The 144,179-nt window shown below is 36.5% G+C and overlaps 6 protein-coding genes, 1 non-coding gene and 1 pseudogene across 9 annotated transcripts in view; 5 read left to right on the forward strand and 3 right to left on the reverse strand.

The window, feature by feature from the left end:
• Window positions 1-1,837, reverse strand: part of LOC114292488 (uncharacterized protein At4g08330, chloroplastic) — a 4,741-nt gene extending 2,904 nt beyond the window's left edge. Inside the window, exon 1 of the mRNA XM_028236465.2 lies at window positions 1,498-1,837. Within this exon, the coding sequence (XP_028092266.1) occupies window positions 1,498-1,568 (71 nt within the window). The 5' untranslated portion in view covers window positions 1,569-1,837. The remainder of the gene's footprint in view (window positions 1-1,497) is intronic.
• Window positions 1,838-36,420: 34,583 nt separating this feature from the next.
• On the forward strand, window positions 36,421-38,390 carry LOC145789372 (uncharacterized; annotated as a pseudogene).
• A 7,580-nt stretch (window positions 38,391-45,970) lies between these two features.
• Window positions 45,971-46,495, forward strand: LOC114292485 (uncharacterized). Its single transcript, XM_082918474.1, has one exon. It carries the CDS (start codon window positions 45,971-45,973, stop codon window positions 46,493-46,495), a length of 525 nt encoding a protein of 174 aa, XP_082774600.1.
• Window positions 46,496-46,823: 328 nt separating this feature from the next.
• Window positions 46,824-49,544, reverse strand: NPQ4 (Chlorophyll A-B binding family protein). The gene is made up of 4 exons (XM_082921114.1): window positions 49,236-49,544; window positions 49,040-49,153; window positions 47,877-48,120; window positions 46,824-47,179 (listed from the first exon to the last, which is right to left on the reverse strand). Exons 1-4 carry the CDS (start codon window positions 49,431-49,433, stop codon window positions 46,932-46,934), a joined length of 804 nt encoding a protein of 267 aa, XP_082777240.1. The 5' UTR covers window positions 49,434-49,544; the 3' UTR covers window positions 46,824-46,931.
• A 21,355-nt stretch (window positions 49,545-70,899) lies between these two features.
• On the forward strand, window positions 70,900-78,455 carry LOC114267898 (filament-like plant protein). 3 transcript variants are annotated; one of them, XM_028208982.2, is made up of 6 exons: window positions 70,900-71,283; window positions 71,793-71,831; window positions 72,068-72,227; window positions 75,857-76,049; window positions 76,255-77,519; window positions 77,990-78,455. In XM_028208982.2, exons 3-6 carry the CDS (start codon window positions 72,117-72,119, stop codon window positions 78,404-78,406), a joined length of 1,986 nt encoding a protein of 661 aa, XP_028064783.2. In that variant the 5' UTR covers window positions 70,900-71,283; window positions 71,793-71,831; window positions 72,068-72,116; the 3' UTR covers window positions 78,407-78,455. The 3 variants fall into 3 exon arrangements, with proteins under 3 accessions (XP_028064783.2, XP_028064784.2, XP_082777243.1); XM_082921117.1 differs by having other exon boundaries at window positions 71,055-71,283; window positions 71,793-71,870; XM_028208983.2 differs by lacking the exon at window positions 71,793-71,831 and having other exon boundaries at window positions 70,952-71,283.
• A 4,574-nt stretch (window positions 78,456-83,029) lies between these two features.
• On the forward strand, window positions 83,030-83,114 carry TRNAM-CAU (transfer RNA methionine (anticodon CAU)). Its single transcript is given in 2 exon segments — window positions 83,030-83,067; window positions 83,079-83,114. It is a non-coding gene; the product is annotated as a tRNA-Met (tRNA).
• A 671-nt stretch (window positions 83,115-83,785) lies between these two features.
• Window positions 83,786-90,642, reverse strand: LOC114267899 (TRAM, LAG1 and CLN8 (TLC) lipid-sensing domain containing protein). Its single transcript, XM_028208986.2, has 3 exons — window positions 90,128-90,642; window positions 88,112-88,389; window positions 83,786-84,391 (listed from the first exon to the last, which is right to left on the reverse strand). Exons 1-3 carry the CDS (start codon window positions 90,372-90,374, stop codon window positions 84,077-84,079), a joined length of 840 nt encoding a protein of 279 aa, XP_028064787.1. The 5' UTR covers window positions 90,375-90,642; the 3' UTR covers window positions 83,786-84,076.
• A 6,325-nt stretch (window positions 90,643-96,967) lies between these two features.
• LOC145821903 (uncharacterized) lies at window positions 96,968-97,924 on the forward strand. The gene has a single exon (XM_082918475.1). It carries the CDS (start codon window positions 96,968-96,970, stop codon window positions 97,922-97,924), a length of 957 nt encoding a protein of 318 aa, XP_082774601.1.
• The last annotated feature ends 46,255 nt before the right edge of the window (window positions 97,925-144,179 follow it).

Raw genomic sequence — 144,179 nt, forward strand, 5'->3', positions numbered from 1 at the left:
CCTCGGGACGTCCAGCCGATTGACCGGAACAGTGTTTTTTTTTTTTATGGCACCTATTATTTTTATATTTTAAATAAAAAATATTTTTGATTTTTTTTTTTAATTTTTTTTTATGAGTTTTGAATAGAATTTTGGATTATATGTTTGGTTATGAGTTGTAAGCTTTTGAATCAAACATCATATGTCACATCAAAAATTCAAAACTCAATTCAAAACATATAACCACACAAATTTTCCACACTAAAATCATAATTCCAAAACTCACAAACTCAAAATACAACTCTATTCTCAAATCACAATTCTAAAATTCTACCAAATACTACCTAAGTATTTGACTCTTACATTACAAATACAAATACATTCATACTTTATTATATTAAAACAGTAAGAAATCATTTTCCAAAATCTACATTTTGAAAAAGTGAATAAAAAGTCCTAATATCAATTAAATGTTTTGTCCGATTATAAGAAAATTAAAAAATGAACTAAAAAATAAGACAAATTTGGGCATGTCCGGGAGTTTACATATAATATTTCATTCACAAGCAAAAGGGATTCAGGATATAAATTAGTCCCAGACAACAATGTTCACATTTTCTACTCCTCTGTTTGACTGCATAAACTTTGTTACTAGTCTTATTATGAAGAAGAGCAAGGCCAGGGCGATCACATTTAAGTATGATCTGCAGTGAAGTCTTACATAACACTAACCACATCAGACATGGTTAGCGTCATGCAAGATGTCATATCAAATGGTACCCAAATATGGTCACTCTTGGCATTATTTGAATCAAGAAGAATTAATTAGTTAATCATACAATTTAATAAAATTGTAAGATGTTCCAAATCCATTGCAAATGTGATGATAATTCAATTCTTAAAAACTCTAAAATTTACTTCACAATCCAACTTTATATATAGGGTTAATTTACATTTAGCATCTGGTCAAGTTAGAATGTGACACAGCAATTTGTCAAAATAGGAACCTGACCACGGTTGGGTCCAATTGCACCTTGATCACAACTGTAGGGGTTAACTGTAACAATCAAAAATAGAGGGGCTAAAGTGGTATTTCTATCTAATCCCCATCATTTCCACAAGAAGCTTTTGAAAATCCCATTTGGGATTAAGGCCTATTTTGGCAACTCACTATTTTAGCAAGAAAGTTAAAACTCTACTTTTTTATATCTCTTTTAGTAAAATATCCACACAAAAAAAAAATATATATATATATATATATATATGAATACCCAAAACAATCCTAATTTCACAAATTAAAGAGAGTGAGTAAATAATCATCACTTGAATTGAAACAGGCCTCGTACAAAAACAAGCCTGAAAAGTAGTATTCTATAAATAACCTAATTGAGATATCAAAATTTGAGATTCTTTCAAACAATCTCACTAAAATTTCTTATACAAACCATAGATTCTTGTATCCACATACATACCAATCAAAGACATGAATACACACAGAGAGAGAGAGAGAGAGAGAACCTGTAAGTGACATCTCTCTGGGAAGAAGAAAAAGAGTGGTAATCGTCTCGGGCTGACTTCCAAGTCTCCATTACTGGCGAGATACGAACTAAGACGAGTATATGATCAGCAGCAGTCAACGTATGCGATCGTCACAGCAAATTTAGTAGGGTTTGGATCTTCTTCTTAGTGAGAGAGAGAGAGAGAGAGAGAGAAGAGGGGGCTCTTTGTTTGGAGATTGCGATGAAGAAGGAGACGAGGAGGGAAATGGGAATCCGCGGAAAGCAAGTAATGTGTGCGTGGGGCCACGGAAATTAGATTGGTGCGATGCTGTCTGTCCCTTCGTTTTCTTTTCGATGACGGGGTCCAATCCAAACACGACACTGCACAAATTATCATAAATTAAAATACTGTAATAAGAAAAAATTATTGTGGTTGACAGTGTGGGTCTACTTATGGGGTTTAAAAAAACAACAATGGTTCATCTCATTAAAAACATCATCACTAATAGCACTAATGCATTAAAAAAGTAAAAAAAAAAAAAATACAACTCCAAGACCAAAACATCACATCATTAATGGCAGGACCCACTGCCACCTAATTAGTGGGAGCACTAATTAGTGCTCCCAAGCATTTTTCTTAAAAAAAAGGAGCTGTTACACTCTTTTATTTATATATATATATATATATATATATATATATATTTTTTAACCCTTACCTATTTACAGAAGTAAAAAAAAAAAGTTAATTTTTTAAGTATATTTTTAAAAAATAAGTTTAAAGTTACTTTTTTTAGTTTTTTGGTCTTGTTTGGTATAATTTTTTTCAGCTTATTTCAGTTTTCGGCTTAATTTAAGCTATTTTGATGTGTTTGGTTTAGCTTAACAATACAGCTTATAACTTTTTGTAAGTCAGAAATCAGCTTATTCTTTGAGTGGGTAAGAAAAGTTTAATTTATAAGTCAGAAATCAACTTATATTCATAGTTATAAATTATAAACTGTTAACGTATAAGCTATAAGTATTTTTTCACAGCTCTGCCAAACAGGACCTTTATAGGATTTAAAAAAAAAAGGGAGCTGTTACACTCTTTTATTTATATATATTTTTTTTTAACCCTTACCTATTTACATAAGTAAAAAAAAAAATCATTTTTTAAGTATATTTTTAAAAAAATAAGTTAAAAATTACTTTTTCAGTTTTTTTTTTTTTAAATATAAAAGTAGAGAGTTGATGGAATAATTATTCAATAATTTTGAAATATAAATGTATGGTATTTTATAATACTGTGATTGATGAAAAAGATAGGTAAGTAGGGTATTATGTTGAGTGGTTAAGAAATATGAGAGGACATATTAAATGATGATTGGTTAAGGAATACGGACATATGATATTCCGGGAACATTTTATAATTTCCCGAGTTAATGTGCCTTAAAAAAGTCAAAAAATCAAAAAGTTAGCTTTTAATCTAGTTTTCAAAAAAGGCCTTAGTTTTTTTTTTTTTAAATGTGTACAAAAGTAAAGAGGTAATATGACCAAAATAAGCCAATAAACTAATAAATTAATTTGTTTTAATATTCATAGTTACTATTCTCACTTCACTTTATTATAAATATATTCATTTTCATATATAATAAAGACAAAGAAAAGAATATATTTAAAGTAAAATGAGGTGGAAATAACGACTCTTAAAAAAAAGGAGAAGAAGATATCTTTGTAATATTAACGAGCATATGAACTCATCCGATGCATGGGCAAAATAAATAAAAAAAAAATGAATTAAACAATAATATAAAATTCTTTAAAAAGTATACAAAAATAATGTAGAATTGTAGACACCCCATTTTTGACCGACCTTAAGACTCAGATGTCACCGATTGAGCGCTTGGTGATATTGCGTAATGTGCTCGTTCAGAAGTTCCAGAGTCGCGGCTGTGAGCCCTGCCTCCGGACTTCCGAACCCTCTTCTGTGCCTTGTCTCGGTTTGCGAACCAGACCCGGTTTTCTTTGTTTCTTTTCCTGAGGAAAGGGAGAGGTCCCGTAGACCATCTCTCAATGTCCGTAGGCTACATTTGGTGGTCGTAGGTCATTTTGCCCATTTCGGAGTCCGGTTCCCGGTTTTCGGGGCCGTCAGGCCGTGTGCCTCGGTTCGGGACCGCTTAACCATCTCCTATTGCTCTGATTTTTGGCATACATCTTATTTGCTCCCTTTTGAGGGACACTGGGGGCTGAGAAACCCACTTCGTGGCCAAACGCCACTTTCGGTGTTTAACAGCCCATTTTCGGGACCCCGAACTGCGTGTTTTGGTCCCCGAGCATTCGTTTTGCAACGGTTTTCGTTCATTTTTGGCAGGTACCTCTGTTTTATCACAGGGAAGGTCACTGAAGGGTGGGAGGCCAGCAATTGTTGCAGCAGCCAGTTATCTCTCTTCCGGAGCCTCCCGGCGCCCGTTTTTCGCACTTCCGGGCTAATGTTGAATACCTTGGAGCTAGTGTTGCCAACTTTCAACCACATATCTGTGATCTACACACTTGAGAGGCCACTAAAAGTTGGTGGCCGGCCATTAAGGTCACCTGACCCTTTTGACCCCTTTCTTCCGGGCTAATGTTGAACCCCTTGGACTCTTTTTCTTGAACTTTGAACCACATATCTGTGATCTACACACATGAGAGGCCACTAAAAGTTGGTGACCGGCAAATAATTCAACTTGAACCTTTTGACCCCCTCTTTCCGAGCTAATGTTGAACCCCTTGGACCCACTTTCTTGGAATTTTAACCACATGGTTGTGTTGTACACACATAGGAGTACCTCCCCAGTAGCTGGCCGGCCAGAAAATCACATTGACCCTTTTGACCCCTAGCCGGCCGGCTAGGGGGTGTGGCCGGCCGGCCACCTCCAACAAAAGTGAGAGGCCGGCCGTGTTCCTTGCACTGTGCACTTTACAGCTGTGGGGCAATGTCCCCCAGATATTTTCTGTATCCGGGGGATATTTTGTGGGGGAGTTTTGCTCTCCTTCTCCCCCACCTTTACACCCCCTTTTGAACCCTTTTAACCAGCTGGTGGCCTCACTTACAAGGGTTAGAAAAACTCTCCTTCAAGCTTCCATAGCCAACTCCATCTTCTTCCTTCTCAACTCTTGAAAAAACCCTAAGTCCCTAACCATTATTCCTTCTACACCACCAAGCTCTACCACCACCATCTCATTTCCAGCAACAAGGAAGGATTCTTGAAGGCTAAAGAAGCTGCAAATTCATCCAAAAAGCAACAAAAGTTTGAATCTTCAAGGGTAAGTAACACTTTTACCCTTTTGACCCTTTCTCTTGATCTATTTCTAAGCCTCACTTATTTTTGGTTTCAAGCTCCGGCCCTAACTGAAAAGGGCCATCTTTTGAGCTCATCTTCACTTCTCATTAAGGGCTCAACCCTGTTTGAGCCCTCCATAATATACTTGCTTCATTGATCCTCTTGTATGTCATAGTTTTGCATGCTATTTTTGGCCCATGAGCAATCTGTTTTTGAGCATATTATAAACTGATATAAGGCTTATTTTGAGCCCCTCTTCAACATTGGAGAAGGGCTCAACATTGTTTGGTGCTTCCATGTGTCACTTGTAGTTATATCCCCCATTTGGCCCCATTTTTGCATAAATTGATAGCCCTCTTTGCTTCTGTTTTTCGCCCTTGGTCCGAACTAAAAGTGGCCTTATTTTGGCCTATACTTCATGTTTCATTCACACTTTTTTTCTGTTTGGTGATTATTTTATATACTTCATGTTATAGCACCTTTTGAGCCTTGTCTTGCATCACATTTTTGGCATATTTGTATACTGATTTGAGGTCTGCCATATAATGTAAATGTTCATATTTTTGGTCCATCTTCAGTGTTGTAGAAGGAAATTTTTCAGTTTGAGTTTTGCTTATACCACTTGCTTCATTACCCCTCTTTTGGCCCCCATCCTTGCATGCTATTTTTCCCCTACCTATACTTGCTGTTTGGCCATGTTTATAACTGTGAAAGTGCATCTTTTGGGACTGTCTAGCTTCTGTCTTTGCATTGCATGTCCATATTGTGCATGTTTGGCATAGCTATAGACCATTTCGGGTGCCTAATGTTGCATTTTCGGGACATTTCCTTGCATTTCATGTCATTTCGCTTCGTTTCGGGACTGTTTTCCCCCATATTTTAGTGCTGAAATTCCATTAGTATGCTTGCATATCATTTTTGCCATATTTCATCACATTTTAGCATCGCCTCGGTTTGCGTGCCCGTGTGCACGCATTTCGAGGCACTTCATTTTCTGCCATCGGCATCTCATGTGAGTGCGGCTGAGGCTCTCTCATGTTAGTATAAGTCCATGTTGCATTTTCCATGTCATATCATCGCTTCGGTTTGCGTGCCCGCGTGCACGCATTTCGAGACACATATCATCGCCTCGGTTTGCGTGCCCGCGTGCACGCATTTCGAGACATCTCATTTTCATAGCATTGAGTATGTTAGGATTGTATCTTAGTTGCATTTCATGCATATCATGCATATTGCATCGTGTCCGGAATAGGAGTTAGTCCGGGCACGGGAAACGAGGTGCATTTCGTACTCCGAGTGACGGAATGTGTCTCAATTCCCTAGTCACCGACACTCCGGATTATCCATGATGGAGTTAGGTTTTAGCTGTAGTTTCATGTGCATTCATCCTATATTGAGTTGTGCATTTCGACTCCTCGGCCATCATGCCTCGGTATGCGTGATTGGTGGCACGAGGATCAAGACATGCATACATCTGTGCAGATACATTGCTATGCCCCTTTCCTGCTCTCTGTTGCAGCAAAACGAAGAATCAGCAACCTTTCGGGGCTTGGCACGCATTTCAAGAACAGGTGTAAACAGAGGCTAATTAGGGCATTCCGGTGGATTTCCGCGCAAGACAGTCCGGACATGCATCATCCACTAGAAGCAAGGCAGTCCCTGGCTTGCATGCCAGTTTTACTTGTTTTCTTAGTTAATTCTTTAATTAATTAGAATTTTGTAATATTTTTGGACTGTAATATTCTTTTATTTGGGGACTGTAATATTTGGACTGTATATTTATTCGGACCCTCTGCGTGAGGGCATGACTGTAATAAGTGTGGGTGAGTGTGATGTATGTCTTCCAACCCCACGTCTTTCTCCCTTTTATTTATCCGCTTACGATGGTTAGATTAGGGCATGTTTAAAATAGCATACAGTATGACAGCATGTTTGCATCATTCATCTGTATTGCATACACTGGGCTCGGCGCATCATACTAACTGCATCGTACTTTCAATTCCAAGTTGAATATATGGTAGTTGTAACATTTCATATATCATCTTAGAATAGCAGAGCCTGCTATAGTTGCATTTTGCATGTGTTGCATTAGGCATTTCTGTATACTTAGGATTCATGCATGATTTCTAATAAGTTTCTATTTTGGCTTGGAGTACCCGGTGAGCTTTATGCTTTAGCATCCTTGCATGCGTGTGAGTATTGCCATGAATAGCATGCTTGCCATGAGGCTATGTGCTTATATGATATAACTGCTTGAATGCCTGTGGGTGAAGGTTGGGTTATCTGAATTGGAGTAAATCATCAAATGTTTCAAGCCTACCTGTGGGTAGCAAAAACCTCTTTCAAAAACACAAAATGTTTTGTTCCAATTCAAGCGATCCAGTCTATACTTGTATGCTGTGCGCATCACATAGTAACCTAGGCTAATAAACCGGAATAAGAACCCACAATGTTTTCAAAAATTGATATCATGGTTAGTAGAGGCCGGTCTATGACCGGGCGAGCGGGGGTGCTCACGAAGTGACCTTCCCCAATCGTACCCAAGTTCCCGAGCCGAGGCAACTTTGGTGATGACGGACACGTGGCCTTTTGGCACCGAGTCAGGGTTTCCTAAATTTCCAAAAATAAAATATTTAGGTGGCGACTCTGTATCTGGCAAAGCAGTCCATGTTTGGCACTTCTTTCAAACAAATCTGTTTTCTAAAAACGATTTGCCAGATTTGGACTCTTTGGTTCAGATTAGGAACCGTGACTACAAAGTCGAGTCCGAGCTGTAGCGAGGTCCCCCGCGGGCTTGTTACAGTTTCTGGCGACTCTGCTGGGGATTTAGAGAACTTGACTCGAACTCGTGATATCTGTTTTTTGACTACACTTGTGTGTTTCTTTGCATTGCATTTGCATTGGTGCGCCTAGGACACCGTGTTTGCCATCTGCTATTCCTGAACGGTTTGTCGGAGGCTTGTCTTGTCAAGGCATGACCATAAGGCTGACCGGTTGTGGGCTCTGCCAGTATGGGAACACAAACCCCGGTTTTACCGAGGCACCCTTTTGACCATTCGACCTAGTGCATATTCGGATCCATAGTGACCATTCCAAATTAGGACAGGTTGCTTACCCGTTTATAGATTGTTTGAAACCGCTGTGTGCGTAATGAAACCCTAGCTCCTGACACAATAGGACAGGGAAACCCTACCCCAACATAGGGGTGTTTTGGCTCTCACTTATCTGTTATGTGCTTTAGAGTGCGTCTCTACAAGAATGCATGTATCAGTATATGAGTTTGGGTATCAAGCCTGCGGGCATCAGTTCAGTATTGTCAGTATCAGGCCTGCGGGCATCAGATCAGTACATGAGTACAAGTATCAGGCCTGCGGGCATCAGTTTAGTACATGAGTTTCAACAATTAGGCCTGCGGGCATCAGTTCAGTATTATGGGTATCCGGCCTGCGGGCATCAGCCAGTATTTGCGAACGAGCTATCTGCGGATATCAAATTCTGTTTCAGGGAACAGTGATACAGGGATAATAATCAGTGTTTGAGGCCTTCGAAAGTGAACACACAGTGACTGTATTTCAGCTTATTGACTGTGTGTTGATTATGCCCGACTGTGTGTCTTGCATTTTATTTTAAGCTGTTATGCTGTCCGTTTATCTGTTTATTTATTTCCTTTTCGCTTTATTTATCTTTTGCTAGGTCAGTTTTAGCACGATTGCTTCCAACCCAACAGGCATTCCCCAAGCACCTTGGACACGAGGTCGTCGACTCCACCGATCTGAGGATCTAATCGACGGACAGCCAGTGTTCCGTTCTCTACCCCCTGTTACCAGAAGGAAGCCAAAAAGGCGCAGTACGTCAGAACAGAGGTTGTCAGAACAGTGGGTTACTTTATCAGAAGACTACAGGACTGAGGTCTCAATTACTGCTGTAGAAATAGACATACCGGTTAGACAGATGGATCAACCGAATACATCAGGGATGGAGGCTTTGATGCGCCAGATGCAGGAGAGTATGAAGCAAATGCACGATGATGCCGCCCGTCAAGCGGAATTCTCCAAACAGCAGGCCACAGTCATGGCCCAGCAGGCTGAGCTGATTGCCAGACTGCAACAACAGAATACAGCGTCTCCTTCACAACAAATCCCTCCTCCGGCAGGAGCCCCAATACCTGAGCAGGCACCTGTTGTTCAGAATATTCCTCCGAATACCCAGAATACTGTACCAACTGTCCAAATTTTACAAGAGGACACAAGTCTTCCAACGGGGCCGGCTCCGCCCCCGCTTCTACCACAACTGTCCAAGGTCCATACATCCAATCACCCGGACTCTCCATTCGAGGTCGAGGTTGATCACACAGCTCTGAAATTGAGCAAACTGGAGAAGCTCTTTAAGAAGTCCCAAGGGGTCAAGGCTATGCCGGATATCGGAGATGGATACACCGAGGAGGCCGTAACACTCCCCGATAGGTTCAAAATGCCACAAATCGACCGTTTTGACGGGACCGGCGACTCCATGGTCCATATCCGACTGTTTGCGGATGTCTTGCGGCCAATGGGCCTTACACGACCACAGAAGCTCTCACTATTCGGCCGAACCCTATCGGGTGTGGCCTCCCATTGGTACGCAAGATTACAAGATGAAGTGAAGAAGAATTGGGACGAAATGGCTGAGGCCTTTGTCACGCAGTATTCATACAACACTCAGATCGAGGTCACAACCCGTGATCTTGAAACGACGAGGCAAGAGCCCAAGGAATCTTTCTCGGACTTTGTGATCCGATGGAGGGCAAAGGCGTCAACAATGACTTTAAGGCCCACGGACAAAGATCAAATCCGGATGATTGTGCGCAATCTCCACCCAAAACTGATGCTGAGAATGATTGTAGTCCCCTTTCCTACTTTCGCAGATTTACATGATATGGGGGTGCAAATCGAAGACGCAATCAAACAAGGTCTGTTTGACCACGACAGAGAGCAACCGAGGAGGACCTTTAACCGTAACAACAATGCAGGCCCGAGCGGCGCTGCAAATACGAGAGCCTCGAAAGTTGGTATGGTCACCACCACTCCCCCTCCCCCTCCAAGGTCCATGACCGCCACACCCTTTTCCGGTGCGTCCGGAAGTAACACACAAGCCAACAGCCGATTCCAACCACGAGGCCAAAGAACCTTTACCCCACTATATATGCCCCTGACCAAAGTTCTGGGAATACTGATCAGAAAAAATCATTTAAAACCCCTAGAACCAAAGCCATTGCCGAATCCACTCCCCCCCTCATATGACCCGTCAAAGTACTGTGCGTACCACCAACAACACGGTCATGACACCGACCGTTGTTACAGATTGCGTCATGAGATCCAAGATCTTATTGACAAACAGGTAATCGCACCTCCAGATCAACCCAATGTCACCACCAACCCTCTCCCATCACATAACCAAGCTCCTCCTCCCAAAAGAATTAACTTTATCCAGACTGGGGTCGCATCTTACGATCCTAGCATCTATATTACCCCCACCCACCTACCCAAGCCGGAGGTGTTCCTCCCCGATTGCACTGATTTCTTGTGCATGGTGGACATCTCCAAAACCCAACCAGAACCGATGGTGGTGACCGTCGAAGACGGAGCAGGGCAGATTTTGGGAGAGACTGAGATTGCTGAATCTGGGACTGGGCAGAATTTCGCCGAGGGAGCCTATGATCCAAGCAAGTACATCCTATCAACGAGCCGAATTGGGCTAAGTGTAGAATTGCCAGAGACAGGAGAACTATGCATGATCCGGGGGGATGGATCTGGGCTATGGACAGATGAGCTGACAGTCGTAGAGGAGGACTTTGCTAACTTGCAATTTCTCGACGACCAGGAACTGGGGGATGCGTCGATTAACTGGTATGATTATGAGGGATCAGAGGAAGCCACGGGATGGCTCGAAGATCAACCGGATGCAGTGGGGGAAACCCAACCAGAACAAAGTCCGGCAGGGGCAGAAATATCAGTTGTGGCCGGAATGGCCGAAAACCAAGTTGAACCACCGGAGAGCGCCGGTGTTAAGAATTCCGCTCGGGACACGGGCATTATAGATATGGGAACTGTGGAACAAACAGCTGTACTGACGCAGCTGGAGCAAGAAAAGTTTGAGGCTATTGAGAGAGCCAGGAAGGCAAAGGGCCCTGAGGGGACCGAAAGTGCTGTGTGCACGAAGACAGACAATGCTGCAAGCATATGGACAGAAAGCACTGAGGGTGCGAGTGGACCGGAGCCAGACAGGTGTCTGTTGGCTGCCAGTGGAATGTGGTGAGAAGATGACGATTTGTGTCTTGCCCACACGGATGAAGACTGGGGGAATAACCAGCCGGATGATACTTGGTATCTTGATGAAGTGGATCATATGACAAGAAGTGGGCGGTACTTCAAACCCCCACACCTGGACCAACCCGAGGCATCCGGGAGGGATAGAGAGGTGGAGAGACAGAAGGAGAAGCAGATTGAGGATGAAGCTGTGCTAAAACAGTTGAAGAAAATACAAGCAGACATTTCCATCTGGGGACTGCTAATGGCATCACGAGTACACAGAGAAGTTGTCCTATCTGCTATGGACAAGTCCAAACTCTCCATAGACACCACGCCTGAACAGCTGGTTGGGCTGGTTTTTCCGGGAGGAGGTTCCCCGGCATTAACCTTTTCGGACAAGGAGCTACCGCCTGAGGGCACAAACCATAACAAACCTCTCTATATTTCTGTGGAATGTAGAGATAAGTGGATACCGGTGGTACTTGTTGATACCGGGTCTGCAATTAACGTCTGCCCAACCAGAACAGCATATGCAATTGGGTTGAAACCCGTGGACTTCGTCCCAACCACCCAAGTGATCAGAGCATACGATAATACCAGCAGAGAGGTGATGGGGACTGTTAAAATTCAAACCAAGGTTGGTCCAGGACAACACAGCATCGAATTTCATATCTTGGACATTCCTGCAACCTTTAACCTACTTTTGGGGCGACCGTGGTTGCACCAGGTCAAAGCAGTCTCTTCCACTCTACATCAGATGCTAAAGTACCCCCACGGGAAAGGGGTAGCGATAGTTTTCGGGAATTCATCAATCCATCCGCCGCCGGAGGTGTCTACACCTGTCTTGGAGATTGAGCACGGCACGGAGGATGTGTTTTTGTCGGGGTTCACTTTGGCCGAGGCTCAAGTGGTGCAGAATGTCATGGCTGCGAATGAGGGCATGTATGTTAGTGCACAATCTATCTATCTCATGAACAAGCTAAAACATACTCCCGGGATGGGATTAGGGAGAAGCGACCGGAAGGGCGTCTCAGTGTTGGCCGAAGTGCCACACAACCCTCACGCCTTTGGACTGGGTTATCTGCCCACCAAGGAGGATTGGGTGAGGAAAGGAAAAGAAATGGCCGGAAGGGCCAGGGCAAAGAAGGCTGGGAAGCCATTTGAGTTAATGCACAGGCCCATCTGGGGTACCCTAAACGGACGTTTTGTCCGGGAAGGGGAAGATTTTCCATTCTGCGGCTTCCCGGAGCCATGGTAAAACGCGGAGGGGAAGCGCGTGCCTGGTTTTGAAATCTTCTTCGACATACAATTATCTGGGGATGACGTTGCCGAAGCGCAGACAGACCCACCAACTGAGGTTGAGCAATGTGAAGCAGTGGATCCTGAGAGCACAGAGCTTGAAATGGGGGTAGCACTGGCGAGTCTACTATCAGATCCTCCGATCGGCCAAGAGCGCTTGGAGGATAACTCTTCGGTTTCTGTGATTGGAGATGAAATAGCTGCGGGCTTCCCAGCGCCGATTTTGGATGCATCCATCGCACCTTCTCTCATCTGGCAATATGAAGAAGGCTTTTTATCTAGCAGTTCCGGGTCAGGTAGTGAGCCGGAATCTGATTCTACCGAATCTTCTGCGTCGGAATCAGATTCCAGCTCGACTGAGTCTGAGTCCGGTATTCCTGGGAGTGATAACCCGGATGCCACAGTCCTGTCTAGGTCGTCTTTTTCATTTTCTTTTGAGTCTGTTGTAACAGAGGAATCTGACGGCTTGGAAATATTTAATGAGAATGATGTGGATGTGGTTTCCGAGTATTTTTCTGTGCCTTTGATTTATTGCTTAAATCAGGATTTTCAAAATTTTGATGAAAACAGCGAGGAAGAAATTCCCCCAGTTTTGCAACGATTAATTGATCAAGAGTAGGAAAGATTTGTTAAACCTTTAATGGATGAAATCACTACTATGAATGTTGGTACTGAGAAAGACCCGCGGCTGGTCCAGATCGGGTCCACGTTGTCTTCAGAGGAGCGCGAGCGCTTAGTCGCTTTATTAAAAGATTTCAAAGATGTTTTCGCGTGGTCCTATGAAGACATGCCTGGAATCGATCCTGAGATTGTACAGCACCGGATCCCTCTTGATCCAGAGGCCCGCCCTGTCAAACAGAAACTCAGAAGGATTCGCCCGGACTGGGCTCTCAAAATTAAGGAAGAGGTCACCAAGCAAATTGACGCAGGGTTCCTGCTGGTATCTGAATATCTAACTTGGTTGGCCAACATAGTTCCGGTGCCGAAGAAGGACGGCAAAATTCGGGTCTGTGTAGACTTCAGAGATTTGAACAGGGCCAGTCCGAAGGACGACTTCCCCTTGCCGCACATCGATGAATTGGTGGACTTCACGGCAGGACATGCCTTGCTTTCATTTATGGATGGTTTCTCAGGCTATAACCAGATAGTAATGGCACCCGAAGACCGGGAGAAGACTGCGTTCACTACCCCGTGGGGGACATATTGTTATAGAGTTATGCCATTCGGGTTGAAAAATGCTGGAGCTACGTATCAACGGGCAGCAACTACAATATTGCATGATATGATCCATAAAGAGGTCGAGGTGTATGTGGACGACATGATTGTCAAGTCCAAAGATAGAGAGGGCCACTACACCGCCTTACAAAAATTCTTTCAAAGGATCAAAGAGTTTCGGCTGCGACTGAATCCCCAGAAATGCACGTTTGGTGTTACAGCGGGGAAGATGCTAGGGTTTCTGATCACACAAAGGGGCATCGAGGTCGACCCTTCCAAAATCAAGGCCATCTTAGAAATGCCACCACCAAGGACTGAAAAGGAGGTGCGAGGCTTTCTGGGTAAAGTGCAATTCATAAGACGGTTTATTTCTAAATTAACCTTGACTTGTGAACCACTTTTTGGTCTCCTGAAGAAAGGAAAGAAATTCCAATGGGACGGCCGATGTCAAGCAGCTTTTGAGCAGATCAAAGAGTATTTACAGAACCCGCCCGTGTTGTCGCCGCCAGAGCCGGGGAGACCGTTGATACTGTATCTTTCGGTAACTGAAACTACCATGGGCTGCATGCTTGCGCAGGAGTCAGAAGACAAATTGGAAAGAGCCATCTACTATCTGAGCAAAAAGATGCTGGATTACGAGACCCGCTATACACCGCTGGAGAAGGCTTGTTTGGCCTTGGTATGGGCAACCAGGAAGCTACGGCACTACCTGTTAGCCCACTCGGTAATGTTGGTTTCGCGTTTGGATCCCATCAAATATCTTTTCGAGAAACCAGCACTTACGGGTAGGCTAGCTCGTTGGCTGCTGTTGCTCTCCGAATTTGATTTGAAGTATGTAACGCGCAAGTCAGTAAAAGGGAGAGCGGTAGCGGAGTTCCTTGCCGACCACCCGGTTGAGGGGGATGAAGCGTTTGAGTATCTATTCCCAGATGAAGCTATTCTGCACGTCGAAGATGAAACTTGGACGATGTACTTTGATGAAGCGTCAAACCAGTATGGGTATGGGATAGGGGTGTTGCTGATAGCGCCTGACGATTCCCGTATTCCTTTAGCATTCAAGCTTCAGTTCAAGGTTTCCAACAATGAAGCAGAGTATGAGGCATGTATTGCTGGCCTGGAAGCAGCCCTAGAACTAGGGGCAAGACGAGTGGACGTCATTGGGGACTCGAACCTAGTTGTGTCTCAAGCGAAAGGAGATTGGAAAGTCAAGGAGGAAAGGATGATAATTTACCACCAAACCTTGGATTTGTTAATTCCTCGGTTTGAGAAGCTAAATTTCACCCACCTCGTAAGAGAGAACAACAGGTTTGCAGATTCACTAGCAACTCTATCTTTTATGATAGACATTCCGTCCGGAGTCTGGATGCGTCCAGTCATTATTGATCAGAAGTTCGTGCCAGCATACGAGTCAATTTCCGCCATAGATGAGGTTCAAGACGGCAACCCCTGGTATTACGACATCTGGAACTTCTTGGAAAAGGAGACATACCCACTAGGGGCAAATGCCAAAGATAAGAGGGCTGTCAGAAGAATGGCTGCTCAGTTTATCATCTGCGGGGGAAAGCTGTACAAAAGGGGTCATCTAGGAATGCATAAGCTCTGTGTAGAAGCTGAAGAGTCGAAACGCCTGATGGAAGCCATCCATGGGGGAGAGTGCGGTGCACACATGAATGGAGTAATGCTGGCCAGAAAGATCCTCAGACAGGGCTACTACTGGTCAACCATGGAGGAGGATTGTATTAGCTTTGTTCGGCGATGCCACAAGTGTCAAATCCATGCAAACCGCATGAACATCCCGCCATCAAAACTGTACAACATGACTTCGCCATGGCCTTTTTCAGTCTGGGGAATTGATGTGATCGGAGCTGTTACCCCGAAGGGGTCAAACGGGCATGAGTTTATCCTAGTAGCGATAGATTATTTCACAAAGTGGGTCGAGGCCCAATCATACGCAGTGTTGAAGGCGTCGCATGTCGCAAAGTTCATCAGGAATAACATCATCTGTCGCTACGGGGTGCCAAACGAAATAATTTCAGATAATGGTTCCCACTTCAAGAAAGAAGTGATAGACTTGTTGGAGAAATACAATGTGGCTTTCCATAAGTCATCTACATACCGGCCGCAGACCAACGGAGCGGTTGAGGCCGCCAACAAGAATATCAAGCATATACTACAGAAGATGGTGGAAACCTATCGAGATTGGCCAGACAAGCTGCCATTTGCTCTGTGGGGCTACAGGACTTCAATCAGAACTTTCACTGGAGCAACTCCATATTCATTGGTCTATGGAATGGAGGCTGTTCTACCCATTGAGATTGAGGTTCCGTCGTTACGAGTGTTGGCTGAATGCCAGATAGCCGAAGCAGATTGGCAGCAAAGCAGATTCGAAGAACTCATGCTCTTTGATGAAAGAAGACTGAAAGCACTGTACCACATCCAAGGCTATCAACGCAGAATTGCCCGGGCTTTCAACAAGAAAGTTAAGTCCAGGAATCTGAAAGAAGGAGATTTGGTGCTTAAAGACAACTGAGCTCCCATCCACGACCCGAGGGGCAAGTTCAAACCTAATTGGACTGGTCCTTACATCATCAAAGCTATCTGGTCAGGCGGAGCTGTGGTTCTGATGGATCTAGATGGCTTGGAGTTCTCACAACCGATCAATATGGACAAGTTGAAGAAATACTATCCTTGAGAGGCTCGCTAGGCCGAAAACCCGAAAGGGCGACCTAGGCAAAAGTCAGAGCACAAAAAATTAGAAAATGTAAAAATTGAGCTCGCAAGGTTGAAAACCCGCAAAGGGCGGCCTTGGCAAAAGTTAGAGCGCAAAAGGAGAGTGAAAATACTCGAGTGAACCTTGGCCTGAACTACATAAGGCTTGATTCCCATCTTTGGGATACGTAGGCAACTTCACCTTGAAGTTCAGTCATAAACTTTTCCCCGATCAACTCTGTCCATTTTGATCATCTCAGTCATCTTTATCCATCAGCATTTATCGTGATCTCCGGTACAGTGCTGTTCAAACTAGGGGCAACTTTCCGTTGCCGCGACGGTACAAAGTTACTCAGACTAGGGGCAACTTTCCGTTGCTGTGAAGTGCCGCATTGTTCTTCAGACTAGGGGCAACTTTCCAGTTGCGGGGATCTGGGATTGTGCATCTCAGTGACAGATTTTCGGCGTGTCCAATTCTGATCTACATCGAAAATAGTTTTGAAAAGTTTTGATAAAAGTTGACTTTGTTCAGATCAATCTTTTTACGACTAAGACCATTTTTGGACCAAAAGCGGAAAATTTTCAGTACCATAACTTTCAATTTCATTGATTTCAAAAACTGAGTTCTCCTGCTCTTGCATACAATCGGGGTTGCTTTTTAGTACATTCATAAAGAAAACTTGAAAATGCTAAATAAGCAATAAATTTGAGGCATAGTTGAATCAAGTATCTCTGCGTCCCCTCCCAGAGCTGGACGGAGCATCTGATGCCAAGCTAGGCCCAACCTGTGCCTCCTCATTGAGCCAATCCACGCACTCATCGAACAAAGTGCAACTGAAAGAAGAAGCAGGGGCCAGGAACTCTCTCGTCCTCCATGCCGTGGCATATCGGGCAAGCTGTGCACCCCGGATCGGGAAAGCAGCTGGATACTCAATCCCCTCCGGTGGGCAGGTCTGATCATGGCCAAACTGACGCAGGAACCGGAACGGAAAATAGAATACACAATGGGTTAGACCAATCAGTTGGATCCCAATCAGCCGAGACATACTGTAGCTCATTGCCGGGAGGTTGAGCCAAGGACAACGCCAAGCAATGCCGTCTGCGGACAAATTGCACATCCAATCGAACCACCACCTTTCGTCGAGAGCATTGACTAGGCGCTGCCGAAAGAAGTAGCCTCGAGCTGAATAAACGGGGCAAGAGTCCACAACCTGCAACTTATCCATTAACCATACCTAGGGGAGGGATGGAAAATGAGAGAATAAAGAACAGAGAGATGTACGATGAGAGAAAAGTAAGACAAGGGTTTTGTGAGAAAAACCGAGCCTGAGGGCCGAGTGATGTGAGCAAATATATATGTGAGGTCGGGTGGGAAACATTACCTGCAGCAGCAGTGGACTCCCAGCAAACCTAGTCGCCTCCCGGCGATAGACAGAATCTAAGCCCATCAGTGTCTCGGCCAAGGTCATGGAAATACAGCTCTTCTCTTCTCTCAAGCCTTGGGCGATTTCAATCAAGCGAATGCTAGCCCCGCCGAAGCCCGAGGAGAGCAGAAAGTGGGACAACATACACAAGCAGAGGGCATGTTGCCGGAAACCCTGCCAATAATGGTTGCTACGGTCACCAGCGTCGGAAAAACGATGGATCAAGCCGAGAATGTCCAGCTCCCCATTGCAGATCAGAAATCGAGCGTCATGCGCCGTGAGCCCGCACATCCGCCCTAAAGCCTGAGCATGGCCAAAACGGAGCTGAGGCAAGATCACTTCAGAGCACTCAGACTCCATCAAAACCTGAAAATCTTCGAAAGTGGGGCACATCTCTTGGCCGCCGAAGCTAAAAACATGTGTCACTGGATTCCAGAACCTTGCCGCGGCATGGAGAAAAGGAAGCTGTAGCGGAGTACGGCTCAGCGTGAATAGTGCATTCAAGCCGAAACCCCGGAAATTCAGCTTTTCCGAGCCATCTAGATAAGAGATCCAAGATGTGATATTTTCTGCGAGAAACGCCTCCATCTTTGCCTAAAACTAAGATGAAATGAATGTTCCCGAAGTTGAAGCTTTTATAGAAAGAAATACACTATTCACGGGGACACGTGTCAAAAATCTGATGGCTGCAGGACAGAATGGCCGGCCAGCCACTTTTTCTGGCTGGCCAGCCATTTGCTTTTTCAGAAATAGCTGGCCAGCCATTTACTTTTTCAAAAAATGGCCGGCCGGCTCCCGGGGATGGCTGGCAATGCTGCAGTGTATCTCCTTGGCCCTGTTTTACTCTTCGAGGGAAAGTTCCAAGCATTTCCATGCAACGGGAAAGTCACAAACCTTCATCTCCCTCCGTTATGGATGCGTTCCGGTGCTCAGATTGTCAGAAGAACACTCTGTTGTTGTTGTGTTTTGATTATCGAGTTGTTGTTTTGCTTATCGAGTTGTTTGTCGAGCGGACGTGTTTTGTGTTTTTGAGTCATTGCTCTCTGTTTAAGCAATCTTTGTTAAAGTCTTGTTTATTTGCGTTGTTGCATTTTGTTTATCGAGTTGTAAACTTGCTAAAGATTCTGTTATATCTTAGTAAGTTGAGTTGCTTAGTTTGTTGCGTCGGTTCACTACCTGACTTAGTGATTACACAATGCGCATTACCATTCAATTTCATTTTTGTGCGAAATAAATTGATGCGATACGATGCTAAAAATACAAACACCCTTTCAAAAGCTATTTCATTTCATCATGCTTTGCAACAAACAAAGGTACAAGTTTTACAAAAAAAAAAAAATATAAAACTACCTAACAATGTGCAAAGTGCTACAAACTACTAGTAAAAAGAAAAATAAAGCAGGAAACAACAGCATCAAAGTCCTCGGGAGCGGGAACGAGAAGCACGCCTCATCCTCTTCTGCGGGATAATCTCCACACCACCATCTGAGTCAGAGCTGTCATCCTCAGGATCCCCCTCAGCCTCCTCCTCTTCCTCCCCGGCAGACGTCTCGAACTGACGATCGGTAGCCTCCTCCTCCTCCTCAGCATCCTCCTCCTCCTCATCAGGCTCCACCTCCACAACATGAGCCCTGCGTCTGCGGACAGGCCCCCCTCGAGCTCCTCGAAAAGGCCTAGATGGCCCAGCTCCTCGGGAAGGCCGAGATGACCCCGCCCCCTGAAAAGGCCCAGATGGCCCAGCTCCCCAATGAGGCCCGGATGGCCTAGCCTGCGGCTGACCTGACCATGAAGGCATCTGAAAACAAAGAGTCCAATTTAAATGCATCAGTCCAAGTATATACATCAGATGCGGATACAAGCAAGGGATACGTAAAGTGGATGCATGTAAATACAGTGTACAAGTGGGGTGTGTGTCAGATGTGCTCTACACAAAAAGTCTATCGATACAGTAGAAATTAGCATGTCATCAGAAGTATGATAAATGCCAGAAAGCTGAAGGGTACCTGGATGCCCGCGACAGACAACTGTGCCTCCCTGCGTAGGACCATGCCCTCGAGTGTGGCCACCAGTCCAACCACCTCCTCCATGTACCCTCGCGATGGCTGCAAAATGAGCTCATAATCATCAGTGAACAGAAGAGTGTCTAAACATCTGAATGATGAATGAAAAGAAGTGGAGCATACCGGCGGTGAGTCCGGATCAATGGCGTATCGATCACTGGGCATCGGAGGCTCTAGTGGAATCGGAGTCGGAAAGCTAGCCCCGTACTGCCACGCCATCAACTCAGTAGGCATATCTGGCCACCCAGGATGGGGATGAACCGATGGAGCCGGAGGAACCGGTCTACTCCCACCTCTAGATGTACCGGCCCTACTAAAAGAAGGGACGTCTGTAGCTCGAGCCCGAGCCTGGTCCGAGGATGACGTACCGGCAGGCCTCATCATCGGGATACGAGCTTCCGTCAATGGAGGCATCAAGTATATGTGACGGTAAGTGGCGTAGTCTCCCTCCTCAATGTATAGTAAAGCATCAGTACCCAGCATGGCGCCGACTACCTCTGAGTAAGAGAGTCTGTCAGCGGTCCGCATACTGGCTGGGGGTACTGCGGGAATATCCTGAGAAAGATACCCCCATACCTGGCGCAGAAAGCGCTCCCCCAGGAACCATGCCCTGCCAACCGGCCCTTCGAGCAGGACCCTATACTGGGAGATGTCCGATGCTCCGGTATACTGAAGTCGGAGACCATCACCCAGGGACGCCCAGGGCTGCCATGTAATCTGCGGATGATGAATGCATAAACCAATCAGAAATCGAGAATGTACAGAGCAAATCAAAGATGAAAATGAAAAGAACTGAAAGTCCTGAGGTACCTCTGAATGTCGCACCGTGTCGAAATACTGTCGCAGGCGAAGGAGGGTCTCTCGAGGCCTCGGCCGGTGCGGGCCCTCGAATATCAATGAATATGGGGTCACGGGAATCCCTACCACCTCCAGCTCTGGGGCTAATGATGGGAAGTATACATAGACCCATAACTGAGAAAAGCAATGCAGAATGTAAGTACGAAATGCTGAGAGCAAAATACAGACTGTAAAAGTGCGCTGTGTGTGCGATGTACAAATAATGAGAAGCAGAGATGTAAATCAAGAGGACAGAAAGTACCTCCCAGGCTCTCCAGTAACCGCCAAGCAAATCACCCCGCCCGCGGGAGGTCGCGCTCATATAAAAGTAAAGGGTAGCCAGACCGGCGCCACCCCAATCATATCTACTGACCTGTGATAGGTCAACCAGAGCGCTCAGCAGGTATAGCCCAATGGTGTTCCCTCTGTCGGCGAACAGGGTAGTCCCGAAGAGGAACATCAAGAAACCACGGGCATACTGCTCCGTCTCCTCGGGAGTCTCAGGCACCATCTCCGCCCGCCGGAAATGGGAAGAGAACCAAGTGTATCTGACTCTCCCAGAGACCCTGTCAACAGGTGGGTGAGCCCCCAATAAATACATCCAGGCGGCCTCCCACTCACCCATATCCTCATCGTAAGGGATGGACCAACCTCCGACATCTAAACCGGTCAATACAGCAAAGTCAAAAGGGGTCATGGTCATGTCCCCGGTAGCAGAGAAATGAAAGGAATTGGTGGTGTCCCACCATCTCTCTACCAAAGCTGCCATCAATGTCCTCCTGGCAGGACAACGTGACAACCCGACACAGAAGGGGCCAAACCCCGCCAAATCTACCAAGTCTCTGACACCCTCCGGGAGCTCAGCGTACCAATCCCTCGCAGCAGTGGAACCATACCCCCGCACACTGCGGGAGCAAACCTGCATTCAGAATGAATACATGTGTCAATAATGAAATGAAATGGGCTGTGTGCCAATGAAATGAAAAAGGGCTGTGTGCCAATGGAATGAAAAAGGGCTGTGTGCCAATGGAATGAAAAAGGGCTGGGTGCCAATGGAATGAAATGGGCTATGTGCCGATGAAGTGATATAAGCTACTTGCAAAATCTACCTGGGCTGCGTGTTCAGAAGATTTGAAATTTGGGCTGCGTGTTCAACTTTCAGTAAACTTGTGGGCTGCGTGTTCACTATCTACCTGGGCTGCGTGTTCAGAAAATTTGAAATTTGGGCTGCGTGTTCAACTTTCAGTTAAAATTGTGGGCTGCGTGTTCACTATCTACCTGGGCTGCGTGTTCAGAAAATTTGAAATTTGGGCTGCGTGTTCAACTTTCAGTTAAAATTGTGGGCTGCGTGTTCACTATCTACCTGGGCTGCGTGTTCAGAAAATTTGAAATTTGGGCTGCGTGTTCAACTTTCAGTTAAAATTGTGGGCTGCGTGTTCACTATCTACCTGGGCTGCGTGTTCAGAAAATTTGAAATTTGGGCTGCGTGTTCAACTTTCAGTTAAAATTGTGGACTGCGTGTTCACTATCTACCTGGGCTGCGTGTTCAGAAAATTTGAAATTTGGGCTGCATGTTCAACTTTCAGTTAAAATTGTGGACTGCGTGTTCACTATCTACCTGGGCTGCGTGTTCAGAAAATTTGAAATTTGGGCTGCATGTTCAACTTTCAGTTAAAATTGTGGGCTGCGTGTTCACTATCTACCTGGGCTGCGTGTTCAGAAAATTTGAAATTTGGGCTGCGTGTTCAACTTTCAGTTAAAATTGTGAGCTGCGTGTTCACTATCTACCTGGGCTGCGTGTTCAGAAAATTTGAAATTTGGGCTGCGTGTTCAACTTTCAGTTAAAATTGTGGGCTGCGTGTTCACTATCTACCTGGGCTGCGTGTTCAGAAAATTTGAAATTTGGGCTGCGTGTTCAACTTTCAGTTAACTTGTGGGCTGCGTGTTCACTATCTACCTGGGCTGCGTGTTCAGAAAATTTTGAAATTTGGGCTGCGTGTTCTACTTTCAGTTAAAATTGTGGGCTGCGTGTTCACTATCTACCTGGGCTGCGTGTTTAGAAAATTTGAAGTTTGGGCTGCGTGTTCAACTTTCAGTAAAATTGTGGGCTGCGTGTTCACTATCTAACTGGGCTGCGTGTTCAGAAAATTTGAAATTTGGGCTGCGCGTTCAACTTTCAGTTAAATTGTGGGCTGCGTGTTCACTATCTACCTGGGCTGCGTGTTCAGAAAATTTGAAGTTTGGGCCACGTGTTCAAATTTCAACTAGTGTGGGCTGCGTGTTCACTATCTAATCTGGGCTGCGTGTTCAGAAAATTTAAAGTGTGGGCTGTGTGTTCACTTTTGAATTTGGGCTGTGTGTTCGACAAATCAGTGTTTGAGCCGTGTGTTCTAATGTGGGCTGTGTGTTCGCAATTAATTAATGAGCCGAGTGTTCAGAAATTCAAGTGTTGAAACTACATGTTCAAGATGCAAGCAAAGTACTATGTCATAAGCTAAACTGCGTGTTCAAGCATGGCAAAGGTGCGAAATGTAAAATACGGAAGATAAGGTAAATACCTCTCGGGCCTCGTGAGAGAGATGCTGCTCCGGCTCTTTGAGAAGCAGATCCACGGGTGCTCGCTCGTCAAAACTGGTAAAATGACGGAAGACAGCGCGCGGAAGGACGTGTGCTGGCGGACGGTACCTCCCGCGAATAAAGGGTCGGGTCCTCGGAGGTAGAGTCATGGGATCGAAATCATCTCCGGCACCTGGAAAACCTCCACCATGGGAAGAAGTACCCGCCATTTTCAAGAATCTGCAAAAGGGGAGCAAAAATGAGCAAAATGAGCAAAAATTGGAAAAAGTCAACAAAAGTCAACTCTCGGGAAATGAAAAGTCAACAAAAGTCAACCCCCGAGAAAATATTCCAAATATTGAGACAAATTTACCTCAAGTGGTGAAAATGCAAAAAGAAGCTTCGAAGTCGGAATTTAATCGCTCCAAAATGCTTAAAACTGAATGTTTTTACGGAAACAATTTGCGCGAGGTGTTGGAAAACGCGCGTGAAACTTAAAATCTAGAGAGAAAGGTGTTGTAGGAGGCAAGAAATGAAGAGGGCTCGGCTGCCTTTTATAAGCCTCAAGGCCTTGGATTGCAAGAGCATCAAAAAGGAGGGAAAAAGACCGAAATGCCCCCGGAAAAAGGCCATGGCCGGCCGGCCCCTTTTTCTAGCTGGCCAGCCATCTGCTTTTTGCAGAAATGGCTGGCCAGCCATTAGCTTTAATGGAAAACGGTTGGACACCCCCCCTCGGGAAGATAAACGGCCGGCCATGCTCCCCACATGCTCACCTAGCTCTCTGCAAATTTTGAGGAAGATCGGAGTTCCCGGGACCTGAAAAAAGTTCAAGAAAAGTACACTTTCGGTCGCGAAATAGCTCCGTCAGGACTTCGGCTTCAAGTTTTGACATATGGCTCATCATCATTCATCGAAATCAAAGTATATCCTTTTTGAGTGAGTTGTACCCTTCCAAGGAAGCGGATCGGAGGCCGTGGTCGAGTCGCCTTCGTCGAAACGCGCATTTCCGTACTCGTTGTTTCATGACAAACGGGCGCCCTGATTCTTGCTCGTGTTACATTATCTTACATTTTCATGAACATACCTGCATTAACATGCACGTTTCTTGACGTTAATCATACTTCTGTGTTTAATCAAGCGTTGTCACGCATGTCCTACTTTTGCATTGCGATGCATTCACTCATCGGCACTGCGTGTGTCGAACTTTCGAAATCACATTAAATACATATTGTTAGCATATTGTGCTTGTTGCAATTTTTCTCTTTTGCAGGCACGATATTGTATGTACGGTTCAATTGAGGCTGGTGCGACCAGACGAATCGCGCAGGTATCGTATCTTCTCCGTGTGAGACGTGGCGGGGATTGAATAGTCCTCCGCATCCTTAACTGCATGAAGTGTAGTTGTTGCTTTGCATTCTTGCTTAAAACTGTTGCATCTATTTGCGAATACTTGCTCCATTACAGCTTGCTGCATTTGCATGATCGTTGGGTTACCTTCGGCTTTCTGCATATCACTTGCGTTTTGCCCCCTGCCTGCGGGCATGCCTGCGGGCACATCTCTGTTTATCCTGTATGTTTGTCTAAGTCTTCGGCCTTGTCAAAAATGGGTCATCTCTAGGCTTTGACATTCACTCCCGTCACTTCTGACTTCCGAGTTCTGTCAAAGAGGGGCAACTGTAGACACCCCATTTTTGACCGACCTTAAGACTCAGATGTCACCGATTGAGCGCTTGGTGATATTGCGTAATGTGCTCGTTCAGAAGTTCCAGAGTCGCGGCCGTGAGCCCTGCCTCCGGACTTCCGAACCCTCTTCTGTGCCTTGTCTCGGTTTGCGAACCAGACCCGGTTTTCTTTGTTTCTTTTCCTGAGGGAAGGGAGAGGTCCCGTAGACCATCTCTCAATGTCCGTAGGCTACATTTGGTGGTCGTAGGTCATTTTGCCCATTTCGGAGTCCGGTTCCCGATTTTCGGGGCCGTCAGGCCGTGTGCCTCGGTTCGGGACCGCTTAACCATCTCCTATTGCTCTGATTTTTGGCATACATCTTATTTGCTCCCTTTTGAGGGACACTGGGGGCTGAGAAACCCACTTCGTGGCTGAACGCCACTTTCGGTGTTTAACAGCCCATTTTCGGGACCCCGAACTGCGTGTTTTGGTCCCCGAGCATTCGTTTTGCAACGGTTTTCGTTCATTTTTGGCAGGTACCTCTGTTTTATCACAGGGAAGGTCACTGAAGGGTGGGAGGCCAGCAATTGTTGCAGCAGCCAGTTATCTCTCTTCCGGAGCCTCCCGGCGCCCGTTTTTCGCACTTCCGGGCTAATGTTGAATACCTTGGAGCTAGTGTTGCCAACTTTCAACCACATATCTGTGATCTACACACTTGAGAGGCCACTAAAAGTTGGTGGCCGGCCATTAAGGTCACCTGACCCTTTTGACCCCTTTCTTCCGGGCTAATGTTGAACCCCTTGGACTCTTTTTCTTGAACTTTGAACCACATATCTGTGATCTACACACATGAGAGGCCACTAAAAGTTGGTGACCGGCCAATAATTCAACTTGAACCTTTTGACCCCCTCTTTCCGAGCTAATGTTGAACCCCTTGGACCCACTTTCTTGGAATTTTAACCACATGGTTGTGTTGTACACACATAGGAGTACCTCCCCAGTAGCTGGCCGGCCAGAAAATCACATTGACCCTTTTGACCCCTAGCCGGCCGGCTAGGGGGTGTGGCCGGCCGGCCACCTCCAACAAAAGTGAGAGGCCGGCCGTGTTCCTTGCACTGTGCACTTTACAGCTGTGGGGCAATGTCCCCCAGATATTTTCTGTATCCGGGGGATATTTTGTGGGGGAGTTTTGCTCTCCTTCTCCCCCACCTTTACACCCCCTTTTGAACCCTTTTAACCAGCTGGTGGCCTCACTTACAAGGGTTAGAAAAACTCTCCTTCAAGCTTCCATAGCCAACTCCATCTTCTTCCTTCTCAACTCTTGAAAAAACCCTAAGTCCCTAACCATTATTCCTTCTACACCACCAAGCTCTACCACCACCATCTCATTTCCAGCAACAAGGAAGGATTCTTGAAGGCTAAAGAAGCTGCAAATTCATCCAAAAAGCAACAAAAGTTTGAATCTTCAAGGGTAAGTAACACTTTTACCCTTTTGACCCTTTCTCTTGATCTATTTCTAAGCCTCACTTCTTTTTGGTTTCAAGCTCCGGCCCTAACTGAAAAGGGCCATCTTTTGAGTTCATCTTCACTTCTCATTAAGGGCTCAACCCTGTTTGAGCCCTCCATAATATACTTGCTTCATTGATCCTCTTGTATGTCATAGTTTTGCATGCTATTTTTGGCCCATGAGCAATCTGTTTTTTGAGCATATTATAAACTGATATAAGGCTTATTTTGAGCCCCTCTTCAACATTGGAGAAGGGCTCAACATTGTTTGGTGCTTCCATGTGTCACTTGTAGTTATATCCCCCATTTGGCCCCATTTTTGCATAAATTGATAGCCCTCTTTGCTTCTGTTTTTGGCCCTTGGTCCGAACTAAAAGTGGCCTTATTTTGGCCTATACTTCATGTTTCATTCACACTTTTTTTCTGTTTGGTGATTATTTTATATACTTCATGTTATAGCACCTTTTGAGCCTTGTCTTGCATCACATTTTTGGCATATTTGTATACTGATTTGAGGTCTGCCATATAATGTAAATGTTCATATTTTTGGTCCATCTTCAGTGTTGTAGAAGGAAATTTTTCAGTTTGAGTTTTGCTTATACCACTTGCTTCATTACCCCTCTTTTGGCCCCCATCCTTGCATGCTATTTTTCCCCTACCTATACTTGCTGTTTGGCCATGTTTATAACTGTGAAAGTGCATCTTTTGGGACTGTCTAGCTTCTGTCTTTGCATTGCATGTCCATATTGTGCATGTTTGGCATATCTATAGACCATTTCGGGTGCCTAATGTTGCATTTTCGGGACATTTCCTTGCATTTCATGTCATTTCGCTTCGTTTCGGGACTGTTTTCCCCCATATTTTAGTGCTGAAATTCCATTAGTATGCTTGCATATCATTTTTGCCATATTTCATCACATTTTAGCATCGCCTCGGTTTGCGTGCCCGTGTGCACGCATTTCGAGGCACTTCATTTTCTGCCATCGGCATCTCATGTGAGTGCGGCTGAGGCTCTCTCATGTTAGTATAAGTCCATTTTGTCATTTTCCATGTCATTTGCATTACGTATTCACCGCCTCAATTTGCGTGCCCGTGTGCACGCATTTCGAGGCACTTCATTTTCTGCCATCGGCATCTCATGTGAGTGCGGCTGAGGCTCTCTCATGTTAGTATAAGTCCATTTTGTCATTTTCCATGTCATTTGCATTACGTATTCACCGCCTCGGTTTGCGTGCCCGTGTGCACGCATTTCGAGGCACTTCATTTTCTGCCATCGGCATCTCATGTGAGTGCGGCTGAGGCTCTCTCATGTTAGTATAAGTCCATGTTGCATTTTCCATGTCATATCATCGCCTCGGTTTGCGTGCCCGCGTGTACGCATTTCGAGACATCTCATTTTCATAGCATTGAGTATGTTAGGATTGTATCTTAGTTGCATTTCATGCATATCATGCATATTGCATCGTGTCCGGAATAGGAGTTAGTCCGGGCACGGGAAACGAGGTGCATTTCGTACTCCGAGTGACGGAATGTGTCTCAATTCCCTAGTCACCGACACTCCGGATTATCCATGATGGAGTTAGGTTTTAGCTGTAGTTTCATGTGCATTCATCCTATATTGAGTTGTGCATTTCGACTCCTCGGCCATCATGCCTCGGTATGCGTGATTGGTGGCACGAGGATCGAGACATGCATACATCTGTGCAGATACATTGCTATGCCCCTTTCCTGCTCTCTGTTGCAGCAAAACGAAGAATCAGCAACCTTTCGGGGCTTGGCACGCATTTCAAGAACAGGTGTAAACAGAGGCTAATTGGGGCATTCCGGTGGATTTCCGCGCAAGACAGTCCGGACATGCATCATCCACTAGAAGCAAGGCAGTCCCTGGCTTGCATGCCAGTTTTACTTGTTTTCTTAGTTAATTCTTTAATTAATTAGAATTTTGTAATATTTTTGGACTGTAATATTCTTTTATTTGGGGACTGTAATATTTGGACTGTATATTTATTCGGACCCTCTGCGTGAGGGCATGACTGTAATAAGTGTGGGTGAGTGTGATGTATGTCTTCCAACCCCACGTCTTTCTCCCTTTTATTTATCCGCTTACGATGGTTAGATTAGGGCATGTTTAAAATAGCATACAGTATGACAGCATGTTTGCATCATTCATCTGTATTGCATACACTGGGCTCGGCGCATCATACTAACGGCATCGTACTTTCAATTCCAAGTTGAATATATGGTAGTTGTAACATTTCATAGATCATCTTAGAATAGCAGAGCCTGCTATAGTTGCATTTTGCATGTGTTGCATTAGGCATTTCTGTATACTTAGGATTCATGCATGATTTCTAATAAGTTTCTATTTTGGCTTGGAGTACCCGGTGAGCTTTATGCTTTAGCATCCTTGCATGCGTGTGAGTATTGCCATGAATAGCATGCTTGCCATGAGGCTATGTGCTTATATGATATAACTGCTTGAATGCCTGTGGGTGAAGGTTGGGTTATCTGAATTGGAGTAAATCATCAAATGTTTCAAGCCTACCTGTGGGTAGCAAAAACCTCTTTCAAAAACACAAAATGTTTTGTTCCAATTCAAGCGATCCAGTCTATACTTGTATGCTGTGCGCATCACATAGTAACCTAGGCTAATAAACCGGAATAAGAACCCACAATGTTTTCAAAAATTGATATCATGGTTAGTAGAGGCCGGTCTATGACCGGGCGAGCGGGGGTGCTCACGAAGTGACCTTCCCCAATCGTACCCAAGTTCCCGAGCCGAGGCAACTTTGGTGATGACGGACACGTGGCCTTTTGGCACCGAGTCAGGGTTTCCTAAATTTCCCAAAATAAAATATTTAGGTGGCGACTCTGTATCTGGCAAAGCAGTCCATGTTTGGCACTTCTTTCAAACAAATCTGTTTTCTAAAAACGATTTGCCAGATTTGGACTCTTTGGTTCAGATTAGGAACCGTGACTACAAAGTCGAGTCCGAGCTGTAGCGAGGTCCCCCGCGGGCTTGTTACAAGAATGAATAAAATTTTAACCATTTTATTAGAATATATATTGCAGTTGTTATGTAATTAATTATATATTTTAACTTCACAATAAAAATAGATGTCATAATTTAATTGGTAAATATGAAAAAAAATAGAATAAATCAATATGTATATACATATATGATAAAATAAAAATAAATTTCATTTTATACATTTTTTAGTTTTAGTTTATTTTATGTTGAAGTTTGTCATAAAACTTAAACATACATTTTACAAATAAAACAATATATATATAGATAAAATCTTTAAAATTGGTCAAAAGACCAACCAACCTACACAAGAAATAATTAATTAAAAATTAAAAAAAATTACTTTATTTTAAAATTTAAACTATTTTTAACTAAAATATGCACAATACTACAATTAAATAGGAGAATATGTTTATTTTATATAACTGAAACAACTTACTTTTTCCTTCTTTTCTCAATATGGGAGTGTGTAAAATAAAAATTAACAATTGTTCGGAAAAAAGTTTATTTCGAATCAAACAATATCAGTCATTTAATCTTTAATTAGGTTAATCTTTAGTTTATTTCGAATCAAACAAATCAAACAAATATATTTTGATAAAACCACTAAGATCGCGGTTAAACTAGCAAATCAGTCAACCGAAAATGATTCAGCCTAATTGACTAGGTCAAAAACCAACAAACTTATATAAAAATTAATTAATTAAAACTTTTAAATATTATTTTGATTTTAAAATTTAAAACTATTTTGAGGTGAAGTATGCACAACACTATAGTATTAAATAGGAACATAATGTACATTTTATATAAGTGAAATAACTCACTTTTTTATTTTTTTTCTCGATGTGGGATTGTAAAATAAAAGTTAACAATTGTTTGGACGAGAAGTTTATTTTTAATAAAACAATCAATCATTCAATCTTCAATTAGGTCAATCTTTAGTTTATTACGAATCAAACAAATTTAACCAATATATTTTGATGAAACTGCTAAAATTGCAGTTAAACCAGCGAATCAATCAAACCAAAAATGATTCAGCCTAATCGACTAGGTCAAAAGACCAACTAACTTATACAAAAATTAATTAATTAAAACTTTCAAATTTTATTTTAAAATTTAAACTATTTTGAACTGAAATATACACAACACTACAATATTAAGTGGGAGTATAAGATTCAATTTATATAAGTAAAATAACTCACTTTTTCGTTTTTCTCCCAATGTGAGAAAATAAATCATATCATAGACTAATTAGAGTTTTTATTTTAAAATTTAAACTATCTTAAACTAAACTATACACAACACTACAATATTAAATGAGAGTATAAGATTTACTTTATATAAGTGAAATAACTCACTTTTTCATTTTTCTTCCGATTGGGATTATAAAATAAATCATAAACTAATTAGAGTTTTATTTTTATATGGTTAAATTGAAGCTAACTAATGGAAATTTTTTTAATTGTTTAAAATTTAAAAAAAAAATAGAATGAGAAATCGCGGCTAAACCAAGTCAAATCGAAAATAATTCAGCCTAGTCGATTAGGTCAAATGATCAACCAACTTATACAAAAATTAATTAATGAAAACTTTTAAATGTTATTTTAATTTTAAAATTTAAACTGTCTTAAATTGAAACATGCACAATACTACAATATTAAGATTCACTTTATATAATCATTTTTTTCTTCTTTTTTCGATGTGGGATTATAAAATAGAAGTTAAAAATTATTTGGGTAGGAATTTTATTTCTAATCAAGCAATCTCAGTCGTTCATTCAATTTTTAATCAGATCAATTTTTGGTTTATTTCGAATTAAACAAATCTAATCAATATATTTTGATAAAATCACGGTCAAATTAAAAATGAGTCAACCTAATTGGCTAGGTCAAAAGACCAACCAACTTACACAAAAATTAATTAATTAAAACTTTTAAATTGTATTTTAAATTTAAATTATATTGAATTGAAACATGCACAACATTATAATATTAAATGGGAGTATAAGATTTACTTTATATAAGTAAAATAACTCACTTTTTCCTTCTTCTCCTGATATGGGATTGTCAGATAAATCATAGACTAATTAGAATTTTATTTTTATATGGTTAAATGACAGCTAGCTAATAAAGATTTTCTTAATTGTTTAAAATTAAAAAAATTAAGAAAATTAGTATGAGATATTGAAATTCTCATAAGGCTCCTCACTAAAAAGTTTCTTTTACTAATATAATATATAGATTATTAAAAAAAAATGGTACCAATCTTAATTTAGGAAAGGGTTCAAGTCCTTTTTAGTTTGGATAGGAATTGGATAGCTCTATTAAGCTACATTGGGCCCAATGTTAGACCCATCTCGATGATCTAAACTAATTAATGTTCAAAGTTCGTCGAGTATATTATCCCTGTAAAAAATCATATTAATCAGATATCAATAGCTATTTGATTAGCTTGTATTTGTGTCTACGATTTACTTTAAAAATTATAATTGTCGTTGAAACAAATACAAATTGATCAAATGACTATCAATATCTGATCAACGTGATTTTTTATAAGAATGATGTACTCGACAAGTTCTATATATGCAATAGTTTGGATAATTGAAATGGACCTAGAATTGGGCTCATCACGGCCCAACAATACTGTCCATTCTGATTACAGACTGAATATAGCGATTCTGGTTTGGACCCGAACCATTTGATGTTTTGGATCCGGGTTTCATTGCCTTGTATAGTCATTTATGTCTTATTTCCCTTATACTTCTTTTGAGTTTGGCTTTCAGGTTGCGTTGGTTGCGTTTGGGACATTATGGTACCTTGTTTTTCAAAAATCTTGTTGTCCAGAATTTTGGTTCTACATTCGAGCGTCACTTCTTGCGCTCGAGCAGTCTTTGTGAACTCTTAGTACTTTTGCAGGTCTGCAAAAGTACTGGGAAGTGGTGTTCTACGCTCGAGTAGAACTTCTTGCGCTCGAGTTGTCTTGGCTCGAGCAGCCCTTATTGCGCTCGAGCGTTGGTCTTCTATCTGTAAAAGTACTAGGAGTTTGTATTTCAAGCTCGAAGCATCACCTTCTTGCACTCGAGTGGTTACATCATTGTGTCTGACGCTCGAGAGTCACGTCTTGCGCTTGTACGGATTGCGCATATATTAGTCCGTAAAAATGACTTTTTACATCACTTTTTCATTTCTCTCTCTCTCTAAACATTTTAAAAACCTAAATATGGACTCTCTCTCTCTTTCTCTCTCTCTAAAACTCACATTCTCTCTACAAATACTCCTAGATCTATTGATTTCTCTACCCTACTCCCTTTGCTAAAAAAGTAGAGCTCACCCAGAGCTTTGTTTTCATTCGAATAGAGTTGAGTTTCGGCTTCATCCGTGTTTATCTCGTCTTCTAGCTTTAAGGTAAGGATCCACTACACTCTTTTATGATTTTTAACTTAGCTATTTATTTTTATAAAACAATCTTGTTTTGGGAGCTTTTGAATTAAGGTTTTGGTTTAAAATCAAAATAGGGGTTTTCAAATTGATGTATTAAAAATGGTTGTGGGAGTGATAATGAGGTTGAGTTGTGATAAAATTATTGATTTTGACACATAAAATGGATTTTGGAAGAAAAATGGGTTTTGTCCTAAATATCTCAAACGTTTTTTTGTATAAATAAATGGAATTGATGTTGGAAGTGTGGAATTGGATGGATATTGATATGGATGGTGGAGTTGGATATGTATTATCACTTACATCTTGAAATTTGGAAAGTTTATCTGTATTGGAGATTTTATATCTATTTAGAAATATCTATTTTGGGCTATCGGTGGAGGATAGCTATGATTGTTGTAGAAATTGCATAAGGATTAGGTAAATTAAAACTAATTTCTCATCCATTTGCATTGAGCATTATCACATCTTGATACATTGTACATGTATAACTTTTTAAGAAAAAATGGGTGAATTTGGGAAGTGGATGTATTCCATTAAATTAAGTTGGCATGTATGTCCTGAGTGAAAGTCCTGAAAATCACGTATACATAGGTTCCGATTCGTGCTAACGAAATATCCGTGAAATGACAGAAGTAGTGCTTGTATAACCTACGTTTACATGGGTGTCCGTTACAGTTTTTCCGCGAACGAAATATTCGTGAAAGGTTATACTTTGAGATTCCTAGAGGTATGATTCATGGCCTTATTTTCTAATGTAAAGGAAATGAATGATGAATTGTGATATAAACCAGACTTTGCATGGTTTTGGAAAGAGTAATGAGACATTTTGGTCATGAGCATTGCACGTGCATTTCACCCTTATAGCTTTGTTAAGATTCATATATTGTGTTGGATTATTTCTACTAAGCATTGGCTCATCCTATATAGGAAAACCATTTTCAGGTGTTGGTGAGATTCCTTCGCAAAGGCATAGCTTGGGAGGATTTGAGCATGAGCTTCATTTTGTTTACTTGTTGTAATTATTTTGTACAAGCCTAAGACTTTATCTGTATTGGATTTAAATCCATTTTGATGTAACCAAGTACAGTCTTAGAAACTTGTAGCCTTTAGGGTATTTCAATTATCTGTCTAACTTCTATTTCATATATTTGTTGTTGACACATGCTATAGAGTTTACCGCTCGAGTAATACAACCAAAATCTAGGATTTCCAAATTGCACGCCCAAGTTTCAAACTCATCTTTAACCTTCCAAAACACATCCTTTTGAAACCAAAGTTAAGAAAACATATAAACTCATAAAACTTCATGAATTGAAAGCAATTTCACAAAATCAAGGCCCAAAAGTATGTGAATTACATAAAAGCAAAACTTGAAACTTTAAGAACATAATATGAACATAACATCCATGTCATTTCTTGAGTTCGACTCTTCCATATCATGATCAAATGAGCTAAATTGATGTAGAATGTAATGAATTCTCATAGCTAAGCTAAAATAACCACATGCATGCAAGAATCCTTTGATAATTTGCTTCAAACATGATGAAATATGCATGCATGCATGCATGATTACTCTTAAATTCTTTCAATTCTAACTTAACTCAAGTGCTACTACACCTTCAATTCCTTTTTCATTTACATGAAATTAAGCCTAATGGCATAAAATAAGTGTTGAATCCTTACCTCAACTTCTCAATTAAGCTCTAGGTGATGCATTCACTAATATTCTAAGCCAAATCCTTGAATTTCCAAGCTAATTCCTTCCAAATTCTAGCAATTCCATTGTTGCTTCTCAATTTCTTCTTCCCTCTTCTCTCTCTCTCATGTTGGTCTCCAAGGATGAGGAAAAAAAGGGGAGTGTAGAGTGTATATAGAAGCCTTATATAGGCTTGGTTAGGCCACTTAATTAGTTTTAGCTTAAGTTTAAGTAAATTTATTCTAATTATTTGGTTTCGAATCAAATTTCAACTGAACCTGTCATAAGGCTCCAAAAACCCCAAATAACACAGAAACTTAAACAATTTCGAAATCGAATGCCGATAAAGCCTTCAAATCACAAACCGAAACAGAAATACCGACAGATATTTCTACAACAAACAGATATAAATCCAAATTAACACAATGCACATGTAATTACTCAGAATTTAGTCTTAATTATGCATTAGGCATCCTTAATCATGCTTTAGTCATTAACTATGGGTCGGGTTGTTACAAACAGGGACCAAATTAACACATCGTGTAAACTACAAAGACCATTTGCGTAATTTACTCAATAATTTTTTGCTATTTTGGGTGTTGTTTGAGTCTACAATTTTTTATTCCTTCATTTTTTATAATTAGAATAAAGGTTAAACTTTCATATTTCATAAACACTGAATATTATTACTAAATAAAGTATCATTTTTTTAACATACAAAGCATAAAAACATAACATTATTTTCTTAAAGGGGTTGGCGGATCGGGTGACTTCTCATCTGTGATCTGTTCGAACATTGGCAGATTTTTTAAAAATCTTCATTTGCATCCGTCCACCTATACTTTCAAAACCGCTTAAACATAGGTAAATTGGATTGTATCGGTCAGTTTTAGTGGATTGGTCGGGTCGTTCGTACCCTAGGGGATACATTGTGGATGAGCAGAGGTGGCAAGGGTCGAAGAGAGGTGAGGGGTTATATAAAGTACTCCAAATCAACTATGTTACATGCACCAAAGAAATATATCAAACTACCGAGAGATCAAAGAAATACTGATCCTCTCACAAAACTTTGTCGATACACTCTCGATATGTTTCTTGTCAGGGGCGGCTCCAAGGCTTGGTCAGGGGTGTCACCCGAACCCCCTAGCTAAATTTTTTTATTTATTTATTATATAAATATTAGATTTTAGGAAAAAAAATTAGTAATTGAACCCACTAAAATACAATTTTGAACCCATAGTTTTAAGTCCTACTCTTTTGAACCCACCAATGAAAAAAGTTTACTTTTTAACTTTTACCTATTTTTTGTTTAAAATATTTTATTTGTAAAGTGATATTTTTTTTTTGGTCTACTTTTTCTTTAAAATATTTTATTTGTAAAGTGATAGTTTGTATTCTTGCTTTGGAAATTGGAGACCTGACGTCAAGGTGCATCAATCTTTTGTTTAGTTTTTGTTTAATATATTTTATTTGTAAAGTGGTTGTTTGTATCTTGTGTTGGAAGCCAAACTATCCTTGCCAATGCCATCTCTTTTCATTGCAAGCTTCAGGCAAGGCGGCAGATGGCTTAGAGAAACTCCAAGCTCTCTCTCATTCTTCATCACTCTCCACATCTCTCTGTTTTCACCATCAATATTTTCCAACAACGACATCAACTACTCTACTCAGTTATTAGGTAAATTTTGTATAATCATTTCTCTATTTTATAGTATTTTGGATAGAATAAGTATAAATCAACAATTTTTGGGGTAAAAATTAGGGCTTTTTTTTTGTTCAATAATTGTCTTGTTTGTAAATGTATTATGTATATTTTGTTTGTATATGTTTTGTTAAAACATCAATATTGTTTAACTTCCCCCTTATATTGGGGCTAAAAATTAGGGGGGTTTTTTTTCCCCTTTAGTTTTGTTTTTTTGGCTCACTAATTGTTTATAATTTGTAAATGTATTATTATGCATATGATGCTTCAATGCTTGGTATGCTTTGTTAGAGATGTTACGTTGCACTGTAATTGATTTATGAGTGGTTGATTTGGTGGTATGTTTTACAATGTTTTTCTTTATTTTTTTTTGCCAATTAGTTTTACCGCTATGGACAAATTTCTTAAAAGAAAATCAACAGTAGTAGAAGATTCATCTCCTACAGAAGAAACTTCTTCTAAGCAAAGTCATGTAGATGTGAACAATCTTCCATCTGACCCGGGGCTACGACAAAAAATTTATTCTTATCATCCTAACAATCAAGATGAAATCAGAAGAGCATATTTACAAAAGGGTCCTTGTCGACCTCTTGACCACAATTTTCCTCAAAGAGACATTAGTGGAGTCATGCGTCGGTTTAATCCTGCTTAGTTTTAAAAAAAACAAGAATTGGTTGGAATATAGCATAAAAAAGGATGCTGCATTTTGCTTATGTTGTTATTTATTTAGACCTGATACTAGTAAACAAGCGGGTGGTGACACTTTTGTGGCGGGAGGGTTCACAACTTGGAACAAGAAAGAAAGGCTACGAATTCACGTTGGGGGTCTTAATAGTGCTTATAATCAAGCTATGAAGAAGTGTGAGGTTCTTATGAAACAAAAGCAACACATTGAAAGTGCTTTTTCTAAGCAATCTGAACAAGCAAAGATTGAATATTGAACTCGTTTGAATGCATCAGTTGATTGCATAAGGTTTCTTTTGCGACAAGGTTTATCGTTGCGTGGTCATGATGAATCTAATGATTCAAGTAGTAAAGGAAATTTCCTTGAGCTTTTACAGTTTCTAGCTGATCACAATGAATCTATCAATGAAGTTGTGTTGAAGAATACTCCAAAAAATAACAAGTTATGTCATCCTAATATTCAAAAAGATATTGCCAATGCTGCAGCAAGTGAAACTACCAATGCTATCATCTAGGATCTTGGCAATGAGTATTTTTCAATATTAGTCGATGAATCTCGTGATGTGTCGATCAAAGAACAAATGGTTGTTGTTCTGCGTTATGTAGATAAAAGGGGTATTGTTACAGAGCGGTTTCTTGGTATTGCACATGTAGCAGATACCACAGCTTTATCACTTAAGGCGGCAATTGAGTCTTTGTTTTCTAGGCATGGATTGAACTTAGCAAGAATACGTGGGCAAGGTTATGATGGAGCTTCTAATATGCAAGGTGTATTCAATGGTCTTAAAACTTTAATTCTGAGTGAGAATAAATCAGCGTATTATGTTCATTGTTTCGCTCATCAACTTCAGTTGACTCTTATTGCTGTTGCTAAAAATCACATTGATGTTGCTGAAGTTTTTTGCTTGGTTTCCAATTTGGTGAATGTTATTGGAGGGTCTTGTAAGAGACGGGATCTTCGAGAGGCACAAGCTACTAAAGTTGCTGAAGCATTGAACAATGGTGAACTCTTAAGTGGGCAAGGTTTGAATCAAGAAACTAATCTTAAAAGGGCTGGTGATACACGTTGGGGGTCACATTATGGAACAATTATAAACTTGATTTTGATGTTCCCATCTGTTATTGATGTGCTTGAGGTTGTTAAAGAGGATGGTTTACACGCCGAGCGAAGAGTTGAAGCTCATTCTCTTATGGATTCAATGTAATCTTTTGAATTTGTCTTCACTTTACACTTGATGAAAAATATATTAGGGATCACACATAAGTTGTCATTAGCACTACAAAGAAAAGATCAAGATATTGTAAATGCAATGACATTAGTTAAAGTGTCTAAGCAACGATTGCAAATGATAAGAGATGATGAATGGGAATCCTTATTGGAAGAAGTGTACTTATTTTGTGGTGAACATGATATTCCTATCCCTAACATTGATGATAGATTTGTAGCTTGTGGGAGGTTACGCCGCAAAGCTCCTGAAATCACAAATTTATGTTGGAAATTGTTATAAATTCTGGGTAAAACTAGAATTTTATCCTAAGTTCGGTCTATTTTTTAGGTGGGCCCCGTGCGTCGATTTTTACGGGCCAAAGTGGTAACGCGTTCTATGCCGCGTTGTGATTCACGTGGTATATTTGGTTGCTCAAAACCATTACCGAGTGAATGGGAAATTGAAACCAAAGTGTGCTCCATGGAAATGGAGTTTTGGTGGAAATTCCTTAAGGTTGTATAATGGCTTGTCCCACATTGATTTGGTGGGAGGTTTTGAAAGGGTTTATAAGGCTTGGGTTTGGTACTTGGGGTGTGCCCCAAGGGGTACCCAAGTGTTTTAGAGGGAGAGGTTATAGGCTAGATCCATTGGACCCAAAAATCACCACACACGCGCGCGCGCGCCGCTACCGCCGTCCGTTCGGTCGGGCTGGCTGGCCTGAGCCTGGGCTTGGGTGCAGGTACGTGGTGTGAGGTTCGGTTGGGCTTGTTTGGCCCAATACTAATCTTTTTGGGCCAAAAATATTTGAATTTTATTTTATTTTTTGGTAAAATAAAATCCATAATTCAAAATTAAACTAGTTTGGTTTTACTGTACATCCAAACAGGGCCCTTCCCAAAATAAACCAGTCTGGTATTATTGCACACCCAAATAGGACCCTTCCCGTTTTGTTATCTGTTTGATATATAACCCAACAGATTCAAATCTATTTGAATTCAAAACCAACAGGTTTCATACCTGTTCAATTCAAAACCAATTGCCACCTTTACATCTATAAATAGACTAGCCTCCCATTTGGATTTAACTCCAATTTTCATACTCGATCCTCTGATAAAAATCTCTGCATTTTGCTGCATTTATTTTCTGAAAGAAAGAGTGTAAACACTTAGTGTGTTCGTAAGGCAAACAATTTGTAGTGCTGCTATTGTTTATAGTAGATCATTTCATCCTGGGAGATAGACGTCCAATTTCTGAAAGCACCGTGGAGAGGACGAATCTGTCTGAAGGACACAGTGTCAAACACTAGACTTGATCAGATTATAATTCGAAGAAATTAAATCAAGTAAGTTATTTAATTTATTTTCAGTCTTTTATTATTTATTTAAATCAGATTTTAATTTTGTTTTTGTAACAAAATAAAATCTGTTTTTATTTATTTATTTATTTATTTTATTTCGGGTTTGATTTTTGTAATCAAACAAATTCTCTCCTTTCCTTTATTTCTTTATATTCTGGTTGTTGTTTAGTACACAACAGAATTTAATTAATTTAAATACAGTGAAGATTGTCCTACAATCTTAAGACAGATTTCTTTTTGGAGTCTTCATTGTATTTAATTTTCTGTGATTTCATAAGACATATTCTGGTTGGAAAAACAAATAGTGTTTATGCTATTTGACAGATAGTAGTAATATACTGTCTCTTTTCTTTGACAACTAGTAGTAATATACCAGTGTCATTAACAATTCCAGAATATTAATTGTGTTACAGAAAATTATTGTGATATTTTATTTTTCGAGTTTTAGTAACAAGGAAAATAAAATTATTTTGTATTATAAATTTATTTTCTGGTTTTAGTAACTAGAAAATTATTTTGTACTTTAATTTTTTTTGATTTTTGTAATCAGAGATTATGGCTACTGCAACTGAAACTGCATCTGGTAGTGGTACTCCTATTGTTACACCAACACCAATCCAGAACCATGTTCATGTACCAATCAATCATGGAGAAAAACCAGAAAAATTTAACGGTACTGAGTTTAAGAGATGGCAGCAGAAGATACTGTTCTATCTTACAACTCTTAATTTGGCTCGGTTTCTCCATGAAGAGGCTCCAGCACTTAAAGAGGGTGAAAGTGATCAGCAAGTTGTTGCCGCTGTAGATGCTTGGAAACATTCAGATTTCCTGTGCAGAAACTACATCCTCAATGGCCTTGACAACATGATGTATAATGCATACAGTCCTTTGAAGTCAGCAAAAGAATTGTGGGATTCTTTGGAGAAGAAATACAAGATAGAGGATGCCGGCACGAAGAAATTTGTCGTCGGTAAATTTCTGGACTTTGTTATGGTAGACTCCCAAACGGTAATATCTCAAGTTCAAAGTTTTTAGATAATTTTGCATGATATTCATTCAGAAGGTATGTCTCTTAGCGAATCTTTCCAAGTCGCTGCTTTAGTGGAAAAGATACCACCTGCTTGGAAAGATTTCAAAAATTATTTAAAACATAAACGCAAAGAGATGACCATGGATGAACTTATTGTAAGACTGAGAATTGAAGAAGATAACCGAAAGGCTGAAAAGAGGAATGGGAAAAATCCCATTGAGTCCAAGGCTAATGTGGTTGAACAAGTTCATAAACCACATAACAAAAAGAGGAAGTTTACTGGAGATGATCCTAAACAAGGCGACAACAATGGCAACAAGAAGTTCAAAGGAAAATGCTATAATTGTGGCAAGACTGGACATCGAGCTTCTGACTGCCGCTGCCCTAAGAAGGATCATGGAAGTACAAGTAAGAAGACCACCAATCAAGCCAATGTAACAGAATTGGATTACATCTCTGACGGAGCGAATGACATCAACCTCTCTGCTGTGGTGTCTGAGGCTAACTTGGTTGGAAATCCCAAAGAGTGGTGGGTTGACACTGGAGCAACTCGTCACATTTGTGCGGACAAGAAGATGTTCACTACCTACAATGAGGCTGCAAATGGTGAACAATTTTTCATGGGAAATTCTTCTACTTCTACTGTGGCTGGACAAGGAAAAGTTATCTTGAAGATGACATCAGGGAAAGAACTGACCCTCAACAACGTACTGCATGTACCTGACATCCGAAAGAATTTAGTTTCTGGTTCTTTGTTAAGTAAAAATGGTTTTAGGCTTGTCTTTGAGTCTGATAACTTTGTATTAACAAAGAGTGGTATGTATGTTGGTAAGGGATACATGAGTGATGGTCTCTTTAAGTTGAATGTAATGACAGTTGTACCAAAAATTGCTATGAATAAAAATAACACATCTTTTGTTTATATTCTTGAGTCAAATTTATAGCATGGTAGATTAGGGCATGTGAATTTTAATGCTTTGCGTAGATTAATTGGTTTAGATCATATACCAAAGTTTGAAATTAATCGTAATCATAAATGTGAAATTTGTGTAGAAGCGAAACTAACTAAGGCTCCATTTAAATCGGTTGAAAGAAAAACCGAACCTCTAGAATTAATTCATACTGATGTATGTGATCTAAAATTTATTCAAACTAGAGGAGGCAAAAAGTATTTCATAACATTTATCGATGATTGCACTAGATATTGTTATGTTTATTTACTTAGAAGTAAAGATGAAGCCTTAAAAATGTTTAAACTCTACAAAACAGAAGTTGAAAATCAACTTGGTAAAACCATTAAAATGGTTAGAAGTGATAGGGGTGGTGAATATGATGCACCATTAAATGAATTTTGTGCACAATATGGCATTATTCACCAAACTACATCACCTTATTCTCCACAGCAAAATGGAATTGCTGAAAGAAAGAATAGAACCCTAAAAGAAATGATGAATGCCATGTTACTAAGTTCAGGCTTATCACAGAACTTGTGGGGGGAAGCAATATTGTCTGCTAATTATGTTCTTAATAGAATACCCCACAAGAAAACCAAAAGCATTCCTTATGAATTGTGGAAAGGTCGACTACCTTCCTAGAAATACTTAAAAGTGTGGGGGTGTTTGACAAAAGTTGAAGTTCCTGTTCCGAAAAAGACTAAGATTGGACCAAAAACAGTAAACTGTGTGTTTATTGGTTATGCTCAGAATAGTAGTGAATATCGGTTTCTGACTTATAAATCAGAAATACCTAATATAAATATGAACACTATTATAGAGTCAAGAAATGCTATGTTTTTTGAACATGTCTTTCCTTACAAGAAAGGACAGGAATTAAGTTCACAAAAAAGAACTTATGATTGTACACAAAGTCAAGAGACTAATGACAATCAAACACAAGAGACTAATAATAGTCTCGACCAACAGGATTTAACTGATGATGAACCAAGACGAAGTAAGAGAGCGAGAACATCAAAATCCTTTGGTCCAGATTTTCTGACATACCTGTTAGAAAATGAACCTCAAAGCTTTAAGGCAGCAATGACAGGTCCTGAAGCACCTTTGTGGAAAGAGGCTGTTAATAATGAAATTGAATCCATTATCCAAAATCATACTTGGGAATTGGTGGATCTTCCACCAGGTTCTAAACCTCTTGGATATAAATGGATATTCAAGATAAAAATGAAAGCAGATGGTTCGATTGACAAGTATAAAGCAAGACTTGTAGTTAAAGGTTATAGACAAAAGGAAGGTCTGGACTATTTTGACACATATTCCCCTGTGACAAGAATAACATCCATTCGCATGCTTATTTCTATAGCAGCGTTGTTTAATTTAGAAATACATCAAATGGATGTTAAGACAACTTTCTTAAACGGCGATCTAAATGAAGAGATCTATATGGAGCAACCCGAAGGGTTTGTAGTATCAGGGTAAGAAAAGAAAGTTTGTCGACTTGTAAAATGCCTTTATGGATTAAAACAAGCACCTAAGCAATGGCATGAAAAATTTGATCATGCAATGCTTACTAATGGGTTTAAGATAAACGAATGTGACAAATGCGTCTATGTTAAAAACACTGACCAAGGATATGTCATAGTTTGTCTTTATGTGGATGACATGCTTATCATTGGAAGCAGTCAAAACAGGATCAAATCAACTAAGCAGATGCTTAACAAAAGATTTGATATGAAAGATATGGGGGTCGCAGATGTTATATTAGGAATGAAAATTACTAAAACATCTAACGGATATGCATTATCTCAATCACATTATATTGAGAAAATTCTTGGTAAATTTATCAATGATGATATGAATTTAGCTAGAACACCTGTAAACGTCAATCTTTATTTATCGAAAATAAAGGTGATGCAGTGTCTCAGTTAAAATACTCCCAAATCATTGGAAGCCTGATGTACCTAATGAATTGTACTCGTTTTGATATAGCTTATGCTATCAATAAATTGAGTAGGTACACTAGTAACCCCGGAGAAGACCATTGGAAAGTGATCATTCGAGTTCTTAGATATTTAAGATTCACCCGTGATCTTGGTTTGAACTTTACTCGATATCCAGCAGTACTTGAAGGTTATTGTGATGCAAATTGGATATCGGATACTAAAGATTCAAAATCTACAAGTGGATATGTCTTTACTCTAGGAGGCGCTGCTATTTCTTGGAAATCCACAAAACAAACATGCATCGCATGATCTACAATGGAATCCGAGTTCATTGCTTTGGACAAAGCAGGAAAAGAAGCAGAATGGTTTCGTTACTTCTTAGAAGACATTCCAATGTGGCCAAAACCTGTGCCAGCTATTTGCATTCATTGTGATAGTCAATCTGCAATAGGTAGGGCACAGAATCATATGTATAACGGTAAGTCACGACATATTCGTCGCCGATATAATACCGTAAGGCAATTGTTGTCAAACGGAATAATCTCAATAGATTATATAAAATCTAAAGAGAATATTGTGGATCCGTTAACAAAAGGTTTGACAAAAGAGCTAGTGTATAGTTCATCGAAGGGGATGAGATTAAAGCCTATTACATAAGAGTCGTCATAATGGTAACCCTACTTATATGACTAGATATCCCAAGAACTAAGTTCAAAAGGACAACTAAGTTATGTATGGCTCGCCAGAAATCACCAAAGGATTAAGTTCCTACCCATTCCTATGGTGAGAGTGATATCTGCAACATATGTTGTATGCAGGGGTATAAGGATAAGCTTTGCTTTTAATGATTACTTATATCTTGATTGAGGCATAAATCAAGACGAGTATAAGGAGATACTCACAATAAGAATCACCTATATGAGTGTTGAACTGGGGCCGGTTCTATGAGAATGAAGAGGCTAAATTCTCTAGAAACACTTATGAAAACCAGGCGCGTTCAAGGCCAAAATGAACACAACAGTGAGAACCACGATGTGTTAAAAGATATTTTGTGTGAAATCTATTATCTAGGCTTACACAAACAGCTGAACAATTCAAGGCATCGCGTCCATTGGTTAACCAGTAAGTCCGATAGGTTATCACTAGGGAAGGTTCAAGGCCGAAAACTACCTATCTTGATGCAAGATATTTTCGACTTATACTCTTTCGATAAATCTGCATATTGTTGCATTTTCGTTGTCATCAAATTCCATTCATATGGGGGATTGTTGGAAATGGTTATAAATTCTAGGTAAAACCAGAATTTTATCCTAAGTTCGGTCTATTTTTTAGGTGGGCCCCGTGCGTCAATTTTCACGGGTCAAAGTGGTAACGCGTTCTATGCCGCGTTGTGATTCACGTGGTATATTTGGTTGCTCAAAACCATTACCGAGTGATTGGGAAATTGAAGCCAAAGTGTGCTCCATAGAAATGGAGTTTTAGTGAAAATTCCTTAAGGTTGTATAATGGCTTGTCCCACATTGATTTGGTGGGAGGTTTTGAAAGGGTTTATGAGGCTTGGGTTTGGTACTTGGGGTGTGCCCCAAGGGGTACCCAAATGTTTTAGAGGGAGAGGTTATGAGCAAAATGGGCTAGACCCATTGGACCCAAAAATCACCACACACGCGCGCGCGCGCCACCGCCGCAGTCCGTCCGGTCGAGCTGGGCTGGGCTGGGCCTGGGCTTGGGCGCGGGTGCGAGGTTAGGTTGGGCATGTTCGGCCCAATACTAATCTTTTTGGGCCAAAAACATTTGAATTTTATTTTATTTTTTGGTAAAATAAAATCCATAATTCAAAATTAAATTGGTTTGGTTTTACTGTACATCCAAACAGGGCCCTTCCCGAAATAAACCAGTCTGGTATTATTACACACCCAAACAAGGCCCTTCCCATTTTGTTATCTGTTTGATATATAACCCAACAGATTCAAATCTGTTTGAATTCAAAACCAACAGGTTTCATACCTGTTCAATTCAAAACCAATAGCCACCTTTATATCTATACATAGACTAGCCTCCCATTTGGATTTAACTCCAATTTTTGTACTCCATCCTTTGATAAAAATCTCTGCATTTTGCTGCATTTATTTTCTAAAAGAAAGAGTGTAAACACTTAGTGTGTTCGTAAGGCAAACAATTTGTAGTGCTGCTATTGTTTGTAGTAGATCATTTCATCCTGGGAGATAGACGTCCAATTTCTGAAAGTACCGTGGAGAGGACGAATCTGTCTTAAGGACACAGTGTCAAACACTGGACTTGATCAGATTATAATTCGAAGAAATTAAATCAAGTAAGTTATTTAATTTATTTCCAGTTTTTTATTATTTATTTAAATCAGATTTTAATTTTGTTTTTGTAACAAAATAAAATCTGTTTTTATTTTTTTTTTTTATTTCGAGTTTGATTTTTGTAATCAAATAAATTCTCTCCTTTCCTTTATTTCTTTATATTCTGGTTGTTATTTAGTACACAACAAAATTTAATTAATTTAAATACAGTGAAGATTGTCCTACAATTTATACCACTACCGTGTTGAGATCTTCTACACTGTTATAGATATGCAACTTCAAGAGCTTAACAACCGGTTTACAGAGGCAAGTACAGAGTTGCTTCTATACGTGGCATGCTTGAACCCCAATAATTCATTTTGTACTTTTGATAAGCAAAAGTTAATCCATCTTGCTGAATTCTATCCATCTGATTTTTCTGCGGTAGATCTCATGGCACTTGATAATCAACTTCAAAACTACATTGTTGACATGCGCTCTAGCAATGAAATTTCCGAACTCAAAGGAATTGGTGACCTTACTAGAAAGTTGGTAGAGACAAAGAAAGATATTGTATATCTATTAGTCTATTTGCTTGTAAAATTGGCGGTGATTTTACCAGTTGCGACTGCAACAGTGGAAAGAGCATTTTCAGCAATGAAATTCATAAAGAATCGATTGCGTAACCGAATGGGAGATCAATGGTTGAATGATTGTTTGGTTACATATATTGAGAAAGATGTATTTGATAGTGTTGATAATGAGCTTATTATGCAACGATTTCAAAATATGAAATCTCGTCGTGGTCAATTGTAGAAGCTTGTGTATTAGCATGTCTTTTTGCTTAAACAATAGTATCAATATATTGAAATATTTTTGTTTATAATTTTAGAATTTAAATTAATTTGTTGATTTTTTTCTCCATAGGTGATATAATGATTAATGTGAATTTTCTATAAGATATATGGTATTTAAGTTTTTGATTGACACCACTGACAAAAATTCCTAGAGTCGCTACTATTTCTGGTAGACTTTCTTATTCTGAATACAACTTTTTTCTTTATGAAATCACTTCACTCATTTAATACAGTCCAACATCCCACAGAGAGAGAGAGAGAGAGAGAGAGAGAGAGAGAGAGAGAGGTGCCTAGGAAACAAAGAATCACTAGTGTTTTTAAGTTTGAGATTACTATTACATACATGAAGAAAAAACTACATGACAGTTTCTTGCAAAAATCTCAAAATCTAACATTTACTTTTCTTCTTCCTCATCTGTGATAAATTTTCCAGTTCCAGGATTCAATGCGGCGAAGAAGAAGAAGGCAACATTGAGCAACACAAGGGGCTCAATATCACCAATTGGAACTCCTGTCTCTATGTTTAGCTGTGCCAGAGCTCCTTTCCCTGTTATTATTTCTCCAATTATAGAGAATACAATCCCCAACTGAGCCAATCGTCCCACGAACAGCTCGTTTGATTTTGTAAATCCAAATAGTGGACCTAACAAAAAATAATAATAATAATAAAAAAAAACACACACACACAACATTCTTAGAGTTTACATTATGATCTTTCACCCTCATGATTGGCATTTTTTAATCTACTTTAAAAAAATCTTAAAAACAATACAATTAAACACAATATACAGATCATAAATGTTATGTACCCAAAAACTAATATATAAAATTGTGCAGAATTTGAAATGTGTAGAAAGATTCAAAGAAAAAACATTTTTCTAATGCTGTGTTTGGTTGAGGGATTTGATGAGGGATTTGGAAAGGGAAATGAAAATGGTAGGTGAAATATGAAAAAAATATACCTACATTTCACATAGTTTCACACATTTTTTCCCTTTCCCTTTCCAAATCCCTCACCAAATCCCCCAACCAAACACAACATAAGTGTTTTGTAGAAATCTAATGGCATCACTAGATTGATTTCATCCCCATTCTGAAGTGTAGTCTTGTTTCATAATCATTTCAATATTGAAATTGCCCACATTTACTACACTAAAATAGATTATCACCTTATGATCAAATGCCTACCATGAAAACTTTGAATTAAAGGTCTTGTGTTGTTGTAATTAAGAATTTTATTCCTAAAATAGAAGTCAATTTTCTTTGCAATAAACTTTGCACATACATACCCCTAATATATAAAACTTATAAATTCCAATGACAAAGTATAATTTTTTTACCTCCTTCTTTAAGGCCCAACGCGGATCTGAGTCCTTTGCCAGGAGGGATGACAGCCCTTTCAAGGCCAGTGGGAGGGTCATCGACAAAGCGGCCTCTATCTCCCAAAGCTCCAATGGCTCCAAGAAGGGTGAAAAGGATGAAGAAAAGAAGAAGAGGCTCAGCTTCATAGATGGGAATACCGGTCTCAAGATTGAGTTGTGCTAGAATTCCTTTCCCTGTTATTGCTTCCCCCAACAGAGATGCCTGCAAACAATTTGAAACCAAAGCACTTGAATTAGCTATGTGAACTACTACTACACACTATGTGCTTTTATCTTCTCTTTGTCACTATTTTATCAGTCTAAGCATGGAAATTCTGTTTTGGACATGTTTGGTGTAATTTTTGCTTAAATTTAAAGTTGACAATAAAAAATAAATAAATAAATAGAAGGTAAGAACATCTCTCTCAATTTTTAGATAATTAATTTTATTTATTTAAACTAATTAAAAAATAAAAGGTACTTCGAATAATCTGACACATAAATGTGCGATTAAAACTGTAAATGTAATCATGAAACGTGGATGGCTATTATTTGCACACGTCGGTGACAAGGAGACAAAAGTTGTAATGTTTGCCAATTAGCATGCCCCGTAACCTCTCATTTGAATTGCACCACTCCATAGCAAAGTATGAGATCCACATAAATTATAATAATTTTTTTTATTATTATTTTTAAAAGAAGGTAAATTACATTTTCCACTCTTTAATTTTTTCTTTCAAATTTTACTTCAGTTCATCCTCGTCTTCTAATCATAACAATTGAGCTTTCAAATTTTAACATATGTGATCTTTATCTCTGACTATTGACAATTTGAATAAAAAGTGTTCACATGAGGACAACATCAACACATTTAGGAGCATTAGAAGAAAAAATTACAAGTAAAATTACATTTTTTTATCATCTAATTTTTACTCAAATTTCTCTTAATTTGGTATTTCGTATTTTAATTTTGATTTAAATTATAAAAAATAAAAAGAAGAAGAAGATAATAGAGGACTGCATTGAGTTGAAGTCACATGTGTTATTACAGTAGGGTAACTAAAGTAAAATTGAGGTGAAAGTTAAAAAATCAAAGTACCCAATTAAAGTGATGAAAGGAGAGAGGAAGGGAGAATACTCACAGCAAAGCCGATCATCGCAACACGACCCACAAAGAGCTCATTTTGCTTGGTAAAACCAATCCCCCCAGAGGTGCCAAAAATACCATCTTCAACCTTTGGCTTTGGTTTTTCAACCTAGTAGTACACAAAAAATTAAATTAAAAAAAATAAATAAAATGAAACCAAATTTAGAGGGAAAAAAAGAAATTATTGAAACCTTCTTGGCAGGGGCAGCTTTGGCTTTTGATTTGAAGAGAGCAATGGTGGTATTTGCATGAAATGAAGAAGAAGAGGGACGTGAGGGTAGTAAGATGTTAGAGAATGGTTTGGGTTTGAGTCTTTCGAGCAATGGTTGTCTCTTCAAATCCAATGCATGGCCTGAAACACTAGAAGTGAGCAACATGGTTTGAGCCATTGCAATGCCTAGCTAGCTTCTCTTAATACTATTGTTTTGTTGTGTGTGAGAAGAATAAGGTAAGGATTATTTTTGTTGCTCCCTCACTCACTCACTGAGGTGCTTTTGTGCTTTATTAAGGAGGGAGAAAGGTTTGTGTGTGTGAGAAAATTTCATGATGTGGATAGAGATTGATGGGCAAATAAAATGACCACGTGTCTCTTGTTGTATTTCATGTTTTATATATATATATATATATACTCAAAATTTATATATTTGAGGATATAGGCTCCATTTGGTAGAATTGTGGGAAAGTGATTATAACTTATAACTTTATAGCTTATAGTTTATAGGTGTGAATATAAGCTAATTTTTTACTTATAAATTAAGCTTCTCATCCTCCACTCAAAGAATAAATTGATTTTTAACTTACAAAAAGCTATAAGCTCTATTATTAAGCTGAACCAAACACATCAAAATAGTTTAAATTAAACTCAAAGATAAAATAAACTAAAAAAAAATCTTACCAAACAGGGCCATGAACTAATTGGACCAAGGCTTTTATAGATCGCATATTTTTCTTCTTTTTTTTCTCCTTCATCTTAAAATTTGTCTCCAAATCAAAAATCCAACCATTGTCTTAAAAGCATAAATGCACTTGGACTGTATGTATCCTTAGGTTAATTTTTTTTATAATTATTTTCACTTACTACTTGGAGTCATCCAACAAATATCATGTGTACATATGTATACATGTCATTTTATTACATGGATTCACATAAAAGATGAAAAAACATATGAAATTCACTAAAATATTTAAGCAAATCTGTGTTTATACGTTGAAATACAATTTTTTTTGGGGGGGAGGGGGTGTGGAATCTTGATTTGGACTCTATTACCTCGAAACCCCTAAACAAGAGTCGGCGAAAAAGTATTAAGTGATAACATAATTTGAATTTAATCAGTTCAAATGCAATTATAATTTTTATTTTATTTTATTTATTTTTTATGATGTGAAAATTCCTCAAGTAAGAGGGTCCTTGCACTCTCTTACAAATCATTTTAAAAAAAAATTTATTGATACATAGTAAATGTGGAATAACTAAAATAATTAAAATTATTTATAAATCACAAGTATTAATTAATCATTATCAATTTTTTTAAGGAAAAATTTCAAATCAATGTATAAATTGAAAAATAATTACAAATTAATAATAAATTTTATCAATATTAATAATTATAATTATAAGCTTTTCTACACATGTAATAATTTTTATTGTAAATACCACATGCAAGTAATTTTTCCTTTTTTTAAAAGACCTAATAAACCCAATCCCCATTTCTTTTTTTTTCTTTTTCTTTTTTCACGGTATGAATCTCTGATGGGAATGTGTGGATGATCGGGGACAAAAGAACAAAAGGGCTCTCCCTCTCAGCTCTTGGAATTTTCTTTTCATTTGGGTCTCAATCAGATCTTCTAATTCACATAAAGTAGTGTTAGAAATTCACAAATTAAAATTTTAAATTTATCTACAAATTATAATGATGTAATAAAAAAAATAAGTTTTATATAATTAAATATATGATAAATAAAAAATTAACATATCTCATACTTGATCATTGCAAATTAAATTATAATTTTTTTTTTTTTTATATGAATCTTAAACATTTTCCTTCACATAATATAAGAAAGCCCACACCCAACCGAGAAAGTTCACCCATTTGTTAGGGAGATGTGATCCACACAACAAAATCACATCTCCAATTCATTGTCATCCTTGCCTAAGCTTTGAAGATGCTGCCATTGTTATGGGGACATCTGGCAAAATTTGAGTTTGACATCTATACTATCTATCAACCCTGGTTTCAATTTTTGAAAAATAAATAAATAAAAATATATTACACTGATCAAGTTGCTTGTATTTTTTTTTTTCTTTTATATAGAAATTATCAAAAAATAATTCAGAATCCAATCCGTATAACAAAATAAATTTAGAGTTTTTATTTTATCAATTTAAATTCTAAATTTTTTATTTGTTTTTTATATAAATTATTAGTCTATTTTTGTTAAGTAAAATTAATGAAAAAATTATATTTTATTCATTAAACTCAATGTAAGTGTACATAAAATATCTAAAACATTCTTTTTGTTAAGTTTAATGACTAAAATACTAATTTTTTTGTCAATTTTACTTAACGAAAATAGAAAAATAATTTAGATTAAAAACCAATCAATCATTTATGATTTAAATTGATAAAATAAAAAATTTAGAATTTATTTTCTTACAATGGTTGCTGGGTTTTTCTTTTTTGTAATTTTCCCTTCTTTTTTTTTTTTTTTTTTTGTGTGGAGGGAAATGATGGAAAAGTCCTATTAACAAGATGGGTACACCAATAGTCATCTTGACTTTTTGGTGAACCAAAAAATCCTATTCACTTTTAATGGTTAGCACAAAATCCTATTTTTTGTTTTTTTTAGTGACATTTCTATAAAAAGTGTCATTAATTATTAGTTTTTAGTGACAGATTTAGAAAATTGTCACAGTTAAACGTCACTAATTATCAATTTTTTACGATAGATTAGGAAAATCCTCACAAAAAAACGCCTGTCAGTTTTTAGCGACAAATTCATAAAATTATCACAATTTTTTTTTAGCAATGATTTTGAAAAAACCAATTTTCAGCGACTAATTGATAGAACTTTTTAATGTATACAAACACTTATGAGACTTTTTTTTTTTTTTTATGATTAGTTGTCTAAGGTAGTTTCGCCTTAACTAATCTTAGCAAAACACATCCTTCATGTGGATTGGACAAATTTTAGTAGAACCCACGGCCGTGACTCCAAGGAGTTGATACCTAGTAAGAATTAAACCTAAGACCTAGAGAAAGCAACCCCTTAGACCTCAAGTTGCACTCAGTATGCCGATCCCGTAGAGTTAAACACTCGTAGGACTTTATGGTGTAATTTAATCCATTTTCTCTTTCAACAACCTATATATATAAAGGCCTAAAGAGCAGGCTTAAGAAATACTTTAAGACTGGGCTTTAGATGGTCATAGAGGCCCGGCTGCGCTGGTCTGGGCTTAAGCAACTACAAATGTCATTATTAGGCAGTCCATATTGGCTGTTAGCTAACCCGGCTTGACTGGTCCAGCCAATGACCACCCTAGGTTTATGAATGTATAAGGGTAATTTGAGTATTTTAGTATTAAAAATAATAATAATGTCATCATTTTTCTACTTATGTAACACATGATATCATTTGGGGCAAAGTGTGATGTGAATTTAAATCTAAAAAAAGATTAATACAATTTTGTTAAAACTCTGAAGCTAAGGCCTGGTTTGACATACTCTAAAAAAATCAAAAAGTATTTATCTTATTTAAAGTCACATCATCTTATTTAAGTCACATCAGCTCTCTATCACATCACTTCAAACTCAACTCATATTTCATAAAAAATCAAAAAGTGCACTTATTTAAAATATCCCAAACAACTCCGAAGTATAGTTTTACCAAACCTCATAAAAAAATTGGTCTAATTTATCAATAAATACATCTGAGTTTTGGAAATTGGGCTAGCAAATGCAGCCCAAATATGTCTTCCTCAACTCTCAGGGCAAAAACACAGAGAAATTAACAAGTTTATAGCAAGATTTTAACCCTCAAGGGTTGAACAACCTTTTCTTTCTCTACATAGCAATGCCCTGGCTTTAATTGTGACTCCCGTAAGTAGATGATAGGATTGATCTACCGGATTAGTCGGTCTAACAGGTCGGATATCAAGGTAAATGATGGGATTGATCCACCGGATTAGATCAATCCCCTCTAGGAGACTATTTTCTAGGCAACCAAGCAGATAGTTGATGATACAACAAGATACTGAGAAAATTTCCTTTGTAAAAATCCATTTATTTGGAGAAGAAGTGACTTCTGACATATATATGTTCTCGTTTGGCAAAAAAAAAATTTAGTTGGTTTCTTGGAGCTGGAATTTTTTTAGTTTGGGACTAAAAAATTTGTTTTGGTTGGCTTTTTTTATTTTTGTGACAGAAAAAATGAAATGAATACGGTTTGGATGTAACATTTTGTTTTATTAACTTTTTAACTTATTTTATCTTTTTGTGATTAATTTACTCCCAACCCAACTTAACCCACATAGCCAAACAAATATATATTGGGGGGATTCTATTTACACCCAAAAAAATCATTAAGTACTCTCAATTTTCTAAGTACACCTTGTTTAATTATTTAAAATTTTATTTTACTCTCATTACACCTTATTATTTTTTTTCTAAATTACCCTCAAGGTAAACCCAAATAATAAATAATAAATTAACTAAAAAAACTAAATTATTTCAAAAACTTTTCAATACAAAAAATAATTGCCAAACACAGAAGAAAAAAAAATAAGCAAACAAACAAACAAACTTTAAGCACATAAGCATTATAAATACAGAAAAAATCAAACTTTTACATAAGCATTATAAAACTTTCCAATACAAAAATAAATAAATAAATAAATTACATTATAAATTATTCACAAGAATGCTCGTAGAAAAGTAAAAACCAAACTTATAAGGACATAAATATTAGGCATTAATAAGAAAGAGTAAGTCTCAAATAATGTACTATTTCAATGAGAAAATAAGAACAACTCTAATAATATGTTATTGTTAATCTAATTATTGTACCCTTTAATTTTTGTCAAAAAAACGATATATAAAATAATTGATGATACTCTACAAAAAATTGTGAAACTCCTTTATATGAATACTCACCTCTTTTTTGATGGGTTGCTTCAAAAAATTATTTTGATTATTACTCTCATTTATTATTTAATTTTGTTCAAACTTTCTTCTAGGGTCTAGGGTTTAAAGTTTCAAAATAATAAAAAAATAATGATGTTGATGATGATGGTGAGTTTTGATAGGATGGATTGGAGTTTTGAAGGGAGGATGAAGAAGAAGAAGAAAAAAAAAAGAAATAGTTTTGATCTATCGGAGAAGAAGATACAGAGATTTGAATAGAAATAACTGATTAGGATATACCATGAGAAAAAAAAAATTATTTTAAAGTTTAATATGTATTATCCTTATCAATAAATTTATATTAAAATATAATAAGAATTAAAATTTATAATTTTAAATTAGACATATTGAAAGATATTTTAAATTCAAATAGAATCCCCTTTATATGTATAGGGCCCTCATGGCCCAAAAAAATGGACCATCCCACATGACAAAAAGCATTTCATTCTCCTCAAGCTGACCGTGCTCTTCAAGTGACCAAGAGTGCTTAGCCTATATTGCATTATAAGGTACCTACCTGCATTTGGTTTTGGACATTTTTTGTACAAAAAAACAATCAGTGATTCTAGAGATCTCTAACTTGGAGACTCTAAATACACCTCTAATGAGGTGGAAAAAAAAAAAAAAAAAAAATCACAAACAGACACAACACTAACAGTGACAGTGGGTGGAACCCACTGCCCACACCTCTAATTAGAGGTCCCAAACATTTTTGAAAAACAACGGAAAAAGAGTGCTTTTGTGCTTCCTCATCTATTTGTACTCCTCAACCAAATAGGTAGAAGGTATGCTCAATTGATGGACTTAGATTTCATCCAAAAAAAATGAAGGATAAGTAATGAGACCACAATTAGGTATTTTTTTTTTAAAGCCCCAATCCTAGTATACCCAATGCACTTGGGCACATGGGTCTAATATTGATCTCACTCTCCGGTAATTTAAATCATTAGTTTTAAAGTATTGTGCGTAAATCATTTGAAAATAAAAATGTCAAATCAGTCCAATAATGATACAAATATTAAAAAAAGTTTTGTTAAGAAAATAATTTAAAGAGTGTTGTGTTTGGTTTGAATTTTCTGAATTAAGTTTTTTGAAAATTGAGTTTTTTAGTTTTCGTATTTTTTTATTTTTAGTGAATATTTTTAAAATTTTAAATATTTTTTTTACTTTTTTAGATGTACCTTACTTAGATGTATTTAAAAAGTAAAAAAATGTGAAAAAATATTTTAAAAATTAAGAAATACATAAAAATATAAAAAATGTACTCAATTCTTGTATTTTTTTTTTTTTTTATATTTATGGTATTTAGTGAATTTTTAAAAGATTTTTTTTATAATTTTTTTACTTTTTAGGTGTATTTATGTTAGGTGTGTTTAAAAAATAAAAAATTTACATAAAATATTAAAAAAAATAAATAAAAATAAAAAAAACACAAAAAATAAAAATAAATAAAATTTTCTAAAAACTGTTTTTAAAAAAATAGAACCAAACATAGTTTTACTCTGAGAATTCAACCGATTCCGACTTGCACGTGAGGCTAAGATCAAATTCACGTGGAACCTACAAACAAAACAGTTAATCTTCACCATTCGTTTGAGTCGGATTCGGAAGGAAATATGAACTGCCTATCTTTTTCCTAATTTAAAAAAGAAAAGAAAAGAATACAATAGACATTTTACTAATTTCAAAATATTTTTTATTAAATTTGAAAACAGAATCACCTTGTTTGGTTTGAATTATCTGAATTCACTTTTTGAAAAATTAAAATATTTTATTTTTCATATTTTTTTGATTTCACCGAATTTTTTTAACATTTTAAGCAAAATTTTTTAAAATTTTTAGATATACCTAACATAAATACACTTAAAAAAATATAATATTGGTAAAAAAAATAATAAAAAAATTCACTAAATACCAAAAATATAAAAAATATATATGAAATTTTAGTACATTTTTTGTATTCTTATGTATTTCTTGATTTTTTAAAATATTTTTTTACAAATATTTTACTTTTTAAATACATCTAAGTGAGATGAATCTAAAAAAAAAATTGCTTAAAATTTTAAAAATATTCACTAAAAATTAAAAAATACGAAAAATAAAAAATTCAATTTCTAAAAAATTGAATTCACAAAATTGAAACCAAACATAATGAATAGTTTTTTCATCATTTCCAAAGCATTATTTACAAAACTTCTAATATTAAATCCAAATCACTTGTTAGCAATTGCTTTAAAAAAAAAATACATAACCTTTAAAAAAATAGACAAATATAATTATTGTCTATTTTTTTAAAATACAAATATGATGGAATGGCATGTCTATTATTATTAAATCATTCCTTGTTTTTTTTAATCAATACTCACCACAATCTAAGTTTTATGAAATTATGTGTCCATTTTTTTATTAAATCAATCGAATTTTTTTATAAAATTATGTCATGTTTTTAACAATATTTACTGTTTTCAATTTTCATTATCTCTCTATTTAAAATACTCACAATAATTGGATTATATTTTGAAATTATAAAAAAAATGTTATTGAAATTATAAGAAAAATGTTATGTATTTTTTCCTAGAAAATTAAAAGTAGGAAGTATGGTTTGAATTTAGAAGAGGTTATTTGGTAATTTTAAAGTAATATTCTGCATCATTCATTATATGACATTTTTCATGTTGTCTTATAAAATTTATCGGACAAGTGTTAGTGTCACGACCCAAACCCACCCCTATAAGTTTAGCATCGTAACTGGCCAGTAATTCTGGGATTAACAAAGGTCTCTGAACAAATTAAACAAAATGTAGGAGCTAACAGAAGTAAATACCAACAAATAATATCCATAGAGCTGTGTAGACATACATGAGATAGAAATTTAAAACTTAATTTACATTTATGATGTCATCGAAATGTCAGTCTTATGTCACCACATTCACAGATAGGCTAAAAGTCATGTTCAAACTGAAACAAAAAGGAAATCAAAAGTCGTAAACTTGCACACAAAACTTGAGCATTTCTTAGTTCGGGAACCTCCTTGGAAGGCATTGTGGTTGGCTGACCAAAACAAATCTCTAGGCAGCAGCTTAGGTCTGGTCACGCGCCTAATCACCTACATACATAAATAATACGATGAGCTGGATTCCAGTGAAAATAACAGAGTAAAGGATTTATGAATAATATCCAACCAGTTTCACAAATTAGAGTTCATATTAGAAACAGATTCAGATTCATACACTTGATCAGAAGTCATAAGTAGTTATATGTGGTACATCTATTAGCTATCATATCAACTTGGTCCTAAGACCCATATGCATAGTCGGTACCGACAATCACAAAGGTCCACATCTTGTGCACAAGTAGCCATGGTATTGTTTTCCCCATGCAAGAACCATGTGAACATAGACCACGGTATTGTTTCCCCCCAGGCAAAGGCTATATAAACATAAGTCACGGTATTGTTCCCCTTGGGTAAGGGCCATGTGAACATAGATCATGGCATTATTTCCACCTAGTAAGGACCATATAAACATAAGGCACGGTATTGTTTCCCCAGGCAATAGCCATATAAACATAAGCCATAGTATTGTTTTTCCTGGGCGAGGGCCATGTGAACATAAGCCACGGTATTATTTCCTCGGGCAAGGGCCATGTGAACTAAGGATGCCACAATTACATTTCAGAAAATTGGACATTCACTCATTATTCATAAAATAGCATTTCATGAACCAAATCATATCATATCATCCTGAAAGTACTTATCATGAAATATAACTTTACAGAGTTGTTACTCACAAATAGCTCCGATAGCAAAAGAGTCAGAACAGTCGAATCAAACAATCTATGGCCCGTGACCTACACAAACACATAGCGGATATACATTGAAACACACGCTTGGAAAACTCTTAACTCATTTCTTTTTTTATCTTTGTGTGTTTCTAATTCTTTTCCTCATTATTATGTCTTAATTAAGGCTTAGGAATGCCTAGGATGCAATGAGGATGCCAAAATATAAGTTGAAACCCTTAGCTAAAATTGTGAAAGTAGGTTCGAGCGTAACTTCCTATACTCGAACCGTCTGCAAAACTCTACAAAACTTTTGAGAGCTCTCATTTTACGCTCGAGCGCAACTTCCTATGCTCTAACTGAGGACCAAAAATAAGGGTAGTCACTTAAGCGTAGATTTTGCTGCTCGAGCCAACCCCCAAACTCTACAAAAGTACTAGGAGCTCGTATTCTTTGCTAAAGTGCAGACTTCACCGCTTGAGCGAAGAGTGAGAATTCTGAAATTTCCAGATTGCACTCCCAGCTTCAAAACTCAAATTCAAATTGTCAAAACGTATCCTTTGGGCCCAAAACTTGAGAAAACATGTCCGAACTGATATAACATCATGAATTGAAAATCATTTCGCAAAATCACAGCCCAGAATCAAGTCAATTATGCAAAACCAAACTTGAAATATATAAGTATATAACATGCATGCGATGATTTAATTTCAAAGCTTCCAAAATATGCACAATTGAAGGAATACAAGTGAAACCAAGTTGGATTCTTCAAAGTATGCAAGTAAAGCTTCATACATGTGTAAATGTTTGGAAATTGAACTCAAAACTTCATGAATTATGCATGCATGCATGAACTATTCCCAAATTCCTTAATCTAGGCTCAATTCTCATGTTAACTACCTTAATCTCTTGAATTCTTACACTAATGTCTTGAATACAAAGCTTAAGGACATGATTCTTACCAAGAGTTCTCATTTCTTTAAGGTTTAGTGATAATCTTGTGCAACTCTCCAAATCTCCTAGCAATTTCCTTTGAAACCTCAAGCTTTGATTTCAATCTCTCTTGGTTTCTTTCTCTCTCACGTTTTTGCTCTCAAGGATGACAAAATGATAGTGTTTTGTAATCTAGAAGCCTTATATAGGCTTGTTTTAATGTTGGCTAATCAAACTTGGTTTAAACTAATCAAATTGTCATTATTAATTCTAATTATTTGGTTCTGAATCAGATTTCAATTAAACTTACTATAAATTTCCAAGAATTTCAAATAACACATAAACCGAGTCAATTTTATGATCAGATGCCAATAAGGCCTTCAATTTGCATACCGAATCAGAAATACAGACAGATATTCTTATTTTGAATAGATATAAACACAATTCACACATTTAATGCATAATTAACACATGATTTCTTCTTAATTACTCATTAAGCATTTTTAATTAAGGATTATAGGCTAATCACAGATCGAGGATGTTACAGTCTTACCCCTTAAAGAGTTTGGTCCTCCGAATTTGAATTACTTTCATTTTGGAATAATGTCGGGTCTAGTGGAAACAAGTCGGGGTATCTCTTCATCATGTCCTCTTTGGTTTCCCATGTTGCATAAGTTTCTCCATGATTTTGCCAATCAACCTTCACCAATGGAATCTCCTTGTTTCTCAATCTCTTGATCCTTTGGTTGACAATTTGGATTGGATGTTCCTCGTAAGTATAATCATCTTTCAGAAGCACATGAGTTGGTTCAATAACATGATGTGGGTCATGCAAATAATCCCGAAGCATTGAAACATGAAAGACATTATGCATATTTTCCATAACTGGAGGTAAGGCCACTTGATAAGTCACAAGGTTGATTTTCTCAATAATTTCATACGGGCCAATGCATCGTGGTGCTAATTTGCCTTTAACCCCAAGTTATGTCTAGCCCTTCATAGAAGTTACTTTGATGAATGCATGGTCGCCTACTTCATATTCTCTGTCTCTTCTCCGTACATCCGCATAACTTTTTTGGCAACTTTGGGCAGTTTTCAAACATTGTTGAATCAATTTCACCTTTTAAGTTGTTTCTTGCACAAGTTCTGGTTCCAACAAAGGTCTATCACCTACTTTGGCCTAACAAATTGGAGATCGGTCCTTCCTACCATACAAGGCTTCATAAGGAGCCATTCCAATACTTGAGTGGTAGCTATTGTTGTATACAAACTCAGCCAGAGGCAGATAAGTCTCCCAATTTCCTTGGAAATATAGTACACACATTCTAAGCATATTCTTCCAAGGTTTGTATTGTTCTTTTTGATTGGCCATCCGTCTGTGGGTAATAAGAACTACTCAATCTCAATTCAGTCCCCAAAGCTTATTGCAAACTCTGTTAGAATCTCGAAGTAAACTTGGGGTCTCTGTTAAATACAATGGATACTGGTACTCCGTGCAATCTCACAATCTGATTCATATATATGTTAGCCAACTTGTCCGCATTATAAAAGGTTTTCACAAATAGAAAATGAGCAAATTTAGTTAAACAATTAACAATAACCCAAATAAAATCTATACCTTGGGAGGAGCGAGGCAGTCCAACAATAAAGTTCATCGTAATGTGCTCCCATTTCTATTCTGGTATTGGAAGCGGTTGAAGTAATCCAGGGGGTCGTTGATGTTCGACTTTAACTTGTTAGAAATGCAAACATTTAGCTACAAAATTAGCAACACATTTCTTCATTCCAGGCCACCAAAAATTTTGTTTCAAGTCATGGTACATCTTTGTATTTCCTGGATGTATAACAAATTTGGAATTATGAGCCTCAGTCAATATACGATTTCTCAATTCTGAACAATCCGGTGCACAAAGTGTACCCTGAAATTTCAACACATTATTTTCATATACAAATCCTGGCCTTGGTTTTGATTCAATTTCATCAACAATCTTTTTTAGGAATTCATCTTGTAATTGCTTATCTTTAACTTTCTCAAGTATAGTTGGTTGTGCAGAAATGACGGCTAGAACTCCATCCATTTATGTAAAACAACTTCAATTTCATCTATTTCCAACTCATACAACAATTCTTTCTGACTAGTAAGCAAAAATGCCAAATTTCCAATAGATTTTCTGCTCAAAGCATTTACAATTATATTTGCCCTTCCCGAATGATACAGAATCTGTAAATCATAATCTTTAATTAAGTCGAGCCATTTTCTTTGTCTCATGTTCAATTCTTTCTTAGTGAAGAAGTATTTTAGGTTTTTATGGTCCGTATACACTTCACAAGTTGCCCCATACAAGTAATGGCGCCAAATTTTTAAAACAAACACTACAACTGCAAGTTCTAGGTCATAGGTTAGATAATTCTTTTTGTGTGGGCGGAGCTGTCGAGAAGCATAGGCAGTTACTTTTCCGTTTTGCATTAGCACACATCCCAAACCTTTGTACGAAGCATCACTGTAGATTTGGAACCCATCAGTACCATTAAAATTGGTGCAGTCACCAATCTAGTCTTTAATTCTCAAAAAGCATACTCTCTTTGATTATTCCAATCAAATGGTGCATTTTTCTATGTCAATTGTGTCAGTGGCATTGTGAGTTTGGAGAAGTCTTTCACAAATCTTCTATAATAGCTAGCAAGCCCCAGAAAACTTCTAATTTTTGACACATTTGTTGGTTTTGGCCAATTCACAATGGCTTCGATTTTTTATGGATTAACTGATATGCCATCTTTATTGATTACATGTCCCAGAAAGGTCACACTGTCAAGACAGAATTCACATTTGGAGAATTTTGCAGACAAATTATTTTTTCTCAAAATCTGTAGCACAGTTCCCAAATGATTTTCGTGGTCTTCCTTGCTTTTGGAGTAAATCAAAATAACATCAATAAATACAACAACAAATTCATTCAAATATGGTTTAAACACCCTATTCATTAGGTACATGAAGGTGGAAGGCGCATTTGTTACTTTAAATGGCATTACGAGGAATTCATAATGTCCGTATCTAGTTCAAAAAGCAATTTTCTCTACATTTTTTGTTTTAACCTTCAACTGATGGTACTCGAATCTAAGATCTATCTTTGAAAACATGTGGGCTTCCTGGAGTTGGTCAAAAAAATCGTCTATTCAGGGCAGTGGATATTTGTTCTTAACAGTTACTTTGTTCAATTCTTGGCGATCAATACATAACCTTTTAACAAATAAAACTAGAGCACCCCAAGGTGAAGTGCTCAAACGAATAAACTTCTTATCTAACAATTCTTAAAGTTGAATTTTCAATTCTTTTAGTTCAGAGGTAAACATTCTGTATGGGGTTTTGGAAACAGGTTGTATTCCAGGTACTACATCAATGGTAAATTCAATTTCCCTATCAATCAAGTCACTAGGTAGTTCATTTGGAAACACATTGGGAAATTCATTGACTACAAAGATGTTCTTTACCTTAGTGCTATCTGTGGGCACAGTTAATATACAACACAAATAACCCCGGCACCCCTTTCTCAACAGTTTATTAGCTTTTATTGCAGAGATTAAATATTGAGGAGGAACTTCACCGTTCCCTACAAACACAGATTCAGATAACCCTGGTGGTCGGAACATAATTGATTTAGCAACACAATCGATGGTAGTGTGATATTTTGTCAACCAATTCATACCCAATATGCAGTCAAAATGATCTATATCCAATGGCAACAAATTAACACATAAAAGTGCTTTTCCAATTATAACATCACATGCCATAAGCACATACTATAGAACCCCAATATGGTGTAGATACCGATAACAAGTGGTTCATAGTTTCTAAGGGTCTAGTCAATTTCTAAGAAAAAGCATGCGATACAAATGAATGGGTAGATCTAGAGTCTATTAAGACATGTGCATTTTGAGCACAAATAGGAAGTATACTTGACACCACAAAGTTAGTGTTTTGGACGTCTCTGGGCACAAGTGCAAAAACTAGTATTAGTTCTTGGTGCAGGAGTGGATTCGGCTGAACTTGCCGCAAGACGGTTGACATTGTTAGCTATGAGTGGGCAATCTTTCATCATGTGGCTAATCTTGCCACACTGGAAGCAAGCTCCTATTGATCGGTAGCAAGGGCCCTTATGTTTCCTTCCATATTCTAGGCAAGTAGGTGTTGTACCACTACTTTGACTTGAACCATTGGAGGACCCTGTATTTTGCTTCTTTGAAAATGACCGGCCTTTTCTGGAATTAAATCCAAATCTCTTGCCTCTCTATTCAGTTGTTAAAGCTTTCGTTTGTTTCATTGCAGCTAAATTAGCTTTAGCCATTAAAGCTCTATCAAGCACATCCATATATTTGAGTAGTTTTAATACACTGACCCTATCAAACACTTCCAAAGTCAAGCCTCCTTCAAAAGCTTTTTTATAATCTGTGTCTATCATGTGTGGGGCAAACCCGGCTAATTTAGTAAATTTAGCTTCATATTTAGCCACAGACATGTTGCCTTGCTTTAATTGTTCAAACTCAGACACCTTTTGGTCTCGGAAACACTGTGGGAAGTATTTTTCATAGAAGATCTCTTTAAATTGATTCCAGGTTAAAGCCCCATTAGTGTCTTGGATAAGTATCCACTAAAGTCAGGCCTTGCCTTTCAGAGTGTAAGTTGCCAACAAAACTTTTTGAACTTCAGAACATGGAAAGACTTCAAATAGTTTTTCGGTCTCTAGTATCCATGTCTTGGCCTTTAACGGTTCAACACCAACCAAAAAAGTTGGTGGCTTCATCTTGTCAGATTTTTAAGTCAAATTGAAAATGTCATTGTTGACCAGCTCCACTTAGACCGGAGAGGGTGGAGGAGACAGAGGTTGTTGTCTTTGTTGTTGTAACATTGATTCAGTTAAAACCTCTAACATCCGTTCCATGCGGTTTATTCGGGCCTCAGAAAATTCAGTTGTACTGTCACTTCTTGGATTTTCCATTTGCTATAGGTAAACATAGCACTAATAAACACAAGCAAATAATTCTTTATAGTTCCTCAATGTTCATATTCAGTTCAGATATGTTCATGTCATTTCACTTTAGTTCAGATATGTCTAGATAATTCAATACATACTCACATATACAAATGTAATGTCCCTAATTCTTTTCTAGGACATCTTACAGCTCATACGGACTCGTTTATGCAATATAATACGTGCTCTGATACCACTCTGTCACGACCCAAACCCAGGGGCTTAGTGTCATAATTTGGCAGTAATCCTAGGATTACCAAAGGCCTCTGAACAAATTAAACAAAATGCATGAGCTAGCAAAAGCAAATACCAACAAATAATGTTCATAGAGCTGTGTAGACATACATGGGACAGAAAATTTAAAACTTAATTTATATATATGATGTCATCGAAATGTCAGTCTTACGTTACCACGTTTATAGATAGGCCAAAAGTCATGTTCAAACTTAAACAAAAAGGAAATCGAAAGTCTTAAACTTGCACACAAAACTTGAGCATTTCTTAGTTCGAGAACGTTCTCGGGAAGCACTGTGGTTGGCTGACCAAAACAAATCTCCAAGCAGCAGCTTAGGCCTGGTCACGCGCCTGATCACCTACATACATAAATAATACGGTGAGTTGGAGCCCAGTGAATAACAGTAGAGTAAAGGGTCTATGAATGATATCCAAACAGTTTCATAAATTAGAGTTCATATTAGAAACAAATTCAGATTCATATACTTGATCATAAGTCATAAGTAGTTATATGTGTGTCACGACCCAAACCCGGCCCTATGGGTTTAGCACCGTAACCGGCCAGTAATCCGAGATTACCAAAGGCCTGCTTAACAGTAGCACAGTAAAACAGAGTACAGGGCCTGGCGGAAGCCAAAACAGTAAAGAAACAATATCCAATGAGCTGTGACAGTCTGTATGCAAAAAGACTTTTCATACATATATACATGAACGGTACAGAATAGTATGCACAGTATATACAATTATTCAGACTAGGGACTCCATCCCTTACATAGCAGTACAGTAAACGTTCAGTCTATACAATCCATTCAGTTATTACAAAACAGCGCGACAGTACAGAAGGGGGAGTCCTAAAACACCCCTAAGCCTTAGCAAGATAGGCTTGGAACCTCGCAGTGAGGCACGGTAGTTGGCATGACAAAACTGGAGTAACCCTAACGCTCCTAGCCGCGGTCTGGTGCCTGTACACCTACATATATATACGAGCAGTGAGCTAAAGCCCAGTGAATACATAATGCGTAAAGAGGTTAAGAATGAATATCCTTACAGTAATGAAAATAGTTCATTAAATCAGTATTTCAATCGTTCAGTCAGTACAGTCATATGTGGTACACCCATTAGCATAACAGTACAGTAAACAGTAGGTCTTAAAAGACCGAACAGTAATGATGGCCATCAGTCAGTAACAGTAGTGGTTCCAACAAGGGAACCGACATAGATTTCTGTTACAGTAACAGTAAACAGTAGGTGCTAAGGATGCCACAATACAGTTCAGAATATAGGACATACATTCATTCAATTAACAGTAATCAGTTCAGAAAATAGTACAGTTCAGTTGTTCAGAAGATAATCATTTGTGAACATATCTTTACACAATCGTTACTCACAGAGTTTGGGCTACAGTATGCTAGAGCGTGTCTCCCCAGTCGCCAACCCTACACAGTTAACAGATTGAACACACTAAGTTACACAGCTGGGAAAGATAATAACTTAATCCCTAATTTGCCTCGGTGTGTTCTACATCTATATCCTCAATAAGATATCTTAAACTAGGCCTAAGAATGCCTAGGATGAGATGAGGATGCAAAGATGTGATCAGAAAACAGTTTCAGGAGTTTTCAGAAAAACAGAGTCCCGCTCGAGCTCAGGTTTCCCCGCTCGAGCGGTCATGCAACAAAGGTACACGCTCGAGCATCAGATATCCCGCTCGAGCGTACTGTAAAAGTACTGGATGGGTGAAATCTCCGCTCGACGAATGCTCGACGCCCGCTCGAGCTCGAGACAGATGACTCCGCTTGAGCGCCCAATCCTCCGCTCGAGCGGACTATAAAACAGTGCCGAGATACTGGATGCTCGGATTCCACGCTCGAGCGTCACTTAACCCGCTCAAGCGGGAGTGCAGAATCTGAAATTCCAGATTGCACCTCCAAGCTCAAACTCAAGCTCAAAAGCATAATTTTCAATCCTCTTGGGCTAATTTCTGGAAAAACACTTGTAAACACATGGAATAACATGATTCAAAACTCAATTTGAGAAATCAAAGCCCAAGGGTGTTTAATTCAAACCCAATTTCAAACCAATTTTATGAACATGGAGAACATGTAACCATGCATGAATTCAAATCAATTCAAAGCTTCAATTTGATGCTCTAAGGAGCCAATTGTTTCCAAAACATGATGAAATCATGGACTTAAACATAATTGTGGACAAGCATGTAACATTTTGCCATGAAAACAACTCAACATCTACAATACAACCATGCATGCAAGGATTGAGCTTCAATTCAACAACAATGAACCAAAACATGACTTAGTTCTACAATGAAGCATGAATCATGCAAGAACTAGCTCAATGGCAACAATAAGAAGATGAGTTTCCTACCTTAGTCTTGTATTCAAGATTTAGGAGCTCAAATTAACGATCAACCTTCAATTTCTTCAATTAGCAAGCAAAACTCAAGATGGAATCCAATTCTCTCACTCTCTCCCTCTCTTGGTCGGCTAAGGCTCAAGAAGAAAGGCTGAAGGAGTTATGTTATGATCAAGTGTAAGGCTCAAATGTGTGTGAGATAGTGGACCACTAGGGTTAGTTTGGTAATTAAGTCCACTTGCAATCCATCAATATTTAATCTAATTTAATCATACCTAATCAGTTTTCAAATAAATTTACCATAAAGTCACATTAATTATGAGGATCATAAAACACCAATCAATTCTCGGTTCGGCCGCCGATAAGGCCTTCAATTAGCAGTTGAAACATAAAACGTGAACAGATCAAATAAACAATCAAACAGATAGAATACAAATTAACATACGTACGCAGTCAATTCAGTTCCAGTTTTCAGTCAGTCAGTTCAGTACTTTAATCAGTTCAATTAGCAGTCATAATCAGTTCAGTTTAGCGGTAATCAATGTTTATCGGTAAGCAGTGGGGAGGGTTATTACAATATGGTACATCCATTAGCTATCATATTAACTTAGTCCTAAGATCCATATGTATAGTCGGTACCAATGACCCTAAAGGTCCATATCTTGTGCACAAGTAGCCATGGTATTGTTTTCTCCAAGCAAGGGCCATGTAAACATAGACCACGGTATTGTTTCCCTTGGGCAACGGCCATGTGAATATAGACCACGGTATTGTTTCCCCCGGGCAAGGACCATATAAACATAAGGCAAGGTATTGTTTTCTCCAGGCAAGGGCCATATAAACATAAGCCACGGTATTGTTTCCTCCAAGCAAGGGCCATATAAACATAAGCCACGGTATTGTTTTCCCCGGGCGAGAGCCATGTGAACATAAGCCACAGTATTATTTCCCCCAGGTGAAAGCCATGTGAACATAAGCTACGGTATTGTTTCCCCCGGGCGAGGGCCATGTGAACTAAGGATGCCACAATTACATTTCAGAAAATTGGACATTCACTTATTATTCATAAAATAGCATTTCATAAACCAAATCATATCATATCATTGTGAAAGTACTTATCATGAAATATAGCTTTACAGAGTTGTTACTCACAAATAGCTCCGATAGCAGAAGAGTTATAACAGTCGGATCAAACAGTCTATGGCACGTGACCTACATAAACACATAGCGGATACACATTAAAACACACGCTCAGAAAATACTTAACTTATTTATTTTCTCTCTTGGTGTGTTTCTAATCCTTATCCCCATTATTATGTCTTAATTAAGGCTTAAGAATGCCTATGATGCAATGAGAATGCGAAAATATAAGTTGAAACACTTATCCAAAATTCTGAAAATAAGGTCTTGGCTCGAGCGGTCTGCAAAACTCTGCAAAACTTCTAAGAGCTCTCATTTTACACTTGAGCGCAACTTCCTATGCTGCAGCTGAGTACCAAAAATAAGGGTGGTCGCTTGAGCGCAGGTTCGGTCGCTCGAGCCAATCCCCAAACTCGACAAAAGTATTAGGAGCTCGCATTCTTCGCTCGAGCGCAGACTCCACCGCTCGAGCGAAAAGTGAGAATTCTGGAATTTCCAAATTGCACTCCCAGTTTCAAAACTAAAATTCAAAGTATCAAAATACATCATTTGGGCCCAAAACTTGAGAAAACATGTCTGAACTGATATAACATCATGAATTGAAAATCATTTTGCAAAATCAAAGCCCAAAATCAAGTCAATTGTGCAAAACCAAACTTGAAATGTATTAGTATATAACATGCATGCGATGATTTAATTTCAAAGCTTCCAAAACATGCATAATTGAAGGAATACAAGTGAAACCAAGCTGGATTCTTCAAAGTATGCAAGTAAAGCTTCATGCATGTGTAAATGTTCGAAAATTGAACTCAAAATTTCATGAATTATGCATGCATGCATGAATTATCCCCAAATTCCTTAATCTAGGCTCAATTCTCATGTTTAACGACTTTAATCTCTTGAATTCTTACACTAATGTCTTGAATACAAAGCTTAAGGACATGATTCTTACCTAGAGTTCTCATTTCTTTAAGGTTTAGTGATAATCTTGAACAATTTTCCAAATCTCCTAGCAATTTCCTTCCAAACCTCAAGCTTTGATCTCAATCTCTTGGTCTCTTTCTCTTTCACGTTTTTGCTTTCAATGATGACAAAATGAGAGTGTTTTATAATATAGAAGCCTTATATAGGCTTGTTTTAGTGTTGGCTAATCAAGCTTGATTTAACTAATCAAATTGTCATGATTAATTCTAATTATTTGGTTCTGAATCAGATTTCAATTAAACTTACTATACATTTTCAAGAATTTCAAATAACACATAAACCAAGTCAATTTCGTGATCAAATGCTGATAAGCCTTCAATTCGCGTACTGAATCAGAAATACAGACATATATTCAAACTATGAAATATAAACACAATTCACACATTTAATGCATAATTAACACATAATTTCTCCTTAATTACTCATTAAGCATTCTTAATTAAGAATTATATGCTAATCACATGTCGGAGTTGTTACAGTTAGTCCCATTATTTTAATAAAAATCAAAATGGTGCACTACATTGATTTATTCTAAGATCATCAAATAATATTTTTAAATTTAAAATTCACGTGGACAATGTAAAATGAATGTGATTCATTAATAAATTTTATTTATTTATTTTTTTATGGGGTGTTTTGGGAAGATGGTTAAAAATTAATTTTTTGACATTTTTTTTTATGAGAAAGAAAGTAAGTTAAAAGTTGAGAAATGATTTTTAACCCACTTTCTAAAATACCCCAACGTAAGGTTGTAGTTTTTGCAATTTGAAATTCCTATTGAAGGTGTTATCATTTGGTAGTCCTGAAACATATATGATTTTGTCTAATGTAGTACTTTATGCCAATTATACAATATAAAATTTGACCAATGAATATGTCGATCAATTTTTATTAAGTAGTAAAACGACAAAAAAAAATATAAATAAGTAAATAAATAAAATAAAAAAAGAAGAAGTAATTAATTAATGTGTAATATCACAAAACTAGTAACACATGCTATTTGGAGAGTGACTCATAACATACAAGTTATAAAGATATCAAATTTCTTATCAATTAAATGATTAAATATTTATGTGAGATATTTGGTCATTTATTTAGTAAAAAATTTGAGGTCTATAACATTTTTCTAACCGAAAACTACAAAAGTTATAATGTTTGGGAACCTAGGTTCCGGATTTTTTTCTCATTTTTTTCACTAAAAGACAAACTTTTTACAAAACCAAAAAAAACTCATCTAAACAAAATATCACATCCAACCCCATAATCATTTCACTTTTTCTCTCACAAACATCACATCCAATCACATAAAAACCCAACTATCTTTCCAAACACCAAAAATTTTTTATCCAATAAAAACCTACAACTAAAAAAACCTATATAAAAACCCACTTCCCAAACACCATCAATTAGGGATGCATATGGTCCGTGCATATACCATAGAATTTCTCTATTAAAAAATATATTGAGACCTCATTTGGAAAGACTATGTTTTAGCAATAAATTACTACAAAAAGTTCATAAATTATTTCCACCTTTTTGTATGGATTTTTGTAAAAAATAAAAATTTACTAAAAAAACACTCATTTTCTAATATTGTGTTTAGTTCATTGATTTAGGTAAGAATTTAAAAAGGAAAAAGAAAATATAAGTAAAATGTGAATATTTTACATACCTTTCACACATTTTTTTTCTTTGTAAATTTTGATTCAAATTCATGAATTAAACACATTTTTAATAAATCTAACACTATTTTAACTAATAAATATCAAATTAGAGAACCACAACCAAAATCCATAAAATAATTTTCCCTCATTATAAAGTGCCCTTTTTTCTTTTTTTTTTTGGTTATCAAGACAAATTTACATATATCTCAACTATTTGTTTTTTTATATTCTAATTCTAAGTATTAAATCTTGAACAATTATGCAAGGAACCACCCATACAACCCTCAAACTTCCTTATAAAATTCCTTGCAATAGCAAGAAGACAAAAACAAATAACAGTAAGAAAAGCTGAGAACTGGGTTCAAACTTCAATCTTCATAAAAAAACGCATATAAAAATTGAAAAAATTAATATAAAAATTTTGTAAATAGCGTAACAGTTACAGAGATTTATTCTATTCATCATCAATGGGCGGGAATTAGACAATCCTAATTTGAAAAAAAAAACCCAATAGAGCGAGCTGAATTAAACAAAAAGTTAAATAAATAAAAAAATAAAAAAAAGCTGAAAAGTGGGTCTCATTCCTTTCACTTTCAAAGCTTCACATTCACCCCCATCACTTCTCTCCATCACATGCTCTGCAGCTCCTTTCAAAAATATGGAAATATAAATATGGCAATAAACAACTCCCCAAACTATTTGAGAGGAAAAAAAAATAAAAATTTCTCATACACATACTCATGCTTGTTGGTTGTTATCTGAAATTTTCCTGACATTCCACAGATCTTAGCAAGACTCGGGTTTTTTGTATGATTCTTTGGATGTGGTGTTGTGGAATCTGAACCCACAACCCATCTTTGTTTTCACATTTATTACTGGGTTGGGTTCCCATCTGATCTCTGGCTTGGTTTTGGTCTCCAGTCAAAGGTATATTGATTTGGGTTTGTTTCTATCTAACTGTTTCCCTTTTCTTTCCCTTTTTTTTTTAATTTTTATTTTAAAGGAGACATATGCATACATGTATCTATTATTTTATTTTTTGCACTATCTTGAATATTTTAAGATGGTTTTGGGCTGTTTGAGCTTTGATGGGTTGGTCATCTTTTGGATTTTTTTCTATTGGGTATTCAGTAATCTTCAGTTCAATGTGGTATATTTAGTGGCCAGCCACTGTTATATTGATTTTTGATTTTATCTTTGGGTATATTTTGGGATTTTGAAGATTTGATTTGTTTTCATCAGATGGGTAGTCCTCATTGTTGCGTTTCAAGTAATGGGTTTAGTGCTCTTTATTTGATTAGAACTAGCAAATCTCTGTCTTCAGTATATGTTCGTCTGGCTTAATTTGTTTTTTGTTTTTGTGTTTTTTTCCACTCAGTTTTATCACTGTTCATTTTGTAATTCATAGTTTTGTTGTTGATATTGGTTGGTTACAGGGGTGGATTTGAAGCAAAGCTGAGAAAATCACAAGCCAAGTAATCCTTGTTAAATTTCTAAGATTGTTGATGAGATATGTAATTTTCTTTTTTAATGATTTCTTAGGGTTTAAATAGATTGATTGCGGTTCTATTACCTAGAAAGAAGCATATTCTAGAACTAAAACTGGTTTGGATTTCCATTCTATATTTCTTTGATGTTTCTTTTAACTTCAGGAATGCTTTATGGTTGGTTTTTAGTGTTGCTTTTTGAAGAATGCTGTTATTTTGTGTAGATGAACACTCTGTAATGTGCTAGTGGGGTTTCGATTTTCACACGCTGACATGGAAAAAAGAAAATGGTTGTGGAAGAGGAAGTCTTCTGAGAAAAGCCCTGGTGAATCTGAAAGTTCTGGATCAATATCTTCTCATTCTGAGAGATACTCTGATGATCAGGTTAGAATACAATTGCCTGATGATCTGTTTTGGCCTTTAGAGTACTTCGACATGTTTAAATCTGGTGCCTTAACTTCCCAATGGCATGAATTGTCTCAAATGTGCCTTTCTAACATTTATGTTATATCTATTATTTGTGTAGTTACATTATCTTTATTCTTTAACCAAGTGGCATGAAAACTATTGAATTTCAAAGGGTTATGCAAAATTTTAGTTAATTTCCTTTTCAAAATTAACCAGGTTTAATTTAGTAATATACAATTGCCACTTTTCAGATGCACTTGGTAAGGAAAAAAAAAAAAGTAAATTGTTTTTGTTTCTTGTTCTGATCGTAAGCTGTTTTCATAGACATTATTGGAAGGAATTGAACTTTTGCTTTGCTATGTTCTTTAACTTTTTAATTTTCGTGAGCAACTAACATTGCGTGGACATAGAGGCTGAGAAATTGACTAATTGTCTCAAAGAATAGCTTGTCTCATTTCTGCAATAAAGAACTTGGTCTGATTAGATACTCGTGTTTGAGACTGCAAACCTCAAGGCATTTTGTTGTGCATTTGTTGTTAAGGAATTCAAGTAACCTTTTGTCTTAAATGTATTTCTTGCAAATGCAAGAGAATGATCCTGTAGATAACTAGCATATTCTTCTCCATCGTGTTCCAAAATTTTAATGGCTGCAATGGTGTAATTACAACATGAAAAACTTCTTGGTTCTTATTAATCAACCTTTAAAAGTTTCTGTTAAATAACAACTTATGGGTTAGGCATATGACTGCTTGTGAATAAAAGGAAACTCTTTACTCGTCACCAATATATGCTCAGATTGATTACTTGTATAAGTTCAAATTCTGGCAACCGAATTGTATTTTTATTACTTATCCCAAAAAAATTATGGAAGACTCGTCATTTTCATATTTATTTATTTGGTCTTGATTTTTCCCCTCTTTTAAAACCATTGATGTTGGTTTAGATTTGGACATATGATATGCCCGAGCATAGTGGGGTTGATAGAAATAGGTTCAATTGCCATACTCAACATATCATATGTGCACCAATTTGCCATACTCAAAATAAAAGGGACAAATTATTTGGAATAATGTAACCTTATAGCATGTTTTGGTTGGAAGATTTGGGAAGGGATTTGGAAAGGGAAAGAGAAAAGGTAGGTGAAATTAGGTGAAAAGTAGGTATATTTTATTCACATTTCACTTAACTTTTTTCGTTTCCCTTTCCAAATTTATTCCCAAATTCCTTTTCGAATCTCCTAACCAAACACAGCGTTAACATTGCTTTTGATACCATTTCCTAATAATAGGGTTATCTTTTCTTGGGAATGCTGAGGCATTTCTAACACATATATTTAGAAGAACATTGTTCATTGTTGATATTTATTGAGGCATTTTTGAACACTGTTCCTTGGATTGCTTGTGTGTCCACGGGACAAATTCTAGTGTGTGTCCACGGGACAAATTCTAGTGCGTAACACACATACTTAGTGCCCGTTTGGCAACTTGGCCTTCTGAGTGACTTTTTGGCTTTTTTGTGAGGTGAAAAAAGTTTTGGAATGTTTTTTTAGTTGATTAGATAGTTGTGAAGGAAAAATTGATTGATTGATGTGTATGATGTGACATTTTGGCTTTTTTAGCCAAAAAACCACAAACCAAACGTGGCCATAGTGATGCAAGAAATCTCTCTTCTAAGGTTGTAGGATAAACTTTCTGTGAAGTATTTCTCATGACTATGAGTCGTCGTTATCTTGAATTATGAATAACAAAGACACTAAGACTTGAATGTTCAAAATGCTTGCTGATTCTAGTCCTGAATTTCTCTCCCATAGTGATGGTCATATATAGATGAGGCACATTAACTGATATGTCAGCAGATAAGAAGGGTTCTCCATACCCAATGTTGATTTGGCAACATCTTATGCCTTAAATCAGAAGCATTGATTACCCTCCTTTTCTTTGCTTATCGTGCCTCAATATCACCATCATACTTTTCTCTTCCTTGAAAGCCTTGGATTGCATCCCATAATATGTTTTAATTTGTATATGTCCTCTAATATCTTCTGTGGGAGAAATGTAGTCTAGAAGTTGCTGCTGCCTGTTGGTCCTCTTTCATCCATCTTTGGGTTGGGAGGAAACCATCAAAATTAGGTACAAAACTACATTTCTTTTGTGCTTCATTTATACATGTTCTCAACCTTGGTTGAGGGGTTAGTAGTCTCGTATCATTCTATTTTTAAGTCTTCAAAAACAAGAATGACAGTTGATGGTACTGCCAAAGTTGACTGTGCAATCAAATCTGTAGGTAATGGTTGTATTTTAATTAGTGAAATGTCCTATCATGCCAATCCATTGTAGGTAATGGTTGTATTTTAATTAGTGAAAAATCCTATCATGCCAATCCATTTTGGTTATACATTGTTTGTCACTGAACATTTGTTCCTGATGTCTTTTTTTTCAATCTGTGTCTTGATTTCTAAACAAAATATTATATATATACCTTAAAATACCTCATTTACTACATGCAGTGATTGATTGACTCCATTCTGTACTCACTGAGGAAACAACTTTCCAATATATATATATATATATATTTTAAACAAAAAAGATTATGTTTATGTTAAAATGCATGCTTGCTGAGAATATTTTTATCATCATAACCTCAGTTAATTGGCATTATGAGACACAAAGTGATGGGGAAGTAAAGAGGAGGCACCATAGTGTAACCACTCATTGATCTAACACCATAAAAATGTGATCAGAGAGAAATGAGGTGTGGTGGAACCTGGTGTTCTTCTGTTACTTCTGCATTTTAGTCTTTATACTATTGCTTTGCATTTGGTTTGATAACAAGCTTGTTTATTCTTGTTCATTTTGTGAATGAGTGAGGATTAAGCTTACTTCTGACCTTGTTTATTAAATGAGCCAAGCTTGAACACAACCTAGTTCAGCTCGCCATATTTGTGAGCATTTATGTATATGTATGTGTGTGTCTATCTGAAACATAAAATGAGAAACACGCTGTATAGTACATGAGCTTGAATGCATCTAATTTTGAAAATTTTCTGCCTCTTTGTGACCTGGATTCTTTCCGATATTTGAGTTTTGACTTTCATATTTTGGTTGTTGTTCTCAATTGATTCGAGTGTGAGCAAGAATCAAAATTGTTTTTCAACGTGTTGTTTCAGTTGGGTTAGAAATGGAAATATTTTGGAAACAATCAGGAAATTTGAGGGAAACGATAAATTTGTTTTGGGACATGTTTGAAAACAAAACTAAAACCTATATGTACACTAATAATTAAATAATTAATATTTATGCCCGGATGCAAGTTATCTTGGTATCTTCAATGCAAGTTCTATTTAAATGTTCTCTTTCAAAGGTTGCAAATTAAATTAGTTGTTCATGAACAGCTTGGGATTAACATGGCAATATAAGTGGCTCGTTCATGTTCTCGTTTTGATAAACTAGACAAGCCCATGCTCAATTTTTAAGCTCATCTAGTAACACATTACGTAAAGCTTGACTCTGCTTGGATCATTTGCAGCCCTAGGGACTAGCTTTACCTAGAGTGTGATGATCAATATTTTGTGTTTCTTTGTATGACTCTCTCTCTTGTTGGAATAGGAAGCATTAAAGGCATCGCCAAATCATAACACTCAATCACCAGAATTCATATCAAAAGCTGCTGTCAGTAAGGAAGAAATTATCGATAGTGTTAAGATCTTGACAGAGAAGTTATCAGCTGCTCTTGTGAATGTTAGTGCAAAAGAGGACTTGGTTAAGCAGCATTCCAAAGTTGCTGAAGAAGCTGTAGCAGGTATATTTGTCACTCAAAAATTGTGATAGAATTACTTGTTGGAGGATAGAGCAGATGTGAAGCTGGAATATTTGCCACTAAAATGTTTGTTCAATAAGACTTTAAATTCATTGTTGCTTTGTTGTTCCTTTCTTGTATTAGATTAGATTTTTTTTTAATTACTTCTTCCCCCCTTTTGTAACCCTTTATAATTCACAAATGCTAGGCTGGGAAAAGGCTGAAAATGAGGTGGCAGTTTTAAAACAAGAACTTGAGGCAGCAATTCAACAAAACTTGGCACTTGAAGATCGTGTGAGCCATCTTGATGGAGCTCTCAAGGAATGTGTAAGGCAGCTGAGACAAGGAAGAGAGGAGCAAGAACAAAAGATTGAAGAAGCTTTGTTGGAGAAAACCTGTGAATTTGAATCCACCAAAGTAGAGCTTGAAGGCCAGCTTCTCCAATTCCAGGCCCAAGCAGTGGCAGCCAAATCTGAATCTCTCATTTCTGTCGATCCTGATCTTCATATCAAGCTTGAGTCTTTGGAGAAAGAGAACGCAGCTCTCAAGCTCAAGCTTCTTTCTCAATCTGAGGAGTTGGAAATCAGTACTATTGAGAGAGACTTGAGTGCCCAAGCAGCGGAAACTGCTAGCAAGCAGCATTTAGAGAGCATTAAGAAAGTAACCAAGCTTGAGGCTGAGTGCAGAAGACTTCAAGCAGTGACTCGTAAATCCTCTTCGGCTAATGATCAGAAATCTCTTGCTGCTTCCTCAATTTATGTAGAGTCTCTAACCGATAGTCAATCAGATACTGGGGAGCGGCTAAATGCGTTGCAGAATGTGTGTGAACCAAGCTGCACAGACTCATGGGCATTGGCTCTAATTACTGAGCTTGATCAATTCAAGAACGAAAAAACTCTCAGAAAAAGTATTACAGGGTCTTCCCTTGAGATTGATATCATGGATGATTTTCTTGAAATGGAGCGACTTGCTGCACTGCCTGAGACAGAGACTAGGACCCAATGCCTTGAATCAGTAGTTGATGCCAACCAATTGAGTCATGGTGAAAATCCACTCAAAGCTGAATTTGAAGCAATGAAGCATCGGGTGGCTGGATTGGAAGAAAAATTGGAGAAGATAGAGGCAGAGAAAGATGAACTTGAGAAAGCTCTAACTGCAAGCCAAGATTCTGTTGAGGCATCTCAGTCTCAGCTGAAGGAGGTGGAAATGAGGTTGGAGGAGCTGCAGAAGGAACTAACTGCAGTAAATGAATTGAAGGAACTGCTTGAGTCTCAACTGATCGGTATAGAAGTGGAGGCACGGACCATGAGTGCAAAGGTTGGTTCGCTAAATGAAGAGGTTGAAAAGGAGCGGAATTTGTCAGCAGAAATGGCTGTCAAGTGTCGAGAATTAGAGGATGAACTAACAAGAAAATCTCAAGAAATTGAACTTCAACAAACTGCTATTTCAAATGGCAAACCTAAAATAAAGCAGGTCAGTTGTCTCTGAATTAATTTTCTGAGTAAATTCATTTTATCTCTCAAACTATCTCTCAAAAATCAATCAAATCCGTCCTTTTAATTGTTTCAATTTTACACCTAGATTATTCTGATTTGGTTCACTGTGACTCCCTGCTGTCACGTCTATATTCAAATGGGATTTTCATTTTACCCCCCAAACTACCCCTCTTGTTCAGGGGTTTAATGGATTTTTGAGGAATAGTTTAGGAGCTAAAATGAAGGGATTCCGTCTGATTATAGACAGTGGGTGATGATAAGACAATTAAAAGGACAAGAGTCTAATTGATTTTTGAGGGATATTTTGGCAGGTAAAATGACATTTGCTCTTATTTTCTTGCAATACACATTTATAATTGTCTTTGTAAATTTTAATCAGGTAGAAAATAGATGGACAAGACCTATTATCTGTTCTTCATATTGGTAGTAAAATCTTGTCCATTGCAGGAGGACTTGGATGTGGCGGCTGGGAAACTTGCAGAGTGCCAAAAGACAATAGCATCCCTGGGGAGGCAGCTTGAATCCCTTGCAACACTGGAAGACTTCCTTATCGATACTGCAAACCTACCGGGGTTTTCTAGAGGAGGATTGATGATTCCTAGAGCTGGTGAACTATGGAAGTTGCATGGTAATGAGACATTTATGCCCAAGAGTGACTCAGATCTTTTGAAAATGCCTGTAGAGAACTCCGATCCTTCAGTGAATGGTAATGATAAGAAATCACCTGCTTCTTCATCGTCATCAACATCAACTTCATCATCAGCGTCGTTAAGCCAGGTCACCTCTGCTAAGAGCCGAAATGGTTTTGGAAAGTTGTTCTCTAGAAGTAAGAGTGGCATTCAACTTGAAAACCAGCAAGCATGAACGATAGGTTTTCACAGGGGGAAACAAAAAAAAGAAAAAAGAAAAAGAATTTGGCATTGTATACCATGAGATCTTTGTGTTTTTATTGATTATGAGTTAGGGAATTTGCTAATTAAATTCTTTTTGATTGGCAATTAATATGGTTTGGATGTGGTGTCTAAATTTTGAAACCTCAAAGGGGGTTTTGAATGTGCTGTGGTTGTGTTTGGTTTGAATTGTGTTATTAAAATGCTTTAGGTTTTGTTTCTTCAGAGTTGTGGGTGGAATTTCAGTTTTTTCTATTGAATCAACTAGTCATCATCATGATTTTAGCTCAGCTGGAAATCCAAGTTAGCAATTACAAAATTAAAGATTATTATCATTGCATCAATTTTTTCATCAAACTTAAATCTTAATTACTTGTGGTCATTATTTGTTGGATAAAAATTACACTTACTTTTCCTGAGGTTTATGACAATTCTGGGATTTCTCTTATAATTTTAATAATTACAAAAGCATTCTTTACTTTTAAAATTATTATTAAGATTCTCTTACAATTAATCTTTTGTTAGTTTATTTAACAGAATAGTTAATGTCAAGCTGATATTATGTATTATGAGTCAAAAATTTTAATATTGTCTTTATACATTCAAATTGTAAATTTCACTCACCATTCTCTAAGTTTGAACAAAAAAATTAATAAAGAACCATGTATTATTTTAGTAATGTTGAACAAAATTATTAAATTCTATACAATATTAAAAAAATTCTAAATTGTTAAGATATTATAAAAATATTTAAACATTGATAAAATACTTAAAAAGAAACCATATCTCCAAAATTAATGTTATTATAGATAATACCTTAATAATTTCACATAAGATTTACTTCACACTACCTAAATAACGTAAAATTTATCATTTGAACTAAAATATTTATTGTTTGAACTTTTTTTTTTTAAAAGAAAGTTAAAATAAATTAACTTATTTATTTTTTCGGGTACTTGGTTGAGAAATCCAATTTCAAATTTTCTTGGTTTAAAGGTCCAGACGTTGATTTTCTTTACCCATAAGGACAAGTATAGGGTAATTCTATTTTCACACACTAATTCTACTCAGTTCACACACTTAATGAAAATTTTTATTAATATAATTTTGTCCCAAAATTAAAATACCATAATACCTTCATTTTCTTCTACTCAAACCCTATTTCTAAAATACCATAAAATTAGACTCTGTTTGATATAATTTTAGAATATGTTTTCAAAAATAAATTAAAAAAAAAAACCTCTTATTTCAATATGGTTTCATCTTTTTAGGGGCAAAAATATTAAAAAATACATTTTTGGTGTTTATTTTTTATCAAATTAATTTATATTTTTCTCATAAAAATTTCAAAAAATTGATTCAAAAATTAAAACCAAACATAGATTTAGGGTTTTAAAATTGAAAATGAGAGTAATATTGGAATATAGAGATGTGTACGGAAAAATGTTCATTAAGTGTATATATTGAGAATAATTAGTATATGGAAATAGAATTATCCACAAGTATATGTTAAATGACCAACATACCCTCTCTATATAAAGCCATAGACAACACTGTCCAAACCCTAAACACACACTCTCTCTCTCCCGGCGACGCCGACGCCGACTCCGACTCCGTCGCCTCAGTCACTGCCGCCGCCACCACCTCCACTGCGACACTTTCACCGCCGCCGCAACCACTATCTTCCTCCTGCCAACCTACCACCACGGATCTAATTCGTCGGGAACGAAGTCCTTGGAGCTTGAGCGAGATCCCACGAACTAGATCCTTCTGTGTCATCGTCGGAGTCGCCGCCGGTGCGGATTTGTTAGGTGTGGTTCGGCATCTGAATGAAGGGGCTATCTCGATCGTCGCTCAGATCTGCCAAATCTGATCGATTTCTAGACGATCGGGGGTGTATATACATTCTCTGTGTGTGTGTGTGTGTATTTTCGCGTTCAGCTCTCCTCACCTTTGTCTTCCATGGATACTGCAACAGTTATCTCATGAGAACGAAGACCAAGAGAAGAACAGGAAGAAGACCAGACCTTCGATTTGTATATACAAGTTGTCTCTTCAATGATTTGTGTATACAGTCTCTCTCTCTCTCTCTCTCTCTCTCTTCTCTTCATCTTCTTCATCTCAGATTTGCCGCCGCCGATCTGCCGTTGTGGTGGTGATGATGGGGTTGGGAAATGAAGAAATCTCTCAGATCAATAACATATATCTAAGTTGTTTGTTGGCCTTCACATGATGTGGATGATAATATGATTTTTTCTTTTTTTTCTCTTTGTTTGTTGTTGCTGTGATGATGATGATGATGTAGATGAAGAAACACATCGCAACAAATTGAAAAAAAAATTGACAAATATGTGAAATAGGGTTAAACAGATAAGGAAAAAATTGTAACAGACAAACAAAAAAACATTTGAACAGATAACAAATAATTTAACAGATAGTTGAAATGATTAAAAAATTAAACAGATAAACCTTGAACAAATAGGAAAAAAATTTGAACAAATAAGAAAAAATTTGAATAGATAAGAAATTTTTTGAACAGATAAAAAGTGAAGAGTGATAAAATTATAAATAAAATGTCATTCAAAACCAATAAAAGGATTTCTTATCAAACTATTTTAGAAAATGTGGATCTATTACCAACAAAAAATATTCACTTAATCTATTGTCTTAGATATTCTCTAAATTGGATTTATCACCAATTTTCTCTATTTTTTAATTTTTTTATACAAAATGAACTCCTTGGATCAATGGAGCAATCTTTGAATGTTGCATAAATTTGTAATTGGACTATGTTTTACTCTATAATTTAGATATATTTTCAATGTTTTATATTTTGTTCTATAACGTGAGACAATTAAGCCTTTCTTATCTGGTTCATCAATATATAAATCTATAATAATTAAAAAAAAAAAAATAGAGATTAACGTATTATAGCCCTGTTTGGTAGGGTTTATTTTCAGCTTATTTCAACTTTTAGCTTAATTTAAGCTATTTTGATATGTTTGGTTCAGTTTAACAATATAGCTTATAGCTTTTTGTAAGTCAAAAATCAACTTATTCTTTGAGTGGGGGAGGAGAAACTTAATTTATAAGTCAAAAATCAGCTTACGTTCATAGTTATAGGTTATAAACTGTTAAGTTATAAACTATAATCACTTTTCCACAGCCCTACCAAACGGGGCCTATATCTTATGTGTTATTAAACTCCAACTTAGATTAATAAATATATTTAAACAATAAATAGAAATTCAATCTGTTGTAAAAAGAAAATCATGCTCTTTCTTCCATTTTTCCATTATTTTTTCTCTTTCATCAGTACTAGCTAGCATCATCTAATACCACAGCAATTTACAAAACATATTTCTTTTGTTTTGTAAACATATTTGTGTGTTAATTTTTTTTTTTAAGAAAAATAAACTTAATAACATTTCATATTTATAATAATAAAAAAAATGACTTATAAAAATCAACAAATGCTACCTCATAAATATATATGAAAAAAGATTATCATTATTATCTTATCACAATCTTGTGTTATTCGTCAGTTTTAATTTTTATCTTTAAATCTTTTAATTTCTAATCGATGGATATTAAAAAAAATAGGTCATTATTTCTCACTTTATCAACAAAATTTTTAAAAATAAAAATAAAAGTGAAAAAATATCTAATCACATTATAATAAAAATAAATTAAAATTAATTGATAGGGATTGAAAGATAAAGAAATTATTTGAGAATAATAAACTATTTAAACAATTTGTCATATCTTACATCTAATTAAAATGCAATTTTACTTGAAGAAAGAAATTGTTTAAAAATAATAAAATATTCAAATAATTTGTTATTTATTACATCTAAAATCGATATCTCCATCTTTGTTCCTCTCATTTAAATTATTTTTATTAAATTAAATCTTAAAATTAATTCAAATAAGAAACATGAATATTTTTTCTTACTTTCATTAATGGTTGATTTTTTTTTTTTAACTTATAAAAGTTCAAAAACTTATAGTGGAAAAAAAGATATAAGTCAAGGAATTACAAAAAAAAAAAATAAAAAATGTAAGAAATAAAATGATAATTTAATAAATAGGTAAATTACACTTAGTTAAGGTTATGAATAGTACTTAAAGGCTATTATGCTCATTTGCACAACCAGGTTAACACGGCTTGAGCTAAATTAACGGGAGGAGGGAATCTTGATAATGTCAGAAAACTATTTATTTGTTTTGTTTTTGTTTTCTTAAGATTTACCTGATTTCAAATTCTTATGTTTGTATGATACATTTGTGGGGGAAAAGGGAAAGAAAACTGAAAAAATAAGGAGAAATGAAGATAATACTGCCATAGTGTTGATTAGCGTTTGACTAGAGCTCAACAAGCTTAACAATGTGTTTAAGCTTATTTATATCACAAATAGATTATAAATGAGTTTTTCCCAAGCTAATCATAAATGAATTTTTCTTTATGTTATATCATTACCTAGAATTTGTAATTGATGGAAAGGGAATAAGGGGAAAAAAGTTGTATATTGAGAAGGTTTCCGCAAGGCAGAAGCATACATGTATTTCTATCATAATATGGGATGCAATTGCACATGGGGTGGTGGCGCAGTTGGCTAGCGCGTAGGTCTCATAGCTTCTGAGTTATCCTGAGGTCGAGAGTTCGAGCCTCTCTCACCCCATTCTTTTTGGTTTCTTTATTTATTTATTTATTTATATCAAGGATTTCTACTACATTTACATATGAAATTTATCAACAAAAATAAAAGAAAGAATTTAGCTTCTTTCGTGCAAACCATTTGTCTCAAAGCATCATGTATCTTGGATTCAATTGTGTTCTAATCAAAATATGCTAGTATAGCAATTCAAGAATGTTGTGTATAATTCATTAACTTGGATAGGAATTCTTCAAAAAAAAAACAAAAAAGGAACTATGAATGGAAGATGACCATATCGGAAAATGAATGTCATTTCTGTCTATTTAAGTTTTTGGTACCAATAAGAAATACAACACAATTTACTAGTCCCCAACAACGTCTCCAACGATTGGCTACCAATAAAATGAACTAAAGATTGGCTACATCAATATGTGTGTCCTACAGACCGCTAATCACATAACATTCATCCCATTTCAAGACCCTTGGTGAGAGAAATGTGTTTCAAGGAAAACACAGCTAAGATGTGCAACATTTCTTCAGAATAATAACATCACAGCAAACGTAGGAACTTCTTGGGATTCTTGCTATAACCCCATTTTGACTTTCTTGAGATAGCATGCTAGCAAACACTGCTATTTTCTGATAATCATGTAAAACATCACATCCAAAGATCAAGAACTACTAGTTCGCACTGATTTATTTGTGCCCAAAAAACACAAAAAAGTCTCTTCTATGCAATAGACACAAGTACAATGGTGTTCATAGTATTGTCGCCTTCTCTTTCCGTACTCATAACTGTGCTAAATTGTTCTGTCTCCAATTTACAATAAAAAACAAACTACATAATCATTTCCTCTGCTATAGAAAATCTTTCCAACTTCCTGTGCAAACACCTTCTCTTTTTTCTTTTTTTCTTTTTTTTTGGAAAATAAGAGTACATATAAACTGAATAAACTAAGGGACGAAATTCTTCAGCACATGGTCTGTCATTCACTATGATTTTGAGATTTCTGCTGGGGATTTCTCTCTCTCCTATAAGCATTAAAGAGATCAGCACCAAGAAAAATATTCAGAAAATTCATTCCCGCCATGCCAAAGAGAGCAAGTGGAAGCTCCACACCCTTTCCAAACTTAGGAGCATCTTTGATCAGCTTGACAGTGATGAGGGCATGAGAAGTGAGTCTTGCTAAAACAAATGTGGCCCAGTTAAGAACCCATTCTGCCTCCACAATTTTGCTCTTTGCATCACGAACGCCAGCCATTCTTCGCACTTTTCTCACATGCAGAAAGACAGAATGCAGCTGTACAATGACAAGAATTTTAGCTCTAACATTTACAACGGTACAATGACAAGAATTTTAGCTCTAACATTGACAAAATTCTTCCATTTTTAGTAGTTAGGACTTGGGAAAACAAAATTTAGCTATTGCACTAGACACCTAGAAATCTGGGATTAGATAGAGGCAATGAGGGAACCCGCTACGTTAGCACATTCTACAATCCATTGTTGCCATTGCAGTAAAAAAATTGGGCTAATTATAATAACGGTTCCTGTAGTTTAGAACTTGTGTCATTTTGATTCCTGACCTTTCAATTGTAATACATTTGATTTTGAATTTTGAATCTCATTCCAAATAAGGACAATTGAAGATATTTCTCAATTTTAAAAGCAAAATCGTCAAGTTGATAAAATATAAATTAGTTTGATAAAAATAAATGTTAAAAAATTATTTTTGAATTTTTAAATTATTTCTACCCACCAAAGATAAAATTATATGAAAATAATAAATCTTTTACATTTTTATTTATTTATTTTTTACCAAATTAATTTTTAGTATATGTTTGGATGACGATGATCATGTAATGGGTGATTTTTTTTGTTGATATTTTTTGATGGTTATTATATACTAGATGACTGTATTTATTGTTAACAGATATTTTTAGATGGTTATCACGTAATGAATTGTTATTAGACTTTTAATGTGTAATCGATATGTTTAATATATGAAATGTTTATAGTTTTGGATTTTTTTGATTTAATAATGATATCAAAGTTGTCGCTATATTTGACTTTTAAAAAAATAGAAACTATTTTAACAAAAATAAATATCAAAAAAAAAAAAAAAATTACTACCTTTCCAAAATATAAAATTATATAAAAATGATATGTTTTTAATTTTTTCACCAATTTAATTTTTAATTACTTAGAAATTTTTTTTTCCTGAAAATAGATTACAAAAACCAAACCAAATAAAACTTTATAACTAAAAAAGTTTCAGTATTATTTATTAAAAAAAAGTCATTACATTTTAAACAATATACAAGTTAACAAACACCAAATAAGTTATATGACGATTTTGCCCTTGAAATGGACCGTTTGCAAATAAAACATATTTGATTGTCGTTATTTGGAACAATATTCAAAATTTAGGATCAAATATATCATAATTGAAAAGTCAAATACCAAAGTGACACAAGCCCCAAACTATAGGGATTGTTAGCGTAATTCACCCCAAAAAAAAAATCATATTATATAAAAATGCATAACAAAGAGACGCTACCCATGTACAAGGTTAAGCCTTGACAGCCTATACAAACCAAAACAAACTTGGCCTATACACTCAACAGACAAAAAAGTGTATAGATTCTTAAAAATGAAGAGAATCTACACAATCAACAATATCTAGGTTGGGCATAACTCTCACTGAGACCCAACTATACAAAATTACTAAAACAAACCAACTTTTAAGCCTATGCAAAGGCTCCTCAATCCCCTTGAAAGGTCCTATTTCGCTCACTCCATAAAAGCCACATCAAGCATAAAGAAGCTAGCAGCCAGGCCTTTCGACTCTATTTCTCTACCTTACCTCCCCACCATCCAAACATAACTCCACCACATCCATATAGAACACCCATTTCATCACAATTAAGGCCAACACCAAACCCCACATGCCCCTTGCCACCTTGCAATGAATAAGCAAATCATCTACTGACTTCCAATCACCTTTACACATGCAACACCAGCTAAAAATAATTTTTCACTACCTAGTCAATTTATTGTAAGAATCTTCTTATGTGGTGCATTCCACACAAAGAAAGTAACCTTCGATAAAGACCCAACATACCAAATGCCGTTCCAAGGAAAATTTATCCTTCTACTTCCAAATAAAGCCATATGAAATGACTTCACTTTAAATCTTCCTTTCCTCCAAATAGCCCACCACTTTTCTTTTTTTTTTTACCGTCTACAATGCCTTGATACTCATTGATCAGGTTGAGAATATTATTCAACTGATCCAACCCTACCAATCTTAGCAATTTCTACTTACACCAATTTCCCTAAAAACCCCACTATTCTCTGACATAATCTACCACCTCAACTTCTCTATCAACAAGAAGAAGGAAAATAGCAAGGAAAGCCCTTAAGTGTCTTATCTCCACACCACTTGTGTCACCAGAATTTCAATTTATCATCTCTTCCCACCTTGAAGCTAACATGCTTTGAGTCCTCCTCCCAAACTAGCCAAAACCCTTGCAAAGTCCCCGTGACCCATGAGACATGTTCACAACTAATGAAGTCTAATCACCCCAAGAATTACCATATTTAGCTGTTTACCACTGTCCTTCAATATTTTTCCCTCTGTAACACCTCATTTTCACTGGCTCCAAGACTTGGGCTCCCTCTCAAAATGCTATAAGATGACAAGATCAATATTGATTTGATTTTCAAGAAAACTAGAAATTTTGTTTTAGCTTGACTAAGCTTCCTTAAAACCCCCTCTTTGAGTCTTGACAAACCTGCAGGAGAGAGTTTCTATGCTTAACTTAAACTAAGAAATTAATCGATTTTGCATAGTGACCAAAATACCCTTAGAGGTCTCCAAAAGAAAGGTCAACTTCCACATCATGTGAAAATTTCTTTGGCTTGCAAAATTTGACAAGACCATTTGTTCATACTTTAAAAGAGCTTTCCAACGATTAAAAAAAAAAATCACTTAAATCTGATTTAAAATGAAGAAATGGTATGCATTTTATATTTTTTGACACCCACATCACATGTATACCTGAGTCAATGTAACATAAAGGTAATCTCAAACCTCTCTTTCATGGCAATATTAGCTATCTTCTAGAACTTATCTTTGTAAGAAATATTCCTATGTTCTCAAAGTAATATATTTTATATTAGCGAGTAAATTTCCACTACCATGATCATGCTGTTAGAGACATGAAGTAACTTAAATGAGGCTTTCAACCAGGTCTATTCTTCAATTGCCTAATGGTGCATGGAGACTACTGTTACAATTAACTTGAAGTAGAATATTATCATGAAATTGTGAGGAATTGTTTGACAAAGTCGCCAGAAATTAAAGTTTGATCCAAATAATATGGAAAAACCCACGTGCTAGTGGAAGAATGGTGTTCAAATAGAGTGGACCTGTGGAAGAAGACCAATGCATTACTTCAACAGAGATGGACAAATTTCTGCCCTCAGAAAAATTGGATAAATCAACAGACCCCATCCAATGGGGGACTAAACTGAGAGCACAAGAATTGCCATAAATGTCCAAGATTGTCACAGAATTTTTCCTGTAAGCCATTTCGTTTCTTTTAGCCCAAATTTTTATTTTATGTTATTGTGTCTAACCAATTCATGGTTTGTTAGCTTTCTCACCTTAAATTAACTTCTATGAAATTTTCTAAAAGCCAGCTATAAAAAAGTTGAGTCCTGATCCCATCCCTCCCTTTAAATGCAATCCCAATAGCTTTGTGATACAATGGTTCATAAATTAACTTTTACTAGTAACACTAACATATGAGGCTCCATGAGACCAACTTCCATCACGATGTTATGAATCCAAATTTTATGTCAACCTCTTAAACCATCACCCATTGATAAATATATTCTTTAATTAAATGTAAGAAACAGGAATTATTTAAAAAGTGTCATAAAGAGATAGTAGAAAGGAAAAGCAATCACACTACAGAGTTTGGAAAGAGTTATCAGGATAATACTGACATACCTCACAAATTAGAGTGAGAATAAGGTAGTTGATTGTGACATTTCGATATAACGCAAGCGTAAAGCAAACAAGGAGTATTAGATGATGCAATAGGATTGAAGGGATCCAGCCACTGTATAATTGATAAAGCAACATATCCCACTGATCATATGCAAAGTAACCACAAGAAAAGCACAATGCCTGGTATGCCCAAGGCCAAGTACCCCCAAACAACTGTGAATGATCAAACATCTTGTATGAACCATTTGTCATCCACTGATTGATCAAAATCAAAACCACTGCAATGTAGACATTATTTGCAATTATTAACAATAACAAGACAAGGGAAGGCCAAGGAGAAGCAAGACAAAAATATGGAGATGACACATTAAACAAAAATGAAGTTACATAATTCGGGCATTTAAAGTGAAATGATTGATCATAAGAGTTGTTAGCAAAGCACAACCAAATCATGGAACCACAAAAACAATCCTATTTGGTAATATTCATAATTCTAGATACTGCTTTCATTAAACCAGTTGGCACAAAATAAACCTTTTAAGATGCTTTCCCCGAAACTCAAAAGGGTAAATTACACAAAAATAGTCCTTAAAGTAAACCACAAATTTCATTTTGGCCTCTAATATTTAATTTGTATTACTTGCATCCTGAAACTTAATAATCCAATGTAGTCTCGTTTCCTAACTTGGATTAAAGGGCATAAAAGATATATTACCGCATATATTTATGCCAAATACTATCAATCAAAGTGCCAAACACACTATGTATTTGGCTCTTAGTAATGGAGTGAAAGGCTTAGATGTGTTTTGTTTTATAAATAATGTGCATTTCACGTGTTACATGGTTCATTTAGGTGGGAAATGGGATATATTCCTCTTAATGCCCTTCAAATGCTTTGATGAAAGGCTGATGTAACCATTTTTGTATGCTTTTTAGATGGTAATCAGGGTTGGGGACCATATTGGAGTAATGTGTGAAGTTCAGGGATGCAATTGATACACAAATTAAACATTGGAGATCAAAATGGAACCATTCGTATACTTTAGCGACTATTTGCGTAATTTAATCAAGCTTAAAATGTTGAAATACGGACTATATGGAAAACCCTAGCTCCAAATTTATCAAATCATCAATAGTCTGCCAAGGAAATCACATACTAGGAAATTAGAAATAAAATGTAACAAGCAAGAAAGTTTCGTCTTCAGGACTTTTTTTTCCTTTTTGTGGCAACTAAAATACATGCCTTTTGTGAATAATTAGACATTCCTAAAAGTGAATACTCATTTGTTGAATGGGTTTAAGGCTCCTAGAATTGTGTTGTAGTGGATATGTCTCCTTACAAATGCTATAAATAGGAGAGGAAGCTAAACATTCATTATACAACATTAATGAGTAGTGCTACTCTAACCCAAAAGTTAGACCCACCTTTCAAATCCAATCTAGTAATGTGATAGTCTATTAGAATATCTAAGAGAACTTTCTCTCCCATGTGTTCTCTAATCATCAGCCAATCTATCTCTTCTACACATCACGTAGTCTAGAACGTGGGCTTATATATCATTTTGCTTTGTTGATTGGCTAAGGGCCTCAATAGTTTCCCAGAAGAATTCAATGAAAAACTTACAAAATTGCTATATAGAGGTTTTCAACATATACCCTTTGTATATCCAGGAAGTGATTTCCCTAGAACCTGTTAGTAATCTCTATACAAAAAGATGTGTTATTCGACGACACGTCTCAAAGCCACAAGTTCATTGTTCTAAAATTTCTTGGTCAAAATTAATTTTTATATAGTTCATTGATTTATACTTCCTTCAACTTGAACTCCAATTGCCACAAGAAAAGCAAGATACATCAACCAACAAACCAATCAAAAAAATCAATAAACCCAAACCCCCAAACAAATCAAAAGTTGAAAACAGAGTAGGAAACATATGAGAGTGAGGAGTATATACACATAAATTATAAAAAAACACAAACATGTAGAGAAAGAAAGAAGGAAATTGGGGGGAGGACCTGAAGCAGAGGTTATGGAGGAATGGAGGAGAGAAACGCAAGTGTTGACGAAGAGTGGATCACGAGAGACCCAATTGCGGATGACCCAGTTGGCAGACTGGAAGAAGCAAAACCCAGCAAGTATGGGGACGAGCTCGGTGCGCTTGTTGAACATTATTTCGAAGAACACAGACACACCCCACATCACCAGAGTCGCCATGAAGAATGCCCCTGCCTTGTTCTCATCATCTTGTCCTCTCCTCGCCATTCCCACTCTCTATTTCTCTCTTTCTAAAACCTTTTTTTTTTTTTTCTCTCTCTCTCTCTCTCTATATATATATAAAGTTCAGTGATAAAAGTATATCTGTATGGTAGCTTTGATTTGGTTCCTCCTCCAGAAAAGCAGAGAGAGAGAGAGAGAGAGAGAGAGAAAAGTATCTACGGTAGGTATTGGGGGAGCGTGACGCAGCTCATTTTAGAGCCTCATCTCATTTTAATTGAGAGGGGAGTCGGCTTATGCGCTGTAACGTATTCATGGACTTTCCTTCAACCGCCGGCAAAGTAATTAATTTGGGGACTCGGGCCACGTGTCTTAATAATGTTATATATTAATTAGAATATTAATAAATAATGTAGTATAATTTTAAAAATTTTAAATATTTATAATTTATATAATAGATAAAATTAATAATAATAATATAATATTAATTGATATATTAATATATAGATTAATTAGCGTATATAATACCATTATTTCTAAAGTGATAAATGCAACAAGCGCTTTATGTATTTTTAATTTATTATCATTTTAAAAGTTCAAGTTTTCTTTTTGTATCTTAAAAATATTCTCTAAAATTTATTAGTAATTTATATTTATCGAAAAACTGAACACTTTTTGAAATTTAAGCACATTCAAATATTAAACACATTAAAAAAATATAATATAATTATTTTTTAAATAATTTTAAGCTTGTTTGGGTGTAGTTTTTAGAAAATAGTTTTCTAAATTATTTTTTTATTTTTCATATTTTAATATTTTCAATGATTTTTTTAATATTTTAAGTAATTTTTAAAATTTTTTAAACACGCCTAAAATACACTTAACAAGTGTAATATTTGTGAAAAAATCTTTAAAAAATATACTAAATACCAAAAAATACAAAAAAAATAAAAATTCAGTACATTTATTATATTTTTGTGTATTTATTAGTTTTTTAAAATATTTTTTTACAAATATTTTACTATTTAAATATATCTAAGTAAGGTGCACCTAAAAAAATAAAAAAAATTACTTAAAATTTAAAAAATATTCACTAAAAACAAAAAAAACTCAGTTTTTAGAAAATTGAATTCAGAAAACCGAAACCAAACACACTAATTACTTTTCTATTTTTTTTCTATTCCGAAAATATCCTCTTTATGATTAGATGTGAATAAAATGGCAACTATAAAACCTTAAAACATTATAATATAATTATTTTTTTAAAAATAAATCTATTACTTTTCTTCTATTTCAAAAATACTGTCTTTATAATTAAATTTGAATGAATCAGCAAGCATGAAATATTGTTACATTTGTATAAAAAGACATACAAATCATTTTTTCCATCTATCTACTATTATAATAAGATAGTGACTTATTTGCAGTTTATCAAAAAATTGGTATGTCCAGTCTTATAAATGAGGTAATGCTATTTCATCATTTTGTCTATTAAACAGTTCAAATTGTATTGAAGAAAAAAGATAATGATTTTGTATCTCGTAAACATCATGTTCAGTGACGTCCCTCTCGTCATTGCCCTTTCTTCCCTCACCCATTGCCAGCGCAGCATCATTCCTTACTATACACCCATTCTTCACCCATTTTACCATATAAAAAAAAAAAAACACTTTTGTTGAATATGAAGAGAGAAAATAATTGAAAGTATGAATGATTGTGCTAGAGCATAGATTGCAAATTAATTGGTGAGGGTTTGGTTAATACTTGATAAGATTAGTTACAATATGGTGGTCATGACTGTAATACCCATAGTGGTGTGTGTGTAAATTAAATGTATAAATTAAATAAACAGTACAATAAAATAATTCAAAAAATAATTATATAAATTATTTTTTGAATTAAACGCTTATAGAAATTAATGTCGAGACTTGTGTTGGACACAATTTCCTTAAAGTAGATTTCGTCATCACTCTGGTGCTTCGAGTTTTACCGGTGTCTACTTCCCAGGATGCAACGACTAACACTTAAATTTGCAACACTACAAATTCAACTCTGGCGAACAAAAACTCTGATGTAACTCTCTCTTTTTCTTCCTAAAAATTAAATGCAGAATAGATGCAGAAACACAAAAAAGACCAGAGAAAGAAGAACGAAATTATGATGGAAAAATCTGATCAAATGAACTGCTGGAAGCAGGCTTTATATAGGAGAAAAAGTGCCTTTTCAGAATAGGTACCTAACAGGAAAAACCTGTTCAGAATAGGAACAGATCTGTTCAAAATAGAAATAGATTTGTTCGGGTGAAAATTGTACCTGTTCGGGTGGACCTTTTGAATTTGTTCAGGTAAGGGCCTTATGAACCTATTAGGGATCTGTTTGGGTGAAAGAAAAATTATGGACCAATTTATTTTGAATTTTGAAAACAAAATAAATAAATAAATTACAAATGTTTTTGGTCCAAAAATATAAGTATTGGGTCAGACAAGCCCAACCTAACCTCACACTACGCACCCGCGCCAGCGTCTAAGCGCAGCCTAGCCCGCCTGCCCGACCGACCGGCAGCGGCGGTGATGCACGCGTGTGGTTTTTGTTTTGGGTCCAATGGGTCTAGCCCACTTCACCCATAACCTCACCCTTCTACAAACTTGGTTATCCCTTAGGGCCCATCCCAAGTATCCCAAACTAAAGTATATAAACCCATTCAAACCTTTAAGCCTTTCCAATGTAGGACAAGCACATTTCACAAATGTATAGAAAACCCACTTAAATACATTTCCATGAACCAAAAAATGTGAGTAGAATTCTCATTCATCCGGAAATGGTTTATATCAACCAAATACATGGTTTTATTCACTACGCGTCATTAAACATGAACCCAATAAAAAATGTTAAAAATAACGCTTGGGTCCTACCTTAATTAATGCTCAAAGTTAGCAAAAAATAAGGATTTTCAAAGCTATTTTCCAACAATCCCCCACATGAATGAAATTCACGATAACGGACATGCAACAGGATGCAGACAAAGAAAGAGTACATTAAGAAAATACACCACATCGAGATAGGTAGCTTTTGGCTTTGAACCTCCTCTAGTAAAAGCCTATCGGACTTACTGGCTAACCAGTGGACGCGATGCCTTAAACTGTTCAGCTATTTGTGTAAGCCAAGACAATAGACTACATAGTGTATCCGCAGACACAGTTTGGTTCTTACGGTTGTATTCATTTTGGCCCTGAACAATGCTTGGTAATTCATGAGTGCTCTAGAGAATTTAGCCTTATCAATTCTCATAAAACTAGCCCAGTTCACACTCATATAGGTGATTTCTTATTAAGAGTATTCTACTATACCCCACTTGGATGTCCAAGCTATAAAAATCATTAAAAGCAAAGCTTATCCTACTAACGCTGCAGATATCACTCTTCTTATCATAGAAATGGGTAGGAGCAAACTTCCTTAATGATACGTTAAGTCATCCATAATTCGGTTGTCCCTTTGAACCTAGATCTTGGGATCTCCAGTTAACTAGGTTAGGTTGCCATTATGGCGACTTTTAAGTAATCGACTTTAATCTCATTCCCTTCGATAAATAATACACTTTCTCTCTAGTTAGCCCTTTAGTCAATGGATCCGCAATATTCTCCTTTGACTTCACATATTCTATGGAAATTATTCCATGTGAGAGCAAATGTCGAACGGTATTATGTCTTCGACGAATGTATGACACTTACCGTTATACATATGATTCTATGCCCGTCATATTGCTGCTTCACTATCACAGTGAATGAATATAGCTAGTGTAACACCCGAATTTGTAAATTTAATTCAATACTGCAATAAATAGAATTCTTTATTAGTATTTTATTAATGTTATGGTTGTAGGTGATAAAATGTAATCTAATTAGATTATTAAAACTTTGGGCCAAATGTGAATTAAATCAAAGGTTAAAAAAAGAAAAATATATGGTGGTTTATTACTATCCTAATATATAGAATGGTGACTAAGTGATCACTAGCTTAGGCCATGTGAAGAGAGGGAGAAACAACACTTGTTAGACAGGTGGCCAAGATTGAAGCAGCCCATCTAATCTGAAACCATGCAAACATGCCTATAAATAGTGAAATACCTGCGCAGTAAGCTTCAAAAGTAAGGACAAGAAATTGGAAACCATTCGTAGTGAGGCAAGCTTCGAGAGCTGAGGAAGTGTTGCTGGGAGTTATAGTAGGAAAATGAAGGCTAAGGGTGAATCTTAAGGTAAGTTATATTATACCTTGAGTTACCATAATATTTTACGAATGTTTTGAGTTACCATAATTTATTTTATATAATTTATATTTTATGGTTATGTTAATGTTTCAATTACGTGGATTATTTCCTGAACTCCATTTGCTTAAATTGAAATCCATGGATATGTTTATTTAAATTTTAAAAATTATTTGACAATAATCTTGTAAACAATTATTTTCTGTAAGTACCACTACGGGAGTCTCATGCCTTAGGGGACTTAAAAAAACAAACCATTGGCCCCTGTTTGGCCACTTTGTGGTCCTCTGTTTGTCATGGATCCATTGACCCCTATTCTGATTGTCACTCCAGTGACCCCTGTTCTGTTCTGTACCATGGTTATAGTTATTTACGTAATTTCTGTATTTCAGTTTCTGCCATTTAAATAATTTATTTATGCAACTTAAATTATGTTAATATTTTAGCTTAAATAACTATCAATGGCTATTTTGTGCCATTATACTCACAGTATAATATTTCTCACTCTGCCATGTACTTATAGTTGTTACCCCTTCAGGTGACGAGACTTAGCAGGATCAAGACGGGGAATAAACCACAGTGTTTTCTTTTTCTTTTCTTTTTTTCCTTTTTTTTTGTACTATCTACATTTCTAAGTAGACACCTGAAATAAAATAAAAGCCCAAATGACTATGTTTGTTTTCTTTTAATAAACATTTGGTACCCAATTATTTTATTTTAATTTATTTAATTTATTCGCTTACGCTACGACTACAAAATTATTTGAATTATTTTATATTCATCTTGTTGTGACGCTGAGCCTTTGGGTACCGGGTTTAGGTCATGATAAAAGTGATATCAAAGCTTTTATAATAAATAAAATAAAAAAACCCTGAGTGTCTATTAATAAAAATATATATATAGTCATAAAATAAAAAATAAATAAATACTATATTTTGTCCAACATTATAATTTTTTAATTATATATATATATTGTCATAATATAAAATAAATAAATAACATATTGTGTCCAACATGATTTAAATAAATATTAGGTAGGCTAAGTTTTCTTGTGTTGTAGGACATGGCACACCAGGAAGAATTGATTTGGTTCGAGCCTCAGGGAGCGCATCTGGCCCCTAACTTATTGGAGGGCTGTGGGGACTCAGAAAGCACTATTGGACAGACCCACCCTAACCTTGACCGACTCATGGGGAGGCCAATATCTTTGCAGGCCAACCCTAACGAGGACTACCTGTTTTGAAGACTTAGCTGGGCTAGCACCCGAGAGAGATACATTGGGCCGACGCACATCGTTGGATTGGTACATCCGCATTTCTTGGGTACTCCCTTACCCCCAAGCTTTGTCGAGAGGAGAGGGAATATATATCCTAGTAGCCACATTCACACTACTACACCTCCTCCACAGCACATTGTCCAGACCCCAACTGTGGACTACACTGACAGTACTACATACTTAGAGATGCTTGTACGGCTCACTAGGTGGCAGTTTTGGGGATATGACCACGGTGTACCGATCTACATGGTCCAGGTAGTTTGGTGCTGTTTTGGGATTGAGCTTAGTGGATGGGAGTTCGAGTCCCTCGTACAGCAGGAGTTCCCATGGCTGTTCCATGACCCAGTCTTCCAGAGCTAGTTTTCGTGGGGGCTCAATGACCTATTCTAGGAGCATGACCGAGAGATGTCGCTAATCTTTTTTTTTTTTTTTTAGTCTAATCCTTATATTTTTGTATCAGTAGGATTAGACATTAACTCTTGACGACTGGACTAACGCCTTATGTATAGTAATAATGATATATATATATATATGATGTTTTATGTGGTATTAATGTGATAGTAAAACTAATAAAACTAATACGTTATATATGACGTTGTATCAAAGTTGTATCAATGTGATATCATGCTTATATCATCTTACCTTGTAGTAATGGCTAATGATGGAAATGGAACCGGATCGTCGGTCAATGGAACCGACCTAATGGAGCAAATCATGGAAAGAGCAGTTACTAGTTTTCTGTGAGCCCTACAAACCAACATTAATAGCGGATTGCCTGAACGACGAGAAGAACCAACTACAATAAAACAGTTCCAGGACTTGAAACCTACCATATTCACTGGCAGCACAAATCCACTGGTGGCAGAAGCTTGGGTCAGAGATATGGAGAAAATTTTCCACGCACTACCTTGCACAGAAAGATAGAAGATGACTTTCACTACATTCACCTTCAAAGATGATGCATAAGAATAGTGGCTTCTTACCTTGAAAAAAGAAGAAATTGTGACTTGGGCAAGATTCTTGAAGGTATTCTATGAAAAATACTTTTCAGATTCATTACGGGAACAAAAGGTGGTAGAATTCATACATCTAAGGCAATGAACCATGACGGTGGCCGAATACGAGAGTAAGTTCACACAACTAGCTCGATTTGCGACATACATCATCCCCACCGAAGCTAAAAAAGTCAGGAAATTCGAAGCAGGATTGGATGCTGAAATCAAGGACAAGCTGGAGGTTTTGAAACTACCCACCTATTCGGAGGTGGTGGATCGAGCATACATTGCAAAAAAAGGGATTAAAGCCTTGTGCTCTGGAGAACCAAGCCAGAGGAAACGATTTTGGGAAAGAGATAACAGAAGACTCGCTGTTGCGCTTCTCAAGAGGGTAAATACGGGCACAACTAGTTCAAGCAATCAAGGTCCTACAAATCTCAGAGGTGACACCATTCCAGCTTGTTCTACCTATGGAAGGACTCATTGGGGACAATGCCATCAAGATACGGGAGTATGCTTTAGATGTGGCCAAGTTGGCCACTTGTTGAGAAATTATCCAAAGCTTGCCAGTCCTATAGCCGGCCCCTCTGAACCAGTCCGAAAACCCATGATACCTGGAGGAGTGAGAAAGGATCAAAAACGCCAAGGAAGAGATTTTTCCTTGGTGCTTGGAAACCCAGAAGTTACTGAGAATGTTGTGTCAGGTACACTTTCTGTTTGTGGTCACTTAGCTCATGTTCTCTTTGACTCTGGTTCAACTTATTCTTTTGCTGCACCACACTTTGCTACCAAGTTAACATCAATACCCGAACCCTTAGGATATATACTATATGTGTCTTTTCCTTCTGGTAGTTCTGCCCTTAGTGCTGATGTGTACAAATCTTGTACTGTATCCTTAAAAGGTGAAACCTTACATGTAGACTTGATTCTCCTCTGCATTAGTACCTTTGATGTGATCTTAGGAATGGATTGGTTAGCTGCCAACCATGCCTCTATTGATTGTGAAGCCAAAAAGGTCTTCCTTTGGTCATTAAACCAACTCGAGCTTGTCTTCGAAGGAACTTGAATCTCTCCCCCTCCATGTGTTATATCCTTCATAACATCCCAACGAATTCTAAGAAAAGGTTGTTGTAGTTATATCTGTTATGTGATCAATACTCAACAAGAGGCCCCCAAACTTGATGTAATCCCTATGGTTTGAGAATTCCCGGATGTATTTCCTGAACACCTGCATGGTACCCCAGTTGACCGAGAAATCGAATACACCATTGAAACCCAACCTGGTACACAACCAATCTCAAAGGCCCCTTACTGCATGTCCATGACAGAATTGAAAGAACTAAAGACCCAACTCCAAGAACTACTGGACAAAGGCTTTATCCGACCAAGTACCTCACCTTAGGGAGCTTCGGTACTATTCGTAAAGAAAAATGATGGCACGATGAGGTTATGCATCGATTACCGAGAGCTGAACAAAGTCACCATAAAAAATCGGTACCCTCTGCCATGAATCGATGACTTGTTAGACCAACTGCAAGGCGCCCAAGTATTCTAAAAAATTGACTTGTGTTCTGGTTACCATCAACTAAAAGTCAAAACAGAAAGCATCGAAAAAACTGCCTTCAGAACTCGTTACGGGCACTACGAGTTTCTTGTCATGCCATTTGGCGTCACCAATGCTCCAGCCGGCCTTCATGGATCTCATGAATAGAGTGTTCAAATCCTATCTTGACGAATTCGTCATTATTTTCATTAACATCATTCTCATATACTCCAAATTGCCAGAAAATCATGAGCACCACTCGCGAAGAGTTCTACAGACACTACATGATCACAAGCTTTATGCCAAGTTAAAGAAATGTGAATTCTAGATCACTAATGTACACTTTCTCGGTCACGTCATTAACAAAGATGGCATCTCAGTTGACCCCCAAAAGGTTGCAACAATCGTGTATTAGTCACGACCTACTAATGTGTCCGAGATTCGAAGCTTCTTGGGTCTAGCCGGCTATTACCGACGCTTCGTGCAAGATTTCTCGAAGATAGCATCACCCTTGACCCAACTACTCAGAAGAACACACCTTTTGAATAGACTGACAAGCAAGAACGTTGCTTCCAAGAATTGAAGAGCAGACTCGTGACGGCTCCTATACTAGCACTCCCTGTGGAAACAAAAGGGTTTGTAATTTATAGTGATGCCTTATACAATGGTTTGGTTGTGTTCTTATGCAAAATGGGAAGGTCATTGCATATGCCTTACATCAACTAAAGACCCACGAGAAGAATTACCCAACCTACGATCTGGAATTAGCTGCGGTAATCTTTGCCCTCAAAATCTGGCGTCATTATCTCTATAGAGTAACCTGCGAAATTTATACAGATCATAAGAGTTTCAAATATCTATTTACACAGAAGGAATTGAATATGAGGCAACGACGATAGCTAGAATTTTTGAAGGACTACGATATAGAAATCCATCACCACCATGGCAAATCTAATGTAGTAGCAGACGCATTGAGTCGAAAGACGACCAAAAGTTTGGCATGTACCCTCGTTCCCCGGAAAATTAATGGGTTGCTCGCCAACATAATCGTGGAACCCGAGTTGGTTTAAGAAATCAGAGTCCGCAAATGTAAAGACAAACTTTTGAAGAAAAAGTACGAGGAGCAAAGAAGCACGCTCGATCCTGACTTTATGATGAGCAATGGGATGCTAAAATTTCAAAATCGAATTTGCGTACCCGACCTTCCAAAACTCAAGAAAAAGATATTGGTAGAAGCCCATAGCTCGAGGTTTGTGATCCACCCTGGCAATACGAAGATGTATCACGATCTAAAGGAACGCTTCTGGTGGACAGGAATGAAGAAAGACATAGCAAGCCACGTCTCCAAATGCCTGCATTGTCAACAGATTAAAATAGAACATCAGAGACCTGCAAGATTGTTGCAATCACTCCCTATTCCTGAATGGAAATGGGAGCACATTACTATGGACTTCGTAGTCAAGCTACCGCAATCAGTCTCGAAGAATGATGCAATATGGGTTATCGTAGATCGATTGACGAAGTCGGCACATTTTCTACCAATCAGAATCACGTACTCCCTTACTAAGTTTGCCACTCTATACATTAAAGAAATCATTCATTTGCACGGCACCCTAGTTTCAATCGTATCTGATGGAGACCCACGCTTTGTGTCTCATTTCTGCAACAAATTGCAAGAAGCTTTGGGAACCACTCTGAAGTTTAGCACGGCTTATCTCCCACAAACTGATGGGCAATCTGAAAGAACAATCCAGACTTTGAAAGATATGTTACGTGTGTGTGTGCTAGACCTCAAAGGTAATTGGGATGATCACCTACCTTTGGTGGAGTTCACCTATAATAATAGCTACCATGCAAGCATTGGAATGGCGCCATACGAGGCATTATACGGAAGAAAATGTCGATCACCTCTGTGTTGGACAGAAGTCGGAGACAGGAAACTATTAGGCCCCGAGATCATGCAAATAACAAGCGATAAAATGCAACTCATCCAGCAGCAAATCCGCAATGCCCAGAGCCACTAGAAAAGCTATGCAGATACACAGAGACGAGACTTAGAATTTCAAATAGGCAATCATGTGTTCTTAAGAATCTCACCAATGAGAGGGGTTATCTGATTTGGAAAACGAGGAAAGTTAAACCCATGTTATATCGGGCCATTCGAGATACTAAAAAGGATTGGTCCTGTGGCATATCACCTTACGCTTCCACCCGAACTATTCAATGTCCACAATGTGTTTCACATTTCGATGCTTTGCCGATATCTTTAGATTCCAGAGCATGTTGTCAATTATGAGAACCTGGAAGTTCAAGAAGACCTCTATTATGAAGAACAAGTAGTACAAATTCTTGATTGGCGTAATCAGGTCTTTCGAAATAAGACTATACCTCTTGTAAAAGTTTTATGGAGAAACCATCGTGTCGAAGAAGCAACGTAGGAAACTGAAAGTCAAATGCGAGCCAAATACCCACACCTCTTCGAAAACCAAGGTACGTCAAGTTTGGAGACAAACTTCTTTTAAGAAGAGGAGAAATGTGACACCCGAATTTGTAAATTTAATTCAATACTGTAATAAATAGAATTCTTTACTAGTAATAATAATAATAATAATAATAATAATAATAATTAATGTTATGGTTGTAGGTGATAAAATATAATCTAATTAGATTATTAAAACCTTGGGCCTAATGCGAATTAAATCAATGGTTAAAAAAAAAAAAAATATGGTGGTTTATCACCATCCTAATAAATAGGATGGTGACTAAGTAATCACCAGCTTAGGCCACGTGAAGAAAAGGAGAAACAACACCTGTTAGACCGGTGACCAAGATTGAAGCAGCCCACCTAATCTGAAACCATGCAAACATGTCTATAAATAGTGAAATACCTGCACAGTAAGCTTCAGAAGTAAGGACAAGAAATTGGAAACCATTCGTAGTGAGGTAAGCTTCGAGAACTGAGGAAGTGTAGCTGGGAGTTGTAGTAGGAAAATAAAGGCTAAGGGTGAATCTTAAAGTGAGTTATATTATCCTTGAGTTACCATAATATATTTTACGAATGTTTTGAGTTACTATAATTTATTTTATATAATTTGTGCTTTATGGTTATGTTAATGTTTCAATTACGTGGATTATTTCCTAAACTCCATTTGCTTAAATTGAAACGCATGGATATGTTTATTTAAATTTTAAAAATTATTTGACAATAATCTTGTAAACAATTATTTTCTATAAGTACCACCACGGGAGTCCCATACCTTAAGGGACTTAAAAAAAAACCATTGGCCCTTGTTTGGCCACTTTGTGGTCCTCTGTTTGTCATGGATCCATTGACCCCTGTTCTGATTGTCACTCAAGTGACCTATGCTCTGTTCTGTTCTGTACCATGGCTATAGTTATTTACGTAATTTCTATATTTCAGTTTCTGCCATTTAAATAATTTATTTATGCAACTTAAATTATGTTAATGTTTTAGCTTAAATAACTATTCATGGCTATTTTGTGCCACTATACTCACAGTATAATATTTCTCACTCTGCCATGTACTTATAGCTGTTACCCCTTTCAAGTGACGAGACTTAGCAGGATCAAGATGGGGGATAAATCACAGTGTTTTCTTCTCTTTTTTTTTTTTCCTTTTTTTTGTACTGTTTACATTTCTTATTGGACACCTGGAATAAAATAAAAGCCCAAATGACTATGTTTTTTTTCCTTTTAATAAACATTTGGTACCCAATTATTTTATTTTAATTTATTTGCTTGCGCTACGACTACAAAATTATTTGAATTATTTTATTTTCATCTTGTTGCGACGCCAAGCCTTTGCGTACCGGGTTTGGGTCGTGACAGCTAGCACAGGTTTAGGCCACATTGGAATGTCTTCTAAGAAATTACGAAGCCATTTTTCTTCTTCTCTTGTTTTATTTAATGCGATAAACTCAGATTCCATTGTCGACCTAGCTATGCATGTCTACTTGGAAGATTTCCAAGAGACTGCAGCACCTCCTAGGGTAAAGACATATCCACTAGTGGATTTTGAGTCTTTAGTATCCGATATCTAATTTGCATCACTATACCCCTCGAGTACTGCTGGATATTTGGTATAATAAAGGCCATAATTCTGGGTATGTCTTAGATACCTAAGTACCCTAATTATCGTTTTCCAATGATCGGACCCTGGATTACTTGTGTACCTACTCAATTTGCTTACAACATAGGCTATATCTGGCCTAGTGCAATTCATTAAGTACATCAAGCTTCCGATTATCCGAGAGTACTCTAATTGTGATATGCCTGCGCCTGTATTTTTTGACAAATGAAGACTAATGTCAACAGGTGTTTTAGCAGGATGGTCGTTATGCTTTCAAAATTTTTCCAAAATCTTCTCAACATAATGAGACTGAGATAAAGCATATCCTTCAGATGTTCTAGTAATTTTTATTCCTAGAATTACATCTGCTACTCCCAGATCTTTCATATCAAACTTTTTGTTCAACGTTTTCTTTGTGGATTTAATCACGTCATTATTGCTTCCAATAATGAGTATGTCATCCACATAAAGACAAACTATGAAATAGCCTTTGTCTATGCTTTTGACATAGACGCATTTGTCACATTCGTTTATCTTAAAACCATCCGAAAGTATAGCGTGATCAAATTTTTCATGCCATTGTTTCGGGGCTTGTTTTAATCCATAAAGGGATTTGACAGGTTTACAAACCTTTTTCTCTTGGCCGGGAACTTGAAACCTTTATGGTTGTTCCATATAGATTTCCTCATTTAACTCGCCATTCAAAAAAGCTATTTTAACATCCATTTGATGTATTTCCAGATTATACAAAGTTGCAATCGCCATCAACATGCGAATAAATGTTATTCTTGTCATTGGTGAATATGTGTCAAAATAATCAAGGCCTTCCTTCTGTCTGTATCTCTTAACAACAACCCTAGCCTTGTATTTATCTATTGAACCATCGACTTTCATTTTTCTTTTGAATATCTATTTATATCCAAAAGGTTTACACCTTGGTGGAAGATTTACTAGTTTCCAAGTACGATTTTGCAGTATTAATTCAATTTCACTATTCATAGCCTCTCTCCGCAATGGAGCTTCACGACTTGACATTGCTTCTTTGAAGTTTTGAGGCTCATTTTCTAGCAGATATATCAGAAAATCTGGACCAAATGATTTAGAGATCCTAGCCCTCTTGCTACGTCTAGGTTCATTTGATTCATTATCATTGTGGTCTTCACTGCTACCCATAGTAATATCAAAAGTTCTTTTATTTGAACTTTTCTCTTTAGTTTCCTTACTAGGAAAAATGTGTTCAAAAAACGACGCATTTCTTGACTCAATAATAGTGCTTACATGCATATCCGGATTTTCTGATCTATGAACTAAAAATCTATATGCACTGCTATTATTGGCATAACCAATGAACAAACAATCAACGGTCTTTGGTCCTATCTTAGTCGTTTTGGAACTAGGGACTGCCATCTTGGCCAAACACCCCCACACTTTGAGGTAATTGTGGGTAGGTCGTTGACCTTTCCATAATTCGTAAGGTGCTTGATTAAGTTTCTTATGGGGTACCTTGTTAAGGATAAAGTTAGCAGACAAAATCGCCTCCCCCACAAGTTCTGAGGTAACCTTGAACTAATCAACATGGCATTCATCATCTCTTTAAGAGTTCGATTCTTTCTCTCAGCAACTCCATGTGACTAAGGAGAATAGGGTGTAGTGGTTTGGTGAATGATACCATGTTCATAACAAAATTCCTCAAATGGTGCATGTATCATACTTACCACCTCTGTCACTCCTCACTATTTTAATAGTTTTGCCAAGTTGATTTTCAACCTCAAGTTTATATTGCCTAAAAGCTTTTATGACTTCATCTTTACTTCTCAATAAATAAACATAGTAATATCGAGTGCAATCATCAATAAAAGTAATAAAGTACTTCTTACTTCCTCTAGTTTGAACAAATTTTAAATCACAGATATCAATGTGAATTAAACTTAGAGGTTTAGTATTTCTTTTTACTTTATTAAATGATGCCTTAGTAGTTTTGCCTTAACACAAATCTCACATTTATGATTAGGATCAAATACCAAGTATGGTAAACATTCTAAAGCAACAAGTCTACGCAAAAAATTAAAATTAACATGTATTAATCTACCATGCTATAAAAAACAAGACTCAGAAATATAAACAGAAGATGTGTTCTTATTAAATTCGGTATAACAGTTATTACATTGAGCATAAAAAGCTCATCACTTATGTAACCTCGCCCCACATACATTCCAATCATGGAGAGTACAACTTTATCAGATTCAAAGACTAATTTAAACCCATTCTTGATCAACAATGACCCAGAAATCAAATTCTTGAGAATCTCTAGCACATAAAGTCATTGTTAAGAGTTTGTTCTTTCTCCGAGGTCATTTTCAACACAATCTTTCTTTGTCCTTCTACAATTGAAGTGAAGGAGTTTCCCATAAAAAGTTGTTCCCCACTTTCCACCACTTTGTAGGTTGTGAACATCTTCTTATCTGCACAGATATGGCGGGTTGCTCTAGTATCCACCCACCACTCCTTGGGATTGGCCACCAAGTTTGCTTCAGAGATTACTGCAGCAAAATTGATGTCTGTCACTCTATCGGAAAGATAAAAATCCACGACTATGTTGGCTTGTGCTGGCTTTTTGCTTAAACTCCCTTCGTCCTTGCGAACGTGATAATCCTTAGCGCGATGTCCATCTTTGTCGCACACAAAACACTTGCCTTTGAACCTTTTGTTGATCCCGTTGTTGATCCTTTTATTGATCTTACTAGTGGATCCTTGTTTGGGACCATTGTCATCATGCTTCCGCTTTTTGTTGTTGAACATGATTGCTGCAACCTAGAAAGATTCACTGAGAACCTTCCTTTTTGCATGTAAGTCATAGAGAATTAATTGGATATCTTGAACCTGGCTAATAACCGTCTTGGAATCCATCATTTTAAAATCCAGAAAATGGCCGACTACAAATTTCTTTGTATCGGCGTCCTTTGTTTTATACTTATGATCTAGAAATTCCTACAGTTCTTTAGCAGTACTTTTAACACTATATACATTATACAGTATATTGTCCAACCCACTGAGGATATAATTCTGACATAGAAAATCACTATGTTTCTATGCATCGACTGCGATAACCATTTGCCAGTCAGTTTCTCCCTCATTCAGTGCCAGTGCCAGTGCCTATTAATGAGTGAAGCAAGCGAAATTCAATGTCACAAGATAAAACATCATTTTTTGTTGCCATCTTTTAAAATCATTTCCAATGAATTTTTTTAGCTTCTCCCCATGATTTACCGGTACTGTCGAAGTCATCATTAGCGGAACAGGTGTGGGGGTTGAAGTAATAACAATCTCAGTACTATTAATTTCAGTTGTCATACGTCTGACGAAATAAAAATACCCCAATCACAAATTTATATACAAAAGAATTTACACACAAAATAAACAGAATAATATTTTGTAACAAAATTCCAATGATAAACAGTATATTACTACTATGTTATCAAAGAAATCATTAAACAATATATTGCTACTATTTAAGAAATTAAACAGTATATGACTACTATTTAATTTCCTGAAATAAAATATTCGTCTGTCTAATACAAAAATAAATAAAAATAAAAATCTACTTCAAGATTGTAATACCCACAGTGGTGTGTGTGTAAATTAAATGTATAAATTAAATAAACAATAAAATAAAATAATTCAAAAAATAATTATATAAATTATTTTTCGAATTAAACGCTTACGAAAATTAGTGTCAAGGGTTGTGTTGGACACTGTCATGACCCAAACCCGCCCCTATGGGTTTAGCACCGTAACCGGCCAGTAATCCGTGATTATCGAAGGCCTGCTTAACAGTAATAATAGTAATACAGAGTATAGGGGCTGGCAGAAGCCAAAACAGTAAATGAAAGATGTCCAATGAGCTGTGACAGTCTGTATGCAAAAAAAGACTTTTCATAACGCATTCATATTCAAACCATAACGGTATAAACATACATCATATACAGGCATTCAGGTTAGGGACCAAATCCTTACCACAATAGTACAGAATAAGTCTCATACAGTCTATACAAAACAGAAACAGAAACGGGGAATCTAAAACACCCCAAAAAGCCTTAGCTTGAAGGACTTGGAATCTCTCAGTGAGGCACAGTGGCTGGCTTGACAAAAAAGGAGTTTAACCCAACGCTCCTACCTCCGATCCGGTGCCTGGACACCTACATATATATATAAACAGTAAGCTAAAGACCAGTGAATAACATATGCGTAAAGAGCTTAGGAATGAATGTCCTTTCAGTATTTAAAACAGTCATTTGAACAGTATATCAGTTAATCGATCATAGCAGTCATAAGTGGTACATCCAATAGCAAACAATATAGCAGGTCTTAACAGACCGAACAGTTAGTTGATGGCCATCATATCAGTAAACAGTAGTGGTTCCAAGCATGGGAATCGACAGAGATCTCTGTGACAGTAGCAGTACAGTATAGTAGCAGTAAATTGCTATGGATGCCACGAATATAGTTCGCAAATAGGACAAGCATTCATTCAGTAAGAAATATCATTTCAGAAAGCAGTACAGTTGATCATTCAAAACGTATTCATGATTGAATATATCTTTACAATATTGTTACTCACAGAGCTCTGGGTTATAAATAGGCTAGTGAGCGTCCTCGGATGCCAACCCTACACAGTTATAGGATGAACACACACTAAGTTGCACGTTTGGGAAACAATAACTTAGTCCCTATCTTGACTCGGTGTGGTTCTATAGCATTAACCTCATTAAGATGCCTTAAACTAGGCCTAGGAATGCCCAGGATGGAATGAGGATGCAAAGATGCACTTTAAAACACTTTTCAGACTTTTCAGAAAACAGGGGTCTCGCTCGAGCGTGACTTTCTACGCTCGAGCAGACATGCAGACAAAGGAGCTTCGCTCGAGCGTGACTTTCCTTGCTCGAGCGGACTGCAAAAGTACTGGATGCATGAAATTCACGCTTGATAGGCGCTCGACCCTCGCTCGAGCGTGAGAAACAAGTCCTCGCTCGAGCGTGCATTCCCTCGATCGAGCGGACTGTAAACACATGCAATGTACTGGATACACGCATTTCATGCTCGAGCGTCACTATACTCGCTCGAGCGGACTGCATGAACTCAGAGTGTACGCTCGACTGTGGAGTTCCTCGCTTGAGCGTGGATCCCAAATCTGGAATTTCCAGATTTGTCTCCAAGCATGAAATTCAACATTCAATACATCAAAACTCAACCTCTTGGGCCCATTTTCTGGAAAAACACTTTAAACCCATAATACAACATGTTTTGAAGATCAATTTGTAAAATCAAAGCCCAAGGGTGAGTCAATTGAACACCATTTTCAAATAAACATAAAAAACATGATGAACATACAACATGCATGAGTTCAATTGAAATCAAAGCTTCCAATACATAATCAAATGAGTCAATCCTTCCAAAAACGTTGATGAATTCATGAACTATAGCTAGAATATAGACATGCATGTGAGAGTTTCCATGAAATCAACCTCAAAACTCAACAATGTGTACATGCATGCATGATTTAAGCTTCAATTCAACATTTTAAGCTAATACATGCCTTAAATCACTAATGGCTCATGGACCATGCAAGATACGACTAGAATTCAAATTCAAGAAGATGATTCTCCTACCTTAGGTCCTCAATTACAAGAATGAAAGCTCAATTTGCAATCTACCCTTCAATTCCTCTAGATTTCCAAGCAATTCTTGATGAACTCAAACTATCTCCTATCTCTCTCTCTCTATAGTCGGTTAGGCTCTCAAATGGCTGAGGAAATTTGATGATAAAGCTAACATGTATAAATCAAATAAAAGGCTCATGAAAGTCCGCTAAGTGGCATTTTGGTAAATAACTCAAGTTGATGCATTTTAACTTCATTTAATCTAATTTAATCATACCAAATCAAATTTCAACTAAATTTATCATAAAATTACATAAATTCTAATTAACACAAAACACTAATCAATTTCAGATTCGGCCGCTGATAAGGCCTTCAATTTACAGTTCGAAGTTTAAAACATGAACAGATAAATCAATGACAAACAGTTAGAAATGCATTTAAACTAATACACTCAATCAATCAGTCAAAATTTCAGTCAATCAGTTGCTTAATCATGTTTAGTCACAGTTTAGCAGTAATCAGTGGTATTATCAGTAAACAGTGGTGAGGGTTGTCATAGTCTCCCCTCCTTACAAAGAGTTTGGTCCTCCATACTCGAATTACCTTCATTTTGGAAGAATACTGGATTTAGTGGGAACAATTCAGGATATCTCTTCATCATATCGTCTTCCCTTTTCCAAGTGGCATAAACACCACCATGGTTTTGCCAATCAACTTTCACTAACGGGATTTCTTTGTTCCTTAACTTCTTGATCCATCTGTTTACAATTTGAATAGGCCGTTCTTCATAAGTGTAGTCATCACTTAGCACTACACGGGTAAGCTCAATAACATGAAAGGGATCCCGAAGATAATCCCTCTACATTGAAATATGGAAGACATTATGCATATGCTCCATTTCAGGAGGAAGCGCTACTTGATACGCCACCGAATTAATTTTCTCAATAATCTCATACGGTCCGACATATCTCAGCGCTAACTTACCGTTGACTCCAAATCGAGTCTGGCCTTTCATCGGTGTCACTTTAACAAAGACATGATCACCTACTTCATATTCTCTGTCTCACCTTCGGATATCTGCATAACTTTTCTGTCGGCTTTGTGCGGTTTTCAATCTTTGCTGAATCAGTTTCACCTTTTCTGTGGTTTCCTGTACAATCTCGGGCCCAAGCAAAGGCCCATCTCCAACTTCTGCCCAGCAAATTAGAGATCGACATTTCCTGCCATACAAAGCCTCGAAAGGCGCCATACCAATGCTTGAATGAAAACTGTTGTTGTAGGCGAATTCAGCCAACGGTAAATGGCTTTCCCAATTTCCTTGGAAATTAAGAACACACATTCTCAGTAAATCCTCCAGAGTCTGGATGGTTCTTTCTGACTGGCCATCTGTTTGAGGATGGTATGCACTACTTAGTCTCAGTTCAGTACCCAATGCTGTTTGTAGGCTTTGCCAGAATCTGGATGTAAACTTCGAGTCCCTATCAGAAACAATGGACACAAGCACTTATGCAATCTAACAATCTCATCAATATAGAGTATAGCCAATTTATCCGCATTATAAATTGTTTTGACAGGTAAGAAGTGAGCAGATTTAGTCAGTCTATCAACAATAATCCAAATTGAGTCCATATCTTTACTGGAGCGAGGTAAACCAACAATGAAATCCATAGTGATATATTCCCATTTCCACACCGGTATCGGTAAAGGTTGCAGTAAGCCTGCGGGTCGTTGATGTTTGACTTTAACTTGTTGGCAATGAAGACATTTCGACATAAAATCAGCAATTTCTTTCTTCATTCCTGGCCACCATAAGTTCAGTTTCAAGTCTTGGTACATTTTCGTATTCCCTGGATGGATGGACAATTTTGAATTGTGGCCCTCTTGCAGAATTCTTCTTTTCAGTTCAGAATCACTTGGTACACATAATCTTCCCTAAAATTTCAGTACATTGTTCTCAAATTTGAAACCCGGCCTCGGTTTAGTTTCTCGTTCATCGATGATCTTCTTCAAGAAGTCATCCCGTTGCTGTTTCTCTTTAATCTTTTCGATAAGTGCCGGTTGAGCAGAAATAGCAACTAAGATTCCACCTTGTTCGCGCAAGACAATTTCAACTTCAAGTCTTTCAAGGTCACATAGCAATTCTTTCTGCTTGGTGAGTAAACAGGCTAAATTTCCAATCGATTTCCAACTCAATGCATCGGCAACGGTGTTAGCTTTTCCTGGATGGTACAAAATTTGCAAATCATAATCCTTTATCAGTTCTAACCATCTCCGCTGCCTCATGTTCAGTTCTTTCTGTGTGAAGAAGTACTTCAAACTCTTGTGGTCTGTATACACCTCACACGTCGCCCCATAAAGGTAGTGACACCAGATTTTCAGTGCAAACATTACTACAGCAAGTTCCAAGTCATGGGTCAGGTAGTTCTTTTCATGCGATCTCAGTTGTCGGGAAGCATACGCAATAACTTTACCATTCTGCATTAAAACACATACCAAACCCTTATAAGAAGCATCACTAAATATAGTATAACCATCCGTACTTGAGAGTAGGGTAAGAATTGGTGCAGTCACAAGTCGAGTCTTTAATTCTTGAAAGGCTGATTCTCTCTGGTCAGTCCAGTCAAATTATATCCCCTTTTGAGTCAATTGAGTCAGTGGTAGGGCAATTTTGGAGAAGTCTTTGACAAACCTTCTGTAATACTCGGCTAAGCCTAGAAAACTTCAGACTTCGGTAACATTTGTCGGTCTAGGCCAATTCACTACTGCTTCAATTTTCTGCGGGTCAACTGTAATACCATCTTTACTGATCACATGCCCTAAAAACATCACGTTATCAAGCCAAAATTCACATTTAGTCAGTTTAGCATACAGTTTCTGTTCTCTTAGGGTCTATAGGGAAATTCTCAAATAATGTTCATGTTCTTCCGTGCTTTTGGAATAAATCAAAATGTAATCTATGAAAACAACTACAAATTCATCAAGGTATGGTTTGAAAATTCTGTTCATAAGATCCATAAATGCAGCAGGTGCATTGGTAACTCCAAAATGCATAACTAAGAATTCATAATGTCCGTACCTCGTTCGAAAGGCAGTCTTTTTAATGTCTCCTATCTTGACTTTCAACTGGTGGCACCCAGATCTAAGGTCAAGTTGAGAGAAAACTTGGGCACCCTATAACTGATCAAATAAATCATCAATACGAGGCAATGGATATTTATTTTTCACTGTTACCTTGTTCAGTTCACGGTAGTCAATGCAAAGTCTCAATGAGCCGTCTTTCTTTTTCACAAAAAAGACTGGAGCGCCCCATGGCGAAGTACTGGGCCTGATGAACTTCTTATCTAACAGTTCTTGCAGTTGAACTTTCAACTCTTTCAATTCAGTCGGTGCCATTCTGTAAGGAGCTTTAGATACTGGCTGTGTACCCAGAATCACATCAATGGTGAATTCAATCTCCTTATCAATCAAATCCCTTGACAAATCATCTGGAAAAATATCTGGGAATTCTCTGACTATAGGAATATTGTTTACATCAGCAGGTACAGTCAATACACAACACAGATACCCTTTATACCCATTTTTAATCAGTTTAAAAGCTTTCATGGATGAAATCAGATATGACGGGGGAGGTACTACTCCAACTCTGTTAAATACAAATTCAGGTAAACTAGGTGGACGGAAAACAACTTGTTCGGTTACACAGTCTATGGTAGCATGATATTTTGTTAACCAGTCCATTTCCAATATCACATCAAAATGATTAATATTCAATGGCAGTAAATCAATATACAAATGCGCATCTTCAACAATAATCTCACATGCAGGGTACATATAAGCACAAGTCATGGATCCTCCAACAGGTGAAGATACAGCTAACAGATAGTTCATAGGTTCCAGTGGTCTATTTAATTTTTGCGAAAAAGCATGCGATACATATGAATGTGTAGACCCCGAATCAATCAGAACATATGCATTTTCAGCACAAATTGAGAGTATACCTGCCACAACGGTCTCGGTATTCTGCACATCTCCCGGTACGAGTGCGAACACTCGGCCTTGCCTCATAGGCTCTTTTCCAGTAGCTTTGGGGTTGGGTTTCGGTGGAGCAGTTGATGCTGCTGCGCTTGGTGCAGCTTTACTATTTCCCTGAGGAGCAGAAGGGCAATCTTTGACGATGTGGCCCACCTTGCCACACCTGTAACAAGCACCTGAAAGTTTATAGCAAGCCCTTTTATGTTGCTTACCACATTCAGAACAGGGCGGTATGGAACCACTCCCCTGTCTGGAACTGGTCGTTGACCCTGTATTTTACTTTTTATTCATTGAACTGTTCCGGCCTTTCTTAAACTTGAAGCCTCGTCTCTTACCACGCCACTCGGTCGTTGGTGTTTTAGTCTGTTTCAGTGCCTCGATGTTTGACTCAGCCATTATTGCTCGGTTAAGAACATCTACATACTTCAGTAGCTTCAGAACATTTATCCTGCCAAGGATTTTAACATTAAGGCCACCTTCAAACTTCCTGGCCGTTTTGTAATCGATATCCACCATGTGTGGTACATATCTGGCGAGTTCAGTGAATTTCGATTTGTACTCAACTACGGACATGGTGCCTTGTTTCAGTTGTTCAAACTCAGTCACTTTTCTGTCCCTAACACACAGTGGAAAGTATTTCTCAAAGAAGGCTCCTTTAAACTGAGCCCAAGTCATAACAGTGTCGGTGTCATGGACAAGTATCCACCATCTTCTGACCTCTTTTTGTAAGGTGAAGGTAGCCAATAGCACCTTGTGTGCTTCAGAACACGGAAAGACTTCAAACAATTTCTCGGTCTCTAGGACCCATGCTTCGGCCTTTAGCGATTCAAGGCTGTCACGACCCAAACCTGCCCCTATGGGTTTAGCACCGTAATCGGCCAGTAATCCGAGATTACCGAAGGCCTGTTTAACAGTAAGACAGTAATACAGAGTACAGGGGCTGACGGAAGTCAAAACAGTAATTAAAAGATGTCCAATGAGCTGTGACAGTCTGTATGCAAAGACTTTTTTAAAACATATTCACATTCAGAACAAAACAGTACCATACATACATATACAAACATTCGGGTTAGGGACCAAATCCCTACCATAACAGTACAGTACGAGTCTATATAGTCTATACAATACAGTGACAGAAAGGGGGAATCTAAAACACCCCGAAACAGCCTTAGCTTGGCAGCACTTAGAACCTCAAGGTGAGGCACGACGGTTGGCTTGACAAAACAAGAGCTAATCTGACGCTCCTAACTCCGGTCTGGTGCCTGAACACCTACATATATATATATATATATATATATAAACAAGTAAGCTAAAGCCTAGTGAATAACATATGCGTAAAGAGATTAAGAATGAATGTCCTTTCAGTATTGAAAACAGTCATTCATCAGTAAATCAGTCATTCAGTTTGTGGCTCATGTTTCATGCCATAACAGTTATTCAGAAACTAGAATAGTCGTATGTGGTACATCCAATAACAAAACAGTACAGTAGGTCTTAACAGACCGAGCAGTCAATGATGGCCATCATATCAGTAAACAGTAGTGGTTCTAAATGTGGGAACCGACAGAGATCTCTGTAACAGTAGCAGTAATAGTTCAGTAACAGTAAATTGCTATGGATGCCACGAATACAGTTCACAAATAGGACAAACATTCATTCAGTAAACAGTGTCATTTCATGAAGCAGTACAGTCATTTGTTCAAAAAATAATCTCAATTGAACATATCTTTACAGCATTGTTACTCACAGAGCACTGGGCTATAAGCAGCTAGAGCGTCCTCGGATGCCAACCCTACATAGTTACAGAACGAACACACACTAAGCTACATAGTTGGAAAATAATAACTTAATCCCTAATTTGCCTCAGTGTGGTTCTACATCAATATCCTCATTAAGATGCCTTAAATTAGGCCTAGGAATGCCTAGGATGGAATGAGAATGCAAAGATGCATTTTAAAACACTTTTCAGAATTTTCAAAAAACAAAGGTCTCGCTCGAGCATGGCTTTCTACGCTCGAGCAGACATGCAGACAAAGGGGCTTTGCTCGAGCGTGACTTCCGTCGCTCGAGCAGACTGTAAGCTACAGTAAAAATACTAGATGCACAAAAATCACGCTCGACGGGCGCTCGATCCACGCTCGAGCGTGAGACACAAGTCCTCGCTCGAGCGTGAGACACAAGTCCTCGCTCGAGCAGACTGTAAACACATGCAAAGTACTGGATACACGCATTTCACGCTCGAGCGCCACTTTCATCGCTCGAGCGGACTGCATGAACACAAGGCGTACGCTCGAGCGTGGAGTTCCTCGCTCAAGCGTGAGTCCAAAATCTGGAATTTCCAGATTTGAACCCCAAGCTCAAAACTCAACTTTAATGCACCAAAACTCAACTTCTTGGGCCTATTTTCTGGAAAAACACTTTAAACCCGTAATGTAACATGTTTTGAAGATCAATTTATAAAATCAAAGCCCAAGGGTGAGTCAATTAAAACATAATTTCATCAAAACTTCAAGAACATGATGAACATGCAACATGCATGAATTTAATCAACTTCAAAGCTTCCAAAGCATGATCAAATGAGTTAATCCACTCCTAAACATGATGAGTTCATGGACTATAACCCAAATATGGACATGCATGAAATAATTTCCATGAAAACAACTCTAAACTTCAAGAGATGCACATGCATACATGATACAAGCTTCAATTCAACAATTTAAGACCAATTCTAGACTTAGATCACTAAAATTCCATGAATCATGCAAGACACAACTTCAATTCACAAATGAGAGGATGAAATTTCTGCCTTATGTCTTGAATTCAAGGTATACAACCTCAAATAATGCAAGACTCCTTCAATCTTCTAAGCCTCCAAGCCAATTTGGTTGAAAACAAGTTTATTCCTCTCCCTCACTCTCTCTAGTCGGTTAAGCTCAAGGAAATGGGCTGATGAAGTGTTGTAATGCTAGCATATAGAGATAAAAAAAAAAGGCTCATGAAAGTCCACTAAGTGGCATTCTCATAAATAAGTCCAACTCTTGTAAATTAGCATTATTTAATCCAATTTAAACATACCAAATCAATTTTCAATTAAAAATACCATAAAATCACATAAATGCTAATTAACATAATTCACTAATCAATTTCAGATTCGGCTGCCGATAAGGCCTTCAATTTGCAGTTCAAAACATAACATATGAACAGATCATTTAATAGTCAAACAGATAGACATGCATTTAAACTACCACACTCAATCAATTAACTCAGAATTTCAATCAATTCAATTACTTATCATGATCAGTCTCAGTTTAGTAGTAGTCAGTGGTGTTATTAGTAAACAGTAGTAAGGGTTGTCACAGTCTCCCCTCCTTATAAAGAGTTTGGTCTTAAAACTCGAATTAACTTCATTTTGGAAGAAAACAGGATTCAGTGGGAATAATTCAGGATATCTCTTCATCATATCATTTTCCCTCTCCCAAGTGGCATACATGCCACCATGGTTTTCCCAGTCAACTTTCACTAACGGAATCGCTTTGTTCCTTAACTTCTTGATCCGTCTGTTCACAATCTGAATAGGCCGTTCGTCGTAAATGTAGTCAGCACTTAGCACTACACGGGTAGGCTCAATCACATGGAAGGGATCCTGAAGGTATTCCCTCAACATTGAAATATGGAACACGTTATGCATATGCTCCATTTCAGGACGAAGCACTACTTGATACGCCACCAGATTAATCTTCTCAATAATCTCATATAGTCCAATATATCTCGGCACTAGCTTACCCTTGACTCAAAAACGAGTATGGCCCTTCATCAGTGTCACTTTTACAAAAACATGATCACCTACTTCATACTCTCTGTCTCGCCTTCGGACATCCGCATAACTTTTCTGTCGGCTTTGTGCGGTTTTCAGTCTCTGTTGGATCAGTTTCACTTTTTCAGTAGTTTCTTGTACAATCTCGGGCCCAAGCAAAGGCCCATCTCTAACTTCTGCCCAGCAAATCGGAGATCGACATTTTCTTCCATACAAAGCCTCGAAAGGCGCCATACCAATGCTTGAATGAAAACTGTTGTTGTAGGCGAATTCAGCCAATGGTAGATGTCACACCCCAAATCCGGGCATGACCGGCCGTGGCCCACAGGGACTTAGCCCAAGGCACACGTAAGCCTAAACATGAATCCAAAACCATAAAGAATAAATGTGATGATAGCCCAAAAATAAATAAATCAAAACTCAATCCAGTGACATGCCACAATTGAAAAACAAGTCATAACCAACTTCCTAAAAATATATATACACTAAATGGGACACAAACCGCCCACAAAATAAAATAATTCTAAATAAAACCCAACCACAATATATGCACAAAACTCGACAAAGCAACCTAAAACAAATTAAATAAATGCCCTAGAGGTCCATGCAATTGAGTCCCCGCTACGCCATGAGTCGACTCTAAGTCCTTCTAACACCTGGAAATGGTAAACAACTAAGTGAGCTGATAGCTCAGTGAGTAGCAACATGGATAGTAAATACAGTTTTGAAAACAGGGTTCAATTCCAAAATAAGATATATATCACAGAAACTAGATTGGCATACAGTTTGGTAAATACAATTGTTTCAAAAATATGGTTCCACAATTCAACATTTAAAATACTCATGTCTCGCAAGAATATGATAAACGACATTTTCCACTTAAAACAGATTATAACATGAACACCAATAATTTTCTGGGTACCAATAAAAACAAATAATCTGCCACACAGTTCTTAAGGCTATAAGCCCCGTTGGATCCAATACCGAACTAAGAGTCATCCTCAGGGTGGCACCTGGGCCTTTTCTCAAAGACGATCCGATTGAAGGTCACCTAGTTGTTTTTAAAGGCCTTTTCCTTACAATCGTTGAGCACTAGAGTCATCACGGCCCAACCCGGATCTGTTCCCTAGTGGCTAGAGTCACCACACACAGTGGAATAATTTCCCTGAACTAAATACACACATGGTCCCAATAATCAATACACATCAGTTTCGCAAAACATGGTAGTTCATCATTATAAACATGAGACCAAAACAAATAGTTTACAGTATGCCAAGTTCACACATGTTTTAGAAATAATTTGATTCAATTGATAGTATAATAATTTATCAAAACAGTTTAATCATGAAACAACAATTTAATTTTCCAACAGTTCAGGGTAGGGGAATATTTATAAAAATATGTAGCATGAAACTACTCACCTGGAAATGAAATAATATAATCCTCGAATAGAGTATGAAAGTCCAACTAGTGCCCTGAACCAATATGAAAACTACACATCACTACTAATTTAAAAATACTAAAGAATACGAACTAAGTAACCCCAAACTAAAGCGCACTAACACGACTCAACCCAACTCACCGTTACTCTTAAATATTACCTAAGTTCATGTTCTTCAAGGTCTAAAATCACCCAAGACATAGGTTTCGATCGAAACTTAACTAAAAATAACTTTAAGATAAAACAGTGTTTTAAACAAGTTTTCCTAATCTATTTGCTAACTTTGAAAATTACAAAACCCACTCCACGCTATTCGAAAAATTCTAAAACCCTCCAGATATCAACTAATATATCCTAAGTTTCAAACCCAATTGGTTTCACTTGATTTGCTTATCAAAATAATTATCTACAATTTATTATATCCAAACAGGTTGTTTTCTGCAGCACTTTAAAGAAATTGACGGTTCTCTTAATATACACGAGCAATCAATGCAAGGCCAAAAACGTACGAAACTAGACTCGTAACCGGTTCTAATGACACTAATTTGATAATTTTTGGATTTATAACCAAAGAGAACAACACTCCCGAATTTACTGTTTCGGACTGGTTTCCTGGAAAGATTTGAATACCTCAATTTATATGGATTTTGACTCCCAAAAATTATGAAAAAATTCATATATGCAATTCAATATGTAATTGATCTACCGTAAAAATTTTAGTTCAAAATTCATCCGATTGATGTGGTTTCTTGATTTTTAAAGTTCGTGATTATGCTCAGAATTTTTGGACTAAGAATTACACCCATTCTTTATACATGAATTTAACTCCTCAAATTTCTTAACAGTATATATATATACAAAATACATAAACCTACAACCTCTCCATCAATGAACTAAATAATAATAGAGTAAGGATAAAGAACAAAAACAAAAGGAAGATGAGAGACAAAGACCCACCGCACACCCAAAAATCCTTCTTTGTTTGCAACCCTTTTTTTTCCCCTTCTTTTCTCTCAACTTCTTTCTCCCCATGGCTGTTGTGGCTGCTGCTATAGAATGTATTTGGCAACCTAGGGTTACATTATGTATCTACACAAAAGGCCCTAAAATATTATCTTTTGTTTTAATTTATTTTCTCTCCCCATTAATTTAAATAAAATACAAATATTATTAGATCAAAATATACTTACTAATTTGGCACTTTAATTAATTTATTAATTTATTTATTTTTAAATAATAAATCTTGCCTCTAAATTAAAGACTTTCACCATAAATTTATTTTAGGTTTAAAAATTAATTAAAAGACCTTCCAAATATTTAATTTGCACTTTAGAATTCACCACCAAAATATTTGATATTATAATATTATTATTATTTAATTATTTACTTAATTTTTATATTCGGGTTCTCACAGTAGATGACTTTCCCAATTTCCCTGGAAATCAAGAACACACATCCGCAGTAAATCCTCTAGAGTCTGGATGGTTCTTTTTGACTGACCATCTGTTTGAGGATGGTATGCACTACTCAGTCTCGGTTCAGTACCCAATGCTGTCTGCAAACTTTGCCAAAATCTCGATGTAAACTTCGAGTCCCTATCAGAAACAATGGACACAGGCACTCCATGCAATCTAACAATCTCATCAATATAGAGTATAGCCAATTTGTTCGCATTATAAATTATTTTGACAGGTAAGAAGTGAGCAGATTTAGTCAATCTATCAACAATAACCCAAATTGAATCCATACCTTTACTGGAGCGAGGTAAACCAACAATGAAATCCATAGTGATATGTTCCCATTTCCACTCCGGTATCGGTAAGGGTTGCAGTAAACCTGCGGGTCGTTGATGTTTGGCTTTAACTTGTTGGCAATGAAGACATTTCGATACAAAATCAGCAATCTCTTTCTTCATTCTCGGTCACCAGAAATTCAATTTCAAGTCTTGGTACATTTTCGTATTTCCTGGATGGATAGACAGTTTTGAATTGTGGCCTTCTTGCAGAATTCTTCTTTTCAGTTCAGAATCACTTGGTACACACAATCTTCCCTGAAATTTCAACACATTATTCTCAAATTTGAAATCCAGCCTCGGTTTGGATTCCCGTTCTTCGATGATCTTCCTCAAGAAGTCATCCTGTTGCTATTTCTCTTTAATCTCTTCAATCAGTGCCGGCTGAGCTGAAATAGCGGCTATTGTTTCACCTTGTTCACGCAAAACAATCTCAATTTCAAATCTTTCAAGGTCACATAGCAATTCTTTTTGTCCGGTGAGTAAATAGGCCAAATTTCCAATCGATTTCTGACTCAGTGCATCAGCATCAGTGTTAGCTTTTCCTGGATGGTACAAAATTTACAGGTCATAATCTTTAATCAGTTCTAACCATCTCCGCTACCTCATGTTCAGTTCTTTCTATGTGAAGAAATACTTTAAACTCTTGTGGTCTGTGTATACCTCACATGTAGCCCCATAAAGGTAGTGACGCCAAATTTTCAGTGCAAACACTACTGCAACAAGTTCCAAATCATAGGTCGGGTAGTTCTTTTTATGTGGTCTCAGTTGTCGGGAAGCATATGCAATCACTTTTCCATTCTGCATTAAAACACACCCCAAACCCTTATGAGAAGCATCACTATATACAGTATAACCATCCGTACCTGAGGGTAAAGTGAGAATCGGTGCAGTCACTAGTCAAGTTTTCAACTCTTGAAAAGCTGATTCCCTCTGATCGGTCCAGTCAAATGATATCCCCTTCTGAGTCAGCTGTGTCAATGGTAGGGCAATTTTAGAGAAATCTTTGACAAACCTTCTGTAATACTCGGCTAAGCCTAGAAAACTTCGGACTTCGGTAACATTTGTCGGTCTAGGCTAGTTCACCACTGCTTCAATTTTCTGCGGATCAACTAAAATTCCATCCTTACTGATCACATGCCCCAAAAACATAACATTGTCAAGCCAAAATTCACATTTAGTCAATTTAGCATACAGTTTCTATTCTCTTAGGGTCTGTAGGGAAATTCTTAAGTGATGTTCATGTTCCTTAGTGCTTTTGGAATAAATTAAAATGTCATCTATGAATACAACAATAAAGTCATCGAAGAATGGTTTAAAAATTCGGTTCATAAGGTCCATTAATGCAGCAGGTACATTAGTAACTCCGAAAGGCATAACTAAGAATTAATAATGTCCATACCTCGTTCGAAATGCAGTCTTTTCAATGTCCCCTGTCTTGACTTTCAACTGGTGGTATCCAGATCTAAAGTCAATTTTGGAGAACACTTGGGCACCCTGTAACTGGTCAAATAAATCATCAATGCGAGGCAATGGATATTTATTTTTCACTGTTACCTTGTTCAGTTCACGGTGGTCAATGTAGAGTCTTAGTGAGCCGTCTTTCTTTTTTACAAATAAGACTGGCGCGCCCCACGGTGAAGTACTGGGCCTGATGAACTTCCTATCTAGTAGTTCTTGTAGCTGAACTTTCAACTCTTTCAATTCAATCGGTGCCGTTCTGGAAGGAGCTTTAGATACTGGCTGTGTACCCGGAATCACATCAATGGTGAACTAAATCTCCCTATCAATCAAATCCCCTGGCAAATCATCTGAAAAAACATCTGGGAATTCTCTGACTATAGGAATATTGTCCACATTAGTTTTATCATCAGTAGGTACAGTCAATACAGAACATAGATACCCTTTACACCCCTTTCTAATCAATTTAAAAGCTTTCATGGATGAAATCAGGTATGGGGGAGGTACTACTCCAACTCCATTAAATACAAATTCAGGCAGTCCAGGTGGACGAAAAACAACTTGTTTCGTTACACAGTCTATGGTCGTATGATATTTTGTTAACCAGTCCATTCCCAATATCACATCAAAATGATCTATATTCAATAGCAGTAAATCAATATACAAATGAACATCCCCAACAATAATTTCACATGCAGGGTACATATAAGCACAAGTCACGGATCCCCCAACAGGTGAAGATACAGCTAACGGATAGTTCATGGGTTCTAATAGTCTATTCAATTTTTGCAAAAAAACATGCGATACATATGAATGTGTAGACCCCGAATCAATAAAAACATATGCATTTTGAGCACAAATTGAGAGTATACCTAACACAACGGTCTCGGTATTCTGTACATCTCCCGGTACGAGTGCGAACACTCGGCCTTACCTCATATGCTCTTTTCCAGTCGCTTTGGGTTTGGGTTTTGGTGGAGCAGTTGATGCTGCTGCGCTTGGTGCAGCTTTGCTATTGCCTTGGGGAGCAGAAGGGTAATCTTTAACCATGCGGTCTACCTTGCCACACTATAACAAGCACCAGAGAGTTTATAACAAACCCCCTTATGATTCTTACCACATTCGGAGCAGGGCAATATAGAACGGTTTCCTTGACTAGAACTGTTTGTTAACCTTGTGTTCTGCTTTTTGTTCAACGAACTGTTCCGGCCTTTCTTAAATTTAAAACCCTGTCTCCTACCACGCCATTCAAATGCTGGTGTTTCAATCTATTTCAATGCCTCGATGTTCGACTCAGCCATGATTGCTCGGTCAAGAACATCCACATACTTCAGTAATTTCAAAACATTGATCCTGTCAAGTATTTCAACATTGAGGCTGCCTTCAAACTTCCTGGCCTTTTTATAATAAGTGTCAACCATGTGCAGTGCATATCTGGCGAGTTCAGTAAACTTTGACTCATACTCAGCCACGGACATGGTACCTTGTCTCAACTGTTCAAACTCGATCACCTTGCGGTCTCTGACGCACTGTGGGAAGTATTTCTCAAAGAAGGCTCCCTTAAACTAAGCCCAATCCATAGCAGTATTGGTGTTGCGGACCAGCATCCACCACCTTCTGGCCTCTTCTTGCAAAGTAAAGGTGGCCAGTAGCACTTTGTGTGCTTCAGAACACGGAAACACGTCAAATAATTTTTCAGTTTCTAGCACCCACGCTTCGGCCTTCAATGGTTCAAGGCGTCCCTGAAAGGATAGCAGTTTCATCTTGCTAAACTTCTGTGTTAGAGCAATGATGTCATCATTCACAGGTGGCTCTGGCTGTACTGGAGGAGGTGGGGGCTGTTGGTTCTGTTGTTGCAGCCTTAAGGCCTCAGTCAACACTTCAACTGTTCTCTCTAGCCTTGCCATTCTGGCCTCAGATGATTCAGTTTCATCAGTAGTTCTTGTATTATCCATTTCACTATAGGCAATTATAGCAATAATAAATATAGGCAGTTGCATACTTAAGCACATTAGCACATTGGCACAAATATTCATGTCATGGCCACACACACTTTTCATGCTCATACAATGCCCTATTTACTTTTCTAGGACATCCTATAGCTCATTTGGACACGTGTGTGCGGTATAACTCGTGGTTTAATATCGCTCTGATACCACTCTGTCACGACCCAAACCCGCCCCTATGGGTTTAGCACCGTAACCCGCCAGTAATCCGAGATTACCGAAGGCCTGCTTAACAGTAAGACAGTAATACAGAGTACAGGGGCTGACGGAAGCCAAAACAGTAATTAAAAAATGTCCAATGAACTGTGATAGTTTGTATGCAAAAAGACTTTTTTAAAACATATTCATATTCAGAACAAAATAGTACTATACATACATATACAAACATTTGGGTTAGAGACCAAATCCCTACCATAACAATGCAGTACGAGTCTATACTGTCTATACAATACAGTGACAGAAAGAGGGAATCTAAAACACCCTAAAGTAACCTTAGCTTAGCAGCACTTGGAACCTCAAGGTGAGGCACGATGGTTGGCTTGACAAAATAAGAGCTAATCCGACGCTCCTAACTCTGGTCCGGTGCCTGAACACCTACACATATATATAAACAGTAAGCTAAAGCCTAGTGAATAACATATGCGTAAAGAGGTTAAGAATGAATGTCCTTTCAGTATTGAAAACAGTCATTCATCAGTATATCAGTCATTCAGTTTGTGGCTCATATTTCATGCCATAACAGTTATTCAGAAACTAGAATAGTCATATGTGGTACATCCAATAGCAAAACAGTACAGTAGGTCTTAACAGACCGAACAGTCAATGATGACCATCATATCAGTAAACAGTAGTGGTTCCAAACGTGGGAACCAACAGAGATCTCTGTAACAGTAGCAGTAACAGTAAATTGTTATGGATGCCACGAATACAGTTCACAAATAGGACAAACATTCATTCAGTAAATAGTGTTATTTCATAAAGTAGTACAGTCATTTGTTCAGAAAACAATCTCACTTGAACATATTTTTACAACATTGTTACTCACAGAGCACTGGGCTATAACAACTAGAGCGTCCTCGGATGCCAACCCTACACAGTTGGAAAATAATAACTTAATCCCTAATTTGCCTCGGTGTGGTTCTACATCAATATCCTCATTAAGATGTCTTAAACTAGGCCTGGGAATGTCTAGGATGGAATGAGGATGCAAAGATGCACTTTAAAACACTTTTCAGAATTTTCAAAAAACAAAGGTCTCGCTCGAGCGTGGCTTTCAACGCTTGAGCGGACATGCAGACAAAGGAGCTTCGCTCGAGCGTGACTTTCGTCGCTCGAGCAGACTGTAAGCTACAGTAAAAATACTGGATGCACAAAAATCACGCTCGACGGGCGCTCGCTCGAGCATGAGACACAAGTCCTCGCTCGAGCGTGAACTCTCTCGTTCGAGTGGACTGTAAACACATGCAAAGTACTGGATACACGCATTTCACGCTCGAGCGCCACTTTCATCGCTTGAGCGGACTGCATGAACACAAGGCGTACGCTCGAGCGTGGAGTTCCTCGCTCGAGCGTGAGTCCAAAATCTGGAATTTCCAGATTCGAACCCCAAGCTCAAAAATCAACTTTAATGCATCAAAACTCAACTTCTTGGGCCTATTTTCTGGAAAAACACTTTAAACCCATAATATAACATGTTTTGAAGATCAATTTGTAAAATCAAAGCCCAAGGGTGAGTCAATTAAAACACAATTTCATCAAAACTTCAAGAACATGATGAACATGCAACATGCATGAATCTAATCAACTTCAAAGCTTCCAAAGCATGATCAAATGAGTTAATCCACTCCCAAACATGATGAATTCATGGACTATAACCCAAATATGGACATGCATGCAATAATTTCCATGAAAACAACTCTAAACTTCAAGAGATGCACATGCATGCACGATACAAGCTTCAATTCAACAATTTAAGACCAATTCTAGACTTAGATCACTAAAATTCCATGAATCATGCAAGACACAACTTCAATTCACAAATGAGAGGATGAAATTTCTGCCTTATGTCTTGAATTCAAGGTATACAAGCTCAAATAATGCAAGACTCCTTCAATCTCCTAAGCCTCCAAGCCAAATTGGTTGAAAACAAGTTTTTTCCTCTCCCTCACTCTCTCTAGTCGGTTAAGCTCAAGGAAATGGGTTGATGAAGTGTTGTAATGCTAGCATATAGAGATCAAATAAAAGGCTCATGAAAGTCCACTAAGTGGCATTCTCGTAAATAAGTCCAACTCTTGTAAATTAGCATTATTTAATCCAATTTAAACATACCAAATCAATTTTCAATTAAAAATACCATAAAATCACATAAATGCTAATTAACATAATTCACTAATCAATTTCAAATTCGGCCGCCGATAAGGCCTTCAATTTGCAGTTCAAAACATAACATATGAACAGATCATTTAACAGTCAAATAGATAGACATGCATTTAAACTACCACACTCAGTTAATTAACTCAGAATTTCAATCAATTCAATTACTTATCATGATCAGTCTCAGTTTAACAGTAGTCAGTGGTGTTATCAGTAAACAGTAGTGAGGGTTGTCATAAAGGCCTCCTTGGAATGACGGTGGTTTCATTTTACTGAACTTCTGCGTTAGAGCAATTATATCATCATTCACATTCTGCTCTGGTTGAACTGGAGGAGGTGGGGGCTGTTGGTTCTGTTGTAGCCTTAAGGCCTCAGTTAGCAGTTCAACTGTTCTTTCGAGCCTTACCATTCTGGCCTCAGATGATTCAGGTTCATCAACATTTCTTGCGTTATCCATTTCACTATAGACAATTATGGCAATTATAAACATAGCAGTTGCAAACTTAACATATTAACACATTAGCACATATATTCATGTCATAGCCACACACACTTTTTCAATGCTCATGCAATGCCCTATTCACTTTTCTACGACATCCTATAGCTCATTTGGACGCGTGTGTGCGATATAACTCGTGATTTAGTATCGCTCTGATACCATTCTGTCACGACCCAAACCCGTCCTTATGGGTTTAGCACCGTAACCGGCCAGCAATCCATGATTACCGAAGGCCTGCTTAACAGTAATAACAGTAATATAGAGTACAGGGGCTGGCAGAAGCCAAAACAGTAAATGAAATATGTCCAATGAGCTGTGACAGTCTGTATGCAAAAAGACTTTTCATAACGCATTCACATTCAAACCATAACGGTATAAACATACATCATATACAAGCATTCAGGTTAGGGACCAAATCCCTACCATAACAGTACAGTACAAGTCTCATACAGTCTATACAAAACAGAAACAGAAAAGGGGAATCTAAAACACCCCAAAAAGCCCTAGCTTGAAGGACTTGGAACCTCTCAGTGAGGCACAGTGGCTGGCTTGACAAAAAGGGAGTTTAACCCAACGCTACTACCTCCGATCCGGTGCCTGGACACCTACATATATATATAAACAGTAAGCTAAAGCCTAGTGAATAACATATGCGTAAAGAGGTTAGGAATGAATGTCCTTTTAGTGTTTAAAACAGTCATTTGAACAGTATATCAGTTAATCGATCATAGCAGTCATAAGTGGTAGATCCAATAGCAAACAATACAGTAGGTCTTAACAGACCGAACAGTCAGTTGATGGCCATCATATCAGTAAACAGTAGTGGTTCCAAGCATGGGAACAGACAGAGATCTCTGTGATAGTAACAGTACAACACAGTAACAGTAAATTGCTATGGATGCCACGAATACAGTTCGCAAATAGGACAAGCATTCATTCAGTAAGAAATATCAATTCAGAAAGCAGTACAGTTGATCATTTAGAAAGTATTCATGATTGAATATATCTTTAAAACATTGTTACTCACAGAGTTCTGGGTTACAGATAGGCTAGTGAGCGTCCTCGGATGCCAACCCTACACAGTTACAGGATGAACACACACTTTGGGAAACAATAACTTAGTCCCTATCTTGACTCGGTGTGGTTCTATAGCATTAACCTCATTAAGATGCCTTAAACTAGGCTTAGGAATGCCTAGGATGGAATGAGGATGCAAAGATGCACTTTAAAACACTTTTCAGAACTTTCAGAGAACAAGGGTCTCGCTTGAGCGTGGCTTTCTACGCTCGAGCAGACATGCAGACAAAGGAGCTCCGCTCGAGCGTGACTTTCCTCGCTCAAGCGGACTGCAAAAGTACTGGATGCATGAAATTTACGCTCGATGGGCGCTCGACCCCCGCTCGAGCGTGAGACACAAGTCCTCGCTCGAGCGGACTGTAAACACATGCAATGTACTGGATACGCGCATTTCACGCTCGAGCGTCACTATACTCGCTCGAGCGGACTGCATGAACTCAAAGTGTACGCTCGAGCGTGGAGTTCCTCGCTCGAGCGTGGATCCAAAATCTGGAATTTCCAGATTTGTCTCCAAGCATAAAATTCAATATTCAACACATCAAAACTCAACCTCTTGGGCCCATTTTCTGGAAGAACACTTTAAACCCATAATACAACATGTTTTGAAGATCAATTTGTAAAATCAAAGCCCAAGGGTAAGTCAATTGAACACCATTTTCAAATAAACATTAAGAACATGATGAACATACAACATGCATGAGTTCAATTGAAATCAAAGCTTCCAATACATAATCAAATGAGTCAATCCTTACAAAAACATGATGAATTCATGAACTATAGCTAGAATATAGACATGCATGTGAGGGTTTCCATGAAATCAACCTCAAAACTCAACAATGTGTAGATGCATGCATGATTTAAGCTTCAATTCAACATTTTAAGCTAATACATGCCTTAAATCACTAATGGCTCATGGACCATGCAAGATACGACTAGAATTCAAATTCAAGAAGATGATTCTCCTACCTTAGGTCCTCAATTACAAGAATGGAAGCTCAATTTGCAATCTACCCTTCAATTCCTCTAGATTTCCAAGCAATTCTTGATGAACTCAAACTATCTCCTATCTCTCTCTCTCTAGTCGGTTAGGCTCTCAAATGGCTGAGAAAATTTGATGATAAAGCTAACATGTATAAATCAAATAAAAGGCTCATGAAAGTCCACTAAGTGGCATTTTGGTAAATAACTCAAGTTGATGTATTTTAACTTCATTTAATCTAATTTAATCATACCAAATCAAAGTTTAACTAAATTTACCATAAAATCACATTAATTCTAATTAACACAAAACACTAATCAATTTCAGATTTGGTCGCCGATAAGGCCTTCAATTTACAGTTCGAAGCTTAAAACATGAACAGATAAATCAATGACAAACAGATAGAAATGCATTTAAACTAATACACTCAATCAATCAGTCAGAATTTCAATCAATCAGTTACTTAATCATGTTCAGTCACAGTTTAGCAGTAATCAGTGGTATTATCAGTAAACAGTGGTGAGGGTTGTCACAGACACAATCTTCTTAAAGTATTATTCGCCATTACTCCGGTGCTTCGAGTTTTATCGGCATCTACTTCCCAGGATGCAACGACTAACACTTAAATTTACAACACTACAAATTCAGGTCTAGCGAAACAAAACTTTGTTGTAACTCTCTCTTTTTCTTCCTAAAAATTAAATACATAACAGATATAGAAACATAGAGAAGACCAGAGAAAGAATGATGAAATTATGATAGAAAAATCTAATATAGGAGAAGAAGTGCCTTTTCGGAGCAGGTATTTAATAGGAAAAACCTATTTAGAATAGGAACAGATCTGTTCAAAATAGAAACATATTTGTTCAGGTGGAAATTACACCTGTTCGGGTGGACCTTTTGAATTTGTTCAGGTATGGACCTTATGAACCTGTTAGGGATCTATTTGGGAAAAAGAAAAATTCTGGGCCAATTTATTTTGAATTTTGAAAACAAAATAAAATAAATAAATAAATTACAAATGGTTTTGGCCCAAAAAGATAAGTATTCGGCCTGACATGCCCAACCCAACTGTCACGACCCAAACCCGCCCCTATGGTTTAGCACCGTAACCGGCCAGTAATCCAAGATTACCAAAGACCTGCTTAACAGTAATACAGTAATACAGAGTACAGGGGCTGGCGGAAGCCAATACAGTAAATAAACGATATCCAATGAGCTGTGACAGTCTGTATGCAAAAAGACTTTTCATTCAAATATATAAAGTCGAACAAAACAGTATGCACATATATACAATCATTCAGTTCAGGGACCTGATCCCTATTAAACAGTACAGTACAGTAAACAGAACAGTCATACAAAACAAATACAGAGACAGACCGGGAAATTAAAAACACCCCTAAGCCATAACTTGACAGGCTCGGAACCTCGCAGTGAGGCACAGTGGTTGGCTTGACAAAACTGGAGCTTACCTCGACGCATCTAACCACGGTCTGGTGCCTGTACACCTACATATATATATGAGCAGTGAGCTAAAGCCTAGTGAATAACACAATGCGTAAAGGGGTTAAGAATGAATGTCCTTACAGTAATGAAAACAGTTCGTTAATTCAGTATATCAGTCATTCAGTCATATGTGGTACATTCATTAGCATAACAGTACAGTAAACAATAGGTCTTAAAAGACCGAATAGTAAATGATGGCCATCAATCAGTAATAGTAGTGGTTCCAACAAGGGAACCGACAGAGATCTCTGTAACAGTAACAGTAAACAGTAGTTGCTAAGGATGCCACAATACAGTTCAGAATATAGGACATACATTCATTCAATTAACAGTAACAGTTCAAAAAACAGTACAGTTCAATTGTTCAGAAGATAATCATTTTGAACATATCTTTACACAGTTATTACTCACAGAGTTTCTGGGCTACAGTAAAGCTAGAGCGCGTCCCCAGTTGCCAACCCTACACAGTTACAGATTGAACACACACTAAGCTACACAGTTGGGAAAGATAATAACTTAATCCCTAATTTGCCTCGGTGTGGTTCTACATCTATATGCTCATTAAGATGCCTTAAACTAGGCCTAATAATGCCTATGATGAGATGAGGATGCAAAGATGTACTTTAAAAACATTTTCAGAATTTTCAGAAAACAAGGGTTACGCTCGAGCGTAGGTTACTCCGCTCGAGCGGACATGTAGACAAAGGTTTCCGCTCGGGCGTAGAATTACCCGCTCGAGCGTTCTGCAAAACAGTCAAAAGTGCTGGATAGGTGAAAATCACGCTCTATTGGGCGCTCGACACCCGCTCGAGCATGAGACACAATGTCCCACTCGAGCATCAATTATTTCGCTCGAGTGGACTTCAAAACAGAACAAAATGCTGGGAGCACGATTTCCACGCTCGAGCGCCAGTCACCCCGCTCGAGCATGAGTCCAATTTCTGGAAATTCCAGATTTGAACCTCAAGCTCAAAACCAAGTTTTAAACCATAAATTTCGATCCTCTTGGGCTGAAAACCTAAAAAACACTTATAAACACATATAATATGTTTCAAAGATCAATTTGTAAAATCAAAGCCCAAGGGTAGTTCAAACAAACTCAGTTTGAAACCAATTTTCATGAACGTGCTAAAAACATGACATGCATGGATTTAAACCATTTCAAAGCTCAAATTTCATGCTCTAATGAGCAAACTCTTCCAAGGACAAGATGAAAACATGAACTATAACAATATCATGGACATGCATGCGAGGAATTATAAACTTACAACTTTAAGCTTATCAATATGCACATGCATGCAACAATTGAGCTTCATGGCAACAATTTAACTCCAATTCATGGCCTTAGGCTCTCATCTACCATGAACCGTGCACAAACTAACTTGAAAACAACAATAAGAAGATGAAGTTCTACCTTAAGTCTAGTAGTTCAAGTGTAGAAACTTAGATATGGAGATCAACCTCCAATTCCTTCAATTTCCAAGCAATACTCAAGCAAAAGTTGAGATGAAATCAACTTCTCTAGTTTCTCTCTCTCTATGGCCGGCAATCACAAGGAGAAAGGCTGATGAATTGTGTTGTTTCTAATGTAATAAGGCTCAAATATGTGTAAGAAAGTGGCCACTCAATGGTCTAATGGTAAATAAGTCCAACTCTATTAATTTGGCTTAATTTACTCTAATTTAATCATACCAAATCAATTTTCAGATAAATATGCCATAAAATCACATAAATTATGATGGTCCTAAAACATCAATCAATTCTTGGTTCAGCCGCCGATAAGGCCTTCAATTCGCAATTTAAACATAAAACACAAACAGATAATCAAATAGTCAAACAGATAAATGTACAAGTAAACAGATATACTCAGTCAATTCAGTTCCAGATTTCAGTCAATCAGTTCAGGACTTCAATCAGTTCAATTACTTCAATCAATTCAGTTACCAATCATAATCGGTCTCAGTTTAGCAGTAATCGGTAATTAATCGGTAATCAGTGGTGAGGGTTATTACACCAACCTCACACCACGCACCCGTGCCCAGCCTAGGCCAGCTCGCCTGACCGACCGGCGGTGGTGGCGCGCGCGTGGTTTTTGTTTTGGGTCCAATGAGTCCAGCCCACTTCACCCATAACCTCACTCTTCTACAAACTTGAGTACCCCATGGAGCCTATCCCAAGTATCCCAAGCTAAGGTATATAAACCCATTTAAACCCTTAAGCCTTTCTAATGTGGAACAAGCACATTTCACAAATGTGTAAGAAACCCACCTAAATACATTTCCACGAACCCAAAAATGCGCGTTGAATTCTCATTCATCCAGAAATGGTTTATTCAACCAAATACAGGATTTTATTCACTACGCGACATTAAACATGAACCCAATGAAGAACGTTAAAAATAACGCTTGGGTTCCATCTTAATTAATGTTCAAAGTTAGCAAAAAATAAGGATTTTCAAAGCCATTTTCCAACAATGAAATGCATCAAAAGTTGCTGAAAGAAATCTCATCAACTGTCTGCCTCCAACAATGGTTGAAGTTTAGACCACAAGTGAAGGTGAGATGTCGAGATGATGTGACACCTCAAAATATATGTATTTAATCTTTGGAAGAAAAAAAACATATAATGACAACATCTTTTTGTGCCATACTGGGAATATAAGAAACTTGTGCAAATAATTTTCTAGAAACCTCATGTTCGGTGTGGTAAGCCATGTGGTGAAACCACATGGTGTGCTGCATAGTACTGCATAATGCTGCATAGTAAGGATTTTCTCACCTATAAATAGGTGAGTTACATGGTAATGAAATCACAAGAATAATAAATGAGGAGTATGTGAGAGAGTGAGCAAAAATCAGAAGTAAGAGTAAATGATCAATTTTAAGGTGAGTTGTATTATATTTTGAGCTACCATAAACTGTTTTATGTAAAATCTGTTTTGCAAATTTAAAGTATATGCTTAAAAAGGGAAACCCATGGATATAACTGTTTATTAAATATGTTTTGGACAATTATTTTGTAAGTACCACCACGGAAGTCCCATGCCTTGAGAAACTTAAATAACCCTTGGTTCTCTGAAATGTCACTTTATGTGACCCTCTGTTCTATTCTATTGTCACTTTATGTGACCTTTTGTTGTCATGGATCCACTGACCCTTTAATTTTTTGTGTAGAGCAAAGTGCTGTGCGGAATTAAGTGTTACACTATTGTGGGAGCCATCTCTAGAATTCGTATGAGCCACCTCCTGAGTTCATACTTCTGTGTTGTTCTGTTCTATTTTCTATTGTGGTTATGATTATTTGTTTATATAATTTTTGCGTTATTCTTTTGTTATTTAAAATGATTTATGTATTTCTGTTATCAAACAAATCTTTGTTTAGCCCAAATAATTATCCAATGTGAATTTTATACCCTTATTCTCTCAATATAATATTTCTCACTCTGCCATGTGTTTAGTTGTTAACCACTTTTAAGTGACGTGTCAGGACCAGTGCGTGAGGTATACACAAAGCATTTTGTAGTCAAAGTTCAGCTGTGGCAGTGTAATTAAATAGAAGCTCCAATGCATATAATTTTTGTTATAATTAAGATTTTAGTACCCTTTTATTTTACTCCGCTGCACTATTAATTTGTTATGACTTCAATTTTTGTCTTGTTGCGACGTTGAACTTCTAGGTACCAGGTTTGGGTTTCAACAGACGGGCTGCGACAGGTGGAGATGACACGATTGTGAGTGAGTAGAGATGAAGTTGTGCAAGAGAGGAATGTGAATTATCAACGACGAGAGGCTATCGCAAGGTTCAGAGATGATGGTATCGACATCATCATCCGATTCAAGAGTTGTTACGGCAAGCACCACGTCGCCATCGACGAGCAGTACCTTCTCGATGTGACTGATCAGAGAGTTTCTAAACGAAAATTGGATTCAAGATGGGTTTCAAGTTTGTCGAAACTACGATACAGTAACTATCTTCGCAGAAAACATTCATTCATTCAAAAAATGAATGAGAAATTAGACTCTCAAATTTAATCATTTACAAATATATATTTTATTTTATAATCATATTGAAATTCAAATTTTAAATTTATTTATAATTACCAAAAAGATTGAAAATTTATTTTTCTTTTATTTATTTATTATATTTATTATTATTTTAATTTCAAATTTTTTTTTTATTTATTTTAAAGTTAGCTTGTTGTTGGAGTTTGAAACCAAATAGAGTTTGGTTAATACATTATTTTCAATTGAATATATCTTTGTTTATATCTCCTATCCAATTGATCCCAAAAAATGGTCACTATTTATATATATAATATAATATAAAAGGGATTAAATTTAGACTCAAACTAGTGCACCAGTTACAACTTACAATCTGCATGCTTTTATGTATCTAATAAAAAAAAGTATACAGAGTTTCATATATAAACAAACTCTGCCTTCAAGACAAGTTCTTTTCATTCTCTTAGTGGTTCAATACGATTGGATAAAAAAATTATTATTTTCTATTTTCTATTTGGATACATGTATTACTCACAATAATGAAAAGGATAAATGATGGCCAAACATCATAACCATAACTTAATTGTGCAAAAGTAAGTCCATTACATTAATTCTTTGATAAATTTTAACATATAATTACTTATGATTCGCATAAAAGATTTTAATAATGTAAATTGACAGTGAAGTTGAATACACTTATAACAATGGGTCTATAAGTATAAAAAAAATTACTTATGCAATTTCTATATGGATCAAAACATTAAGGTAAAATTCACTTTCTTACAAAATAAATTTCACACATTTTTTACATGAATCATGAATGATTCTTATGAATAATATTATCTTTCTCATTAGGCAGGATATTCACTAACGGGAAATCAGTCCCAAAAACTCTTTATTCAATTTTTTTTTTCTCTCATTTTTCCTTCTTTTTGATAACATTATGTATTTAAGAACTTATTTATTGTATTTCAAAGTTTATATATGTTATATTTTGTTCACGATTTTGCTAAATTGTCTATACAATATACTTACGAAAGAGTGCATTGTTTAGTATGCTCATTTTATTCTAAAATTTATTCTCTATAATATTACAAGGACAATTACAAGAGTAACAAGGATTTAAAAAAAAAAAAAATTAATTACATTACATTATATTAGATTAGATGAAAATTACATGCAACGCACATACACCCCACTAGTGTAAGAAAATATGTAAAAAATGTCTTGAAAATATATAAAAATATAAAAAATATTTTTAATTTCAATAAAATATATTGAATTTAGTAAAAAGTGTCTTATATTCTTTAAATTTTTTGTCATTTATTTGTGTCCTAGGGATACTTATTAACTAGGCCTTTCTGAAATTGTTGAAGTTTAAAATTTGTTGAATTAAAAGATATTATTTGTTCCAAAGTTTAATTATATGTCCCTATGTTTAAATGTCACATTTCTATTCAAATGCATGTCAAATTATATGTTGAAATGTGTATGTTGTCACCTATTTCTTTAAATATCCAACTATCTATTCAAATGTTCTGTTATTTGTACATGTATTTCTTCAATTTATTGCTACCAATTGTTGTCAGTGGCCAATGTCGACTTTTTTGGCAAGTTTTTCGGTAACTTTTTGACACGTGTCTTTCTCATCAAATAAGATTAGTTCTTAGACTTAATGCCTAACACACCTCTCAACATTGATTTACCTTCAATTTTTCCATTAATCTTTGATCTCTAATTTTTTTGAATTCTAATATTATCTACAATCTTTGGGTGTAGGATCAACATAAAAGTCGGATTTTTTTTTCAATTTTTTATTTTTATTTTTAAAGTTCATCTGGTCTGGTGTAGAAGGGTCTAAAAAATAATTTTTTTGAAAGGAATACAAAAAAAAAAAAAAAAAAGTTTCACAAGAAATAGAAAAGAAAAAAAAAAACAATTTTTTTTTAATCTCTAGGCTTTTTTCAATTTTTTTAAAAAACTTTTCCAATTTATCTAGACGAACAGAACCTAAAATCATGAAGTTTTTGAATTTTTTTTTTATAATTTTTAAAATTCACTCACAGATACCCTCAATATTTTGTTCACAAAAATGTACGAAGAAATTTATTTTCTAATATTTGACAATGAATCCGAAGTTTAGGAAGTCTACAGAAAATATAATAAATAGTTAGAATTAAATCGAATTTATGTTCAAAACAAATCTTAATTTACCATTAGACTTGATGCTCGCGATTACTCATTCTATGAGTCATACTGTATTAGTGAAAGCTTAGTCGCATTGCAGGTTGGTAATCATTATCAGGTTAAATTTTAAATTACAATTGCCTTGTTTATGAGATATGAACTAAGGGGTGTTTTGGGAAGTTGGTAAAAAGTTGACTTTTTGGCTTTTTTAGTGGCTTTTTTGACAAAAAGTTGGGTTGTTTTGGGTAAAAAAGTTGGCTTTTTTTGCTAAAAAAGCTAAAAAGCCAACTTTTTGGCTTTTTACCATTGTTCCCAAAAGAGCCCTAAATATAATAAATTTCATTACTTTAACATATATTATATGTGATCCCCTGTGATTTAATAGAATAAAATATAAGTGATGTTTAATAAAATTGAAAATTGAAGATTGAAAATTAAAAATGAAGTACTGAAAATTAAATACTAAATTTTTTAAATTGAAAATTGTTTGATAAAAATTTAAGTGTTGAACTAAAATAAGTTATTTGATATTTATTTTCAAATTATATCTTTCAATTTTTACATTGGGATGGTGAACTAGTGGTGAAGGAGGCGGCAACTTTAGTTATGACATTTATAGTAATGGTGGTAGAGATAGATGAATAATGATTGTGTCATGGAAATAAAAAAGAGGTTGCGGCAACAATGTAATGATGGTGGTTACAATAATGGTGACAATGATTGTGGAGGTGAAAGGTTGTTGTAGTGGTGGTAATAATGATAATAACAATTGTGGTGGTGATGTGGTGGCAGTAATAAAATGATAGGGATACTTACGGCAACAATGATAATAGCGATGAAGGTGGTGGTAGTGGTGGTACCAGCAACAGCATGATAGCGGTGATAATAAGAGTGGTGGTAACGATAACGGTAGTGGTGGTGGTTGTAGTGATGGCGGTTGTAGTGATGGCGTTGCCGGTGGTATAATGGTGGTGGCGGTAATGGTAGCAGTAGCGGTAGCGGTGGCAGTAGTAGTGGCGGTGGTAGTAAGTTTATAATAATGTGTATTGATATTTATATTTAATATTTATAAATTCAAAGTTATTTTGGAAATTAGTTATTTTTGTTGACTTTTTGACTGTAATGGTGGTGGTTGTGATGGTGGTAGTAGCAATAGCGGTAGCAGTGGTGATAATAGTGGCAGTAATAGTGAGTTTATAATAATTTGTATGATGCTTATATTTAGTATTTATAAATTCAGGATTATTTTGAGAATTGGTCATTTTAATTGATTTTTTATGAAAATATGCAAAAGTAAAGAGAATAGTTGACTTTTTAGTTTTGAATTTTTGACTATTTTAATAAGTACCCAAACTTGTCTTCAATCAGAATTAAATAAGTTATATATGACTTAATAAAATTTTCTTAACTTTTAACTTTCATTTAAAAAGCACTCAAATTTTTAAGTGAAATAAATTGTAGTTATCAAATGAGTTTAATTAATAATTAATTAATATATTCAATTTTAAAGTAATGAATCAAGTTATTAAACACCTCACAATCAACGTAAACTTTCAAAGAAATTCTTATTTTACCATTTATTAACTAAAAAAGGGCATATGTTTGAGAGTTCTAATTTGAGAGATCTAATGTAACGCTAATGATGTGGAGAGTACCCATGTAAAGGTGGGACCCATACTCCTCTCTCTATCTCTCTCTACCCCCTTTTTTCCACCTCACTAGAGTTTTATTTAGAGCTCTAATATTAGAGCTATATATCATTACTGAAGAGTCATAATTAAAAAAATAGGATAAACTACAAATACACCCCCTAATGTTTGATTAAAATACGAATCGCCCCTTTATAGTTCTGGAAATTATATTTCACTCCTTGAGATTTCTAATTTTATAACAAATCGCCCCTTTTATTAATAAATTATCAAGTCAATTAACAGTTTTTAGTGATGTTAGAAATATGTTTCAATTAATAATTTAGATAATTTTATTATTGTATAGGAGAGCAATTATGAATTTCATTTTTCAGTTAATTCTGTTAAATAAAAAATTATGACAAGGGGGTATTCGTAATTTTTCAAATTGCAGGGGACAATTTGTATTTTAAAGAAATCTTAGGGGGTATATTTGTAATTTACCCAAAAAAAATAAATTGAGTAATGACTAAATATCATATGAGGTATAACCAAATAATTCTTGAATCATATATAAAAATTTATCATAATCAATATTACAATGTGTCATAACTAACAACACACTAAAGTCATAAACATTAGGAAACACTATGATACACCAGTTTGGCGTTGTTGCCACGTAAGGTGCATAGCAGCAACTGTTATGCGCCTTATTGGGTCCATTTCAGGGCCTAATTCGATAATTTGAACCGTTCACATTTTAGAAGGTATTGAGTAGAATATACCTGTAAAAATTACGTCAATCGGATATCGTTGACATTTTCATGAAATCACATTTGTATTTAAAAAAAAAAAGATAAATGTAATTTGAAATATAAAACTCATGCAAATGTGATTTGATGAAAGAGATAATAATATCCAATTGACGTGATTTTTTATAAGTATATTATACTTGATACTTTCTAAATTGTAAACAGTTCAAATTATCGAATTAAGCCCTGAAATGGGCCTAATAAGGTGTGCAACAGTTACTGTTGCGCACCCTACGCAGCAGCAACCCTAAACTCATGATATACATCCCTCAAATGGAGTGTATTATATGCACTTTATAACTGAGAGTAATGTTAGGTATTATGAAATAAATTTCATGAAAGCTTCACAAAGATTCTCCATTCTTGGATTACACACACAATAAAATATCACACTAATTAAAAGATGAAAAAATTTCATGAAACATTTAATAATATTTTTTTATGATACCTACCATTATTCTATAACTAAAAAAAAATCATAATTTTCATACTTTCTGAGTTATAGCTAAAAAAAAATGTCATAACTCAAACAACATGAAACATAACTAAAGATTTCATGAGACATAACTAAAATACTGTCATAATTAAAAAATAAAATTAATCATAATTAAAGAAAAAAGTCATAATTAAAGATACATATGATACACCATTTTTAAAAATAAATATATTATAATTTTTCTAAATATTAACTCAAAAATCGTAACTAAAAATGTAAATAATACATACCTTAAAAACATATATTCTTTTATTAAGCACTCTTCTCTCTTTACACTAGGGGTAAGCAGCGGATATTTCGATCCGCCCAAACAGATTGAACTGAACTGATCTGCAGTATTTTGGATGGATGAGTGATGACGAGTGGACAGCTGCGGATTAATTTTTTCTAATCCGTCCAGTTTTGGATGGATGGCAGATTTGAGGTTCCTTTGACCACAACTGAACAGCCAAACCGCAAGTACTTTTAGTAATTTATAAGATTTTGTATTTTCAATTTGTTTAGATATTCTATTTGTATTTTCAATTGAAAAAAAGTATAAATATTTTGTTGTGTTTTCAATTTGAAAATCCTTTTAGTGAATGGCAAGGGTTGATATTTGGTATTTTTGTACAGAAAATATAAGATTTAATCTTGTCATTTTTTAAAAAAATCAAATTAAATAGTTTTTGAATATAAAAAAGGAATGAAATAGTTTTGATAATGCATGGTTTTATTATATGTATTTATTATTGATATTTAACAATTTACTTGATAATTTTTTAGTTATATTGAGTTAGATTGTTATTCAAATAAAAATGTTGATAAATTATTATATTATGTTTAAAATTTGTAAAAGTTTAAACCGCTAAACTGATTCATATCCATCAGCTAATTCGTCAAATCTGCATCCGTCAATTCGATGGATAGATACGGATTGATTTCTTCCAATCCATCAATCTAACAAATAAATGACAGATTAAAAATTCTACGACCATAATCGAACAGCGAAAACCTTTACTTTCCACCTCTACAACTTCACCACACCATACTTCTCTCCATTTCTTACCCACACAAAAAATTAAATAAATAAATAATTATCATATCCCGAATCTGTCACCCATCACGACAAAATTAGAAAATCCATGGCCTTTCATTAAGGGGAAATTACAACTTTCCTTGAACTTTTTGATATAATTAGATTTTTTTAAATTTTTTTAGTAAAGTTAATAGATCGAAACTAATGCAAAATATATATTTTTTTTGTATAAAAAAGATAATAATATTAAATTTTCATTTATATAATTAATAAATTATTAACAAAAATGAGACTAAGCTCTTATTTGGCAACATTATTTTTTAGTCTAAAAGTCAAAAACGCATCAGAAAAATCAAAAAGCTAATAATTTATATCAAAAAGTGAAAGATTTTCTTTTCTCTTTACTTCTCACACATCTTTTTGTAAAAAATCAAAAATTCATCCCAAACATATTGATTTTTTTACATTATATTTTAACCAAAAAGATAAAAAGTTACTAAAAAAATATGTTCCTAAACGATGCCTAAGTATTATATAAATTAAAATTACAAGAGTGCTAATAAAAGCCAAAAGTCAATTTTTAACTCATTTTGAATCACATCTCTCCCACATAAAAAAGTCAAAAAATAAAAAAAAAAATCAATTTTTAACCACTTCCTACAAGTCAATGTTAAAATTATAAAACTTACAATATTTTTTTTCAAATTTCAAAGTAGTCAATGTATTATACCTTTTAAATAAACACTTAAACCCTGTACCCCACCTCTCTCATATGTCAGAATGTATTAATCGTCACCAGTAATTTTTACAATTAAGCTTAATATACTGAAACACAGTATTAATCGTCACCAGTAATTTTTACAATTAAGCTTAATATATTGAAACACAATATTGGGTATGGACTAATATTTCTAGCCCGAATTAAAATTGAAGCTAGGGGAGGACTTGGGTAACCTGAGCAACTAGAACCCAACTTTTATATATAATCTGTTGGACCATTTTAATATCTTATATCTATTTATTGGTTTATCTTTTTTATAAATGGGGTTTTATTACTTTGGTAACCTCTTGGTTATAAATGGAGGTTAAATAGAATTCATGAACCTGTTTAATGGTCATTATTTTGGTGTAACCATTTTCTTGTTTAATGATCATTATTTTTGGTGTAACTGTAAGGTCCTTATAGCCTATATATATAGTCTACTCTTTTCTATCTATAGAGATCAACTATTTTCTATACAAGAGAGATTACTAGCAAAGAAGGGTGTTTTATTGGTGGAGCTTTGGGTTCACCATCTTGTGCAGAGTTGGCCTGAACCATACGACAAGTGGTCGGGCTGTTGTATCCTGGAGGGGACAAGTCATAGTGTTGTGACTGCTGCATCGGTATTTGGATTCTTCCTACCGCAGTGGGCTTGATCTCCTTAAAGAAAACGAGATATCCGTGCCTCAGCCTGATCTATTTGTATCTCATTTTCTTTGCATCATTTATCAATAATATTGTTTAGTTTCTGGTATTTTCTCCAACAATTTTAAGGAGATCAATCATGGAACAAGTACCAGAAAAAACCAATGATGGAATTGGAGATCTCAACAAACCTTTCAAGTTCAAAGGAGTTCATTTTAAGAGGTGGAAAGGAAAAGTTCTTTTTTACCTTAGCCTTTTGAAAGTTGCATATGTTCTTACCAAAAAGAATCCGAACAAAATCCCAACCGAGGAGATGAATGATGAAGACTATGAGGCACATGAAGCAAAAGTGGCTTCCGATAATACAGATGAGTATAAATGCCGCTTTTATCTCTTAAATTGCCTTGCTGATCAATTTTATGATTACTATGACACTACTTACACTTCCGTAAAGAAAATTTGGAAAGCTTTACAGACTAAGTATGATACCGAAGAGGCTGGAGCAAAAAAGTATGCAGCTAGCCGGTTTTTCCGCTTCCAAATGGTAGATGGAAAATCCGTTGTGGAGCAAGCACAAGATTTCCAAATGATAGTTGCAGAAGTAAGATCTGAAGGCATCAAGATTGGTGACAACTTGGTAGTTGCAGGACTTGTTGACAAGCTACCGCCATCCTGGAGAGAATTCCAAAAGAGTATGCGTCACAAACAAAAGGAGACTTCTTTAGAGACGTTGATCACTCGCATCCGAGTAGAAGAGGAGGCTAGAGGCCAAGATGCATTAATAACACAAGCGGGTAATGGCAATTCTGCCACAAAGGTAAACTTTGTTTCTGCAAATAATAACTTACCCAAAGGTCATAATTCCAAGAATGCTTATTTGAAGCCTTATAAAAAGAATATGAAGAATTATGGTAAACCTCACAATAAGTGGATTAATCCAGATAAGAACCAAGGTCCATCACCTCCACAAAATTTTACATGCTTTGTCTGTGGCAAAAGTGGGCATATTGCTCGAACTTGCAAATTCCGAAAACGTGCACCTGTCCCAAAGGCTAACATTATCGAGGAGCCATTTGTGGCTATGATTACAGACATTTGCATGGTTAATTATGTGGACGGTTGGTGGGCAGATTCTGGTGCTAATAGACATGTTTGTTATGATCAAACTTGGTTCAAGGTGTATACTCCCTTTGATGATGAGAAAACAATTATGCTTGGTGACTCTAGTCAAACCAAGATACTTGGGAGTGGTGAGGTTGATCTAAAATTCACCTCTGGACGTGTGCTTACTTTAAAAGATGTGCTTTATACACAGTCCATGAGGAAGAATTTGATGTCAAATTATTTGTTGAATAAGGCTGGTTTTAAGCAAACTATGGAATCTGATCAATATGTGATTACCAAGAAGGGTATTTTTGTGGGTAAGGGTTATGCTTGTGATGGGATGTTCAAATTGAATGTTGAGATTAATAAACCATCTACTAATTCGGTTTACATGTTGTCTTCTATTAATTTATGGCATGCTCGCTTGTGTCATATAAATAGTAAATATGTGGGAATCATGAGTAGTTTAGAATTAATTCCTAAAGTGACAAAAAATTTGAGAAATGTGAAGTTTGCAGTAAAGCAAAAATTACAAAGAGGCCTCATAAAAGTGTTGAAAAAAATACCGAATTGCTAGAATTATTTCATACTGATTTGTGTGAGTTTGAAGGAATTTTAACTCGGGGTGGTAACCGATATTTTATCACTTTTATTGATGATTTTTCAAAATATACAAACGTATATTTATTAAAAAATAAAAGTGATGCTTTTAAGAAATTTAAAGAATTCCTTCTTGAAGTGGAAAATCAATTCGGTAAAAAGATTAAAAGAATTAGAAGTGATAGAGGCCGGGAGTATGAATCTCTAGGATTCAATTCTTTTGTTCAGTCATTGGGAATTATTCATGAGACTACTCCACCATATTCACCTTCATCAAATGGCGTAGCTGAAAGAAAAAATAGAACGTTAATTGACTTGACGAATGCTATGCTTATTGATTCACGTGCTCCCTCAAATTTTTGGGGTGAGGCTATTTTGACAGCTTGCCATGTGATAAATAGAGTGCCACACAAAAAGACTAAAATTGTCCCTTATGAGTTGTGGCGGGGGCATAAACCAAATCTAGGTTATTTGAGGGTTTGGGGTTGTTTAGCTTTTGTGAGGCTTGCAGATCCTAAACGACCTAAATTGGGTGAACGAGCTACCACTTATGCTTTTCTTGGGTATGCGTTGCATAGTACAGCTTATAGATTTTTTGATATGGAAAATAATATTATTTTTGAATCAGGTGATGCTATTTTTCATGAAAATAAATTTCCTTTCAAATCTAGAAATAGTGGGGGTCAAATAATATCTGAAAATATTTTGTCTATGCCTAGCTCTTCTACTCCTTCTCAAGTTTTTCAAGAAAAAGAAAATTTTCAAATCCAACCAAGAAGAAGTAAACGAGCTAGAGTAGAAAAAGATTTTGGCCCTGACTATTATCTTTACAATGTGGAAGAAATTCCTCATACGGTACAAGAAGCTTTATCATCACCTGATGCTATTTTCTGGAGAGAGGCTGTAAATGATGAGATAGACTCACTACTTTCAAATAAAACATGGAAGTTAGTGGATTTACCTCCAGGTTGTAAAACTATTGGGTGTAAATGGGTCCTTCGTAAAAAACTTAAACCGGATGGAACTATAGATAAATATAAAGCGAGGCTTGTCGCTAAAGGTTTTAAGCGACAAGTTGATCTTGATTTCTTTGATACTTTTTCTCCGGTTACTAGAGTAACATCCATTAGACTGTTGATTGCAGTGGCTACAATTCATGATTTAAAAATTCATCAAATGGATGTAAAAATAGCATTTTTAAATGGAGATCTAGATGAGGAGATTTACATGGACCAACCTGAAGGCTTTGTGGAGCCTGACCAAGAAAGCAAAGTGTGTAAGCTAACTAAATCCCTTTATGGTTTAAAACAAGCTCCTAAACAGTGGCATGAGAAATTTGATTCCTGCATGCTTGAGAATGGCTATAAGACTAATGAATGTGATAAGTGCATATATTATAAAACTTGTGAGAATGCACATGTGATTATTAGTCTATATGTGGATGATCTACTTATCTTTGGCTCGAATTTGCATATTATAAATGAGACTAAAAATATGCTTAATAACCACTTTGATATGAAAGATCTTGGTGAAGCTAATTTTATTTTGGGAATTAAAATTACCAAGACTGAGGATGGCATTTTTCTTGATCAATCGCATTATGTTGAGAAAATTTTAAAGAAATATAATTTTCTAGACTGTAAACATGTTGCTACTCCTTTTGATGCAAGCATACATTTGTCTGTTGTAACAAATGAAAAAGAAGTGGTTAATTAAAAGGAATATGCTAGTATGATTGGTAGTTTGAGATATGCTACTGATTGTACTAGACCTGACATTGCATATGCTGTTGGAGTA

This window comes from Camellia sinensis, chromosome 3, assembly GCF_055761805.1.
Source record: "Camellia sinensis isolate YWXY chromosome 3, ASM5576180v1, whole genome shotgun sequence".
In the NCBI taxonomy this organism is placed as follows: domain Eukaryota; kingdom Viridiplantae; phylum Streptophyta; class Magnoliopsida; order Ericales; family Theaceae; genus Camellia; species Camellia sinensis.

Bases quoted from the DNA above. Each gene is read 5' to 3' on its own strand.
- LOC114267898 (XM_028208982.2), top strand. From the start codon at position 72,117: ATGGAAAAAAGAAAATGGTTGTGGAAGAGGAAGTCTTCTGAGAAAAGC. The intron at 76,050-76,254 runs GTATATTTGTCA...CACAAATGCTAG, and splicing joins TGCTGAAGAAGCTGTAGCAG to GCTGGGAAAAGGCTGAAAAT. The intron at 77,520-77,989 runs GTCAGTTGTCTC...TGTCCATTGCAG, and splicing joins GCAAACCTAAAATAAAGCAG to GAGGACTTGGATGTGGCGGC.
- LOC114267899 (XM_028208986.2), bottom strand. From the start codon at position 90,374: ATGGCGAGGAGAGGACAAGATGATGAGAACAAGGCAGGGGCATTCTTC. The intron at 88,390-90,127 runs GTCCTCCCCCCA...TCTACATTGCAG, and splicing joins CTCCATAACCTCTGCTTCAG to TGGTTTTGATTTTGATCAAT. The intron at 84,392-88,111 runs GTATGTCAGTAT...GTCATTGTACAG, and splicing joins TTCTCACTCTAATTTGTGAG to CTGCATTCTGTCTTTCTGCA.
- NPQ4 (XM_082921114.1), bottom strand. From the start codon at position 49,433: ATGGCTCAAACCATGTTGCTCACTTCTAGTGTTTCAGGCCATGCATTG. The intron at 49,154-49,235 runs GTTTCAATAATT...GTGTACTACTAG, and splicing joins AAGCTGCCCCTGCCAAGAAG to GTTGAAAAACCAAAGCCAAA. The intron at 48,121-49,039 runs GTGAGTATTCTC...AATTGTTTGCAG, and splicing joins TTGCGATGATCGGCTTTGCT to GCATCTCTGTTGGGGGAAGC.
- LOC145821903 (XM_082918475.1), top strand. From the start codon at position 96,968: ATGACGGTGGCCGAATACGAGAGTAAGTTCACACAACTAGCTCGATTT.
- LOC114292485 (XM_082918474.1), top strand. From the start codon at position 45,971: ATGCAACTTCAAGAGCTTAACAACCGGTTTACAGAGGCAAGTACAGAG.